General features: G+C 47.0%; 1 protein-coding gene across 2 annotated transcripts; it reads right to left on the minus strand.

Annotated features, from left to right (window-relative positions):
* Positions 1-36,801: 36,801 nt before the first annotated feature.
* Positions 36,802-94,360, minus strand: rtn4r (reticulon 4 receptor). Of its 2 annotated transcripts, none has more exons than XM_008119803.3 (2): positions 93,806-94,360; positions 36,802-38,993 (listed from the first exon to the last, which is right to left on the minus strand). In XM_008119803.3, exons 1-2 carry the CDS (start codon positions 93,948-93,950, stop codon positions 37,540-37,542), a joined length of 1,599 nt encoding a protein of 532 aa, XP_008118010.1. In that variant the 5' UTR covers positions 93,951-94,360; the 3' UTR covers positions 36,802-37,539. The 2 variants fall into 2 exon arrangements, with proteins under 2 accessions (XP_008118010.1, XP_062814502.1); XM_062958432.1 differs by lacking the exon at positions 93,806-94,360 and adding an exon at positions 91,109-92,267.
* Between the last annotated feature and the right edge of the window lie 49,819 nt (positions 94,361-144,179).

The following is a 144,179-nucleotide window of genomic DNA, read 5'->3' on the forward strand; positions in this document are numbered from 1 at the left end:
ATATTAATAATGCAGAAAATCTATCTCATTTCAACAGGGACGAGGAGAAGTCGGGGTCATAAATATGTAGCATAAGGAGCAAGGCAGCCATTGGGCATAGAAGGATGCTCTCTGGGTTGCGTGCGGCTGAAATATGCACGGCTGGATAGTAAACCAGGGTAGATATCAGCCTTACGGTCTGATTCTATTCATGTTAACCCAGAAGGAGCTCGACTCTTGAGCAATCCTCAGAGGATCTGAGATATTGACACTGCTGTATATTTCCTGGGACTTGCATTTGAACTAACCGGTGGAGCTTATTGCTTCATTCTAGAACAGGTTGCTGTTGTGGACCTTCATTTCTGATCTATGGTGCCCTATCATAGACCTCTTAGGTGACCCTAAGGCATCTCTGATTTATGGTGACCTTTCATGGGGTTTTCTGGGATTTAGATTCACCCAAGGTGACCCTAAGGCAGCTCTGAATCATGGTGACCCAACATAGGGTTTCCTAGGATTGAGACTCACCCAAGGTGACCCTAAGGCATCTCTGACTTATGATGACCTATCATGGGGTTTCCATAGCTGAGCAGGGAATCAAACCTCGATTTCTAGAGTTCAGTGCTCAAACCTCTACACCAAGATGTCTCAGTCCTAGACTAGGACAGTAGTGTGTTTGAGACCATTATTCATGTCAATATGGCCTTGGATGGGTTATGATAGACCAAGCTATCATCCATTTTGATTCTCCTTGGCACCTTCCCATTATTGGATGCCGTTTCAGCATTACGTCTTGAGGTGATATGGAAATACCTACAAGAAGATAGAGCAACATGTAACAAATTCGTCGAGACGCGTCCCACTGCCAAGGCGGCATTTCGTAAGCAAAGATTTGTGTTGGCTCCCTCCACATTATCTCTCTACAAAGGGCGGTGGTGATATAGTGGAGCAGATTTATTGACATTTAAAAGCTGCCGGAGCTGCCGGTCTTGTAGCCGAGGCGCAAAGTGCTGTCAGTGTGGCGAGGCGAAGATATACAGGTTTGCTCTTTCGCCAAACCTCCCGGGGATGGGCAGCTAATGAACTAGATGATTAAGAACTTCCACCTGTCTCAAGAACCCAGAGAGGGAATCACTGGGAAAATATATATCTGGTCAAGAGCATCAAGCCCAGGAAGAACAAAAACTCAACATGACTTGGGCCAGGGGCAGTTAGCATGTCCGGCTGAGTGAGATGCACTTAAAACTGGATCTTCTCCAGACTTCAGAGGACTTACTTTGCTCGTTGCAAATCCCATCACCCCCCAATCAAGATTCTCATCCACAAAGGAACATTTCCAAAATGCAATCTGCTTCCCGGATGCAATTCAACCCAAGGGGCTGGTCTATCCTGTTTCTGGAATAAGTCCACGACTACCTCAATTTCGGAAGGACCACTCTGGCCTTTTCATGAGGGCAACGGGGACCGAGGGGATGCAGGAGCCATGTAAACCAAGGAATATCTCCCCCCAAATCTCCAAAAATGGAAGGTGTTTTTTCCCGTCTTTATTTTGGTATGCATAGAAATCTATGCTAAGGGGAAAAAACAGTGAGTAATTTGAGCACAGCCCTGGACATGACAGCCTATGACTCATCTGCCGGATCTAAGATTCTGCAGCAAAAATGGATTTTGATACACTGGGCCCTGCTATAAGAAGAAAAAGAAAACCAGCAGATAGAGTTGCACTGCTAAGCTTACTTTCTCCCACTCAGACCATTAAGGGGACAGTCTACTGGTTAGGATTGCTTCTGTAGACCACGGATGCCCTGAAATTTGATGGGTTTCATAGTAAATCTTTCCAGGATCAGATGACATCTGGTGCCATGTGTATGACCTTCATCTTGCTTGTTGACATATGAAGATCCCATGAATCGCTTAGGGTTTTAGGCAAGGAATGCTCAGAGGTGGTTTGGCCAGCGACTTCCCCTGAAATAGAACCTCGCTTGGACTCTAAAGGAGCTCTCCAAAGTGCTGATACGGGATTCAGTACCTTGGAGAGCTCCAGAAGAAGCCCTGGAGTGGACCGCCATGGAATCCACCAGCTCTCGTTGACTTTTGGCTTGTTTCAAAAGTCCTCCTTTACTTTCCCTGAAAAGGGAATTTAGCCTCTGCTATTTGGTCCAAGATTCGTGTAGGGCCAAATGGCAATGGCAGCTCTTTGCATGGTGGAGAAGAAGCGGTTAATCTGTCTGCTTTGATTGCTTAACTATTTCTAATTGGTTTGACGAGGCCTGGGATTTCGATTGGCTCGGTCGCTTGACCTGAGCAAGCCGAAGCCGGGCTACTGGGTCTGGATCCAGGTGGTGGATATTAGCGCTCCACTCTATTTGCTCAGGAAAGATAATTGCATTGCCTAGACCAGCTGGGGAAGAACCCGGCCAGTTTCACATAACAAACATTACGAAGTTGGCAGGCCTCCCATCGCTGCTTTTGTAGGAGCAAAGAGCCAACAAAAGTTTCAAATGGAGCCTTTGGCTCTTACAGAAGCGATTGGGTATTTTGGTAATCCTGGCAGGTTGAAAGGGCTGGTTACTACACACAGTGCAAATGCATGAAATCGACTCTGCTGTGGAACCCCCTGCCACAGGGTGCTAGGTTCCCCTTTGCTCTTCTTTCAATACCTGCCATTTTGAGATTGGGAGGAACTGTACATCTATTGCATGCAATTGCCAAGCTCTGGCATGTATTCATGAAAACCAGCAGAGTCCAAGTCATTTGAACAACACCGCAAAGCCATTTTGGCTAATGGAGCAGCACGTAAGGCTCCGGAGATGACCACGCATGGCAGAGGCACAGTGGGGACGAATGAAGCACGATCGGCAGGAGAAATCCTTTTTTCAAAACCCCAAAATGAGTGTGGCATTTTGCAATGAACACGCCTTGCAGGCGGGCTTGGCACAGTAGCTGGCGTGGGGCAAGCCGAGGTGCCTGATGAATAGATAATGAAGGCTCCGCTCTCCATTTGTTTGCCTGTTTAGGAAACAATCGCAGGCAGCTCTCGGGGAATCAGTGACACGGTTTTCAATTGTACGACAAAGTGGCTGCGGCGGACATCCCAAGTGGGCCCGGATTTGCTGGAGAAGCCGGCTGGGAGCAGGAGAAGGCAAGGCCGGATGTGTTGGACCATCAGAAAGGAGCATTGGGGAATGCCCAGCTCTTTTAAGTCCAGGAGGGGCTGGACACCTACGCCGGGGACTGCCATGATGTCCTGTTGACTTATGAGAGCCTCATAATTTTTCAATAGAGTTTTCCTGGGCTGGGAATGCTCAGAAGTGGTTCTGCCAGTTCCTTCCTGGCATTCCTTGGTGGCCACCCATCCAAGACCTAATCATGCTTGTCCCTGCTTAGCTTCCACAATCACATAGGGTCTGGTGCTTTTAAGGTGTTTCGGCATGTGCGTGTATGTAGCCTTCTGTTGACATGGATTTTTAAGGGTTTTCTTAAAGGGCACAAAGGACTTGGAGGTATTTTTTTGCCAGTGCCTTCCTCTGAAATATGGCCTGGTATCCATTGGTGGTCTCTCATTCGAGTACCAAGATCCGATGGGATCTGGTGCCTTTAGGATATTTAGAAGTGACAGGTGTGCTACACCATCTTCCTGAATACCCACATCGCATACCTGTGCATGGATTTGTTGTTCCTGAAAATTGGTGTTTGCTGCCAGAGGTGTGTGTTTCACTCCCTTTGTCCATGTTCACTTTGAGCAACACATAACTCATGGAGAGGGCTGTCAACCCATTGAAAAACCTTGAAATCTGGTGCAGTACACAGTGAACACATCCTGAAAAGAGAGGAGAAGGGGGAGAGTCAAGATAACCCTGCAAGCTGGCACGTCCTTGTGTTTGGAGATGTTTCCTTCTCAGACTGGAAGCTGAACAGAGCACGGTGAATTCCTAAAAATCCTCTTGGCTGTGGAATCAACCACTTTATCCCTCCGAGTCTGGTGGAGTCGCCTTCTCTGGAGGTTCTTAAACACAGGCTGGAAGGCCATCTGTCAGGAGGGCTTGGATCATGTCATCATACATGACAGAAAGGAGTCAGGCTTGAGGCTCCTTTCAATTCTAGGATTCTATGAAAGAGGGCTGTTTCAGTTGGGAAAGAGGGAAGAGAGCGGTTAATCCAATCAACGCAGTAGCCCTCGGGTTATTTATTTTGGTATTCAACTCCATTTATTCGACGCTATCCTCACATTCCCATTCTGCCAGTGATTTTTTATCCATTGGCAGAGCACAGCTGCCACTGCCATCTGCGCAGGCACTAAAGGCTTCTGTGTGTGTTTCAGGGTTGTTCAAGGCAAAATGCGCCATTGTGGCAACAAATGTGAGGTTGATTAGCTTTAACCCGGTAAGCCTCACAGGTACACCTCACCTGGGTGAGCGGCAGAGCGCAAATGCCAGCTTGCTTTCCTTGGAAGCGGCTGCACGAATGTGTGCTTCTTGCTAGGTCACTGAGCCGGCACTCCATGTGCAAACAGGCCATTATAGGTATAAAATACTAGGTAGGGCTTCCAAAAGCTCTCGCAGTTTTGCTGCCCTGCTTCAAGGTAGTAAATGGAGAACGTACCATATGATTCAGGAGAGCAAGCGCTGGTGAAACCAAGCCAGGATGGGGTAAATGTAGAAGACTAGAAGGGTGCTCAAGGTGATCCATAGCAGTTCAAAGCCAGGAAAAGGATTGTCCAAGGAGGAGGCCAGGGCTAAGCTAATGAATGAGCCAGAACTGAAGCATGAAACGGACTTTATAGCCAACTGTAAATCTGCACAGCCAGCCTAGTTAGTTCAGCGTTTCCTTCTGAAGGTGCGCCCAGGCCCATCCTGCCCTTTTGCTTCCACTGCTTCAGAAAATTGGAATGTCCTGGTCTTGCAAATAGGCTTTTTCAGGTTTGTCGATTTGGAGGGCAAACAGAGGCTGAATAATAGTGTCTCCCGGCAAGCGAGTACAATTTTCAGTGTCGGGAATGGATTGGATTTCCTTGACAGCGTAACAAAAGACCTGAACTTCTGTATCCAAGACTTGAATGCCCAGACTTGGGACTATGGTTTCCTCTGCTAGAGGTTGGTGGTGAGATCTCTCTTTTCCCAAGGAAGAAGTCAATATTTAATTACAAGTATTATGATAATGTGTTAGTTCAGGAGACAAATGGGTGTCTCCTGGCTGAGTGTCGACTACGCTATTGTTTGATCAGGTTGTCACGGGCGTAACATGCCAGGTTAAATGACATGAGACAGTAGCAATGAGAACATCTGTCAGTCTCACATGCGAATGTTTACAAGACCACAGGTTCCTTCCATCCCAAATGTGCAACCTGAAGATTTTAGTCCATTCTTCCAAAAGGGGAGGGAAACAAAATCTCAGCTTCTTCCCTTTTCTGCGTTGCCCAGTGGGCCCCATATTGATCTGCCCTATAGCTATGAAATATGATCTGCTCCTGAGAATAAAAAGGTGGCAACTCCGATGATCCCTCTTCACAAAAAGTGGTGCCACTGGAAGGGGGAGGGTTGCCATGGGCCATATTGGGACATTAAGAGGGTTGGGTTCACCCCCAAGGTTTTGGGTTCCCCATCTCTCATCAGGCTGGCCAACTTTCATTAAAAAATCTCCCAAATGGACCTTTTCAGAGCACAACGTGGGACACAATTCTTGGGCGGACAGCTCCAGTTCTCCAGTTCTTCAATTCCCTACAGCCTCTTTTGCCTCCTGCCTGAACAATGGAGACTAGAAGCCCGACTGCAGTTCAGCGAAAGGCCAACCAGGCCAGCTCATGATTCAGGGAAAGCGCGTCGATACTGCTCAGAAATAAAAACCCGCTAAAAAACGGAGCAAGCGGAGATGACCCCAGCTCCCTGCAGGCCTCGGCTAAGCCAACAACCCCACCATCTCGAGCGGATTTATTTAACATTACACAAAGATCATCCCTCCGTGTTATTGATCCCAGCTCTTCCTGGCAGATACGGGATCTCGGTGAGGCAGGCAGCGGCTGACATGATGTCTTCTTGCCCTGGCACCGGAGGAGCTTGCCAGCGTGCCACTGCCACCTTCATGGGGCTGCAGAGGTGGAAAGGGACCGGGAATGAGCCAAACACCGACACCGGTTCAGAGCTGGATTAATTGGGGAAGGTTTAGTGGCAGAAAAAACTCACATTTTTCTAGAAAACTTAAGTAGAGGTGACACTGACTGTAATTCTGACCAACACGGTGGCCCAGTCGAGCTCCTTTCAGACCAGGCATGCCAAGACACAGCAGCATGCCTTCCCAGTGTCCCAATTTGGCAGGGACAGTCTCACTGAATCCTCTGTTGCTCCCCTTTTGCTGAAACCTGTGCTCAAGTTAATTCTGCAAGACATTCCAGTTTGGGAAACTCTGGAAGGGCAATTCCTGAGCTCAGGAGAGCGCATAGAACCCCGTGAAGCATTCCCAGCCTTGAGAAGGTCTTCAAATCTATACCTTTGGGTGGGGCAAAAGATAAATCAAACCCAGAAGCTCAGATACCATTCCGGGAGATGAAATGCTCCTGCCTGGTTTATGACCCTCTTTTCTATATATTTGAAAGATGTTGTCATGTGCCATTGTTCTGTTCTGCCAATTCCATTTGTCTCTGGGCTAAACGTGAGGGAGACTTTCCATCTTTCATCCAAACCTGACTCAAATGCAATTGAAAGTTTCATCGGTTTGCGCGGGATTGTTGCTGAACTTGGTGTGGATACCCAAAACCATGGATAATAGTAGGGCTGGCCCTAGGCATTTTTCAAGTGTAGGCAAACATAATTTTGGCACCCCCCCCCCCCCCAAAAAAAAACCAATCAGTGAAAAATAAAAGTGTTGGATAAGCAAAAATGTTGAATAATGTCGGGCCGCTAGAAGGAGACGGAGGGCCTCAACTGCGCCCCTGGGACGATGGCGCCACAGGCAAGTGCCTAATTTGCCTCGTGGTTGGACCGCCCCTGGATAATAGCATTCCCCATTGGGGCCAAAATGGCATTAACCTGACAGTGTAGATGCACCCTATGATATGGAAATGTGCACAGCAAAGTACACATTTTCTTGTAATTGAGCTATTGTCAACAAGGCAATTGAATCCAATGGGTTTCCCTCCTACACCGTTGGCTTTGACTGCTCAAATCTTGGTGCCCAGCTCCCACCTTGACCTTGCGGTTCCCACCATGGACTTTCAACGAGGCCGTTCCCAACTCGGGTCTCTTTAGAAACTTTGATGGCTGTTGTTTATGTAATCATTATTCTGTGCTGGCATTTGGAGGATTTGTAGCGTCTGACTCTTCCTGCAGAATCGATAGAATCATTTGCAGCACCTCGGATTATGATTCCTCATTGATCCTTCCCAGGCAGTTGCAAGAGTGGGAGGAAGGAGGAAGAGGAGCCGGGAATGGGCAACGTTGCAACCATAACATGGTCGCCCTCCTCTTGGCATAAGCAAACCGTTACCAGGATGATGCAAGTCCTCTCCCTGGATTAGGATAGATGGCCCCAGTTGCATTGCCCTGGCTTCATGCTATGGAGTCCTGGGAGTTGCAGTTTAATAAGGTCTTCAGTCTTCTTTGCAAACTACAACTCCCATGATCTCATTGCATAATAAATAATAATAAATATAAATAATGGGGGTACTCTATTTAATTATTATTATTAATTATTATTATTTTTTTAATAATAATTATAATATGCAGGGCATTCTAATAATAATAATAATAATAATAATAATAATAATAATAATAATAATAATAATAATCAAAATGGAAACCAAGAAGCCCTTTCTTTCAAGCTGCTCTCCCTACTACCCATCAGGGTCATTTTTGCTCCGTCTTAGTTGCATGACTTCCAACAGGCCATCAGTTCAGGCAGCTTCATCTTGAGAGACATTTCCTCCTTCTCGTCCCTTTCAATCTTTTCACAAATTCATTTTATTGATCTCGTTGCATCGAATCCTTGGAAGCCGAGGGTATCCTATGCCGGGCTTCCAATGGTTTCCTGCCCAGCTTTCAATCAATTCCTTCTTACCTTGGCTATCGCAGAGAGCCTCATGTCAAAGTCAATACGGGGGGGGGGACCCCAAAAATTCTCAAATAGGTCAAAGCGAGAACGTGGTGAAATCACAGAGGCATTCGCCCAGGAAAAATGATTGAGTGTCTCACCAAATGTATATTATTCTTATTTATTATTATTATTATTATTATTATTATTATTATTATTATTATTGTTATTTTTGGGACAGGCCCATGGCAGCCCCCCTCCCCAAATCCACCCATGGGCCTCCGGAGTCCCCCCGCCCTCTTTTGTGCTTGAAAAGAAAGGAAGGAAAGCCCCCGCGAAGTGGAACCCAGCAGCTGCGGAGTGCTCATCCAATTGCCCAATTTAATTTGCTTTCATTGAAATCGCCAATTTAGGCCGGCGAGAGGAGAATCTGCGATTGGAGCTGTCAACTGTAATTACGCTGTCAATTTGTACGTTATAAAAAGCATATATCCTAACGGACGCGGTTGCCTTTGTTGGGGGAACCATCGCCGTCTGTTGGGTTGACCTTCCGACAGTTGAGACGGAGCGAGCGGCTGATATATTTTTCTTCCCCAGGAGACAATACCACTTTGTGCCGTTTTGTTGCAAGAAAAAAGAAAGAAAAATACGGGACAAGACAATGAATGTTTTGCCAGTCCCCAGGATGATGTTGGACTCCTCCTCCCAGCATCCCCTGCCAGCATAATGGATGCTAGGAGTTGCACTCCAATGTGATCTGGAGGTCCTTCGCTGCCTAGGTTCAAGTGAAACAGGGAATGAACAGTTAACAATCTGGATTTATTCTCCATCCTGAGCTGCTATCCACATTTTCCCCTCAACCTCTTCCAACTTTTCCCCATGGAATGTGGAGTGAGAAAAATTCGGTGGCTGAGAGCATCTATGGAGTAACCAAAAGTATCAATGAGACGTAGAAAGAGGCTCCTGTTTAATCTTGGACTGTGTCCAACCAGGGAATGAGTGTGTTCTTCAGAAGACTCATAATGGGATGTCTTTATGTCGCATCATGGGATCACTTCACGACTGGCCATGGCACCTCTGATTCGCCCTACATGCGAAACACTAGACTTCACAGAATTGCAGCTGAATTGTGCTACACAATTGTTGAATGGCAATGTTACCCAACTCAATCTGGGATGTTGAATTAAAGCAGTTTGACCCCATATTAACAGCCACTACATTGCTATGGAATTGTCGAAACTGTCGTCTTATGAGGTCTTTTGCCTTTTCGGCCCAAGAGTGTTGATGCCGCCCTAAACTCCAACTCCAAGGCATCCATTTCATAGAGCCAATGGGACACCAGTTCTTGTTTTCTCGATGCGCACATGACACCAATTGCTCTCCTGTCCTTTTTCAGCTCCTCTATCTTCCATTTCGTGCCTCCTTCCTTGAGGTTTTCCCGACTGATCCACTGCTTCAGAACTGCCTCCCTCGCCTGACTCACGCGTTCTTTTTGTCGCTGTTTGGACGCCGTTATTAGGCACAGTGATAAAGGGGAAAGCAAGGCAACGACAAAAGTTGGAAAGGGTTGAAAGGAGAAATGGTTGATCCATTTTGTGGCTTGCCACTTTCCCCGGCTAATGGAGGCAGTCAAAAGCAGCCAGCGCAACATTCAAACGCTCTCATCCAAGATTAAAGGAATGGCATCATTAAAATCAGGAGAGATGCAGGCTTCGAGTCAAAGCAGCCTCACAAAGAAGTCAACAAACCAGTGGTCCTCCTCTCACTAGAAGCCTGCCCTAAATGATAGGACCCAACATTGAAAACCCATAAATAAATTGCTGGTATTTTTACCCAAAGGAAAACATCTCTAGGAATGTTGGGGTCTTCCAACATGACTCCATGGTCAACTTGACCATTAGAGATCCCTAAAGAGGCATTCTCTCTAGAGATCTTTAGGGCCCCTTCCAGACAGCTGTATAAAATCCCACATTTTCTGGTCAGAACTGGGTTATGTGGCAGTGTGGACTCAGATAACCCAGCTCAAAGAAGCTATTGTGGATTATCTGCCTTGATATTCTGGGTTACATGGCCCTTGGTTTTCCACCATGACTTGAGGAAGTTGACCATGGAGGACCTAGAGATGCCCAGGGAGGACTTCAATCCAATCTGCCAAAGTCAGAACCACAAGAGATGACGGGGTGGCGATCTCTTTCAGCTCCACGATTCTGTGATTGGAGTTTGGTGGAGATGGTGGACTAGATGGGGTCTCCATGCAGTCTATGGTGGATGCAGAGAAAAGAGGATCTTAAAGATGTTCTTTTTTTGGACTGGCGTGGACGTGGGTCTGCCTGCATGCGAGACATGCATTCGGTCAATAAGTTATGAGCCTTTCTTTGCTGGAGAATTCCCTCGACGCCGCCGAGCTCCTTTTCCTGGAGGCATTCTGGCCTAACAAGACCCCAGATTGCAAGTTCTAATTTTAAAAAACTGGGGCAAGGTAAACACCAGCGGAGTCTGCTAGCCAAAGCAAAACCACAGGATTATATGACCCAGCCATTTCATTACATCCCCTCGGGGGCTGTAGGATTTAAAAGTGCCCATAAAAGAACCGATTCAGAGAGGCAGTCCATAAGAGCGATTATGTAATATGTATATTATGCTCAAGTAGGTGCATGGAGCTCGCCCAGGAACGGCGGAACAGAAGGCCCGTTTACTTACCTCGAGGCGCCTTTGTCATAAAGCCGTCTGTCTCACTGCAACGGTAATGTACTCCACGATGGGATTTTTTTCTCTTGCTCTGGAGTGGAGAGGTGCAGATATGTGTGAAATCCCTCCAGGGAGTTATGCTAAATTCCAAATTGCTTCGACTTCTCTCTGCATTTCTCTGGATGGTAAGAGCAAGGCAACCTTCCTGCCCGAACTAATTGTTTTTCTCTCACCAAATCCCAGCCAGATGTCTCCCGACGTTCCAGAGGAGGACACAAAAACATCTGCCTTGACCTATTGCTTGTCCCCAGCATCTGGTTTCCATCAAGTTACATCTGTGGAGGACGGTGACCATTGCTGTCCCTCCTCCTCCCTCCCCAACAAGATATAGTTTGAGATCTTGCATCAAGGCGAAGAGTGCAATGTCGCACTTGTGTAGTTGCACAACCATTGCGAATTGTAAAGCAAATGCATGTATGCAAAACCATGCCCGTTGTGCATTCTTGATCAATATGCTGGCACGTCCATGTCCAGGGCACAACTATGGGTGATGCCCCGTATGTGCAATCTTGAAATGGCCACGATCAACTGTTTCCTACCAATGCACAATGGTGTCATATACCAACACGGACTCTGGTTGGTCTATCTTTTGTTCAGATGTGCGCAATTTCCCTAAACATTGTTCAGGTTGTGCACAGTGGCCAAGAGCCAGATCTGTTCTGGTGAAACACAACACCATGCTGAGGCCCTGGTTCACCCAACCATCACTTCCATCTAGAGCAGCCTGTTTCTTCAAGGTCTAACTCATGGGAAGTATAATGGAAAGGGTGTACGGAGACGTTTTCTGCCAATAAGGCGCAGATGGTTCCAAAGGCCTCCTCCTCATTTCCTATATGGTCATGGCTCTGAGACCCTCTGGTTGCCAGCATAACCTTCTAGGACCTGTTGACTTATGATGACCCCATGAATTTCATCAGGTTTTCTTAGGCAAGGAAGACTCAGAGATGTCTTCCTCTGTAAAAGAGTCCACAGCACCTGAGATTCCTTGGTGGTCTCCCATCCAAGTACTGGCTATGACTCAGCTTGCTTAACTTCCAAGATCAGGTGGGATATGGTGCTTTTCACATACGCATGACCCTCCTATAAATGTACGTGTGTGTGTCTATCTCCAGTCAAGTGCCCTCCTGAATTTCATAGGCTTTTCTTAGGCAAGGAATACCTCTGAAATATTGCCTCTGGCACTGAGCAGTCTCTTCTCCAAGGACCAGCCAATGTTGACCCTGCCTAGCAACCAAGACTAAAAAAATGTTCCAAAAACATCAATAAAAAAAGGATGAAGCCATCTGTAAAGTCATATAAAACTTACTCTGGTAGAAATCCACCCAAACCAATGTCTAAAAGTCTGATGCAACAAGTGGAAGGAGGGCAAGAAAGGAGCCAAGCGGGCCTCTCCAGGGAGGGCGTCCTAAAATTTGATGCTGATTGGTGCCACGTTTTTCAGTGTTGAGGGGTAAAATGTTGGATGTCCCTTGATTGTCTTCCCACCAGGGTTTTGGTCCAGGTTTATTCCCACACTTGGGATTTGAGTTTAGACAGAGCTCCCCTCCCTCCTTGGAGGTTCTTTTTGGCCACGAGGCCTGTAGTGTCTTCCCTTTTAGATTTGCTCCCAAAAAAATGGGGCAAACACCTCGCCTGCTTGGGAAAACACACTGGAAAAACCTTGGCGGCGTTCCTTGTGTGTTTTTCTTCTGCTCTCGCCTTTGAGACAGTGTGGGTGAGAGGGCTCTTGGAGAGCAAATAGCTGAAGGCCCAAATAAAACTGGATCTGATTAGGCTCCAAATCGATACCGCGGCTCCATTTTGGAGCAACACCATTGGCATTGGGGACGGATGCTCCCTTGTTCTCCTTTCCTTGGAAGGCAGAGCCAAGGTAGAGTGTGTGAAGAGAGCTGGGCTCGGAGATTAATGCTTCAGCCTCTTCCGAAAAGGACAAGCAAAGCTACAGCCTTGCAACACAGCCTCTCCCCCCTCCGCCCCTGTATCTCTCTCTCTCTCTCTCTCTCTCTCTCTGGAGTACTGAAGCACCGGGTCTTTGTTTAGCTTTCCGCCTGCAGCTATTCCACGCCCTCTGACATTTCCAGATCAAAATAGGGAGCATGCCAATTCTCACATTACGGATCACTGCCTGAGACTCTCTTCACCCAATTGCACCTCACCGAAGAGGTGTTTTTTCTGCTACTGCTGCTGCTTCTTCTTTTTGTCTGCTGTGATCATTAACTCTGCAGCAATCTCTCCTCCCCGCTGGCTTCTGAAAACCAGACAAATTAGTCATCGGGTCATGGCAGAGAGCTGCAGAGAATGCACATCGGCATTTACTCCGGTGTAACGCCAGACGCCCGCAGTTTCTAAATTGGCAGACATAGGATGGTGGCCTTAAGTCCCAAAAGGGGAGGAAGCTGGCAGTCAGAACTCCTCCTGGGAGCAGTTCGGGAACACTGCAGTCAACCCTCCGCTTTCCCAGGTTTGATTTCCATGGATCTGGTTATTCGCATATATGATTCAAATGTTTTCTCTAGGCATCAAGAGAGAGATTGTTGCCACTATGCAGTAGAGTTGTGCACAGATCAGTTTTCCTTCATTACATATGTTCTTTTGTTACTTTTGTTACCTTTGGGAGCACATAACAGGAAACCTCCTCCTGGTACAAAAATCAGCTCGACGTGAAAGCAAGTGGGAGCCGATCCGGGCTCCTTGCCTGATTTTCATGAGCAGTCTCCTTGCCTTGGAAAGAGAGTGTGTGTGGCGTGCAGGCCCAGAATATGGATCTTTCGGCACCCCAGAGCAAAAGCAGATATCTGCTTTCCTGATTTTGGGAGGCTCACAAAAAATAGATTGGGGCCCCCATTGGAAGCCAGGACATGAAACGGGTCAAGGTTTACGCAGATTGCACAAGCCTAATAAGCAGAGTACAGTGGGTCTTCGGTATCCACTGGGGCATTGTCCCAAAATGCCATCCTGTATATAAAATGGCATAATCTGGGGAATATTTTCAAGGCCTGAATGGTGTGGAATCCATGGATGCAGAATCCATAGATATGGAGGGGCCACTGGATAGCTATGCCTCAACCAGACCATATGTATCATGCGCAGCCCTACTAATTGAAATGGGCACCCCATTCCCATTGCTTGGAGATGTTTGGAGGGCTTCTTGGTTCCCAAAATGGCCCGAGGGAGGCTCCCATTTCCCTCTCTTGCTCCTGGGTATGGAGCAGCCATCTTTGGCGTGAGCAGCCATCTGTCTCCTGCTTTGAATGAATGAGGCTGCATCCGCAATGAGTCAGGTGAGCTCGGCTCGCCTGGATTGCAGAGGACTCCCGGATGCCCCTTTCTCCAGATGCTTCACGTTTTGTGTGAATGAAAAAGGAAGGCGGTGTCGGATCTGATCAGGCACATCTTGAAGACTTCATTCATTTTTGTGCCGTCTCCCCGGGTGCTTCTTTCCCGCTCCCCCTTCACATCCCATTGAACACAGAGCAAGCGTGGCTCAGATCGCTTTGGTTGTGGAGTGCCTCCTATTGAATAAACACACACCAAACTTTTTGCAGCAGAACAGACCACTGCGACGTAGAACCATAGACTCCGTTAATATCTTCACCGTAAGGCATGGCTGTTTCTCACTCCGCCGAGCACAGAATGAGTGAGCGCTTGGCCATTTGACGAGACGTACCCCAAAGGTCTCATTTCTGGAGTCTTTGAGATACGGGGAAGAAACGGCAAAGTGTTCACCTTTTGGAGCCATTTGTCCAATTAACACAGGCCAACAACCAATGCAAGCTTCTGGCGACAATTGAACGGGGTCTTGAAAAAGCATCTCCGCTGACCTGCCCGAAGGATCAAAATGGAGACTTAAGCTTACAAGCGTCTTAGGTGAGGCTTTGTGACGGGGCTCCTGTTGTGTTTGATGCTCGATTCTGGCAGATTGGCTCCTTATCTCCCCTCAGCACACCTCCACTGAAAGCTTTGCCAGATGTTTGTGTATTAATCCATCTCTGTGTTGTTCCTTTTTTCCCTTATGAGCGTCAGGCAATCCTTTCCAAAGGTGTTCAACTTGGATAGGTGAGGTCAATGGGCCACACAATGCTGCAATCGCAACTTTGCAGTTGTTGGTCCTTTCCCAAGATGATTTTTCAGAGGGTTGAAAAGAGCCCTTTGGAAGCCATGGCTGTTTATGTGTTATAGAGCAAGAAACTGGACCTGAGTGACAGCATCCCATCGAAAGCAGGGGCTTTCTTCAGGAGTAGGAACTTGGTTCATCCTTACTTGATACATGTCTTCAAAATATATCTTATTGTCATGAGATGACATCATCGCATCTTAGAACTGGAACACAACCCCAGGTCCAACTAATCCAACCCTTGTCTGAGGAGGAAGACACAACTAAACCACTTCTGGAAGATGGCCATCCAATCTCTTCACAATCAGGTATGTTGAGGTGTAAGGTTTAGGGAGACAATGGGAAGAGTCCCAGTTCTTGAGAATCTTGGCGGAGATTATAATGGAAACATCCTTTGTTTCCCAACTGGTTAGCTTTGCTTATTTGGAGGAGATGTTATTGACTCATAACCCGCAGCTCTGGCTCACCGACTTGAGTTCTTCCTGCCTTTCTTTTCAAAAAAGGAATAGCTCTTCATAAACTCTGGCATTTTTTCAAAGCCTCCTGTGCTTCCCTTGGAATGTCAATGAGCCGCAGCGTCTGCAGTCCGGCGAAGGCTTTGAAGGGAGAGATGGTGACACTCTTGAAAACATCCCCAATCGATGGCAGGCCCCAGGGAGAGCCCCAGTTTAGGAAAGTCAGCGTGCAAATGTTGAGAAGCTTTTCCCACCCAGGAGGAGAGAATGGCATTTTCAAATTAGGACTGAAATGCAACCATTCATTTTTAATTTTTTAGAACCATTAGCCCCCCTCCCACCCCATGTCACCAAAAGCAACTGTAGAATGAATGCCGTTGGACACCAGCTTAAGAGCCATGTCTCAGTGTTCCAGAATCCTGGGAGTTGTAGTTTGATGAGGTTTTTACCCTTCTCTGCCAAAGAGTGCAGACAACAGCTCCCAGGCTTCCGTAGCATTGGGCCATGGCAGTTAATCTGGTCTCAAACTACATTCGTCCTACAATGTAGAGCAAGCCCAAGTTTCGCTTGTAGGCACAAGGAAACAAATGGGATATCCTGGCTCTTCTGGCAAAAGGAATCTCATGGATTCCAGAATGTTCTAGCATAGGCTCATTGGGCGAGATAAAGTGGAGCGCAGACCCTGTTATAGATATAGGCATTAAAGGAAACCACGGCTGTCCTTGGCTTGCAAAAGCTGCAAAGGACTGTTGAAGGCTGGGACTTGTAGCGTTCTCTCGCTCAGAAGATGAAGCTGGCAAATAGTAACACATTCATTTCGACTGCATCGTCCGCTGGTATTTGCTTGGCACCGTTTAGCCCGGCCTAATTGGCTGTATAGCCTCATTGTCTTCCCCGTTTCTTTATGTGGCCCATAATTGGCTGGCATCGCTTAGGTGACCTATCCAGGAAAGACAAGAAGCCAGGGGCACTAAAGAAGACTATGGAGAAATGGGGAATATATTATTTACATGGCCAGGGTCATTCTGGAGATGCTCTTATGCACCACCGCAATCACTAGTGTGGGCATCGGAGACCATTTGGCGCAGTTTGCATAAAAAATAATAGAAATGGGGGAAAGAAGCCTAATAGCCGTTCTTGGGCCTTGCATATCCAATGATGTCGGTCTCTGATGATACACTGGGCAGTGTGTGGGCATTGTGCACATGTCTTCTCAACTGATTGTGTTGGTAGGCTCTCTCCTGCATCCCTTGCTGCCCCTTGAAGCTCCTCAAAAAAGAAAAACTGCACGCGGGCACACACACACACACACACACACACGCATGCACCCACATGCATGCGCCATCCCACATCAAAGGGGGACTTCCCAGCCTCCCGCTCTTTGAAAACCCTGAGCTCAGCAGCCACAGCAGATGGGAGCCAGCGCGATTAAATATGCATCACAAGGTAGCGCTAAGCTGTCCTCTAATTAAACAGGAGCCATTTCCGCATAGGCTGACCCCCAAAGGCTGGAGTTTGCTGGAGACAAGACAACCCAAGCTGCCACCACAGGAGTCCTTCAAGGTTATTGGCAGTTTCCTGTGACAGGCACGTCCAGAACTGGTTCTGGTTCTGGGCAGTGCATCTCAAGAAGGACATGGACCAGGTCTCCAGGGCAGGGCAACCAAAATGACCCAAGGTCTGGGAACCATGAATTTCTGTGAGAAGCAGTTTAAGGAGCTGGAGCTCTTCAACTTGGAGTAGAGAAGATGAAGATGGGACGTACTTACCATGTTGAAATATTGGAAAGGATGTAGTCTTAAAGACTGAGCTGGCTTGGTTTTTGCCACTCCAGAGACAATGGAGCCATGAATTCAATTCCTACCTAAACATGAGGAAGAACTTCTTGATGGTTCAACAGAGGAATATGCTGCTGCCTTAGAATCCAGTGGAGTCTCCCTTCTCTGGAGGTTTTTCAACAAAGGATGACCATTGGGGTTGTTTCCCTTTCCAGGGCTGAATGGGGTTAGACAGGATGGTCCTTGTGGTCTCCAAGTTTAGGGTTCATCATGTAAGAACTTAGGCCGTGATGAACTTTGTTTTCACCCCTCTTTCCTCCTGGTTCCTTGACTTATTTAGATTGTCAGCCTGAGGGCAGGGGCTGCTCAGTTAAGCATTGGCAAATGTCTCCAGGAGGCTTTTTTGGGTGGAGCAAAAACGCTTCACATAGAGAAGGCTTGGCCGTCATGGAACAGTATGTTACACTGTTTGAGGCAAGCCAAGGAAATGAACCGTTGGAAAGGCATTTTTTCAGATTGATGGATCGGTTGGCCCCGGTGATTCCGGCTAAAAGCCTTTAGAGTTGAACAGATCGAGTGTTACCAGATAGCAGCTCTCTCGGCTTTGTCTTAGAGCTTCGAGGGATGCTGGCAATAGCCGCATCGAAAATGTAGCTCTGGGTGATTGTCCTCTGAGTGGAGCTATCCACGTGCTGAACCTCTTGGTGAAAGTGGTGCTTGGTGAAAGTGGGCCCCTGTTGAAAGAAGCCAGGGGAAGGTGACCTTGGGTACGTCGACACTAGAATGAATGCCATTAAAATATAGTGGACACAAGACACGAGTTCAAGATTCATGATTAAAACTGGCTGGAGTGGCTAGTCCTGCCAGAGGAGATGGGTCTTCAATTGTGTCTTACATTCTGACAGCTGAGCTATCTGTGGGAGGTCATTCCTCAATCGTGAGGCGGTGTCAAATGACATTCATTCCATGGTTTAGATGCACCCCATGGTCCATGAAATGTCCAACCCTGGATCCACTTTGGAGATGGAATGGAAGAAAACCTCCATTTGGATCTGTTGGCCACTGGAAAGGAGAGAAAGGAGCATCTCTCAGGGGTAAGAAAACCCCTTAGTGTGGAAGGAAATTGGAAAAGGCCCCCCTTGGCTTCCATGTTGCTGTGACCGCAAGGAGCGGTGCCTTCCTTGCAGTTTGATCCCTGTCTCCAAGGTATCGCAAAGCCTCTTCCCACCCTTGCTCCTCTCCTCAGCCAGGCAGAGCCCTGCCAACATCGTCTTCATTGCTCTTTTGAGCCAACCTTTTCTACCTTTCGGAATCTGCATATTATGCAAATCCAAGGGACTCTGCTTTTAGATCACATACAAAAACTGCCAGCACCAGCGGTCTGTGTTTTAGGAACATTGCGGCGGCTGTCTTGATGCTCGGTAATTATTACTAAATATAGACAGGGACGGGTTTGGGAAAGTGAGTAACCTCATGTATAGTCATGCCAGCTGAGCTTTTTTCCCAGCCCGTTTTGGAACGAAAACCTCTCCAATGATTCATCCTTTTGCTAAGGAAGGAAAAGGCATCATTGGAAAATGATTGGCAGAGAAAACCTGATAGGAAGAATTCTGGACTGATAAGAATCTTTGGGACTTGTTGGGCAAAGAACGGAATTTCGTCACATTTTGTGCAGAGATTCCATCACATTCTGAAGCACACTCTTCCACTTTACCATCCGGAGGTTCTTCCTACTCATTCGGTGAACTATTCCTGTAGTTTGAAGCTATTGTTCCCTTGTGTCCTGGTCTCCCAAGCAGTAGCACCTTAGGTGAAATGGGGATGGTATGGGCACGAGCCAATGGTGTGATGTGGCAGTTAAAAAGCCAACGTGATTGTAGACTGTCTCCTCCAGGTAACAAACTGGCTCCATCGTTTATGTGGCATCCTTTCCAACATTTAGACACATCTCTCATGTCCTTTTTAACATAGTTGGGCTATGACTTCCCTTGATCTATACACTAGGTTTGTGCAATCTAGGTTAGTCGTGATCTGTTTCGGTATTCCGGATTTTCATGGGGTCCCAATCTGTTTTTTGGGAGTCCTCCAGAATTGGGAGGACAGAAATCTGTTTTCAATCTGGGGAGCGGAAAGATTAGTTTTCTATCTAGCCCATTATGGGCAAGGGGGGCGGGCTTCTAGGCTCTCCTTCTTGTCATTTTAGGCATTGTTTGTCCCTATATCCTGTTTCTGCTCTAGAGGAGAGGTGGTAGTTTTCAGGGAACAAGGGTTTTCTTTTTGTTTGCTCAGATTAATTAAAAAATAATAAATTCCAATGCCAAATAGGGGAGGAGGAGCTGAAATCGGATACCAGGTGGTCCCATTATGGAGGTGAATCTGCAGTGGATAGGCCTTTGTCGTTTTGGGCACCTGAACAAACCAAAGAAACTGGATTGGCCAAAGGAAACTGCTAAAAACAGTTCTATGCACAACTCTACTATATACTATACTCCTCTATTGCCACAACTTGGAATCATATTGACTTTTTGAGCTGCTGCATCACACTGTTGGCTCAGGCCTATTCTGTTCCATTTGAGGAGCTGCAATTTGGAGAGTTTCCAGAAGCTTTCCATTTATCAAAATCAGAAATGCCGAGTTCTGAAACCAAGGCCATTGCCTTGATATTTTCATTTTCCCCTCAGTTTATTCTCCTTTGACTGCTTTGAAGGAACCAGGAATGAGAATCTCTTTTTCCTCTCTGCATTCCAGAGAAGGAGCGATATAAACACCTCAATTGACAATTGTCTGTATAATTCATCGGTCGCTTGCAAGACTTCTGAGGTCTGGAGTGATTTCGGGGGCATATCATATTTCGAGTTGAATGGGATTTTTCACTTTCAAAGGCAGACAGATGAGGTTCAACGCTCTATTTTTTAAGCAATTGATCCAGCTGTAAATGTGGGAGCTTTATTCTCTGCCGTGCTCATTTTCCCAGTGTTAAGCTTGCTTCACCTTGTTTCCTCATCAGATGGTGATTTCAGTTTTTTAAATAAAACACGTTAAAAAAAGGAACCATGGAAATTCATGTGCCTTTTCATGGACGTTCCTCTTAATGTACTGATTTTTGTACACCGTTTTCCTTAATACACTCCAACGCCGCAGGCAATTTCCTCCCGTATAATTCATTTTGGTGAATTATTTTCATGAATGCATGCATTCAGGGGCACATTTCCCCTTAATATAGGCATTTGGGGGAACATGTTGCTTGATTGAAGGACTGCGTGGCAATGCTGGAAATGTAAGTACTGAAGGATCACCCTGTTTCGGCTCACATATTGGTTTAGGACGGAGGCATTAAATGGGGCAATCGATCAAAGGCTTGCCAAGCTGGGATTAAAATGGAAATGGAGCCAATGCTTCTTGCAAACCTGGGCACCAAACTACAAATCCCAGGATCCCATAGCATTGAGACATGACAGTTAAAGTGGTGTTGAAATGCATTAATTCGAATGCACCCCTATAAAGAAATAATACCTTTAGAAGAATATGGAGACACCCAAGAGTATGTATGTGTAAAAGTGTGCAGGGATGTCTGTTTGTACCACAAAGGCTTTTGTTGGGTGAAGTGGCCCTCTGTGATGTCACTGAATTGGCTGTTGATAGGTGAAGTGGTCCTCTGTTGATGTCACTGGGAAAAAAAAGGTGAGATGTGTATGAGGAGAAGAGTAAGGAGGGAAAGAAAGCCAGAGAAAAAAATAAGTGAAAGAAAGGAAGTAGATGGAAGGAAGAGAGGGAGTGGGAAATAAAGAAAAAGAAAAGAAGGGAAGGAGGGAAAGGTGTGGGGAGAAGAGAGAAACGAGGTGAGCAGAAGTCCCAAAGATGGATAGTGTGACCCTAGTGTGTGTGTGTTTGTGTATATACATACATACAACTGTATCTGCCAATATTCAGAAATATGTCAGCCCACAACGTGAAACATGAAGGAAAGTCACATTCGGAATTACGGCGAGACTGACCGCTCTCGTTGCTTGTGCTTTAAATCCCGCTGTCTAATAATGTGTCATTTGCTTTGCGTAAGTAGGTTGTTGAAAGCTCAGCTCAGTCAAAAATGCCAATTTACAGCACACACCCCCCCCCCCCCCCGCGAGGAAGGGAAGGGAAAAGCAAGGCAGCGGCGCCAAAAGGGAAAGCAGAGGGGATGTAGCGCATCATTTTGTCACCCACACAGATTAAAAGCGGAAACCAGAGAGGTAAATATAGGGAGGGAAAGGAAACCTGTAGAAAAAGGAGAACTAGCGGGGGGGGGGGGGGGGACAAAAGGTGGTGTGGGAGAACAGATATTTCAAGAGCTGTGCCTCTTCTTCTCCATAGCTGAGGTCTGAGCATTTATACAAGGAAGCTTTCTGGAAACCGAGGCCAAGACCCAGCCTCGCCGTTCACGTTTGGTAGCTTTACAAACCTGTGGCTGTTTTGCAGAAACGCAAGGAGTTTATCTCAGGGAATTGCAAAGATATGTAAAATGTCATATCAGTGAGCAACATGAATGGGCATCCATGCTAATTTATAGCCAGCAGTTGATCAGCGCCACTGGCTCCATTAGCTCAGCATCCCATATTCAAGTACAACCAAGCCTTTCCTGGCTCTTTGCTCTTAGGTCAGGAAATGGCCCTTTAGATCCATTTTCTTGTGTCTGGCATCTTTATTTCATGGTGGGAGTTCCAAAGCTGCTCTCCGTCTTCACTTCTTGTTAAAGTTATGGATTGGGTGGGAAAGTTTCATTTTTCATTTCCATTTCTGAAGCCACCTTCATGTCGTATGACCTTCATTTTAATTGACTTCCTCTTTTGCACTCGCTTCAGTCTCATTGCCTTTGGCTTCATTTCCGCGTCATTTTCATCCTTCCAGTGAGTGCCCTGGAAGGCAAAGCGAACCGGTTTCTCTGTCTGTGACTTTGTGTTTCGACTCCATCTCGACGGCGTGATGCTTCCACTTGTTCTATCAGTCTCCCAGGGCGCCTGCCTGCAAAATTTCAAAGGGATGGGACAAAGCAGCAGTTGCGGATTTTCTCTGGATGCAAGTCTGAACTTGAAATCCTAGGTGGTGGACACAGAGTCATTGAGCTTGAAAGGGACCCAAAGGCCTTCAAGTTCTGGCCAGTGGAGGAATCCTCTGCTATAGTGGCTATCTCGGTGGTTTAAATCAGTGATTCCCAAACTTATTTGGCCTACCGCCCCCTTTCCAGAAAAAATATTATTCAGCACCCTGGAATTTTTTTAATTTTAATAGCAATTAAACAGAAAGATATATATACCTGTGGCCATCATCGCTCCCCTGGATTGCTGCAGCGCCCACCAGGGGGTGGTAGTGCCCATTTTGGGAATCACTGGTTTAAATGAAGAGCCTGTGATATTCAGTGGTGGTCCTTCATGAGAAGATCTGCTAGGATGAAGAAGGCAAAGAGGAAAGCCAGGGTGAAAGGCTCACAAGGGTTTTCTTGGTGTCCTCTCTAGTTCCTCTATGGAAGGGGTGTCAAATCCATTTCCATGGAGGACCACATTAGCCTTCAGAGGGCCGTTGAATCCATGGATGGAGAATGTGTGGAGTCAGAGGGCCAACTATAATTATTGCACATAGCAGCTGTTGCTCTTAAGTGTTACTCAGTTTGGGTCCCCAGATGTTACGAAGTTGGAGTCCAGCATCTGGAGGGCCACATAAAATGACATGGCAGGTTGGATTCAGCCCACGGGCATTGAGTTTAAGACATGCACTTTATGGTATGCTCTCTATAGAAGTCGTTCCTTCAATAGGGGCTCACCAGTACCCACAGTTTTGCATCTCCATGCAAAGCCCCACGACGGATCCACCTTGAATACGGGAGTCATCCTGTATACGTTGTAAATCACTGAAATAAAACCTGGAACAGAGGGGAGAAATGTGACTGAAACAGGTCAGTGTAACTCCCCAAAATGGGAGCGCGTGCTGTCAGTGACTTAGCAAAAGCGATGCTCTGACAAGCGGGAAAGAGGACAACCACGTGTGTGGGAGTTGAAGGCACCGACAGTCAGTGTGCCAAAAAGTGGTGAAATATTTTTGCAATCCCTGGCTCTCTCCTCCCCGCCTTCCATCTCCTCCTACCAGGAGGTGACGGGGGAGATACATTGGAGCATACAGACAGAAGCATTATGGTTAACAGTAAATTAACCAGGCAGGAAAGATATGGAGGCTTTCAAGTTCCAAATTAGTTTATAGTGGATTCCGCGATAGCGAGCAGGTGATGGATGCTCTTGGCGATCACGAGTCAATTAAATACCTGGGAGAACGGAGATCTCATCAAGTGGCCTCATCATCCCTTCTTTCAGAGTTACAGAAGTAAAATTATGCTGAGATCAGGGTTGATGGAGCATAGAGTCATGTTCTGGGAAATGCTACGGCCTTAAAATCAGGGGCAAACCATGGTGGATCTAGATCTGAAATCCAATTCTTTGCAAACTTTGTTTTGGATGGATCTTTCCTCTGAAAAAGAGCCTATGGCGCCTGATATTCCATCCGAGTCCAAACCAGGCCTGACCTTGCTTAGCTTCTAACATCAAGCGGGATCTGGTGCCTGTGGGCTATTGAGGTTCTGACTCATAGCTCGATGGAGTCACCCTATCGATGACCTGTCACATTGACAAGACATTGACTCTGCTCCAGTTTCCAGCCTGGCACGCCCCCCTGATTACGGGGACTTATCCCCCCCCCCCAAAATGTGTTCCTGTGTGTTTTTGACATGCTTTTTTTACCCCAAAAATGCAGGGCCCGCCGCTCCCAAGAGAACAGACCTAGGCAGGAGTTTTCTCTCCCTAACAAGCAGCAGGATGCTGCTGCGTTGACTGCAGGCAGTGCATCAGAAATTGTAATTCGGCTGCTCTCTGCCCTTGGGGAATTCTCTTCCCACTCACAGAAAAGCAGGCGAAAAAAGGAAAGCAGGATCGAAGGGGGGGGGGGAGGAGAGAGAAAGAGAAGGACCACCCCGTTGCTGCAATCAAAGCCCCGAAAGGCCTGGGGAAAGGAGGCGATCGGACGCCTCCAGGATTGGGCTGTCCGCCCCCGTGTTCTGCCTCGCCGGCTTCTCTGGAAACTGCGGCAAAGGGAATTCGGTCTTGACACACTTGGAAAAGGGAGCCGGAGTGGTGTGTGCATATTTCAAGGGGTTACAGCCACAGTGTGAAATTTCTCGTTGGGTTTTCTCGGCATGACTCCTGTGCACACACCGAGTGCCAATTGAGTCAACTGGAGGAGCCTCCTTGCCTTCTCTCCTGGCGACGCCACTGCCAGTGTAGTCCAATAATGGTGCAAAAGATCCCACCCAGCTAGTTATGAAGACAAGGTCCTTGGATAGCTTGGGACCACTGCTCTGACAATTGTCACCTGCAGAAGAGGATTCTAGGATTCGTAGTCTGGAAGAGCAACTTTTCAGGGCCCAGGCTCATGCAGAAGAGTTACCAGTTCCTGATAATAAATATTTGAGGTTTTAATAAAAAAAATAGAAGGCCAAAAGGGGATTGGTATGGGGTTCCCACCCATGAGAGGCCCACCTGGCCCCTTCTCCATTCCAGTTTTGCCACCAAAACTTTCCTCAACATCTAGAAAGTTAACTCAGAAAACCAGCTTACTCAATGGATGCATGCTTCATCATAGAAGATGTGAAATGAGTTTTGGGGACTCTGGATGACAAAGTCACGATGTCTGGAATTGGGTTGATTGAGTCACAGAAATGGTGAGATGAAGGATATCAGTTGAGGGCTATGTCAATAGCATTGTATATACATTGCTGTTGCCAGGATATTATGGTGCCTATTTGGCAGCACATTGGGAGTCTTGGTTGCCTGATGCTGCCATTTGAAACATTTGCATGACTAATTGCAAACGCATGAAGTGCATTATGTATTGCGCATGCACTTTGTATTTATGTGTGCATTCGGTCTTGGCTCTATTGGTCAGCTCTATCATCCAAACCCAACGAATGTGCAACTCTGAAGATGTACACCATGTACAGGCTGATTTGTTTAGGTGGCGTGGAGAGAACATTTTGCTCCACGGTGCTCCATCTCCCATGTCATATGGCAGCATCACAGAGTTGCCCAGCACACCGCGCCTGGGCCCATTAATAAAGCGCATTAGAGCAAGCGTCTCCATCTCTTTATGAGCACAAAAATCAATCTGCGACACATTGCACAGAGACAATTTCTGCCCGCTGGCCTGCGCGAGGGGAGAGGCGAAGGCGCTTGCTGTTGCTAAGATGGGCAATCGAGAGAGACCAGGCACAAAGCCAGAACGACTAGCAGAGGCAGACAGGGTTAAGGTAAGGTTAGAGAGCCCACCTCAGCCCCAGCTAGCCAATGCTAGGAGGTGATGGCTTATCATGGCCAAGATGGCCCCTTCCTTTTTAAGAAAGGGAAGCCTTGTCAGAGATTACTCCCCGTCAAAGACTTATTCTGTGCAAAATTCACCTGGAGATCATGTTTTCAGTCTAACCAAACACCAGCAAAGTGTTATGTTTTGAGTGTTTAGAACCTCAGAAGAACCAGGTTCAAGCCTCACTCAGCCATCAGATCTTCAGGGTGACTTTCGGTGAGGCATCCGGAAAGGAAGGCGATGGGTCAACATGAAGGCTACGTCAAATCAAGTCAAGGCATCGGTAAATCCCAGTAGTGCAATGGATCTAGTCTGGTTGGGGTTGACAATTGGATCTGCCAATCTCCTTGCATGAGCAGCATTGGAAAGCACAGCAAGTCCTTCTTCAGCAAGAGATCCCCGAGTGATGGATTGGTTCTCTTCAGCAGCCCCAAGCTTGCCAAAGCAAAGGTTCTCAGGGCAGGATTAACTTCACTCCCCATTACACACGCACTATAAATTTAAGTCTACATTTAACCGTTCAACTAGCAATAAAAAATATCCTCTCCAAGCCGCCGAGAGAGGACTTGGTGAAGCAGGAATGATGTTGGGCTTGGGCACGCTTCGATTTGTCTCGCACGGCCCTCCTCCCAGCTCCGGTTGGGTTAACCTGGTGCCGGAGCTCGGGACTCGTATTTACTAAACAGTTGGCCTGCATTTCGGAAGTAATCTCTCCCATTGCCGGCCCTGCCTTTAATTAAGCTAATCCTACTTAAACAAATTGGTTCGTTACGGGCCGGGAAAGTTGCACTGGAGAAGGCGCTAAATGGAGCCGTTCGTTCCTGCTTGTCTACTTAGTCATGCTAAAAGCTCTCGCCACCACGCCAGCTAACCCGCGCTGTCATTTAATATTTTATCAGCACTCCACCGAAGCATGAGGACGCCGGCCTTTGCCGACTCTTGGGGAAGCTCTGAACCATTTCTGACTCTTTTTTTTTCTTCACCCGTTGGACTAAGACCATTGGAGCTCTCAATTTGATTGACACCCTGACAAGAATTGGGCACAACAGCTCTTGGGGACCTCTATGGCACCAAGGTTGTGAACCGGCACCCGGTTTCAGCCTGGACGTTCAAGGAACTTCTCAAGATGCTGAATTCCAGCCCAGGTATAGGTTTGGCACCTTGGAAAGTTCCTTGAAAGTCTTCAATGTCACTGCGATTGTGTCCTCATAGCATGAGGAGGCGATACAAATCCACCTATGAATAAGGAAGGCGGAAGGCAAAATTAAGGCAACCATTGTGTCATAGCAACAGTTGGGGAGCCACTTCCGGCATGGTCTGGGGTTGGACTAGATGGCTCTTAGGATCTCTTCCACCTCTATGATTGTGTGTATTAACCTGTGCTTAAAACCAGCCTCAAGTGGAGAACTAGGTCCCACCACCAACAAATGTTCAACAACCAGTCTGTAGATGGAACAAAGGTAAGGAGAATCTTTGACTCAGATGAAAAATTTGTTGGGTCAGCCTAGTTTGAAATGGAATAAGATGGAGCCCCTGCATTGTTCCCATGACCTAACAACTAGGCCTTAAGAGGAGACGGCTGCTTTAGAAGATTCACAAAAGCAATTGTTTGCTTCCGAGGAGACCGAGGAGAGGCGTCCGAGGCCACTTCACAATTTCACAAATTGCAGGCAGTGTGACCAAGTCGGCACCAGTGGAAAAACCCCGTTGCTTATTGGGGCCAATTCTCAATTAGGCTGATTATAAGGCTGGTCTAATCAGAGCCGAACCTGACCAGAAGCTGTTGATCATTTGATGTTTATGATTTCCCCGAGACCTCTGGGCAAGTGTAACTTAATTATCTCTGAACAGTGGCGCTGGGGGCCAACGGCGCATTTGCAATTGCGGCGGCTCTTGCTACTAAATTAGCACACCGTAATTAAAGCCGTTGACAAAGCATAAAAAGCCCATGCGCTGCCAAGTCAGCATGGCAGGGATAATGGCTCTCCGAGGTGGAGAAGCCATGGGCAAAGGGTTGTGAAGATCCTCGGAGAAAAGCGAGTCAGCAAGTCGGGGCCTGCTGGTTACCTGCTTATAGACCCTGCAGCGGATGATATGGAGCTCTTGAACCAAAGTGCGTGTGAGTGTGCCTGTTGGCTGGCGGGGGGGGGGGGGGGGGACAGCAGGCTAAGCAAAGCAGAGGGAGCAGTGGGAAGAGAAAGCAACAACCAAGATTCTGGATCAAGCTGGAAGAGCGTAATGCCCACTGGATATAGCTCAGCTCCCTCCCTGCATGTGCCATCTACCTCCGTGACCAGAAAACAGGTAGCGGTCATGCATTTTCAAGCTATGGATGAACAAAGATGACATTCTCCTAGATTTCTGGAGGGCCCCTAGGAGGTCCAGGAAATGGTCTACTGCCCGAAGAACCTAAGAACTGGACCTAGTTCTTTCCCAGGCCATTACATGTCCATATGGGGTCCTCAAGTAGCTGAGAACAAAGTCCTTGATGGGGTGGATGATGATCATAAAAGAAGACAGATAATGCACATGTGTTTGTCACCAACTCAATGTCCTAACGGCACCAGTCCCTGTCTGATCTTGGAAGCCAAGCAGGGTCAGCTCTGGTTAGTACTTAGATGGAAAACCACCAATAAATCCCAAGTAGTGTTGATGATATCTCTGAGGATTCCTTGCCAAAGAAGACCCTTGGAGCCACCAGAAATCAATGGGTGACTTGAAGATGCAGCCACAGTTGTTTCCTCCTTCCGTCCTTTATTTTGTGCCACAGGTCTCTGTCCAATGTCATTCCCGGCAACCACGTCACAGCAGATATCATCCTCATTTGGGCAGATCTTCGCCACATATGGCCACGGCTCTTTTGGGACACTGCTTTGGTGAGATGATCCCACCACTTGAGTGCAGAGATGGAGTCTTCCCAACAGTATTAGTATTCCTGGTGTTAACAGCGTGCCAACTCCTCCTGCATTCCAAGTCACGTTACTGTGGATGATGAATGTGATTTGGGAAATGATGCCACCACAAAATAGCATGGCTTTATTTTTTAAATGTGTGTGGCACTCAGAACTTCTCCAAAAGTGCCGCTGCCCAACAAGTCCCTCCGCAAAGCCTCAGCGCTCTATATTCAGGGAGGAAATGTGCAAAGTTCACTAATCTTCCAAGGTGTAGCATTACACATCTATCTCCACCGTGTTTTGGACAGAAAAGACATTAGGGTAATTTAATCCAACCGTTGCTCCACCTCTGCCCCCCAAACACAAGAATCTCTAATTCCCGGAATAATTGATGTTGCACAGTAAGTCCTTGATCCCAATAAAGCAAATCAAGGAGCCTCCCAAAGACCCCATTAACGGCTAGGATTCATTTTGGAGGCAGAGATAAAACCGTTACCATCGAGCCAGGAGAGGGGGACTATCTATCCATAACCCTCTCCGCCTCCTGTATGGTTTTATCTGCACGGTGATAGATTTCTGCGCCGTGTGCAATCCATCCGCCGCGGCCCTGCATTAGCGAGGAAGTGATTTCAGCAGGTATTAGATTAATCACTGCTCATTGGCAGACAAACTCGGTTGGAGGCTTTTCTTGTTTCTCGGGAAACACGGGATGACTTTTAGAAACAAGCCGCGCAGCATCGGTACAGATCTCCTCCTGCCGATGTTGTGACAAGCTCTCGTTTATAACCGTCTCGGTTTCAATGTAAATTTCATTGTGGCAGCCTGGGTGGAAGAAATCGAGTAGTGCCGTGGGAGAGGCGTCGAGAAGAGGCGTCAGAAGGGAAAGAGGGGGAAACACAAACACCTTGAAAGAGAAGGCGGGAGCGCTTTGGGAAGGGGAGAAAGGCAGGCGCAGAGCCACACAACCCTCACTTTTGGTAAAGTCCTCAATTAGAGCCAGAGCTCCCAAGACCAAAAACAGTTCTTGTGTCATAACTCTTGACTTTCTTGTTTCTCAGATCTCATAGGTTGGTAGTGACACACCCGGGCGCCTGTTGTGCTACGGGCATGGAAGGATTTCCAGGGCTAAGGTCCAAGTGAGTGTGGCATCAGTGAAGCTGGGCATGGAGAACTCTTATGCTTGCAATATCATTGGGAGGCATCTGAACGCTCCTTATTATAGTATCATTATGACATACGTATATTTATATCTTGATCGAGATGCCCACTAAGCCCCCTCCGTTGCTCTGTATTTGTGTTCCTCCGAGGGAGAGAAGAGCAGCCGGACACAGCTCCATCATGGCAGGACCAGTGATAGAGAGAGATCTCCCTCTGCATCCCAACTCCCAATGCCCTGGCTTCTGGAAGAAAGATGATCATGGGAGATGCAACTCCATTGAGCCTTTATCTTGTGGCCTGGCTCTGGATTTGAACTGCCATTGCTTTGGTCTCTGAGATGGAAGAACAGCCAACATGTACTGGACTTCAAGGTACCCCTGATTAAATGGGTCTTAGTGTTTCCCTGACTCACTTTCCCTTCTCTTGCATGTCTTGTCTTACTTAGACAGTAAGCCTGGCCTTGGATATGTCACAAGGCCATCCCCCAATCATTCCAAGAAAATCCTCCGAGTCTTAGGGTTGCCATCAGTCAGAAACAACGTCAAGGCACACCACAATTCCTGTTGGCAAGAAACTGTCTTAATGTATAATGCTTTAAACATTGGACTATGGAGACCAGAGTTCAAATCCACGCTTGGCCCTAGGAACCCACTGGGTGACCCTGGGCAACTCCCAGTCTCTGAGGAAGGCATTGGTCTGGACATCATTGGAAGAAAACTTGTTGAGAAAACCCCATGATGGGTCCACCTTAGGGTCGCTGTAAGTTGGACACCATTTGAAGGCACTCAACAACTTCTCTGAAGTTGAAGGTTGTGGTTTTGAGTCCCAGACTTTTCAGTTAAGAGTCTGGATTTGAGTTTGAGCTTTGATGGACCCAACCCCTCTCTCCAAATTGCATAAAATTCCATGGTGCTTTGATTGAGCTCTTCCAATCTGATTTGGAAGCACTTTCCAGCACCACAGATAGCTTTTGACATAGAAACTCTCAATCTCACGGGTTGGCGAGCAGGAGCATTCGTTTTAGCCGACATATCCAATGTTATGGACTGCAACACCTATCATTCCCACCTTGGCTTGGACTGAGGGCAGTGAAAATGCAGCAACGTCTCAAGAGTTGCATGGTTTCTCACTCTCAGCTTCAGCACAACTGACCACTGATCCATCTTGATCTAAGCAGGCTCATTCTATTCCTTCGGGATCTCGCTTTTGTGGCATGGATGCCACTTGAAGTGTCACGGCAAGCAAAGCGTGGACAGCGGCTCTGGAATTTCAAAGACTAGTAAGCGGCTCCCCCTTCTCTTCATCCACATCCTTTCTTTCCTGTGAAGTGTAATTCTATTTTCGACCTGACAGACAAAGATGAATTGATCTGTGAATCATTAGTGATTGCCGGGTTGCCAGTAATCTTGACGCGAACACATTCATTTTGTGCAAGCTCAGGACAGTCCTCTGAGCGAGGAACATATATACTCCGGGCTTTTAAAAGGCTAATTTCTCAGAGCGGAAATCAATGGCAGCGCACCCAAGAAGGAGGGGAAGGGAATGCGAGGAAGCGCCGCGGCTGTCACGGCTTAACAAGGGTGCAGCTGGACCGCTGAAAAGCAAATGAAAGAACCTTGTGAGACAATGAAGACAATTCTTTGTCAAAGGGGAACGTAATGACAACAAGTAACAGAGAACACATCTTTTCAAGATGTTTCGTGGTGCGCATATTCTTTGAATTCCCACTTCAGGGCTCATATTGGGAGGAAAGTGGGAGTTCAATAACATAAATACATGCCCAAAGGTGCATTGACACTCTTGAACAGGCTCCGTTTGGCATCCCTTGAATATCCACAGCTCAATGTCACAGGATCTTGGGAGCTGTAGTTTAACTAGGCCTCATCTGCCCAAGAGGACTGGGACCTCACCAAACGACCACTCCCAGGATCCCATAGTATTGGTTTCATATAGAGTTTGTTCAGTGTAGACATGCCCCATGTCAGTGAGCTGGTGGGTCTCTCCTCCCGTTTGGAAAGAGCTCTCCAAGGTCCTGAAATAGGTTCCGCCCCTTGGAAAGCTCTTTGAGCCCCCCAACGAAAACCAAGAGTGGATTCCGTGGCCTGCTCTTCCTGCTAAAACGTCCCAAGTGTTGCTTTTCATTTGTGCCTTTTGCTTATTGATTTCCTCAAACGTGAAGCTTTTTAGCAAGCCGTTTCCCATGATATAATGTATCCCCCTCCGCGCGCTTTTCACTGCCATTGACATTTTCTCTAATATATGTATTAGGAGAGGTGTACTTTCTCTTCTACTTGCAATTAGGAATTGAATCACAAAAGACAGCCCCGCGAAGGTTGAGGCATTATCATTGTTGGGAGTGTAATTTATGTCGAAATAAGTCGATATGTTAAAAGGAGGTTGATACATGACGGGCTTGAGTGCAGACTTCGAAGGCGCTGGCCAAACAGCTGGAACCCAGACCAGGTCGAGCACTTTGGATGGTGGCTTTCGTGTTTGTACTAAAACGTGGAGCGGATTTACTCATTCCAGATGGAGAGATGCCGTCAAGAAAGCCACTGGTATTGCAAAGCATGCAGGGAGAATAGGATGACTTGAAGATCTCCCATTCATGGAAGCATCTTATTTATGGGGTCACCATCAGTCAAAGGTGATGTCAACAACACAATCAAATCTGGATTACAATCTCATATATACTGAGCAATATATATATATATTCACACACACACACACCTTGGTGCTCACCATCTGCTGCTCTGACTCAGGCAGCAATGTGCCTTGGGCTGACCCTTCCCTCGGTCCATTTTTCACAAGGAGCAAAAATGTCTAAGAGCCCTACTTCCTCTGATTTCACAGTGGGATATTTCGGAAGAACAAAACCACCTCCTGAATGGAATCTGCTTTGCTTGCCATTTGCAATATGCAAAGAGGCAGAGGAGCTGGGCTATGGTGACCTGATTTGGCCTCCCTTCCGAGATAGAGAAACCGCGCGATATATTTTTAATGAAGATTGCGCGGTGACAACGCCAGGAGGAGAAGGCCCAGCACAGGAAGGGAATCCAGAGGGAAGGTTTTTCAGCCATATGCCAACCCACATGGATTCTATCGGAGGGGGAGAGCTTGGCCACTTTCCCGTCCGTCGGGCTTCCGGGGATGCCATTAACAACTACCATGTCAGCCCTAATGTCTTCCTCCGCATCACTACCCTTGCTCAATTTCTGTCTCCCAAGGAGCACTTAAGAGAGCCCTGGCTTTATATTGGTTTTTTCTGCACCGTGGTATTTATCATTTTTAAATGGTTTTATAATGCTTTAGCCTTGTATCTGATGTGCATTTTAATGCCAATGGTTCATAGAGGGGGTGGGCAAACTCTAAGGCATAGGTGGGATTCCTGCCATCTCCGGAACCTATTTTTTGTGGTCCCAGAAGTCCTCTACCATCTCCCCAAAGCTCCTCAACTCCTCTTGAATATTTTCCAAAAGGATCTGCATTTGAGGGCAATTTTTGAAGACCAACGTGAAATACGCAGTTGACTTTGGTGAGAAACCCATGTGAGTCCAATCTAGGTGGTGGACCAAGATGCAATACTGCACTGACTCTAGCTGACAACCTAGTTGGAGGATCCAGACCATCCACACAACAGACTGTGGTTGAGAATCCACTTGAATAAAGTCTAGTTGGAGGATCAAGACCATCCACACAATGGACTATGGTGGACAAGTCACATAAGTTCAATCTAGTTGGAGGACCAAGACGGTGCACACTTTCCCACTTTTGGTGCCACATCATTGGCCTTGGGTGCTTACGTCATTGACTAGGAGGGATGGGCCTTGTAATATGGACCTTGTTGCAACATAAAATATAAATCAATAAATCCCAGCCCAATGTCATGGCAAATGTTTTGTCCCAGCCTCTTAAAATTCATGTAAACGCTTGGAAAAATGGAGTGGAAAGCTATTTGTCATCTTCTCTCCATTCTGGTGGCTTTCCTCTCACCTGCCTCCTCCTTGAAACATAACTTCAAAAGTATGGCCTCATTGTTATGCATAGCAAGAGCTTGCCTTCCAGGTAATCTGGTGTTAATTCCAAGACGTAATGATGGGGGAAAGAACAGAATGGAGGGGGGAGACGGAGAGAGGCTCTAATGAACTAGTAAAAATGATGGATGCCGTTTTCCTTGTCAGCCAGCTGAGCGGCTGTTTGTCAAGAAACAACAAAAATGTCACGGGGATTTGTAAGCAATTGTAACCATTACATAAAAGCACTTTGACTAAAAATCACATCAGATTGCTTCCCAGGTTTGCTGTTTCAAGTGTGTTAATATAAGCACTGGCTCCTCCTGACATTTCTGCAAACAACTTATAAATATTCCATGGGAGAGCAGGAGGGTGGGGGTGCCGTTGCCTTTGGAGGGAAGTGGCAGGGACATCAGGCGCTGGGGAGGAAAAGGAGAGCAACTGCCACCGCTGCCAAGGGAGTTGCATTGGATCAGGAGCTACGTCCCCTCATTTGGGCAAGATGGCACCCACCACAGAGCACCTGCAGATCTGTGGTGCACACAGCAACTCACAGGGAGGCAAGGAACATGAGGATGCACCATCCCAGCCTGTTGCCATTCCAAAGAGCATACACGGGGTTGGATGAAGCTGCATGCTGCCCCTGAGATGAAGAATTCATTGGGAAAAGCCACCAGTGATGGACAGAAGACGCTGAGTTGAAGATGGATAAATCAATTGGATGGAAACCACCAGAGATGAAGACACTGGACTGAGGATGGATGAATCCATTGGATGGAAGCCACCAGAGATGGACAGAAGACACTGGCTTGAGGATGGATGAATACATTGGATGGAAGCCACCAGAGATGGACAGAAGACACTGGGTTGAGGATGAATGAATACATTGGATGGAAGACACCAGAGATGGAGAGAAGACACGAATCCACCGGCTGAAAATTACTGAGTTGTAAGTGCAAATTCACCATATGTTCACTAAAGAAGTCCCCCCCCCCCCATTCTCCCAAATATCTCACTGTGTTATACATTGATCCATGAGCTCTTTTGAAAGGATGGAGGCCCACTTTATCATTTCTCTCTGAAGCAGCTTCTCCCCAGTCTGGAACTGTTTGCCCCCATCCAATGAACAGTGATGGGCCTTGTTGTCCCACACGACAGTTGTGGTTTGAGGATTAGGTCATTCATAGATTGATAAGCTGCATCAGTGATGAGGAACTTCTTCTGGCCTGGTTGCCAAACGAGCGGGTCCTTCTGCTTAATAATGGATGCCAAGCTATGACTAATTCTCTGGCATCACAGTGGTTGGCATGATGTGGCCAAGATCCATTTCAGGGAACAGCTGTGGCACCTCCTTTGGGCTCCTCACCAAGTGGCATGGGCATTGTTGATCCAAGCTGACACCTGACACTTGCGCTTCTTTTAAAGCATTGCTGGCTCACCCAGCAGAGTTTGGAAGCTGCTCTGCATTTTGCCAGCTGGCATCACCTGTCCTATGTTATCCTCCCCCTGGATAAGGTGGCTCTGCCAAAACCAACCCAGACAAACTTTGGTGTGCGCTTCGGTTGTGTATTCCTACATAGCAGGGGTGAACTAGACTACTTTTCCAACTCTAAGATTCTATGAACGTGCGAAGGAACTCTTTGTTGATGCCGCTGCCCTGCACATGCCTTATTCATTACCTTTGGCCCAGCTCAGGTGGACTTTGTAAGATCTCCAAACAAATTGCCTGAGATGGATATTTTCGAATATGGGTCTATCTTGTGTGTCTCTAAGAACCACTGGTGAGCCAACTCATGTGAAAGAAACTTACCATCAGACCATGTTTGTTGCAACCTTGGGGGGCACCATCAGACGGCCCTGGGAACAACTTCAGGAGTTCCTAAGGAATGGTTGTCAGGTTCCCGTGGACGTTTTGCCAGCTTAACTCTCTGTGTGGACCTGAGTTTATGCTGATTCCCCAGATATCATGAGCAGATCAAGTTCTTGTTCATGGGCACTTACCATCAGTACTACGGTTCAATGACATCAAACAGAGGCCTTACTTTCTGTGATGGCTGACCTTTGTTTGGTTGTATTGTACTATCATAATAGCATCATTGGCTTTATGTACAGTGTTCCCTCACTTATTGCAGGGGTTAGGTTCCAGGACCACCTGCAATAAATGAAAATCCGCGAAGTAGGGACACTATATTTATTTTAATATTTATACATTATTTTAGTAGTTATACACTATTTTAAGTCTTTATCAACCAATCATGTGTTGATAAATCGCCTCCTTCTCCTCCCGTTGCTGCTTGCGCTCCTTTTCTCTCCCTTCGGCTTCTCCTTCCTCCCTTCCTTAGGCTGTAAATTGTAAATTTTTATAATTTAGAATAGTCTTTTAGAATATATTGAAAAACTGCAAACCAGCGAATCCACAAAAAGTGAACCGCGAAGTAGTGAGGGAACACTGTAATTGTCATTAAAGTTGTCCCATTGGGTTATGATGGATGATTGGGTTATGATGTTCCACATCTGGTTCATATGAGACAGGTTGAGTTTTCCTTATCCGAAATGCTTGGGATCAGAATTGTTTTGGATTCTGGAATACCCATATTTCTGGATAAGGGAGGCTCAACCTGTATGCTACGGTGAGAATCATGGTGGTGAATTATGATGGTAGACTCATGGACTCTGTACGGACCTTTGTAGAATCCCTGAAGGTCATTGTGAAGGTCGGTTGCAGACCATCTGGCACTGCAAGGTCAGGCAATAGTACCCAGGTTAGGCCAGAGAACTTCTAGTCCGCAGCCACCCCAAAGCAAGCCCCAATACCTCCATTTTCTTGTCTAGTCCCTCACAAAATGTCCACAGGAAGGGACATTGCATCCCTTCCTGTCACTGTTTTGAGAAGGACTACAGAGGAAAACAGAGGTATGTGGGAGTAATATAGAGATCTGGAGAGATTTAAAATGTGGAGATTGGGCAGATCATTGACGGGGTTCCAGGGTTCACATGACACATTCCTGAGAAAAAGGAAAATGAGTGACCCTATCTCCACTCACACTCCAATGCCCCAGAACTGGCCATGTTGAGGCCCTGAAGCATGTAAAAGTTAGATTTGGGGTGGCGGGGTAGAACCAAAAGATAGGAAACACATAGCTACTTCCCAGAGGTATATCCCTACATGGAGGATTCCAACCATCGTATGATTCACTTCAGGGATTTTCCACTCTCATGGCCTCCATTGGCGCAAGCTTGTGTGTAGGCGATGACACCGTAACGGGGAAAAAAATGAGGAAATCTTTATTTTGCATCTCTTTCTCTTTCTGTTGCACTTGTACACATGTAAAATAAAATGCATATCTGTCTATCTATGTATATATATATTTATATATATATATATACATACACACCACAGCCTTGAGTGAATGATGAGGAAGCATTCTTGAACAAATGCCCCCCTTCCGTAAACATGGCATCGTGGGAGGGAAAAACAATGGTGGCGAAACTGGCAAACATCATTCAAGAACAGTTTCTAATTACACGCCACGCTTATCTGCTTTTTTTCCGTTTCTATATCTTTTTTTAAAAAAACAACACATTGTGAAAGTGAACTTGTCGCACCTCGTCGCTTGTTTCCTGTTTTATTTGACTTCCCCTCCCCTTTTCCAGTTTGAACCCTCTGCTTCGGGGAGAACGACCAACCGGGAGAGAAGCGTTGTTCCAAGGACCAAAAACAACAAATCAAACACATAGATTTCAGGAGGAGGGACAAATAAATTATATACAATTTTTGTTGGTTTGTGTGTGTGTGTCGGTGGGCGATTGGGGGGAGGGTCTTTTTCCTTTGTTTTAGGTCAAGAAAGGCATCCAGTTAACGGTTTGCGTCGCAAAGTTTTCTCCGATCGATCACGGCGTCCAGGGTGTGGTGGCGGTAGCGCAAATTATGGTCAGTTTTCCATTTCTTGGTTGGTTTTCTTTTTTTTTAAGCAAAAGTCTGGGGGTCGGGAGTATCGCGGCTCAAGGGAACGACTCGTTTTTGAGCACAAACAAAATCAGGGTCCACACCGAAGGCGGGATGAATATGCTCGGGATGAGCGGAGAGGTGGAGCTTTTTGCGGGCTGGGACATGCGGCACTGCGACCTCGACTTGTTCTTTTTGGAGCACCCTGGCCTCTTTTTGGTCGGGACTGTGGAGGGCTGAATGGGGCCTAGGAACTCGGGTTTCAAGTTGGTCAAGGGGGGATCCACCACGCTGGGGAAAGTCCCAAAGGGGGAGTCATTGATCTGCTTGTTGCTCCCGTTTTTGATGGGGTCCATCTCCCCTGGGTACTTGGTTTTGGCCATGTTCTCCTTATCCTTGAGCGGGTTGTTTGGGGAGGCCCGGCTACTGTGCGAAGAGGGACCCGCCTTGGCTTTGGCTTCATAAATAAAAGATTTATCCATTTCTGACTGGCAGCATTTTCGGGAGCTCTCCGGTAGGAGGAGAGGAGGGCCGGGCGTCGGCAGCTTGCCAGACCGGGTCTTGGTGCTGAAGACGCTGGTTCGGACCTGGTTGAAGGAGTCAAGGCAGCCTTCCAGGTCAGAGCTCTCCAGTCGCTTGAGGTCCCGTCCTGCCAGGTGGGCAGGCAGGTGGCACTCCAGCTCCGAAGAGGACCCCTTAAACTGTTGAAACCAATCCCAGAGGGACCGGGCTTGGCAGTCACACAACCACTGGTTGCCATTCAAACGCAGATACTGGAGGGACACCAGTGGCGTCATCGTCTCTCCCGTGAGCACTGTCAGGTTATTGTTAAACAGGTACAAGGTCAACACTTTCCCCAGGTCATGGAAAGCCCGACGGTGGACCACGCTCACCCGGTTCTGGTGCAAGAGCAGCCGGTCCAGGTTGGTCAGCCCTCGAAAGACATTCTCGGACAAGGTCTTAATTTTGTTTCCGTGCAAAAACAGATAGGTAAGGTTGGCCAGGTCCACAAAGGTGTCATCCTGGAGGTTCTGCAGGTTGTTGTCCTGCAGGTAGAGATACTGCAAGGAGAAAAGCCCTCGGAAGAGCTGTGTGGAGAGCTCCAAGAGTCCGCAGCGAGCGAGGTGCAACGTATGGAGCCGGACAAGGCCTCGGAAGGTGGACGGGGCAATGGACTTCAGGTTCATGTTGTCGCTCAGGTCTAGCTCCTCCAGCTTATCCAGTCCATAGAATGCCCCAGGCTCAATGATACTGATGTTGTTGGAATGGATCCACAGGATGGACATGTTGCGGCAGGAGGTGAAGCTGGTGGACCCGATCGTGGCGATTTTGTTGCTGTGGAGAAAGACCCGCTGAGTCTGGACGGGGATCTCGGTGGGGATGGCTGCGAGTCCTTGCAGCTGGCAGCTTATGGTGATCTTGGGCTCACTGTAACAGACACAAGCCCCAGGGCAAGGTCTCACTTCCGCCAGGAAGTTCAGGCAAAGTGCCACGATCAGCAGTTTGGTTCCTAAAAGGCAGACAAAAGGGAGGGGGGAAAGGCAAGAGAGAAAAAGAATACACAGATTAGGCTCTTGGTAACCACATTCTTCAGAGAGGCAACATTCATGGACACACCCCAGGATCCTAGCCTGCTCCAGGAGGCAGGCCTTTCACCTTGGCCAGGGGTGACCTGTGTCTCCGAGCACTTGTCCAATTTGTCTGGCTCCCTGTTAGCACCTTACCCGACCTGACGCTCCAAGCTTGGCCATCCCGCTGCCGCTGCACATTAAAGCATAATGAGGCATTAAAATGCATGAACAACATTACTGACCTCTCAAAGGAGATCACCTTTCCATCATGCACGGTACATGCTTGCACAGGTAGACATGCCCACGGCAAAAGTGCATGGAAAACAGAGACTGGCATCTCCCCCCACCCACCCCCAAATGTGGGAGAGAAAGAGCCAACGTATCAGGGAGGGAATCATTCTTAGAAGCAAGGATTAGAGCAGCTTTTGCAATTTTCTTCTAGCTGCGAGAAAGTCTTCAGAAACAGCACTGCTTTCTAAGTCTGTTTGCAATTTGGGGGTTAGTCTACGCAAAGTTTACGTGGGGCTGTTTTGTGCAGAATACAGCATTTGGACACAGAAAATGGCATTTTCTGTACACAAACCAGCATTTTCTGTGCCAAAAACAGAAACCGGCTTTTCCTTGTGTAAAGAATTCTGCTTTCGGTGCAAAACCACCATGTGCAAATTTTGCACAAAGGAAGTCCACTATTCCAAATATTCGTACGAGTCCTAGATTCTTCCCATCCAAGCATCTCAACCTTCAAGAAATGGCTCACGTCCTGTTGGTTATTCCCAACTAGCAAAAACCTATTCAATCAATTGTGAAATGGCAAACCAAAATATTAGTAAATGCCATTGATTCGATAGGTCTATGCTAATCTAGACAAACCAGAGGATTTAGGCCTATGTGGTTCTGCTCTACCCCAAAACCCCTGCAAAGAAGGAATAAAGGAGAAAAATCGATGGTGTCCTCCTATATTTCATAGTTGGCTCAAGGTCACCTTGGGTACATAATGGCTCACCAAGGATTTGAACCTGGATCCTTCTTACGTCCACATCAGGCGCTATTCCATCCCCTCTCTCTGCCAATTGCACACAGCTGTGAGAAGGAGAATTGTGTTTCCGCAAAAGTGTTGCAACCGAACACAGAGGAGAAGAGGCAGAAGCCCAAGCGATAAATCTCCCCATCCATACATTATTATCATTTGCTCTGTCAATAATATAGATATGGCTTGAATGTTTTGCTGGGGCAACGAGAACGGTACCAAGGGAACAATAAGATGGAAGAAGAGTCTCTCTTTGGAGTAATCAAAAGCTGGAAATCTCAACCAGAGCTGCAATCTTGTCATCATAACTCAGGCAGGGCAGTTAATAACGCTGCAAATCCAAGACCGACACATGTTTCTGATCCGGCTTCAGGAGGAGCTCTCAGGAGAGGGGGAGGGGTGGCACCTGCCTCTGACATGGGCCTGATCCATACCTGAAACACACAGGAGGACAAGACAGACAAGAGGGGGAAAGGTGGCTTGGTGATGCCTGCAATGTTGAGGGGATAGAGATGATGTCGAATGGGCCATTCGTTGCCTCTTCCCCCTCCAGTATTGGGAAGGAGGACACCACAGTCTGGGCTTGACTTCTGCTCTCTGTCCAAGAGTTGGGAAAGAATGGCCTGTGGGTTACCTGTGATGATGGGGATGATGATGATAACTGAAGGATGATGGGGAAAAACAAAGACTCTGGAGACCAGGGTCTGATTCCTCACTCCGCCATGGAAACCCAGAAAATCTCTGATCCAGAAAACACCATGAGATGTTTGCCTTAGGATCACCGTTAATGACAACAGCAACACTGGCATACTAAGACTTTCCCAAAACAACGCCCCACCTGCGTTTCAATTCAAGGCCCAGAAGAGCCAAGCATGGCTCTCTGACTCCTTGGATCTAGAATTCTGACTCTAGAACAGAGATGGAACTTGTAAGGATTGCATGTGGACCACAGCAGAAGCATCGAGAACTCAATACTCCACTTTTTCTTCTGACAAATACAAATCAGTGAAAGAAAAGCATTTAAAACTCCTACAACATACTGTTATAGGAAGAGGGCTACCTCCCAAATGTCAAGGACACCTCCCAATGCCTAATTGATGACCTTGAATCGCTTCCAGGCATGAGAACAGTAGTTATGATACTACAGTTGGAATATTGGAGGCATCAAAAAGCCATGGGTTCTAGACCAAGCTAGAACTTAACTTATCCTCATCCTCCTTGTTTGTATCTCCCCTGAAAGATATCCTTTCTTTCCAAGTTGTTTTTCCAACCCTCAAAACTTGACAAGCTCTCTCCGAGGTCAACAAGCACCTCTTCCATTGGGCGAAGTTAACACGAATGCTCCACTTCTTGGAGCTGTCACTTCCCTCCCAGGGCTCAGCTTTGAATGGCTTGTTTGTTCTTCCCCAGCTTTTCTGAAAAGCCCGTTCCCTCCTCCCGTCCACCGGCCGGCTTCCCCTTTGCCATCTCCAAAGTGTCGGATGACTCAGAGAACTGGGAAGCAATTAGAGCAGCTCCGTTATCAACCTTTCCGCTGGTCCCAGCACGATGGCATTGTCAGACATAGCAATTAGAAGGAAAAGGCTCCAGGGACCACTAATAGGCCCTCCGCACACTTCCCTTCCCCTTCTCCTGAAATCCAGAGGCCCAAGCAAAATGCAATTTTCTGCTGTTTGCCAAGGCCTGGCCTTTCCTCCCCCTGCAGCTTGCCTCTTGGTTCTATTGATTTGGAGATATGATAATGCAGCTTTCCTTTAGAGAAGGGTCAATAATCATTAGAATTCTCCCCTGCCTGGACATAAAGGAGAGGAGACGCAGCTCAAAGCCTTTTGCTGAGTCAAACAGCATTGGCGTGCCTTTGTCTCTGTGGGGAGGAATAAAAAGCCAGGCCGTTGCTCTTTGAAAGGCTGGCAGCCTGCAGTTTTCAGCGTGTTGTTTGCTCTGAAGCTATGGGGCAGTGGGGGGACCCAAGAAGCAAAGCGCTACATGCCCCAAAGAGTCCTGGAAGGAACTGTCCAGGGCACAGGGCCCAATCTGCCCCAAAGAGACCTTGGGATGTTGAGTCCCATTTGCCCCAAAGAGATCTCCGGATATTGAGGCCTATCTGCCCCAAAGACACCTCAGAAAATCGACACCTATATGCCCCAAAGAGATCTCTAGATGTTGAGTCCCATTTGCCCCAAAGAGATCTCAGGATGTTGAGACCTATCTGCCCCAAAGAGATCTCTAGATGTTGAGACCTGTCTGCCCCAAAGAAACCTCAAGACCTTGAGTCCCACCTGTTCCAATGAGACCTCAGGATGTTGAGTCCCATCTGCTCCAATGAGACCTCAGGATGTTGAGATCTATCTGCCCCAAAGAGACCTTAAGACGTTGGGTCCCATCTGCCCCAAAGAGACCTCAGGATGTTGAGTTCCATCTGTCCCAATGAGACCTCAGGATGTTGAGATCTATCTGCCCCAAAGAGACCTTGAGACGTTAGCTCCCACCTACCCCAAAGAGACCTCAAGATATTGAGTCCCATCTGTCCCAATGAAACCTCCGAGAATTTTGGGGTCGCAAATGTACCACGCTAAGCTCTCCCACATCTTTACACGGTACTGAAAGTGATCCCTTTGCCCTGCTGGACTCAGCCCCGACTTTGCCGAGCCTCATTTGCAAGCGGAGCTGACAGCCCCGCTTTGCATGGATCGCTCTTGTCGAGTAATAAGTGTCAGCCCCGTATTTAATTCCTTATTGATTAACTTCCACATCAAACTTGACGTTGTTGCTTTTTTTCCAAGGGTCAGTGGCAGGCTAAACGGATTGTCCCGTCGCATGGAGATGTTTCGGAACAATTCAGTTGCAGCTCCCTGGTCCCTATGCAGTGGAGCAGTAAGGTGTCAAGGTTCAGTCTAGCAAGGTGCTGAACCTATTTCGGAGATAGCCCTAGAGCAGGCATGGGCAAACCTGGGCCCTCCAGGTGTTTTGGATGTCCACTCGCACAATTCCTAACAGCCTCAGGCCCCTTCCTTATGTAGCAAACCTGTTTTCTGGACAGTAAACCTGTACCTTGTGCAAAAGAGTCCACAGAGATATACTCTCCCCTGCATGGTAGGGTTCCTGCCACAACACTTTGGGACCTTCCGAAATGGAGAGGATATTGCAGAGGGATGGATTCATTTTCTCCAGCAGTAGGGAGAAAACTACCTTAATTACTCATCCCCGGGAGGATGAAATAGTCGAGGATTTACAGCCCTGCCTCCAATGCTCAGGGCCATTATACGCCTACCGACATTTAATAAACTGGGCGACTTGCAGGAGCAGCTGCGGAAAGAAAGGAGGGAGGGTGGCAAGGAGGGGAGGAGGAGAATCCTGTCTCGCTTCTCCATGCCAAGGTGGGCACCTCGACGGATGCCTGGTCGGTGGCAGCTATGGTGTTGCAGCCAAAAAAAAAAAAAGGCTTAATCAAGTTCCCCTGGAGTTGGAATCTTAAAGCAAGACTGTGGTGGTTTGGAAATGGAAGTGCCACCATTTGTAGCCATGGACGTTCCCCCACTCAAATGTGGTGCCCGTTTGCCATCTCAACCAGGGAAAATCTAGAAAGTTGACTCTCTTTGCCCATGCTCTCTTCCGCGTCTTGCCCTCTCCAACCAAATATATACATAGGGCTGGCATGGGCAAACTAATGCCTGAGGGCTGGATGCAGCCCCCGGGGCGCTTACCTCAGGCCCTCCTCATTTACCCTGTCCTTTTGGCATAAGGACACGGCGGCCCACAGCAGCTGAGAGCCCTCCGGAGAGCTCTCAGCCACTGCATGTCTCGCCCTCCTCCCGATATAAGGACGGTATGAGCAGCCCCATCCTTATGCCGGGAGGACAGCTCAAGGAAGGCACATGGCGGCTGAGAGCGCTCCGGAGGGCTCTCAGCCACCATGTGCCCCTGATCCTCGGGCTGTCTTCTTGACATTATGCCAGGAGGAAAGTGAGACATGCAGTGGCTGAGAGCGCTCTGGAGGGCTCTCAGCCACTGCATGTCTCACTTTCCTCCTGGCATAATGTCAAGAAGACAGCCCGAGGATCGGGGGAGTAGGATCAGGGCAGTCGGCGCATGTCCCATCTTCCTCCTGGCAAAAGTTCTTATGCTGTGAGGACAACCTGAGGATGACCCAGGCCCTGCCCTGGCCCCTCCTGGCCCCGCCCTCTTCCGGGCCCTACCCCTTGCCCCCCCCCCCCCCATTTTGGCCCTTAGGTTGAAAGATAAGCCTAGTTTCTAAAGAGAGTTGGGATGGCTTTAGAGAGCAACCTGACAACCTCCATATCCAACATATAATATATTTTGATGCATGTTGTGTTTCTTTGCTTTGTGAACCTCTTGGGGCAGAGAATTGTCCTCTTGTTCCCCACAAAGCACCAGGCAAGGGGGGGAAAGAGCGTTGCTTAATTTGAAACCCTGTTTCAGTGAGAACATGCTCCCCATACACATACCCCATTCCTGGCTGTTTTCCCCCCGAATGCAGAAGGAAATTGTTTGAGTGGATTATTGCTTTTAATGAGGTTGAAGGAGGAGTTGACTGAGTCTGATTGTTTAAATCCTGAACAAACTACCCAAATGGGATTACGGTAATAGCTAGATTCATCATCCTCAAACATTGCGTTTGTAAAACAATTGAACCCAACAGAATGGATCGGCAACTGACGTTTGGAGAAATAGTTCAAGGAAAAGGAAAGGCACAGTCATGAAACTATTGGCTGAAAGGTAGGGCTGGCATTCAATTGGTGACTTCTCTGACCCCTTGAACCTTGAAGAGATGAAATATGGGGACTAGCAGGGTTTTCCTTTCCATGTAGCACTACATTTGTACCATTTGACTTCAACCATTCCTTTCTTTCTTGGAAGTCGCATGACTGACAGCCAATAACTCGTAGACCGGCATTGGTCAAGAGTCCACCTCTTTGCGTAGCATTGGCCTGATATCTCTTAGTGCTCTCCCATTCTAGCAGTAAACAGACCTAAAACTGCTCAGCATCTGAGATCAGAGGGGACCTGGGACCTGTAAGGTATTTAAGATGTCTTACCCATGCATGAGGTCCTCTCCAGAAAGGGTTGGTAGAACTATGGGAGAACATTGGCATTCGGTTTGGGGTTGCAGATGCCAAACCAGAGCTTTGTGGATGTGATAACACTTGTGAATGGACATGTATATTTGGTAGCAGATTTGAGTGCATGTTCCAGTGTTCAGTGTTGCCCTGTATGTGGCAATTGACACTCTGCAATGCCCAAGTAAGATCTCAGACTGAACCTTCTGAGGTTGTCCACCTGACCGCAACTAGACTTAGAACTGAGGCATTTGCATTTGGATGAAAACCACCCCGGTGTCCATTTTGTTCAATTCCATGACACAGCTCACAATGATGTGAAGTGGGCAATGGGCGCATCCAAGGGGAACCCCTAAGGCCTACCTTGGGAGGAAAGCCACACATGAGGCATTGTCCTCCAAAAATGTGCCCCTAAGGCAGTGGTTCTCAACCTGTGGGTCTCCAGATGTTTTGGTGTTCAACAGCTGCTAAACTGGCTGGGATTCCTGGAGTTGTAGGCCAAAACACCTGGGGACCCACAGGCTGAGAACCACTGTCCTAAGGAAACATGGTGTACACATATGCATGGGATCAGAGCGATGCATGTCAAAATGCACACTGAAAAGAAAAAGGAACAAAATGAAGTTGAGTGGGGAATTGTTAAAAAAAGAAAGAAACCTGAGCAGAATGGACACTGACAGATTCATTTATTCGTATTCTAGGAAAGTAACATATTGCTGACCTCCTGGAACCTGGACCATGTTCTGAGTAGTGTTTGACAGACCTCCTTCCTTTTATGTTGTGACCGCAGGAGGAAGAAAAGGACAACGGGGGAGAGGAGAAGGATCTATTAACAGGGAGCAAGCCAAGTCACCATGGGTCATGCTCATAAATCCATGGATTTAGGACATGGGTGACAACACAACAGGGTTATTCCTGATGGTGTCCAAGAAAGCCAAAATGTCTCCGAGGAAGAACCCGGCACTTCATTCCAGGAGTGCTGGTTTCTTTCCCCCCAGTGATGTTAACACGACATGCCGAGCGCAAAGAGAATCTGAAAATGCTTTTAAATCACGACGGCAGAGAGTCAGGGCATCGTTGGGCACAGCCACCATCCTCCCCTTGACAGAACACGAGTAAGGAGACAAAACTGTCATTCAGAGGCACTAAAAGCATCCTGGAACTCAACTAGAGGCACGTCTTGGAGTCATCCTATGTTTAGGCCCGCCGCCTCTGCTCTCACTTTCCTCCTCTGTTTGTTGAGCTCACGAGAAGGGATGAGCCTTAAGAAAGGCCAACGAGGACTAATACTACATTAGAGCTTCAACAAGTGGCAAAGCTTTCTTGACATTTATACAGCTGTATTATGAAGGGAGTCTGGGCGTTTTTACCTTCTCTAGCAGGGTTTACAGAAGATCAGCGGAGAAGAGTCACTGTTTGGGGAAGGCTCAGGTCTGCTGCAGGACAACCCGTCCTCTCTCTCTTTGGAGAACTACAAATGGCACCAGAGGCATTTCATGCTCTCAGGTTGCCTCCCAGCCATCTCCTTGCCACCCTTCCCATTTAATGCCCATGGCGATGCCCGTACCACAAGGCTCGGCAGATTAGGGAGTGGGATGGCACACAACAAACTAGTGAATTGTTCATGAAGGCCATGGTACCATCAAAGCAGTGGGGAAGAATGGGTTGCTTCCAAAGGTCTACAGAAATCCTCCAAACCTATGGACATGAATCTTGTTTGCCAATCCTGACTACAGTTGAATTCATTGTTGAGCCAACCAATTGGTGCATCTAGTTAAGTTAATGGCTTTCATAGGTCTAGTTCCCAAGCTCAGGTTCTCCAGGAATTTTGGACATCAGCCCCCAGAATCCCCAGAATTCCCAGAAATCCAAACCATTGTCACGACTTAGGGGCCAATTCCACCCAACGGCCACCTTCCATTCCTGAAAAGAAAACTCGAATCCTTTGGTAGCATGACACTAGCATAACTCCGTGTTAGATCCAAGAGCAGAAACGACCAGCTCAGATCCAGGACTGAGACATAACTATGGGTTGGAAAAGGCTGGACCAGCTTCACTCAACCCTTTATGTTCTCCAGAAAATAGAAAATGGCCTTTCGAGGGGGCTGCATGACTTGAAAGGCAGATTGGGGGCAGGGAGGTTGGTTGTTACACCATAAACGTAAATTGTATGTTATAGGTCAAACTTACAACATCGTAACCACCGGTTAGGTTCCAGTCTACCATCTATAGAGGTGAAAGTCATCACTTTGGCATAACACGTGTATTTACTGATGAAATTATGTTACACTTCCACTGTCCAGCCCATAGAGCACAACAGCATTGAGTAATACACATGCTCGGTGATGCTTGATGCTCCTCCCCACGTGGGATGGTTCCACAGAAGGAACTCTGCTTCCACTACGGTCCACTGGACATGACCATTGTGCATTATCCAAAGCAACTCAACAATATTCTCTTTGCATGCATAACGTGGCATCCGCCTCTACATGTCACTAACCGGATGCCAGCCAAATGTCCACGTCTGCCACTCAGATCCGACCGCCAGAGCCATGGATTCAGAATCCTAATTTCCAGATTGAACGGGAAGCGAAAACCTTCATAATTGGACGGCTTTTAGGCTCGTTGGCATCCCGGCCTTCCGCGCTCTTGGCAGGCGTCAACGCCGCGATCCCGTCAGCTGCCAAGGCAAAATGCCGCCACGCTATCTGCTCTCAAACACTGTCAAATATTAGAACACTATTATTCATCAACGCTACAACGCCATTCAACGCCGCCTTCCAATATCAACATGTTTGCCGGAGATGGGGAGATGATTGGAAATGAGAACCCCCATGGGGGGATTTCGAGAGAATCCTCAACCCGATGCAGCCATTTTCCAGGCAAACAATGCGCGCACAACAATTCCTTTGCGCCGGTAACAAATACAATTCAAGAAGGCAGCTCCAGCAAGGGCAACATCCTGCCCATTCTAATGAAAAGCAGAAGGGTTATTCTCTAAGCTGGCACGGCACATTGGCAAAGACCCTGCTCTGGAGTTGCATGGCGCAAATCGCCGTGTGTGGAATTGCGCATTGATTAGGTTATGCAATGCTTCTGTCGAACAGCAACACTGTAGAACGAACGCAGTTGGACACTACTTTAACTGCCATGGCTCAATGCTATGGAATCATGAGAGCTGTAGTTTTACAAGGTCCATTGCACACAATGGGATACTCTGCACATTGGGATTACTGTCCTATGGTCCCAATGGCACAGCGATGTCTCTGCTCCCTTCCAGACAATGCAAACAAGTGAGGAATTCTGAAATTCTGCCCTATGCAACAGTAAGTCCCTTTGCCATGACATGGCTTGCTTCCCAACAGGATGCTAGCCTATGCTTTTCAATTAACATTTGGTTTGTTTTTGATCGATAGGTGGTTTAGCTAGTATTTTGTTGCTTTTGCAAACTGTTATGAACCCCTCTCTTGTAGGAGAAGGCAACGCTTGAGGAGAGAGACACAGAACCGAGGCTTTGGACTCCGGTTTCCTTCCAGGGCCCGCTGGAATCCTGCAACAATCGATGAAGGCTCTGGGAAGAACAGAAGTGCTGCTTTGCCGCCGCTGTCCAAACCATTTGTTCTCTGCTGCTTAAGAACTCCAGAGAAAGAGAGATTTTGGCTTTGTGCAGATGCAGCTCCGCATAAAAACCAAGGCGTTTGCTCACACATGAGACTTCCTCAAAGCAGCCGGCGCTTCAGTCGGCTTGACATACAAATATCAAATCTACATGGGCCCAAATCCTCATTACTTTCTCATTTTTTTAAAAAAAAAAATCTTGCCTTGAAGTGAAACGATAACGCAGGGACTGCTTGGGCAAAGGAGCCTGGCACATCTTGTCCCAACCTCCCTCATCGAAAATATACTGAACATCGACTGTTTTGCAGTCAGGAGGCAATGAAGATACGCAGTAGTTACACCATAGATGGAAGCAGGAGTTCAAACTAGGTGTATATAGACACATTGAGGATGAGACCCAACACTGAATCCATGGAGCATATTTGGGCCCAAGGGTCAAACTACACAATGCATTATGCACCGTGAACTTAACGCTGGGCCTTATGATCTATACACATAATCTATATATATGAAAGAGTGATGGCATCAGGGCAGTGGACAAAACAACAAAACTACAGGCCCCCCAACCTTGAAATTTGACAACACAACTCATCATTTACGGCTCTAGGTTGATACAACAAAAAAGAAAAGAAAAATAAAGTCCTAATTACAGGGAGAGGAATAATAGTTTTTATCCAATTGCTGCCAGTTTAAAGGCTAAACTCCGCCCACTTGGTCTCCTAGCAACCTCCTCAGCCCAGGGGACAGGCACAGTTAGGCCTCACTTAGGCCTCTTCCACAGATTATCAGTTTTTAACTGGATTATATGGCAGTGTAGACTCAAGGCCCTTCCACACAGCTATATAACCAATTTATAATCTTATATTATCTGCTTTGAACTGGATTATCTTAACTCCACACTGCCATATAATCCACTTCAGTGTGCAGTCGGACACAACTGGACTTAATGTCAGGAGAAAACCTTGACCCTTTACCTTAACTACCACCAATTCCTCAATACTTTATTTCCCATACCACCAGACTTCGCCACAGCAACGCGTGGCCGGGCACAGCTAGTAAATACATATGTGTGGTTGGGGTGTCCACACACACAGACAAGCTCCCACTGCCACAAATTGCTATAGCTCCCACAATGCAAGAGCCACCAATGACTCTCCTTCCGATGACATTGCAGGTTATAGAGAGCGCCGTGAACATGTCCAAGAGCATGCTCACAAGGGCACCCAACCTCAACTGAAAGTCTGATAAAGAGGCTGAAACTTTCTTCCCAGCTGTTCATTTTTTCAAGATTTGTCCTAGAACATGAAGGCTAAAAATAAGAGCGGGGAAAGGGGAGGACTCTGATGGTCCAAGGCTAAGCCTGATCTGTGTAATCTTAAAAAGGAAAGGACCCGTGCACCATGTATTTACCTGAGAAATTCAGGACAGGTTATTCCTAGTGTTGCAGCCCACAGCAGAATATGGAATTTCCTACCATAAGAAGAATATAGATATCTAGTTGGCCACCATGGTCTTAGAGGAGCGCTATTGGTTGTTGCCAATGGCTATCAGATTGACTTCAATGCATGCTGACCCTATGAAGGAAAGAACACTAAGAGCTTTCACCCACAACTGTCCTGCTCCGATTGTCAAAACTCAAGGTCATGGCTTGCTTGGTTGAGTCTATCTACCGGTGATGTGGTTTTCCTCTTTTCCTACTGCTTCCATGTTACCATGAACTATTTCTATGGCGTCTCATGATATGTCCAAAGTATGAGAGACTCCGTAACACCATTTTGGCTCCTAGGGATCATTTGGGTTTGATTTGCCCTTGGACCCATCAATGTACTTGCTGGTAGTCCATGGTATTTCTAGAACTCTCCTTCAGTATGATCAGGAGAACTTTTTGGTTTAGAAGTCACCCGACATCCCAGCTAATTTCGGGGGTCCAGAAGAGCACCCACGGTATGAGTTGGAGTGTACTTCATCTTCCAATCTCGGGGAGAGGAACGATTTCACGCCCCATTTCTATCATTTCCCCCTCTCTGTTTGTGCACACATTGCAATTATTCAAGGAATGCAGGCAAGCAGAGGAGGGTGCTTCTGAAATTAATTACTTTCCAACTCATTTGTTCAAGAGCTACACTGGGAACATGGGAAGAATTACAACCTTAATTAGGGAGTAAACGACCCCTAACTCATAACAATGGTCTCCAGGCTTGGGGAGCCATTTGCTAATAATAATGAAATGCATCCCGGCTTTATTGCGAAACCTAACAATGGAAGGCAGAGGCACACACCAGCTGGAAATTGGTAGCCGCATGGGGGAATGGCAATCATCTTTTCCCCAGATGAAGTCTGGGACCGGGACCGGCCTCAGAAGAAACCAGGAGAGGGAAGGGCCTTTTGCGACCGTTTTCAAGGACATTTTTGGTTCTTACTCCTAACACTGAGACTGGAACTGGCATGGGCCTGGGAAAAGAGAAGCAAAGTATCCAAGACAGGCGATGATTCTAAATGGGAGGGAGGGAGGGAATGGAAGAAGCTAACTTTCAGAGTCAAACACTAATTAATGGAATTAATGATCACACCTACAAATGCGATTTGAATGCGATTTCCTGCTTCTTAGCAGGGGGTTGGACTAGATGGCCCATGTGGTCTCTTCCAACTCTACTATTCTATGATTCTATGATTCTATGAAATGTATAATCTGGAGTTACGCATATATATTCAGGATCCCAATCATAACAATAGCCTAGGAAATCCACTGGGATTGTAAAAGTCCCCCAATTTGGCCTTACTAGGCATCAGCCACTGCAAGCGATGGAGGTCTGTTCTCCTGCTGTTTGGGATGTAGTAGACTAATTTTTCCACCAGCAATCCCTAATGCAAGGAGAAATTGAGAAAGGGAACGTTATTCCAGTTGTCACACCAATGATCATTCTTGGGAAGGATCAGAAATAGCTGTCTGCTCAAGAGGAGAACAGATCCCTGTTGCTCAGTGCTGCTGCTACCTTAGAGGTCAGGCCAGGTGACACTCCTAGGTTTGGGATCTATAACTAAGTAGATGATTTCGAACCTACCAAAAATAAAGCCCAAATCAGGTCCCGTTCCTCCCCTCTTTTTTTTTTCTTGGTGCCTAGCATTTAACAATAGTCAAGATGTGGTAAACGGAGAGGAAACGTAGCACAAGCTTTCAGCAAGGCTGCTGAAATCTAATCAATGATTGATGAGGGATTTCTTCTTTTTAAAGGTGCCTGCTAATGTTTGTCTCCCGCAACGAGACAGAGAATAATGGGTCCTCCCTTCACCCTGTCACTCAGCATCCAGCCTCTGCCTTCCCCCCTCAGAGCTTCCTGAAGGTCATTCTGGGTAAATGCATACCAATGAGGACACAGACAAATGAGCAAAGCTCATTTGAATGCACTTTCTCCCGATGCATTCAGCAAACAACTTGGGAAGCTCACCTTTAATCATCTTTCATTCCTCAGCGTCTGCCAAAAAATAAAAGCAAAGGGCCGCCACGGGGAAAGTATAAAGGCCAGGTTGCCCCTCCAACTCACCAAGTATTGGCATGTTGTGCCAAGCTATTTCCCAGAAGCAGAGCATTTAGCATGGGCCCACATCCTAAGCAGGATCATGAGGAACATCACCAGACTAAACCAGCAACCTTCTCCAGAAAGGGACAGCTTTAAGGGAGGAATACCTTCTGCTTCCATATCATGGTCTACACTGCATGGGCATACTTCCTAACCAGGATCATAAGATGCATCACCAAACAAAATCAGGACCACCTCGTGGCGGAATGCCCTCTGACATGCCCTCTGATGCCACATTGTGGTCAACATTACATCACATTGCGAATAAGTAGCAGAGGTGCCACGTAACCCTTCTAGAGAATTGCAAAGACATCTAACAGAACATCGGTAAGTGTCCCTTGGGTTCTACCATTGCACTTTGGTACTTCCTAGTGGACACCCCAATGGGCATCCATCCCAATTCACAACAGTCTCTTGGATGGCTCCATTACATGGTAACATAATAGCATTTTCTTCCTGAATGTGAACATTATTGCAACCGTGCAATTCCATTTCTCAGCAGCATATATGAATCCTAGCCAAGGTGATGCCAAGAATGCCTGCCACTTGAAATATATTTTCCATAGACAGAGGAGAGCTAAACCATAACCCAGTGGGTATCTTGCACATATGTCAGTTCCCTTATGGAAGCAGCAGAGCAGCCACATTCAACTGAACCATTGCCAAAGCGGAGTTGCGCACAATTGCTATTGTGCATGAGTGTCCATTCAACATTGCCCACAGATGCTCCTTTGGATGGCTCAGTTCAGTCGCTCCACATCACCATTCAACCCAAGGCTCATATCGTCCACATGTGAACATATTCACCCCTCAACTGGTGTAGGATCTTGGCCTGAAATTGTTTCAACAAATAATCATCATCTCTTATTTTTACTGAAGACAATATAAAGATGGGAAGCAAGAACAACAAATCCCTTGACAGCGGCATCTATTTTGGGAACACTCAACTTTCAGTCCCAAGCCCCTGGTTTGAGAGCGACGTTTTTGAGGAGAAGAGGATTGTTTATTTGAGGGAAGGATCTGGCACTTTCATTCCCTGGGAGGCCCTGGGAATGAAAGTGCCCCTTCTCTCTCTCTCTCTCTCTCTCATCAAAAAGTGCCATCTCACCTGCCGTGGCAAAGCATTCATCTTCAACACCCATCCTTAGAACATGCCAATTTAGTCAGATGATGTGAGAAACAGTTCAGTGCCAATGAGGGGGGATGCGGGAGGGCAGCAAGGCGTTCTCCACAAAGCGATGGAGACCTGAACCCCCCTCCGCTTTGAAGTGCTTGTTATCACCGTTGTGGCAGCAGCTGCTGTATTCTTTATAAGGCCGGAAACGAGACTCGGAGGAGTTGAGAATGGCTCAAATCCACTTCTTTCTTCTTGACAGGTTGACAGGTTGATTGCTGGCAAAGCGGATGTCCAAAGCACTTTGGTGGGGGGGGGGTACAAGTGGTAGATGGCCAAAAACATCTGTGGACCCCAGGTTGAGAACCACTGCTGTACTGGATGGACCCTTGGTCTGATCCATAGGAGCATGGAGTTGGAGGAGACCACAAGGACCATCCAGTTCGAGTCCATTCTGCAAGACCAGGCCATTCTTTCTTACATTAGTAGAGGAGTTGCCCATCTCTGGATTGAGATCAGAAGAGACCCCATTTTTAAAAAAGTTCCGCCTCCTGGATGGTCAACTTTACTTGGGACCATTGTCCCTGATGCAGTGACATAGACAAATTCCTTAACTCAGAGTCTCCCTTTGATCCGCACCATTCGCTTTTTGTATTGAGTCTGGTGGGCAAAGTTCAAAAGTTGAAACACCGTTTTTCAAGAGGTAGCTATCTTTCTTTGGTTGCATTTAAAGATAGGTTTTAATGGATTTTTGGATTTCTGCTAAATGGTTTCGGCATGGCTGCTTGACTAATTCTGATAAAATACGGTGATGAGATATTTTCCATGGTTGTATACACAGCTGCTCAAGGAAAGTAAGCAATCGGGTGTTATTTATGAATCTCTCGCATTTGAAAGCTGGTAATTTATAGCACCGACAATGAACTGGTGAAGGAATTCATTTTGCGAGCCCCCAAGGAAGGAACGCTGCTCCAGAACGTTGGCCTTGCGCAGAAATAAAGAGGCATTTGGGATGGAAGTTTGATACGGCGCCACGTAAGCATAAAATGCTAGTGCAAATGGATGCAGTTTCTCAGCAGCCACATCAGCGCAGTTCATAAAGGGCCAGAGTGGGACTCGGAGTTGAAAACCTGGCTCAGCCCTGGAAACCTGTTGGGTGACTTTGGACAACTCAACCTCTCGCAACCTGAGAGGAAGAATCTGGAAAGTAAACCTCCTTGGATTAAGTCTGAAAAGCCAACATGGTGTGATTGTTTGAGTCCTGGACTCCATGAAAGCAGATTCAGATCCATGCTCAGCCATGAAAACTCATTGGGTGACCTTGGATAAGTCACACTCCCTCGGCCTCAATGGAAAACCTTGGAGTGAACCTTGCCAAGAAAACCCTAGAAGAGGAATGTTGGCCTACAACCCAATGAGTCAACCCAATGGATCAGGTCAACCCAATGGGTCCCGTTTTCTCACCATCAGAGGATAACCAGGCAGACCTCCTTGGAAGAAATCTCACCAAGAAAACCCAAGGAGACAATGTTGGATTAGAACTGTGGAAGGTCAGGGGCTGAATCCCTGCTCAGCCTTGGAAACTCATTGGGTGCTCTTGGATAATTCCCACTTTTTCAGCCAACCTCTTCTGAAGAAATCTGGCCAAGAACACCTCAAGAAGGGTTGCCGTAAACAAGAGTCAACTTGAAGGCCCTTAAGAAGTACAGAGACTTCCAGGAGAAGCAATCCACCCTTTTATGAACAACACCATCCAGTTCTCCAATCTCTGGATAACACTGGATGAGGGGATTCTGCTATCAGGACATTGGCTTGTTGAGGTACAGGTTGACCATCCCTTATCCAAAGTCCCCAAATCCAAACTACCCCAAAATTGGCTAAGATAGGGACGCCTTTGCTTTCTGACGGGCCAAGGGGCACCAACATGAGCAAAATTAGGACAAGAGTAAGGTGTCCATGAAACATCAATGCCTTTTGTGTCATTGATGTTTCCTAGATACCTATGGAGCATCACAGGTGTCTATAAAACATTATAGAGTCTAGGGAATATCAATGACCTTTGTGTTTAGACTTGGGTCCCATCTCTAGTGATGCGCATCAATGCAGAAATGGGTGTTCCAGAACCCATCATCCCAAACATCTGAAGCCTTTCGGAGATGGGAGATCCAACCTGTCCGAACCAACCTCACCCAATGTTGTATTTCATGGGGGCGGATGGCACCGGTGACAGCTCTCTCTTCCCTTTGTGAGCAGCTACCACCGAGGAGGAACGTGGAGGCCTTCAAAGACCACAATGTTCCAGTAGCGTGTGGGGGCGGACGCTTTAAACTTTGGCAGGATGATGTTTTATTTAAACACAAAGGCCTGCGCTTCCGGCTTGTGGCAGCGCAAGAAAGCCCTCCTCCGGTGGAAAATGTGCCTCTTTCTCGGTGGCAAAAACCGGCCTTCCTTCACCCTCTCCCACTGATTCAATTAGTCCGACGCCCAACATGTTTTATCTGGAGGAATCACGGCGCAATTCTCAATACAAACAGAGGCTTTTTAATTTCAGGTTGGGATCAGGGAAAGAAAGGGGTTTTATTAACTAAAGCCCAAGTAAACAACGCTTCCCACCTCCCGGTTGCTATTAATATTCTCTGTTTCTTTTGTGCTCATTTCCCCAGAGTCTGCCAAAGGAGGGGAGGGGAGAGAATAGTTTGTCAGGCTAACTCATTTACAAAGCCGCATCGCCCAGCCGGCTGGTGTCGGATACGAAAGATGACTTAACCTGATCTACGGCTGCGGCTTTCAATTACAGGGAAAGGGGAGCACGGAGGGTCCGTCAAGAGTGGCGGAGGGGCTCGCTAACACCAAACGCCTCCCTCCCCCAAAGCAAAGGACGGCGGATTAAATTCATACAGAAGGAGAAAGAATATAGGAAGGATTTGGGGCCAAGCCCTGTGGTTAACGCTTCATATCGAGAAGCAGAAGCACATCCAAGAAATGCCAGAGCTTCCCCTTCTTGCTTTTCTTCCCCCTCTCTTGGGATTGACATGACAAGGTTCTCCCAAGAACTGAGATTTTAGGGCCAAAACCGCAGGACCTATGGGGATCTTGTGGAGTCTCTACTTCAAAATCATTCCTCTAACCCGAGATTCCGGGGCCAAAACATGGAATTCTGGGAGGCCCACTAGCATTAAATCCCAACCCCAGTGGCTCACAGCTTGTCGTTTACACATATACAAAAGAATATATTTTTCTGTTTGGAAATTAAGACAGAAACTTTTGCTAAAAGGGACGTCCCTTTTAGGGGAAGAACAAGAGATTTCTTCCTTTGAGGCCTTCCGGTGCTCAAACTGTGTTACAAAATTCACATTTGCAAAAGATGTGATTGAAATGCAATGTATTTTATGGACAACGTACTAGTTTCTGGATGAAGCAGACTGCTTTTTCTTGAAAATTTTGGCCTTCGCCCATATTTTCCCCAGAAAAAGGTCCCGAATGCATCATCAGCACCGACACCAACCTCAGCTTGGCCATTTGTCTCTGTGGGATGTCTCAGTACGTTGGGATACTATTTCGCGAGTGTACCTGATATCTGTATCCCATGCTCACACCCTTTAAGACTTGTTACCAAAAAGAAGGAATCACACAACATTGTGCGACAAAAGACTAGGTGTAGAAGGCATTTGAATATTTCACTTGGTCCTTTGGAGACACATAATATAACATCCAGAAATGTGCACCAAATAATCCTCGGCTATTGGACGGAACCTTTAAATAGCTTGGAGAAGGCTTTCTTTTTTTCCTCTGGGGAACAAGGCCAGCCGCTGTGTTGGGAGGGTACTTTCGGAACAACCGTGTTCCTCCCGGAGCTTTGGCCTTGTTCTGAATGTCATATCGGAAAATCCCTGGCATTGCTGCCCTCGTTGCCATATCGAAGGCTTGACCCATCCGGGAAGCTCTCCTTCTGTTCCGGAACAGTTTTTGTCCAGTTGGTGAATGTTCAGGGCCCAATTCAGGGAGTGTCTGGGAGCGTGGCAAAGTTCCTCTTGGGGGAACAACGACTCCCAGAATGCCTCAGCCATCACAGCTATGGAACTATGACGGTTCTGTGTTCATCACTGCACAAGCGAATTTCAGCCCTAAATAATCACTGCACTGTCATCCGTGGAACACAAACACATATATAGTGTGAGATTGCACATGGAGAAGGATAAATCCATCCTACAACATTCATCCTGGATAAGGCGAATCATACTTAACGTCAAGAAGTATGATTTTCTTACCATGGTAACATTTTTCTGCCCAAGGTGCTCTTGCAATCTCGTCAAATCCTGCCAGGTCCCACAACGCAAGCCAAAAATGGAAGGGCGTACACCTTGAGATCCCCACCCAAAACCTTCAGGCTGCCCACGAGTCATGTGCGGAGTTTGGGAAAGTGACTTTTCGGGCAGCAGATCTAAGAATCCTCCACCAGGCATGGTCAGCAAACCCTGGATGAAGAACACCACCAGAACACCTCTAGTGGGTGGCCATTCCAGAACATGGGTGAGATTGGCCTTCAAATCCATCAAATACTTTCACAATGATGTATACCTGCATGCAAATGTCCTAACTGGCTTAGAGACCTATGCAGAAATATACTGTATTTTTCATAAGATCAGCTTATATGACCTAGAAAGCTAAACTCTGTGCACATTTACTTTTTGAGTCTTCTAACGTATGGGGTTTTGTCTGCCTGCGCTACAAGCATATGCCTCTGTTTTTGTTGCTACCAAGGTGTGTGTATATATACAGTGTTCTCTCACTTATTGCTGGGGTTAGGTTCCAGGACCACCTGCAATAAGTGAAAATCCGTGAAGTAGGGACACTATATTTATTTTAATATTTATACATTATATTTAAGTCTTTATCAACCAATCCTGTGTTGATAAATCGCCTCCTTATTTCTCCTCCCGTTGCCACTTGGTCTCCTTTTCTCTCCCTTTGGCTTCTCCTTCCTCCCTTCCTTAGGCTGTAAATTATAATTGTTTATGATTTATAATAGTATTTTAGAGTTTATTGAAAAACCGCGAAACAGCGAATCCGCAAAAAGTGAACCACGAAGTAGTGAGGGAACACTGTAGTTGATGATTTTGTCAAGCCTTGGTTGGCTCAGCCAGCAGTTAGGGATGCTGGGAACTGAAGTCCAAAATGCATGGAGGAGCATTCTCCAGCTCTCAGGGGATGGCTGCCAAGTGGAGTCACAGAGAGAGAGAGAGATGGTCATGGAAGCCACCAGCTGCCCCTGGGCCTGACAGCTCATTTTGCATCCCAAGCTCAAATGACTCCCGGTTCAGACGCATCGCTCCTCTATCCTGTTTCCAACTGACAGGCTTTGCCTTCCGATGACATGGCAACCCGGGAACAATCCAAGCAGACACTCAAGGTGAGGCTAGTCAGCAGAAATGTGCTTCGGAGAGGAGACGGCCTGCCTTCTCACCCCGGGAAAGAGGGGAGCAAGACCTCGATTAATAATGCCGGTCCATAGTCTGTCATCGCCAGCTCCCCTGAGCCCCATGGAAATGCTGATATTTCATTTGGACTCCGCTCCTTTTGGTATCTTTCTGCAAATTTACCCATTAAGAAGAAACACACCCAGGCACTTTGTTAAAAATACAGACACACACACACACACGCCTCTGAGTCAGCGGAAGGAGAAGTCATGCTGCACAGCCTAAAGAATCCAGAGAAGCCGAGAGAGGAGCGCTTCACCTACACATCGAGTCGGTTGGTCGTCCATCGTGGCTTCCCTTGCCGCATCTATTTCACTGAATTAACACATGCAAATGAGTCTCCGTTTCCACCTTTTGTTCCTTCCACCCCCAGCTGGGAGCGCTGCCAGGCTTTCTTTCCTGTTCTATGAGTTGCGGAAACTTGCTCTTTTGATATTTAGGACACCTGGTAGCTCAGGATATACGCATCACGTGGTTACAATGCTGGGAGGCCTCCATGGATTCGTGGGATTTGTAGCTTCAGGGAGGGGATTAGAATTGTCTTTGAAAGAGCTCCGGTGGGTTTCCTCAAGCTATAGCACTAGAGGTTTCTAAGTACCAGTTTGAAAGATACACACTTGGTGTTTTTCCTGATGAGAATAGCAGCTTCCAACTTGCAGTTGGCTCTCTGCTCTACCGTCATAGAAGCCACCAGCCATGAGTGCTACAAAACTCAACACAGCATTAGAGGACGGAAATGCAACTTACGGTTCTGCTCAGCAACTGAACTAAAATAATGGAGAGAAAGGGATCTGCATAGCTTACCAATGCCAAAAGATTAGCGCTGTTGGCATTTAGATGGGACAGAGAAATCCTATAGAGCCATCTTTCTCAAGCTTTGCTCCTCCAGGTGTTTTGGACTTCAGTTCCCAGAAATTCGAGCCAACTTACCAGCTGTTAGGAATTGTGGGAGCTGAAGTCCAAAACACCTGGAGGAGCAGAATTTGAGAAGCACCGCTATCAAGAATGGGGAAGGAGGATGGTGGCCGGTGGATGGGTTGGCCAAACCGAGGCCCTCCAGGCCTAATGCTACTCCAGGCAAATGGAGGGTGAGACCATCCCTATATGTCTACCTTTGCCCATCAACCTCACTATAGCTTAGGACAAACCATCAATATCTCAAATGAAGTGGACTTCCTTGCTTTGGCCTTGACCTAAAATAGCCCGGAGTGGAAAATTTGGGAGGGAGAGGGTTTGGGGGACTCAAAATATCCTTGCGGATTGCTCCTCCCCATGAGATACTGTTTGCCAGCGATAAAGGAACCGACGTGAGTACTTTTTTGGCGGCTTTAAAGATGAATGAGGTCCATTCATGGATATGTCTACCAGCCTCTATGAATCATTCATGTGAGCTAAATGGAACATCCATGTTCCCGGGGATATACATCAGATGTACTGAACCAGATGGCAGCTGGCCATCATTTTCATGGCCTACTTGAGAGCTTCCAACGCCTCTTAGAGACCACACTTGGAGCCAGAAGGAAAGACCCCACGGACCTTGCGTTTCATCCAGTAAAACAATGCTTAGGTATTTTTAGGGTTGCGCAGCAACAAGCAACTCCACTTCTGTGTCCTGGAACTGAATACAGCGGTTCCACATCAAGCCAAAGTGTCCACCTACTTCCATTAGAGTATTCAGGTGCACCTTAGACATCAACAAGGTTCTGCCATATCTTTGTGTCCAGAATACCTCTGGGCTTCTATGGAAATACATAGAAACTTCTCTTCAACCCTATATAGATAACCCTACCCATAAAATGTGCCATGTGCCCCATGTGTTTGCATGGCAACGGAACCAAGGCAGCAAGGATCCAACCAGAAGCACCACCAAATCGGTGTGCAACGCTCCACTTCTCCAACCTTGAACTGAATGGGGCCGCTCGGTCTCTGGGACAAATGCCCAACTGTTTCCATAAGGGACTTCCCACCAGTACAAGACCGCCATAGGATTCCTGCGATTGCCGTTACACTTCATTTCTTGAACCTGTCAATCCCGCAGTCCCTTGGCAATCTCTTGGAAGAGACAACCACTCATTTCTTGGCACAAATCCATCTGCGTGGCAATTATTCAGCCAACCCAGGGACGGCCTGAAAGGATCAGGGGCTCGGCATTGATAAACTGGGTCTCTGTCCCCATTTCTGACAAGCTTTGCTTCTTGTGAGGCTGGCGCTGACGCTCAAATAAGCAAACAGGGCAAGGAAATCGGCTGCCGAAATGACCCGGCGATTGAAATTGATCTCGCTGGTGCCAGTCATCCTGGAGATGAAAGAACGAGGTGCGCTGGGATGGAGAGCTGTGGATTTTCAAAGCACGATTCTCTCAAAATCACAAGGGTGGAAAGGGGGACATTTCACACCTTGAATTGTGCAGGGTAAGCCGCAAATGAGGGCACTGTATAGAGGTATACAATTGGAAGGTGTCTAGGAGTTCATCTTAAGATACCTTACCATTGTATTTGAACATTGCCACGGTTCAAATATTCTTTCCATCCACAGAAGGGATGGAAAAAATACATGACAATCTTCCGAAAATGGGTAAGAAAGAAACTCAGATTGTAGCACTTTGACACTATAGAATTCTGGGAGTTGTAGTTTGGTCAGATATTTACCTTTCTCTGTTGGGAAGATCAGGTGCCACAACAAACTACAAATCTCAGGATTTCATCGGTTGAAGTAGCGTCAAACTGCTATCGTTCTGCAATGTGGACTGATGAGAATTTTCACAATTTGGGATTTCTTTGCACATTCTCAGACGGTTGCCTTGTACAGAAAACCACAATTTCTGCCCAGAAATAGTATTTATATGCATAAAATAATTACTTCCTGAAGAAAAAAAGGCTGTTTTCTGTGTAAAGCAACCACGTGTGATTTGTGTGTATCCCAAATTGCGACTCCTTTTCATTAAGTGTGGCTTCCGAAGACTTTCTCCCCGAAGGAAGAAGCGTGTTAAAATCCTCCTTCAAGAGCGGGAAAATAGCAAAGAATTACATCCCTATGCACAGCTAAAGCTTCTCAAATAGGTTTCTGCTTTAAAGTCACCAATGAAGAAGGCAATATATTATTCCAAACAGCTTACTGGGAGGAATATCTTACTGTGCAGAAGTACTTTCTAATATTTAGTTGTAATCTCCATGTTTGGAAATACCTGAATTGTAAATTTATCCAAGAGCCAGACTGGTTGAAGCTTTCTGTAGATGGTAAAGGGGGGAGGGAGGAAAGAAGGAAAGAAGGAAGGAAATAAGGAAGGAAGGAAGGAAGGAAGGAAGGAAGGAAGGAAGGAAGGAAGGAAGGAAGGAAGGAAGGAAGGAAGGCGAGCCTAAACACATAGAACAAGACTATGTTCACCCTTTATCTGTCATAAAATTATGTCAGAGTAGGATGTATGGGATATCATGCCTTTTTGAATCGCATATACAATTTAGAACATGGTCCGCAGAAAATTTGCAGGAAGGTGTTTCGCCCAGAAAATGGAATTTGTTATGCAGTAGATGGCATTTTCTGTGAAGAAACGAATATTCCATACAGCAATATTTTGAGTGCAGAAAAAGCTTGTTCCTAGCGAGAACATGCTGCTTTCTAGACAACAGAGTATACATTTCACGCAGGAAAGCTCCCCAATTCCAACTGTTTCTGCACAGAAAATTTGGTTTCCAGTGTGGTTTCCTTGGCAAACAACCACGTACCAATTTTGTGACAGTTCTCATCCGTTCAGGATTCTTCTTGTCACAGTTTCTCAACACGCAGAAAACATATGTTTCAACTACTTTCGGCCGGGGGGGGGGATATTTTGTTAAATATTCTTTCCATTCCAACAATTATTGTGGAACCATGCACATTTGCCACCACAACTGATGGAGTTCAGAGGGCAAACTTGCGATGTTAAGCTAGAAACCGATATTGTTGGTGGTATGAGCAAAGCAATGATAAGCATAGTGGGGTTGAAATGAGCCAACGGAGTCACACACTTGAGTGATCCCAGCAAAAACAAGCCTAGGGGAGGGTCAAGGTCACCATGCTGCGACAAGGCCGTGGACAAGGCCGACAACCGCTCCACTGGCACGAGGTCAATCAGTTTTAACGGGAGGGAAAAATCCATTTTCCATTTCATCAGCCCCCTGATCCCATTCCTCTGGCATCCCTCCCTTTGCCACCGGTGGAAGTTTCACACCAGTAATTGCTTATTAGAAAAGCCGACGTCCGGCCAAGCGTCGCAGCTGAGTCGCAGTGGCATGGCTCAGCGGGGCTAGGAAACCAGTCCTCCTGAGCGCACGCTGTGACATGAGATGCCGGAAAGCCGTTCCGCGCCAGCACCTGTGCTCCACCTCCATACGACCCGCAGTAATACCTTCCTTGCCATGGCTAAGAGGTGAAGCAATCGGACTTTCGTCTCTTCAAGGAGAAGAAAGTCTATTTTCAAGAATCCTTACAAAGATGCGGGGTTGGATGCTCACAAATATGGGCAAAGAGAAGCATGAAGCTAATCTCCAAAATTGATTCTGGCTGGGATTGGAGGTGTGTTTCCAAACAGCAATGGTGCCTGGTCTGGATTTTTAAGAGCTGGAAAAACACATCCTCCTAAATCCTATCCTGTTGAATCAATGGGGTTTATCTACATTACTCATTACACAACAACTGGATTAGAGAAACCAGTTTCAAAGGTGGAGGGAATCCACAGAGGGTTTTATTTCCATCTTTCAGGGAGCTATCCAAGGTTCTGAAAAGCTTCAGCACTTTGGACAGTTCTACACAGGGAACAGCATTTTCTGTGCAGAAATATTCCTATGAAGAAATATGATGGTTCTGCAGAGAAAAGGCACATCCATGCCGACACGATATCGCATCTTAGCCATGACGTGCTGCATTACATGGGCCTTGTGCATTTGGAGTGCTGCCCATGCTCATCCCATTGCACCAAGGCCTTGGTTTCATAGTACCACCTTGCTGTTTTGGTAGCAATATTCACCCCAACAAACCGCATGGCAGAGTCAAGATCCCAGCCGGGAGATGTAAGGATTGAAATGTGGGATTGCTAAAGAGCAAACGACTCAAAGGCTCAACAGAAAGATCTGTCAGTTTCGCCTTGCTTTCCATGACATTTGGATGCTTCTGTAATCTCCCATTCTTTCCACTCCCTTTATGTGTGCGTTCAGGGAAGTTCTTGTTCGGGGGGAGAAAAAAGGGAGAATAAAACAGAACCGTATTCTTATCCAGGCATCCTTCTTCCCCTCTCCCTGGTGTCTGCCAAAGTGAGCTGATGCCTCACATCTGCTTGTCACAATAAATACAGGGCTGTTAATTATTGAACAGTTAGTATGCAAAGTAAGGAGGGTGGCAAGTTGGAAAAGATGGGGAAGGAGAAACAATAGCGCATCCTAGTCTTTCCAGGAATATATTTGTCTATATACAAGCCAAGGTGGTTTAAGTGCTGGATTGTGACCGGGAAACAGGGTTTGAAACCCCGTCGAGCCGTGCAAACCCACTGGATGACCTTGGGCAAGTCACACTCTCTCTTGAGGTTCCACCTCAATCTTGGGTAGAACTTCCTGTCTGAGAGTGAGATGGACTTCTTCACGAGCTGGAAGACTCTCCTTTTTTGGAGGTTTGAAACCCAAGATTGGATGGCGATCTTACGGAAGAGCTTGAATGGTGTCTTCCTCCATGGCAAGGGGTTGGACTAGATGGCCCTTGTATTCTCTCTCGACTGAAGGCATCTTGGATTCAAGGACTGCGCTCCCCCCCCCCCCCCCCCCGGCCGCCACTCTCTTGGGAAATTATTTACGAGTTCCTTCCAGAGCCGGCATGAATATTCACCAGGGGGATTTGCATTTCACAGCTTCTTCTTCGCAGGGTCCACGTTGGAGGCTGGCAATGCAAATGAAGATTTCCCCTTTCGGTTTGATCAGCAGTTTTTTATGGTCCATCTTTGAAGGGGCCTTTCAAAAGGTTCCATTGCCAGAAGCAAAGGCCAGGACAGTCCCTGTCTTGCCCCCATTCCTGGGTCCTGTTTCCAACAGCCAGATTGGGGTCTGAATCTTCATTCAATACCACTGATGCAAAAGCAAAGGGGAGCAGGGGGTGCAGAGGGAGACAGCCAGTGCTATCCATCCAACTCTATGGGTTTAGTCCAAATTTTAAAGCCTCGGGCCTATGCTATTTGAAGAATCAAGACAGGCCTTCCTTGATCCTGTAATATTATTGGGCTGGTCCATTCATTTCCTAAATTACAGACTGGATGCGGCAGCCGAGATGAATTCCTTGAATACCAAAGGGAAGGGGGGGGGAAAAATCCCATGTTTTGCTCTGCAGATCTTGAATATTCCCTGGAGGCATTCCAAGCACTCTGATACAACCCACATATTCCCTGGAGGCTCGATATATGCATTTGATATCCGGCGGTATTTGTTTGCGACATCTGATGGTATTTCACAGCCGGTATCTAATGTTGTTTACAGGGCGAGTTGACTCGCGGAAACGCATCCGCTGGGGGATTGTTGAACAGGACGGAAACTATATATGCCATACCTGCCAACATTTCGCAAATGTAACCCGAGAGACAAGCGGACAGGCAATGTGGTGAAGATGGGCCAAGGTAGGAGCTCTAGGGAGGTGGTCCCAGTTTGCTTTTGGGAAGGGTTAGAAGCCATTTCTCTTGCCTTTTGCTAAGTTCCCTGGGTGCAAAATCCTTTTGAAATTTGGTTTGCAGCAATTAAAATACACTGAGCGCAAAAGTGGGAGGAGGGAGAAAAACGGGACATTTTAAAAGTGGCTGAAAAAATGGGATGGCAGAGAATGAACCGTGACTATCCCCACCAAATTGGGACAGTTGGATGGTATGCTATGGCCATCCCCATGACACACACACACACACATATATATATACACACCTCTATGTGCAATGTATCCACTATGGCACTGACTTCTATAAATTGGCTACTGAATTGGATAGCTTAAAACAATACATTCCTGGAGACTAGTCTGACATTGTGTAAGCGTTGGACTACAACTCCTTTTGGCCGGTTTCGAAACTCATTCTCAGCCCGACTGCAAATCCAAGTGGGTCACCTACAAATCCGAGTCCTTCTGTCCCTCCCTTCAAATTTTTGAAAGGCCCGAGATTGACTCCGATATTAGTCCTCAGGGCGGGAATCTAATAAAGTCATCGAGGTGAAGTCAGGCTGCCATGCCATCACTCTTTCCCAATCTGGCCTGTCATTCCCTTGTAAAACGTGAGCCATGGTTCCCCAGGTCTGCATCAGCCGCAAAAAGGAATTTATCCCGCTGTAAAAAAGAAATGTTCCAGGAGAGCCGGCAAACGGCATTCAGGGGAGAAGAAGGCCTGCAGCGGTAGAGATGAATTCTTGCACACAATGCGCTTTCCGCCCCTCCTTTCAACCCCTTTGGTTATCTCCTAGGCCCACCTTGGAGAGAAGCATGGCTCATAAAGGTCAACCGATCACATTGGGAAAGACTGGGCATTATCGCTGATATTGATTCAACCCCGATCAATTCCTCATATGGTTTGCATGGTGGGATCCAGCACCCCACAGTCATTTGAAGGCTTACCAAATTTCCTCGAGGGCTTCCTTTCCCCACTGTTTCCCACCCCATGTGGCACCAAGCTGGGGATAAGAGGGAGAGACAAAATGCTCTGGCGCATCGAGCCAAAGGAAAGTGAACCTTGCTGATGGGCAGGGAGCCAAAGGAAGTGGAGAGACAGTGGCGTTCCGAGTGTTCAGCGCCATCAATCGCGCCCAGGACTTTATGCAACCTGATGGAGAAATTTCAGCATGACAGTACCCAGTATTGGCGGCGGCATCGGCTGTGGCGGAAGAGAGTGGCGTCGAGACTCTTTTTCCTACAGGCTCGGCTGGGCAGAGAAGTCGCTAGTCAATCCGAAATGGATTTGCTCTCTGCTGTCTACCCTCCCTAACGTTTGGCGGGGAACAGCCTCCGGTGCAGTAAGATGAGCCTACAGAGTCAGGAGGTATCAACACTGTCAGACAAATGCCGCCTGACACCACCTGAACTGCCAAGGCTCCGTGCGATGCAATCCTGGGAGTTGCAGTTAGAGAAGGGCCAAGAGTGCACCAAACTACAACAGCCAGGATTCCGTGTCATTGAGGCATGGCGGTTCAAGTGGTATCAACTGGCATTCATTCTACCGCATAGGTGCTCCCGAAGTCTTCATCTTGTTATTCAACCCCAACTAGACTAAATCAACCGAATCCATGGGAGATTGGTAAAGCACACTATGTTCTGTTCATTCAATGAGTCTACAATTGGTGGGATCAATACTAGGATTTGAACCACACATAATCTAATAATTCAATATGTTGGATCAGGATCAAGAAGAATGGGATCAGATCCTTGGAAACTCAGGAAGAATCTTTGGGTCCTTCACCATCTCCCCACAGAGTTGTTGTGATGACTGAATGGAGAAGGCAGGAGACATTTCTCCTTAGTGAGTGTCCCAATTCACTAACAAGATGGCACTGGGCAACCATTGTGTACCTCTACATACTCCAAATTCATCTCCATCTCCTTGATACAGGATCAGTCCTGATCTTTCTGCACAAAACTCATTGTGTGTGCAGAACATATGAAGTGGTTGTGATGTTTATGGAATGGGCCAGCTTGGAGAAAGAACTGAAGATGGGCATGAAGAACCAGCATTAGCTTGCCCATTTGGACACGTGTTTGATCAGGGACTGTCAACAGCAGTAGTATATCCAACCGTTGGTCCTCCTTTAGCTCCCAGAAAGCCTGACCATTGAACAAGATGGCCAGGACCTCTGGGAGTGGGATTCCACTGGAGGACCAATGGTTGGATGCCACTGGTCTATATCCAAACAAGAGTTGCCACAAAACCAAACCCAAAGCAATCTTTGGGATGCCCCTTGAGATGTTGGAAAGATTACAGAGAAATTTGTGGTAAAATTATCTGAGATTAAATGAGAGGTTCACACAACCTCCAGTTGAGATACACTGTAGATGCAAGACTTCAGCTTTTGTCTGGTCCTACCAACTAGTCCCACAAAAAGCTCTCACTCCAACCCAGTGGCCACCTTGGCAGAGAGGCCCGGCGTCCAGCTCCCCACCGCCATCACCACAAGTTAAGCAAACGCTGCAGTAAAACGCGCTAAGAGCATTAGCATCCCTCGGCTGCATTAGCGGTGTGGTTGAACCACTAAGACGTTGGTTTGCTGGAATGCAAAGATAAGCGGATGCTCCGCTCTCTACGCTTAACAGGAGCCTTAATCCACTTAGGCCATTGATCGCAAGAGACAGACGGGCTCGAAGGGGCGACCGCAGGAGTCCAAAGCCAAAGGGCACCCCACCCCAGGCAGGAGGAGCCCCTTCCCTTCCCAACTATTGCAAAGATGGAGAACCTTCTTAGAAGCATAGTTGGAAGAGATCAAAAGGGTCATCTAGTCCGACCCCTTGCCATGCATTCTTGAGGTGTGACGTCAACTGTAGTGGGGGGAATGGAAGAACTTTGTACGAGGAGGACGAAGATGGTGTCTTGGGATGGTCAACTCCTTGGCCTGTTAGGCTTATGTTCTTCACTCATTTCTCCGCTGATGCCAAGTCTGAAACTTGACTACCCTTGGCATCCAACCCATGAAATGTCATGAGGAACGTCTACCAACCACCTGTTCAGCCACCGCCGTGGCCCAAGTGGCATAAATATAGATAAGCAGTTAGCCAAAAAAACGCTCTTTTGCTTTAGCGAACAGCTGCTCCTGCACTGAAAATGGCCTCCCCTTGGGGACTATTATTCAACATCACTTCTTTGGAGGTTCTTTGTTTAAATTGTCCTCTGCTGCCCGCCCTTTCAATTGACTTCATTTGCCCTCCCTGATCCCATTTTGTGGCGCAAATCAGATTAGCAGCCTAACTTCCCCAGGACTGCGTTTCCCGGTGCCCGGCAAAACTCCGCGATGGGATCATTTGGAGAAACGGTAGAGCAATGGCATCCTACATACAATCAGAAAAGAGCATTCCCTGCACTGCGAACAATATTCTTGCTTAGAAATATTATTTTCTGTACAAATAATGTCTAGAAAGTGCTACCTTCTCCACAAGACAACCCTGTGCGAATTTTGTGCAGAAGTAGGCCCAAACTGCAAATATTTTCCTCAATCCAAGGTTCTTCAGATTAGGCTTCCTCAACATATTTTTCCAACCATTTTTCAAATACTCTTTCTATTCCACGTGAATACCATGTTCATAGTGAAATCACAGAGACCAACAATAGCATGTCAAAACCGCTATGTTTGATTTGGGGGAAACTGTTAAATATGGTATGATCCCCATATCTGCAGGAGCTAAATAGCTAAACTTACCATGGAAATAGGAAAATGTGGGTAGTAGTGAACCTTCTTGAAATGAGTGACTTCTGCTGGAAGTTATCATAGGCATGTGTTGGAGGACCAATCAAATTCCTAGAAAGGTATCCTCTCTAGGAATGCTCTAGGTCTTGCAATACAACTCCATGGCCACTTCCAAAAGATACCATAGAATCTGCTGGAGGACCTAGCAAATTCCTAGAGAGGACATATTTTTTCAGATGTGGATAACATGCAGTTATGGGTGTGACTCCCTTGAATCTTATTGGCCAGTCCCAGTTCACGTAGCCCCATGAAACTGACTGTTGAATGAGACGTCAACTCTTCCATAAAACCCATTGATTGTATGGGTCTAGTCTGCTTGGGACATCTCACAGAATGGAAATCAATGGTCTCGTCATTGATACCTTTCCAAGGAGGCCTAGAAACAGAACGCCTCCTTCTGAAGTCAAAGGCTTTAACCAAAGCTTTTACACTAAACACCGTAAAGAAAGACATAAAGCAGACATACCAGGGAAAAAAGAAGGGGGTGGGGGAGAAGAGAACGAAGCCATGATCTTCAAACTGAACCAGACCACTCTCCTGGAAATTACACCAAAGAGGACTTAATTTGCTTTTTGATCTGCTGCCTGAAAGGCTCTTTCTATTAGAGGAAGTCTGTTCATAATTTATTCAACAGCAAGCACATTTGGAAGTCTGTCTGAAGTCCTCACAGTTGTATGGCAATATTGGGTGGGAGAATGATTTTTGTTTAAAGTGGCCAGGGGCTGGGGAGCAGAAAGGGAGCCAAAGGGATCAGGTCATCGCTTTCCGAACCGTCGGAAATCTGTCCAAAGCCGGCTTGACAAAGCGGGGAATCACCTTTGCAGTGATTCCCCGCCAAAGGGAAATCCCTTTTGAGTCCTTCGTCCAGCCCGAGGGGGCATCTACACTGTAGACCGAAAGCATTTTGGCATCGCTTGAATTGCCATGGTGCACTGCTGTGGAATCTTGGTGCCTTGGGGGTATAGGATACTTTGGAGGGGGGGGGGGTTGACTCATTTGCTCACATCTCTAGGGCTTTCCAGGGGATTTTGAAGAAAACGTGCCCCAAAACTATGATGACATAATTTTCATAGGTTTCAGGGATCACAAAAGTGGGGTCTGGATGGTCCATGCACCGCGCTTTGCCCACCTTTGCTTTCCCTACTCATGAAACCCGCTCTTAATGCCAGAAGGGATGGGGAAAGATTCCCCCCGCACGCTCTGCTCTCCCTCATTTGCCCCCCACCTACTCACAACCTGGGAATTCAGTCCCTGAACTTGCCTTCCCCTCCGCGGCTCTCACCTCTCCCAGCCTGGTGTTGTCGCTTCCCCAGAAGTGACGTTGGAAGCCGATTGATCGAGTCGAGTAATCCTTCATGCAGACGCCGGGCCTTGCCGACGGACGCTGGGACATTTAAGGCTTCGACCCAGCACTTAATATAGTTTATATTTACAGCGTAATGGCTTTTCAGCCTCGCTAACTTCCATTTCGACCAAGAGCCTTTCCGACTGGATTGCCCTCAGCTTAAGTGCTAACTACAGCTTGGCGTTAATAAATATTTTAGAACCGTGGAACTTTCAACTCCTCCGGCATCAAGGCTGGCCCGCTGTAGCCCCTGCTGAGATTTCTGATTTTCACGTTTCAGGGCCTATGACCCTACCCAGTAAGCGGCTATGGACACGGGAAAGGTCAAGCTTGGCTGTTCTGCTCAACCTGGCCCAACCGTTCCATTAGGAGCTATTGCAGCCTTCTATGGACATTCTCTATTCATGTCAAAGCTCACAGAGTATATCACTTTAGATGCTCCTTGGATCAAGAAGGAAGCATGCAGATCCCATTATTCCTGCTTTCAACTTCCAAACAAATCATATTTATTCATGTCTAGGTCAATTTCATGTACAAGTCTATATGACATATGTCGGTCTCTTGTATGACGTTTAAGTCTATCTCGTGTATAAGTCAAACTCATGTATATCAACCTCATGTATAAGTCTATATGATGTTTAAGTTGATCTCATGTATAATTCGAGAGCAGATTTTAGGGACATTTCCCATGACCTATGGATAAATTATGAATCATCCTCTGGAGAGGGAGAAGCACCAGGGGACTAACCATCCTTGGCCACCATTTCCCACCCAGGCATTCAAAAGGGCCCAAAGTGACACCATGGTGGAGAGAATAGAGGGGATAGATGGGTCTTCTAGGTTCTCTCTGGTAAGCTCTTGCCTTTCACCATTACTCAGAAATGGTTCCTTGTTTGATATGCGTTGATGTATAGTACTCACATTGACCCATGGATACGTTGGGCCAGACTTTTGAGGCTGATTTTTTGACTAAAAATTCTAGAATTATACCTGAGTATAATGGGGTACCTTCCAAACCAATGTTTGGAGCAGATGGACCAACAACTCCATATATTGCTATATGGGTGGCAGGCTAAAGGTGGCTCCTAGTGACTCTTATTCGCCATGTTCAGCCTGAATGAACAAATCACACACCCAGAAGTCTTGACAACACATAAATACATATCTTCTCTTCACTCCCTCTCTCTTTACCCAGTATTTCTTCTGCCTCTGGCTATGACACCCACCATCTTTCAACTCGGATAAAAAAAACAGGCCCCAAATCTAAACAACCCTGCCAATGAATAATTAGAAACAAAACCGAATTGTAACTGCCACATCAGGCAGCCTCTGTTGTTCAGAGCCATGTGCCAAGAGACTTTGCAATGAGCCATTTTCTTTGTATAAATATTGCATCCTCACATTTGCAGCCGACTTGGAAACAATGCTCTCCAAACGGAAATACCAAAGGCACAATCACAACTCGTTTCAGTGAGCGGGGAGGGAGAATTAGCCAGCGTTGAAAAAGCAATTGTGAAGTGCATTGGGAGTGCTCTGAAAAATGGAGGCTCTAAAAGGACATGGATAGCAGATGGAAAGAGCGATAGATCACCAAGGATGGCGAGACAAGAATAGCCTGGAACTGGATGGATGCTGTCAGGAGAAAGGTTCAGGCTGAGATGAGGCTCCCAGGGATGCTTAGAAGAACAAAATGGGATCCTTTGGCTTCATTGGGAGCAAGACAAAGAATACAACGGGGTTCGATCCATTGGTGAAGTGAGCGGAAAGACCGAGAAGCCTACGATCCACGAATGGCATGAGACGCTTTCTTGTTTGGAGAAACTGGCAAAGCAAGGAAGGAAATGCCACACCAGACTGGATCCACTACAAGATCAGGGAGGGGGAAAAATCCAAACAAGGCTTTTCTCTTGAAAGGAAAAGTCCTCTTTAGTGGCAGGCCTCACCTTGCAACAGAAACGTTTGTGCCAAAGGAATTTGGACCGCCTTTGATTCCCGCACGAAGCGCCGCAAAGGGCGAGCTCTGTTCATTAAGTGTGAAGTCGGGCATTCATTAAAACGCCCCCATTCTCTTGCTCACCTCAGAAATGAGATCTCGGAGGAATTTCGTTCTTTCCCCCCCAAAAATTATATATATATATGTGTGTGTGTGTGTGTGTGTGTGGAATTTTGATTGGCTATTCCCACAGCGGCCTGCGGTTGCTTTTCAAATATTATTTTTTCCTCTCTGTTTCCAAACAAGCAAGGCCATCATTCCAAGAAAGAAAGAAAAAAGAAAGAAAGAAAGAAAGAAAGAAAGAAAGAAAGAAAGAAAGAAAGAAAGAAAGACAGACAGACAAAAATAAAGAGGTCAAGTTTTTCTGCCCTATCACAAGTAAGGGAGTGAGACCCAGTGGGAAACGTTGGGGCTCCAGGACACCCATGGAAATAGCAAGTCGTTTTGCAAGCCTTTTGGCTTCTCTGCCCAAGAGGGCCGGGGCCTCGCCATACTGCAACTCCCAGGATCTCATTGCCTTGAACCGGGGCAGTTCAAGTGGTATCAAACTGCATTCATTCAGTGCCAATGAACCCTGAGTCATGACGTGCAAGGAAGATTCCAGGTTGAAAGCAGAAGATGGGTCTCAATTCTTGCCGATCTCTGGAGGAAGAGAGGCTATGCGTTGGACAATTCCATCGACCCCATTGTTCTCCACCCTGATTTCGTCCCTTCGGTGACTTTGGGTGCCAAACGAACCTTATTCTGGTTCTTATGGATGACCACAAAATGTGACATCAAAGGAACCCAGGAGTTGAAAGACGCAGCATGGGGAAGAGGAGGTTTGCCATGTTCTCCATATCCGAGGCCAACAGGATTGGAGTGGAAACCTGGCCCGGTGTCGCCTTGATTGCTTGGTCCTGAATAGCTTGGCGGCCCATCTCCTGGGCAATAGGAGATGCCTCGGTGCCGCTTACAAATGGGGCATTCAATGGGTAATTGGACCTTGGCTTTTCACCAAATGCTCCGAAAGAAGAGAGCTTTGCGAATAACAAAAAAGCAGAGTTCTCCCCAAGGCCCCCCGGAGACCCATTTGAAGGCGATGGCGCTCGAGCAGAAGGCAGCCGAGAGGGAGACAAGCCCTGTCATCAGCTCAACAAGAGGAAATCAGTTCTTAGTGGGCGATCCCTTGCTGCGGCCTCTGTTTTTGCAAAAGGTGCGCAGACCGGTCTAGTGCGCTGCTTCTGGAATGGCGGACAGGCTGGTGATGACTTCTCTATCTTCTGGACCTTTGAGAAAGGATCCAAATGATACATCCTTCCCGTCCTCCTCCCCATCTCCTCAGCACTCCCCTCCCCAAAGGCAGCCAATTTGCGAGAGGCAGGGACCAGCGCTTGTCATTCACCTCACCCTTTAACTGACACAAATTGGAGCCAGACTGGAGCAAATGAAAGGGAGCATCGACAAGGCATGTTCAGACAACTGTCCAAGGTGTCACTTTTTTCCGGGGCGGAGGGAGCTGAACGAACGAGAATCCTCTGGAGTGGCAGCCGCTCCCGTTGACGTCCCTCATCCCGCCAGGCAAGGAGCTCAATGGCTTCACAAAGGCAGATGTGATACCTCTACGGTTGGGGAAGAGGCTGAGGATTTGCAAATGGCCCCCTCCCTCGATTTGAAAATAATGAGCTCTCTCAAGATCTGGTGTGAGATCACCACTCCGCAGTACAGCATGAAGAAGACACTGGTTTTGTCCTCTCTGGTTGAAAAGGATCTGGGATGGAGGGATGGAGAAAAGGGCTTCAGGCCTTGCAGAACTGCTTCCACTAAAGCTCCCTTGGTTCCCCAAATTCAAATGAATTTAAGCTAAGATGACCAATAGTTATTCCATCCCACGTATGTACATCTGAATACATCATGCACGGTCCGTTTACGCTTTAGAAAAGTCCGTTCTCAATGGCCTACTAGGGAAAGGAAGGTTTTCAGTTGCCTATGGAGAGGAAGGAGAGGGGAAAGGAGGCCAGCCTAACTTCTCTGGCAAGGGAGCAACCACCAAAAAGGCCCCCTCTCCCATGTTCCCTCTAGATGGACCTGCGATGGAGGAAGGATAGATGGAAGGATCAACTCAGAAGATCTCAAAACCCCAATGAGGCTCATAAAAGGAGAACCAGTCACAGAATCGTAGAATCCTAGAGTTGGAAGAGACCTCATGGGCCATCCAGTCCAACCCCATTCTGCCAAGAAGCAGGACAATCACATTCAAAGCACCCCCGACAGGTGGCCATCCAGCCTCTGCTTCAAAGCCTCCAAAGAAGGAGCCTCCACCACACAACTCTCACAGTTAGGAAGTTCTTCCTAATGTTCAGGTGGCATCTCATTTCCTTTAGAGAAGTTGGACCTGAACTGCACAGGACTTTATGGATCAACACCAGTACTTTGAACTGTGCCCAGAAACACACAAGAAGACAGCAAAGCTGTGGGTGCTCCTCACAGTCGGTTAACATCGGTAGTACAGTTGCATTTGAAGACTACTTTCCTGGAAGCTTGAAGCAGAGACACTTGATCCCATCTTGACAAAGGTGCCGGTCCCATGGAGCTCAGTGTGGGGACAGAGGTGAACACAGGTGGACTGAGCACACTTTCTGGCAAAGGGACAACCCTCCCCCCCCCCCAAAAAATATTGAACGATCTCTTCCATTACCTGGAAGAGATCTGTCATCCTGGCTCAGGGATTCCCAATGACAGACGTCACCAGCCTGCCTCCTGCGTCGTCTGGTTTGCCACCCAGCACTGGGAGAGGGGCCTCTTGCTGCCCCGAGTGCTTATTAATTAAGGTGATTGCGACTGCGGTTTTGGATGGCTTTCTAATAGGCCTCATCCGCCGTCAAGGAGGAGTGGCAAGAGATTACGGCAGCCTTAAACAGAGCCTTAATTGGCCTCCAATGGGAAGCACTCCATCCGGCAAAGAGCTCTCAGGCTGCCCTTCTTAGACACCCCCCCCCTCCCGGGACATGAGGAGCATTGCAAAGTGGCTCATGGTATCACTGCCTATAGAAATCGACATTAAAAGGAACCCAGGATGAGCTCCTGCATCAGAGACTAGTCCAAGATTACACCTGGCTGTCTTCACAATGTTCCTACACTTCTGGTTTTGTGGGAGGGGGGAGGTTCCAGAGTTTCAGGGGAGGTTCCAGAGTTTCAGGCAAACTCTAGAGGATGCTGCAGTTTTGGCGCACTGTGGATAGCTGGATCGGGTCCAGTTAGGACTGGTTCACTGTCCACACACGACACCATCACTGTCTCCTTTCCCCCTGGACTCCACCGTACCTGTGTGCCCACCAACCAGGACAGAGCTTCACGAGAGCTTCTATCATGGGCACCCTATTCCATTCCTTCCTTCTCCTGGTCATGTGGATGCTTTTTCTGGTTTCAGAATGGGGTGTCCACAATGGCCAGAAGCTCATATGGAGCTCTCTAGTTGGCTGGGAACATTGACATGGAAGGTGAGGTGATGGACCATCCAAGCTATGACCTCACTGACGGTGTCTACATGGTCCAGTTGGACTGATGTGGTCTTGACTTGGTTGGACCTTGTGGACACTAGCCTGTCATCGCAGTGGGTTTGGCAGGGTGCATGTGGCCATGGATTTTCCAATCAGTGTAGACTCGTCCAAAGAGTTGAAACTCTACAATGTCATGGTTACAACCTACGGAGGATGTGACCGTGGGATGCTGTCCGTCCCACCTTCAACTCTTTGTCCTTTAGAAGGTGACAAAACCAGAATCCCACATTCAACAACTCCTTGGACTTACCATTGCATGTCTGCAATGGTAAGACATACAATGTGGAAAATGCATGTCTTGCATGTCTGCAAGGTGGAAAATGATGATATCATCATCTGAGGTTCTCTAGGGTCCTTTGGACGTCTCCGTGGATGATATAACCATTTTACATTGGCTATAAAGGAAACGATGGATGGCACAAAACGCCATTTCTTCACATCAACCTAATTCGGATGGCTAAGAACCATTGCACCCATCAAGAAACCAACTGATTCTGAAACATTGCCTGTGAAACATAATGCAATTCCAAAACCAAGAGTCAGAAGGCAGACTATGGCAAGGCCTTCCCGTAATGGGAAGCCTTTTTTATTGAAATGAAAGCCAAAGAGCGCAGAGCTAAATCCAATGTGACTCCCAGCTACGGCAGACCCAGGGAGATGAATGGGACTAGTGAGTCGCGAATGGGGGGAGCCCAATTCATTTCAATGGGCAGATTTGAATTAGGCCTCAAATTGGATTCCGCCTGTTGATATTAACATTTTCCTGGCTATGTAGCCATGCCGCTGAATATTAATACAGTTCTCATTCCTCGCTGAAGCCATCCCGAGAACTTGGTTATTGGGTGACCCAGAAAGGGAGGAAATTGGAACCTTACATCCAGTAAATGAAGTTGGCGTCTTCTAATGTGGAATCCAATGAAAGGATGCTTAGGGAGAATTACTTCAAGGTAAGTATGCTTAAGATGGCAATCTAGATCTGCATAAAATATATTTTAAAAATCCATGGCCGAGAACGCCAGGGTGGGGGAGAGGGGGCTGGAGAGGCGCACTCCAGACTGGCATTTTGAAGGACATTTCGGAGATGGAAACAGGAGCAATAAACTAAAAGGTTACTTTCTGCATAATTCCCAGGGCATTTTGATAAGTAAGGCAATCGCGCGAGTCTGGCGGCTCCTTTCCCGGTGACAGGTACATGATTTTTCACGGAGAGGTCAGGCGGCGGCGAGAGCCCACCTGTTGCTTAAGAGCAAGCGCCGGGGGGTTTCTTTGCATCGTAGGAAGCCTAGAGTTAGAAGACAACCCCCCAGGGCCATCCAGACTGACCCCCTTCTGCCAGGCAGGAGCATGCCATCCGAGCCCTCCCGACAGATGGCCATACAGCCTCGGTTTACAATAGAGACTCCACTTGACTCCCTAGTGACAGCGGGTTCCAGGATTAAACCTCCTTATTTATTTATTTACTAAATTTATTTATTTATTTATTTATTTGCAGTATTTATATTCCGCCCTTCTTTCCCACCCCGAAGGGGACTCAGGGCGGATTACAATGAACACATATATGGCAAACATTCAATGCCAATAGACAAACAACATACATTAGACAGACTCAGAGGCATTTTTAACATTTTTCCAGCTTCACGATTCCGGCCACAGGGGGAGCTGTTGCTTCACCGTCCAGTAGTGGATGTACTTCCTCATTCCTTTCCTCGTGTTTTGCTGGCAGTTTTATGGTGTTGTAAATTAGCCTCCCGCATAAAGCGTCCCTAAATTTCCCTAATTGACAGCTGCAACTGTCTTTCGGGGCTGCATAGGTCAACAGCAAGCCGGGGCTATTAATAGTCGGAGGCTTAACCCGACCCGGGCTTCGAACTCATGACCTCTCTGTCAGTAGTGATTTATAGCAGCTGGTTACTAGCCAGCTGCGCCACAGCCCGGCCCGTATATACCTGGCTTTTCACCCAGGCCTTTGGTTAAGATCGCCCATCCCCATCATAATTACAATTATACTCCTCGACCTTTTGTACTGGTCGCTCTGTTCCTGATTACTTGATATCAATTCAGGGCTCCTCCCTACCTAATGTGACCTTAAATGAATCTATTGCACTTTATCTATTTACGAATTTGTAACTCATAATGTGCACCTTGCTTATCCGCTATTGCAACCTCATTGTTTTTAATTCGCTGTTTTAATACCGTGTTGTGTTTTTTCGGTTACTGTGTATATATTACTATTGGTTTTGTTATTGTTCTTTCATGTTTCATATTTTATCATTGTTTTGTATCTGATTTTGCTGTAAGCCGCCCCGAGTCCCCTTCGGGGGAGATGGAGGCGGGATATAAATAGACTTATTATTATTATTATTATTATTATTATTATTATTATTATTATTATTATTTACTCGACTATAAGCCGCCCCGAATATAAGCCGAGGCACCTAATTTTATCACACACAAAAAAACTGGGAAAACATTGACTCCAGTATAAGCCGAGGGTGGTAAATTTGAGAAATAAAAATAGATACCAATAAAATTTCATGAATTGAGGCATCCGTAGGTTAAATGTTTTTGAATATTTACATCAAACTCAAATTTAAGAGAAGACTCTCCGACTCTGATCAAATCATTATTCTCATCTTCTTCAATGTCAATGTGCTTACGTAGCTTTTTAATAATAATAAAGTAAAATGATACATGTAATAATAATAATAATAATAATAATAATAATAATAATAATAATAATAAATACAGGAAAATAATACGTGTAATAATAAATAGAGTAAAATAATAAATGCAATAATAATAATAAGATCAGAGTGAAATAATAAATGTATGAATAATAATAATAAAATAGAGTAAAATAAATGTACAATAGAGTCTCACTAATCCAAGCCTCGCTTATCCAAGCCTCTGGATAATCCAAGCCATTTTTGTAGTCAATGTTTCCAATATATCGTGATATTTTGGTGCTAAATTCGTAAATACAGTAATTACAACATAACATTACTGCATATTGAACTACTTTTTCTGTCAAATTTGTTGTATAACATGAAGTTTTGGTGCTTAATTTGTAAAATCATAACCTAATTTGATGTTTAATAGGCTTTTCCTTGATCTGTCCTTATAATCCAAGATATTCGCTTATCCAAGCTTCTGCCGGCCCGTTTAGCTTGGATAAGTGAGACTCTACTGTAGTAGCAACAATAATAGAGAAAAATAATAAATGTAATAATGCCAATAATAATAGAGAAAAATAATAAATGTACCATATATTCTCGAGTATAAGCTGACCCAAATATAAGCCAACCAGGACCCTCACCCGAGTATAAGCCCAGGGGGGGCTTTTTCAGTCTTACAAAAAGGGCTGAAAAACTAGGCTTATAATCGAGTATATACAGTATATAATTATTACTATTATATTGTATTACATTATAATATTAGTATCAATATTATATGTATACACAATATATTCAGTTGTTACCATAGCACAATATTAGTAAATGAAAGAACAATACACTATCAATATCACAAATTTTGACCCCACTAACTTCCATGGTTCATTGCTACAGAATGCTCGCATTTGCAGTTTGGGGAGGCACCAGCCCTCTTGGGCAAGACTTTGTAAAACCACAACTCCCACAATCCCATACCCTTGAGCCAGGGCGGTTCAAGTGGTGTCACCTTTGAGTCTCCTTTGTGGAGAGAAAAAGTGGGGTATAAATATGATGATGATGATGATAATAATAATAATAATAGTAATTTTATTCTTATATCCCCCCCTCCATCTCCCCGTGGGGACTCGGAGCGGCTTACAAATGTAGAACAAAAGTACAATAACATCAGGAACCGAACAACAACGCAAATGAACATTTAAAAAGACATAAATAAAAATGACAACCATTAATAAAACACAGGTTAAAATACAGCAATCTATATATATAAAAGAGTGATGGCATCACGGCAGCGGACAAAACAACAAAAGTAAACACCCCACAACCTTGAAAATTGACAGCACAACCCCTCATCCATGCCTCTAGGTTGATACAACAAAAAGAAAAGAAAAATAAAGTCCTAATTAGAGGGAGAGGGATAATTGTTTTTATCCAATTGCTGCCAGTTAGAAGGCTAAGCTCCACTCACTTGGTCTCCTAGCAACCCACTCAGCCCGGGGGACCCTTTACCTTAACTACCACCAATTCCTCAATACTTTATTTCCCATACCACCATACTTCGCCACAGCAACGCGTGGCCGGGCACAGCTAGTAGAATCATAAAAATGGACAGGGCAAAAGTGTACTAAGTAAGACTTGTAAACAGGGTAGAAGTTAAAGTGCTATGAGATCATGGGGGAGAAACCTTAAAAAGGGGGGTGAACCCTGAGACTAGGACGGGAAGTTTATCATTGCAAATAGGCGGTACTTATTCAAAAGCCTGAGTGAAGAGCCATGTTTTCAGGCTCTTCCTGAAATAGTAGTATAGTAGTAGAAATAGTAGTATTTGACAGTGTCAGAAGCGACTTGAGAACCCACTGCAAGTCACTTCTGGAGTGAGAGAATTGGCCCAGCGGACGCCTGGATGTGTTAGCTGGGAGGCTACTCTTGTGTTCCCGCAGAGCTAGAGCTGACAGATGGAGCTCACCCTGTCTTGCGGATTTGAACCAGCAACCGTCAGCAACCCAACCTTCAGGTCAGCAGTTCAGCCAGCACAAGGGTTTAACCCATTGCATCATCACAGTTCAATAATAATAATCATCATTTGGGCACAACTGTGTGGCCCAAATGATCCATTGGAACTTATGCCTCAAGTACCACCTTCCAGCAGCAAAGAACTGGTGGGATCACAAACCTGCAAAGGTTGTGGAAAATGAGCACACAAAGATACTGTGGGACTTCCGAATCCAGACTGACAAAGTTCTGGAGCACAACACACCAGACATCACAATTGTGGAAAAGAACAAGGTTTGGATCATTGATGTTGTCATCCCAGGTGACAGTCGTATTGACGAAAAACAACAGGAAAAACTCAGCCACTCTCAGGACCTCAAGACTGAACTTCAAAGACTCTGGCAGAACCAGTGCAGGTGGTCCCGGTGGTGATGGGCACATCGGGTGCTGTGCCAAAAGATCTCAGCCGGCATTTGGAAACAATAGACATTGACAAAATTACGATCTGCCAACTGCAAAAGGCCACCCTGCTGGGATCTGCACACATCATCAGAAAATACATCACACAGTCCTAGACACTTGGGAAGTGTTCGACTTGTGGTTTTGCGAAACGAAATCCAGCATATCCATCTTGTTTGCTGTGTCATACAACGTCATTGTGTCAATAACAATAATAATAATAATAATAATAATAATAATAATAATAATAATAATAATAATAATAATAGTGGGGAAGCAGCCGAGCCAAACGCAGCGGAGAAGAGCCACCAAAGAGGACGCCAGCTTTTCCGTGTGGTGCATCGCACATGGTACGCTGTGGTAATGAGATGAGTATTTGAGTTTCTCCAGAGTTTCTGAGCAAGACGATGGCTTCAGGGTTGGCGTTTGCCCGACAGCAAGGAGGAAATTGCACGCTGCCAAGGAGAGCCGCTCGGACTGTGTCAACAGGAGGGACCCAACCGAGCCCAGCTACAGCCGCCGGCAAGAGGGAAAGCATTCAATCTGCGCAATGAAATCCAGACGCATTTTTGACGTTTGCCATTTGCCTGCCTCTCTATTTGACTAGGTCAAAGAAAGGCACAAAGCAGGACTTGGCAACAAGGCATCTGCCAAGTTTTCTCAATCATTGGTGGGGCATAAAGTGGGCTTTGCAGGGATTCGGGGGCGCCTTCCTGAGAGATCCCCGCATGCCCTTTGCAACAGCGAGAAGGAGGAACAACTCTTGCAACAAATATTATGGGCCTTGCCACAAACACAGGCCTAATGGAGATTTTACAAGGACACAAAAATCAGGGAGTAATGAATTATTAAGTCGCAGCAGGCAGCGTCCTCCACTGAGCTTTCCATTACAGGGCGGGGAGAGGACGTCATTTGGCCCAGAACACATCCAGACTCTTCTGCCAGAGCAGCTGGGCAAAAGTGAACAATATGAGGGAGGAGGCAACTAGTGCATGATTTTGCATCAGCTGCATGGCTGCGCATGGTTATGCATTGCACCCTGACATCCTGCGCGGTCAGGGTCATAATGAAGGAACCATAAGGCAGAAAGTAGTAAACTATTGCCTATGTAGCTTTGCCTGTGCATATGCCCCTCCCTCCCTCCCTTCCTATGAGCCGGTGCCTTTCTCCAGGAAGTTCCAAAGGGAGAAGAAAGAGCAGAGTAAACAAGTTAGGTCATTGGTATCACTTGTGCCAAGTAGATGTGGAAGGTGAGGAAGACCCTCAGCCATTGGTCAATTTTAGATAAGCCGAGATATAAATTCTTTGTTTGTTACGCACATGTTGCGATGGCTATTTGCATGGTACGGACTCACAAAATAGGTACCTATGGCTGTTTTGCCTTCTCATCAGCTGTGATAACAATAAAAGGCTTGTTTTATTGCTCTCCTGGAATTCTCTCCTTTGCTTTCCCTCCAGACCAGTCTCCAACAAGAATTCTGCAATGAGAAGATGGAGATGCTGTTCAAGTGCTGCTATTCCGCTTTAAATACAGCGCCAAAACCTTGTAGCCATAGCAGCTACAATGGAACAACAAAAAAATGTCTCTGAGTCTGTCTAATGTATGTTGTTTGTTGGCATTGAATGTTTGCCATATATGTGTTCATTGTAATCCGCCCTGAGTCCACTTCGGGGTGGGAAAGAAGGGCGGAATATAAATACTGTAAATAAATAAATAAATAAATAAACAACAGTGCTTTCATGGCATTGCGTTGTCATCAATATGTTCTGAACCCTAACAATGTTCTTTCAATCCAATCATAACAATGTAATAACCCCAGCAGAGCATAACGGAGGGTGTGGAGTGATGCTAAGCTTCTTTGTCCCAGAGCCTTCACCAAATGTTTTGAGACCTGCAACATCACCTCTGGCCCTCAACTGGTGGCCTGCACATGCAGGCGATGCACGACATAAATGTTTGGAGTTTTAAACTGCGGCCAAACATTGGCATTTGGGTCACATTAGCAGAAGCAAAAGCACACATACATGCCATGGTTGATGCAGATGTGTGCGATGTAGATGCGCCTTCCATGTGCATGGAAGTGGTGGGATATTTCCATCAGGAACATCCTCATGCGGCAGGCAATGCACGTGCACAATGGTGGGCGATGGTCATCAGTGGCGTTCCACAGAGGGCGCCATTGTCCACCGTTAGACATGCATGCAGGGATGCGCACAGACCTTGTATGTATTGGGGTTGAGCGTTTCGTTGCACCACGCCACAATTCACCAATGTTGCGGAAGTGTTGTGCCGCGCGATAAAGTTCTGCTCAGTCTTCCCAATGTTGCTTGCCCCTTGGCCGTGCTATGCCCTGCTCCCCCTGGACCATCACGGCAAGAGGTCCACAAGTTGCCCCGCAAACTCTGGACTACGTGAGGACTCTGTGCGGCACCTCCAGATGGTGCGCAACAGTTCAGCAGGGCAAGAGAGGCCCTCTCTTCGCCAGGCCTCAGCTGGGCCTTGTCAGCAGTGATGGATGGGACCGGCCCCTAATAGGCCCTCTCCATATTTGTTTCCTCATTTGCAAGCAGTTCCTCTCTGCGGTTTCCCACAATCCATCATGCGCTGTGTGCCCAGGCGATGTAATTACAATTATTTATTCTCACACAATTGTCAGGGAGATTAGTGGCAGATGCAGGGAGCGGATATAGCTGCTTACCACCAGCTGGAATGACCCTCCCCTCCTGCCTCCTGCTCTCGGGAATGCGGAGGTGAGGCCAAGTCAGTCGGGAAGGTGGGACATACAGGTGTCCGTCTCTATGGCAGAGCTCCACAGCGACACAGTCATTTGTTCCTATTTGTCCCCATTCTGAGCCATGACCTTCCTTTGGAAGGCGAGTTGCACAATCACCTACACTTGGTCACAATTCAGATTCTGTGCACAATTTTGTACCGGAAAAGTTTTTCTGTGCAGGCGACAGGTTTCTCTGTGCAGAAGATTATATTTTCTTGCCCAGGAATACTGTTTTGGCTGCACTTTTCCATGAGAAACAACTATGTATTACTTTTATATATCATCCATTTATATGTCACCAGGATGAAAATGGTTACAATTACTTATTGCTTCTTTCAAGAATTAGTGAAGAATTACATCCTGATTCCACGTTGGCCGCGGATTTGGGGCGACATAGATCACGCCGTGACTTTTCAGCGCTGTGATTCAAAGCGAATGGGTATAAAACAGCCGTGGCCATTGAAAAGGTCACAAGGGGATGTAAATCTTGGCCAACATTATTCTTGCACAAAATGATAATGAATTCCAACCATTTTCTCCCCAATGCAGTGTATCCGTTCTGGGATTTAGTCTGAACTTGAACAGAGCTGGGATAAATTCCCAACAGGTGGGCCCTCAAGGACTACTAGTCAATATAGCTTCACTGGTCCATTATATGGATTGGTCCTGAGAGTGTAGCTTTCAAAGACATACATGTGTGTAAAATTATGGCTCAACTTCTCCAACTTCATGATTCAAACTATGCATGTGAAAATTTCACATGCTTTGACCCAAAGTGTGTGGAAAATTATGGCAAAGTACACAAAGTAAGAGGGACTTTTCTAACAGAATTCCGGGCACATCTACACTGTCAAATTAATGCAGTTTGACATTGGCAGTTTCACTAAATATTATGGAATCCTGGGAGTTGTAGTTTGGTGAAGCACCAGTGCTGTTTGGCAGAGAAGGTTGAAGACTTCGTAAAATGTTGACAACTCCTGAAATCCCATAGTTTTGAGCCAGGGCTATTCAAGCAGTGTTAAACTGTATTAATTTGGCAATGTAGATGCTAGAGTTGTGCACAGAATCGTTTTCCTTCGTTTACTTCGTTCTTTCGTTACTTTTGGGCGCACGTAATGGGAAGGCTCCTCCCCGTACGAAAATCAGCTCCACCTGAAAGCAAGCAGGAGCCAATCCAGGCTCCTCTCCTGCTTTTCGTGAGCACGTGGCACTCCATGCCTCCTTGCCTTGGAAAGCAAGTGCATGTGTGTGTGGCGTGCAGGCCCAGAAAGTGCGCACACCTGCCTGCCACCAAGTACATCCCCTCTAGAGTAGAAACAGGTGAGAAGACTCCTTAAAGCACGTGCCTGCCTGCAGCTGAGCGCCTCTCCTCTAGAGCAAAAGAGCTTTAATGCCTAAAATGTCAGGAAGGGGAGCCTGAGAAGCTCCCCCCCCCCCCCCAATAATGGGCCGATAGAAAATGAATTGTTCGGTACCCCAGAGCAAAAACAAATATCCACCCTCCCAATTTTGCGAGGCTCCCAAAAAATGGATTGGGCCCCCCACTAAAGCCGGGACACAAAACGGGTCAAGGTTTACCCTGAAAGCACAACCCTAGTAGACGCACCCTGGGACAACTCCCTTGGTGTACAAGAACACAAGGAAATGCACACTTTGGCAATTTCAATTCAAGATGAATGTTAGTTTGCCTGTACTGCTATATACCATTGCATGTCATCCATCCAATACATCCCACATCTGTTGCACAGCAATGGCAAAACTGTCATATGTGGGGACGCAGAGATCAAAATGTCAAACAGTTGCTGAATGCCAACTATCTGAAATCCAGACAATGTTTGGCTTCGACATGCGCAAGGCAGAATTCTAGTGGGTGGGACGGATGCTTTCAGCTCGACTTAGCAGCGACAAAGTGCATTTCAAGTGTTCAAAGCACGTGGTGCATATTCTTTCCCTAATCCACCCGACAGCCCTGTAAGATAAGCCAGCATTAGATCGTGCTCCGACAACCGGAGCTTAGGCAGGAAGCGTGCAACGCCCCCTTGGCAGCCCTTCCAGGGAAACAAAGGCAGGAATCAGCACCACACAATGGCTGGAACACAATCCGGACCCCCAGCGACGCACACGGAGGCCAGAGAGTGAGATATCAATCCCCTAGGCTTCTCCTATCCGTGGTGTTTACACTCTCTGGGCCCCTTGGCCTGCCCCTTTCCTTGGGGTGCCTCAACTTTCTTTCTAAAGGCTCAACTGCAGCTTGTAGTTGCGAATTGTATTAGGGAGTAAACTGTTTTTGGTGGGAGCAAGGATCTCACTCTTACCCTTATTCTAACCCTTGTCCTACCCCTGGTAACAGAACCCTGTCTCAAATCTTAAGACTAACCGTAACCCTTACCCTGGTCCTAACCTTGTCCCTTACCCTTACTCTAACACTAACTATAATGATGATAATAATATTTATATCTTGCTTTCCTCTCTTAAACATGACTCAAAGGGTAATCTTAACCCTTACCTGTACTTTTAAACTTTCCCTAACTTTGACCCTAACCGTATTCTTATCCTGCTCTAACCCTAAATCAAACCTGAACTCTAACCCAAAGTTTTGCCCTTAACGTTACCTTGCTCCAGCCCTAATCCTAACACCACCACTCAATAGCTGAACCCTAACTCTAGCCTTAACCCTTGTCCTTATCCTAACCATACCCCTTCTCTTTATTCTTACTCTAACCTTAGACCTTACCCTAATCTTTCCCTTCGCATCACCCTAACCCTACTCCCCACCCTGCCTCCTGCCCTTGTTCTCTTGGAACGGGGAAATGAGAAATGTCGAACCAGAGTAACATTCATAACAACAGATAGTAACACTGTCGGCAAGACACCTGTAACATGCTGTCGTTCTATTGACTCGACTCTATTATAAGGCAGATCAAATTACAGAAAACATGCCGCGATGCGCACATCAACGCTCAATGCATTAGCGGAGGCGTTGCACGAAACACCTGCAGCAGAATCCAAACCAGGCACGGCTTTGGCGATAATACTTTCCCAGGAAGACAACACAGGATCTAGAGACACCAATAGCAATGGTCTGGAAGTTTGGACAGGGATTCTTTCCCGACCCTATCGCCGGGCATTGAAGCTGGCAGCTTTCATATGCAAACCAAGTCCTTTTCACGGTGCTATGGATATTCTATGCAAAATTCCAGAAATCAGAACTTTCTATGCAGATATATATATATATATATATATATATATATATATATATATATATCTGACTACAATGCCAATCGTGCCCAACCCACCTTGACGGTGGATGCAAAGTTCTAATAATCCATAAGATTTGAAGAACTAGAAGAACCAGTTGCTTCTAGTTTGAGGAGCTGGCCTAGTTATCAGTTGTAGATCCATTGAATGAACTATTCAAAGATGTGTCTAGACTTATGTGTATCCCCTGATTTTATGGGTCTGCTCTAGTTAGTTACCCCTTGGATCCAGGCCCATATATTTGCTCAAGAGTAGCTACCTGCACCATGGGTGATGGTTGGAAATGATGGAGTTTGCAGACTGACATATCTGGAAGCTGTCAATGAAAGGGTAACCAAAGATACAAGCTCACTTTTTGAAGTAAAAGCAAACTAAGGTGGAAAGAACTGTAATATTCATACAAAAGTAAATTTACACGTGTGATTCGGAGGAACACCCCCGATTGGCGTCACGATGAAGCTCTATCCTGAGCACAGAAACCTCGGTGCGACACCAGGCGGAGCCAAAGGAAGACCAATTGCGGCAACCCTGACCCACCGAAGGCTTCTGTGAAAGAGGAAGCCTTAACTTCACGGCAAAAAGCTGTCAAAGCAGAGAGAGGCAGGCAGCTCTCTCCGGGGAGACGGTTCGTGAAGCCTCGGCGTTGCCACTGAGACAATTAAAAGTTCCGAGGAATTCATCCGTGGCTTGATTGATGATATTTATCCACTGCAGCTCGTGGGGCCGGTTGAAGGCAGAGCATGCCATGTCGATGGTTTATAGGAGGTACGCATGACATGACAGGCAGGGGTTGGTAGCCAAGTTCCACCACATTGCCTTCCAAAGTGCATTGCAGGATTCGACTCCAGTGAGAAACAAAAACACCCTGGAAACCTCACTCAATGGAGAGATCTCCTGTAGGGCACAGACACGGCATCGTGGGCTTACAACTTATTTACTTTGCAAAGGATCCTGGGAATTGGAGTTCCTCAAGAAGGGGAAAATCAATGAGATGGGATGGAAACCAGCGCCGCCCAATGGTCTCCACATTAATGAAGCAGAGATTGCAATGGAGAGTCGGGCCAATTTGGAAGGCGCTCTCCGTGGTGCTGGACGCTTGAATCCAACTCAATTCAGCACTTCAAGCGAAAACCTTGACTGGATTGACTATCCCATAATACAGGCGTCCCCAGTCCCCACTGGCCCAGATCCAATGGCTCTCCCAACATGAGTAGACCCCTGGGCTCAATGGGATGCATCAAAGCATCCACACGCCATTCAGTAATCGATGCAATGACTCAAGTTGGGAGCATCCGTTGGATTTCGGCCATGGCTTTTAAGAGTAGCTTTCAAAATGCTTTTCAAATTTTTTAAAAAAGGTTTGGATGCATTGGCCGAGAGCCTACATCAAGGAGAGGCAGCGTAACTTTATGGCGGTACAGGACAGTTGCACAGCACTGTATTTTCTACCCTTGTTTGTTGAGTTTGGTTCGGACAGACCCACCAAACCAAGGGAGATTGCAACCGAGTTGTGTCCCCATTGATTCGGTAGGTCTCAGCCTCACTGACATTGACAACCAGATCGTGGTCGATGCCCTTTTTTGACTTTCCCCCATTGACTCTGTGCGTGCCTTTTCCACCAAAACTGCAGCGGAGGGCTGGCTGAAATGTTGAAGAGGGAGCGACGAGAGAGAGGGAGAGAGAGCATTTTCTTCAAATACTCGGTCGCACTGAATGGCAGCGACACCTGATGAATTCTGCATGAGATAAATGCATCGGGCGGGGGGGGGGCACTCTGTGTGCATTAATTCTGCACCAAAGCCAGCTTGATTCTGTGGCCCATTCAAGGGAGCGCATGTCAGCAGTGCACACATGCCTGGTTTATTTGTTTATTTCCTCAGTTTGTGGCCTTATCCTCTTTTCTGCAGTGCTCTTTTGCGTAAGTTAGGTCCTTTCCACAACTCACCATGGATCAGGCAGTGTGCCTATGCTCCCATGTGGGCTAGAAACTTGAAAGTGTGGACTATCAGCTACTTTATTTCATTCTATTGAGGCATCCAGCCCTCGGCAGCACATCCCCGGTTCTGCTCTCTGCGCAACCGAGCGATATACGCAGCCTGGTTTTGGTTATGCTCTGAAACCCTCCCGACACAGCGATCAGATCCCCTTTCCATCTTTGCATACCTAGCCAAGAGAGGAAGATAAAATCCGAAAGGCAGGCGGCAGAATGAATCCCAATTGCGCGAGCAAACTCTTCATTGAGGGCTGGGGGACTCCCTTGCCCTCCACCTCCGCGCGATAATGATCTGCCTGCCTCCCTCGTGACTTCTCCTCGCAGTCTGAAAACTCGTTTGATGGTTTGATTATCCCCGACTCTTTGGGGTTTGCAAATATTCCTCTCTCTCTCTCTCTCTCTCTCTCTCTTCCTCCCCCTTTTTTTGATCTGCTAGTGCTGCTTTTAATCGCCGATTCCCATCTCCAAGGCGGAGCCAGGCGTTCGATTGCCGTGGAAGAGCAAGAAATACCTGCAATAATCGGGACGTCGATTATCAGCTGCTCTTATGTTTGGGTCAAGGAATCCAGGATGAACAAAAAACTGCAAAAAGCACTAAACAACCCCCCATCCTACCACACAAACACACACACAAGAAGCTGGTTATCTATGTGAGGCATCCGAAGTACGCCTTTCCATAGGTCTGCAGTCCAAAGGCAATATATACTGTCTGTATGTTGAGGTCTATGCAAACTATTGCAAACTATTGACAGCTTCTGCCCCAAAGCCTTCCCAATCCACAAATGGGGTGCATTCTCCAACATGGAAGGAATAACCCATAAAGGTTTCTGGCTAGTGAACGTCAACACCCTCCTTAGATGAGTCTAGATCTGCCATCTCTCTTCCATGTTGGTATCAGAAACCATGAAATGGCACAAAGACCATTTCAATCATCACCAGCCAAGGAGATTCAGGTGGAAATATCTAAAGTAGCTTCCATGGTCCTTTGCAGACCCAATCTGATGGTCTCACATTGAAAACCCTACCCGCAGGTCCCATGCAGGTTGGTGACCACAATGCCAAGGGAACAGCCAGTCCATGCTAGGCACTCTCCAAAGGGCTCACAAAATAGGTTTGGCGTCAGAGATGGCATCCTTAAAAGTGAAGCTGCCATCTAGGGAGGCTTTCCTATCCTTCCGATCTCAGAGCTACAGCTGAGCAGATTGTGGAGCCGTCGAGCATCTCACTCTGCCTCTTGAAGCAATACCCGAAATCTGCCACTGGAGCTGGCCAGCTCCACTCGCAGCCTTGGCACTGCCTGGCTCCACTCCCTGACCAAGCACAACGCTGTCTCCAACCAATGCTCCTGGAGGACAACACAACCCCACCAAGTTCACATCGCAAAGCCAACCACCTTCTAACTCATCAAAAGGAAAGTGATGTGACACCAACATAACACAGTCTGCTCCCTTGGCATGCAATCCCCACTCACCCCCTAACTTCAACCCAGTTTGGTGCCTTGAACAGATCCCAAGTCTCCCTGAGCCACCGAGGGAAAGAACCATGCTTTGAACCAGCCCTACACCTTCAAGGAGCCTTCCGGAGTCCCTTCTCATGCCGCCCCACTTGACTCCAGCTTAATTCCTTCTCCCCACAGCTCCCACAGAAAGCAGGTTGGCTTCTCTCCCCTGCCCTTCCTCTCTGAATCCCACCCCACAGTCTTCGTACCTGGAGCCTTCAAAGAGTACCATGGACTCCATACTCCCTGGAAGAAGCAAGCGGCGGGTCCAACCTTACAGTTGCTACCCACCAAACCACCATCAGCAGCAGAGTTCCTCTGGCGGGCAGAGGGGGCATCAAACATCCTAGCAGTGAATATTTCCCTTTGCTCCCCTTTCCTTTGCCATGGCTCCCTGGAACCCAATTGGTTGGGCAGCCAACTATCAAATGAGACCTTTGCAGAGTCAGCTTCACCACCCCAGGAAACTTTTGGCCAAGTCTGTAGGGCACCATTTGGGTTTTGGATAGGGTTGATATTGCTAAAAGACTGAATGCATGTTCCCTGGTTCTTTCCAGGCACAAATACCCCACTGCACCACGTCCTCCCTTCCTGAGCTCTCCTGTCTGACATCTTAGTGCCACCAACTCTTGACTGCTGTCTCGGTTTCCTTAGGAAGTGATATCATGGCTCGACGCCAAGGGTTGAGAACTGAGAGGATTCGGGAAAGGGGGCTAGTGGCCGGGGCACTCCTGACCTCCTCTCTAAGCTTCCCTCCCATCTGGATAACAGAATAAAAAGATTGGGGGGAGGGAACGGTACCTCACTTTCTTTCCCCCTTTTAGACACGGATAGGAGACCTTAAAAGAAAGAATGCTTCGATCGCCAGCCAAGGTTGAGAACCAAATTTGGGAAAGGGAAAGGGGGCTAGGAGCAGGACAGTCCCGGTGCCGTTGCTGCCCTTTCCCTCTCACCTGGAGGACCGAAAGAAGACGTGGGGCAAAGGCTGGACTCCACTTTCTCCTTCTTCCACCCCCCGCCTTGGTCATACTCATAGGGGACCCTCAGTGGAGCGAAATGGAGTGGGAAAGGGAAAGAGGTCCATCCAAAAGAGGGGTGTGTAGGAAGGGAAGAAGGCACCCTTTTTCTCCTGGGCTTTAGTGGAGACTTTTGTTTTGGTTTTGTTTTCAGCTTTTATTTCATTTTTATTTTGCAAAGACTTCTCTTCATTTCCTCACAGGCTCACGTTTGTCACCATGACTGAGCTTAGCAAAATATTATTGAATGGACGAATCTCCGCAATGATTGCAATTGGTTTTAAATGTGTTTCATGCTTAATATTTATTTAATATTTGTCTGTGTGTTGGGCGTCTCCTGTGATTGTAAAGGCATTGAATCTTTGCCTGCTGTAGTCCTCTCTCGGGGAGAAGGGAGGAATATCAATGTGATTATTATTATTATTATTATTATTATTATTAGAAACATAACAAGATGAGTCCGCAGCAGACACTCTGCTGGCTGTTGTATTGGATAACATGTTGGACACTTCCCTATTATTATTATTATTATTATTATTAGAAACATAACAAGATGAGTCTGCAGCAGACACTCTGCTGGCTGTTTTATTGGATCACACGTCGGACACTTCCCAATTATTATTATTATTATTATTATTATTATTAGAAACACAACAAGATGAGTCCACAGCAGACACTCTGCTGGCTGTTGTATTGGATCACACGTTGGACACTTTCCAAGTGTCTAGGGCTGTGTGATGTATTATTATTATTATTATTATTATTATTATTATTATTATTATTATTATTATTATTATTATTATTATGACACAGCAAACAAGATAGACATGCTGGATTTCCTATCACAAAATCACAAGTCGAACACTTCCCAAGTGTTTAGGACTGTGTGATGTATTTTCGGATGATGCGTGCAGATCCCAGTAGGGTGGCCTTTTGCAGTTACAATAATAATAATAATAATAATAATAAATAATAATAATACATAATAATATTAATAATACATCACACAGTCCTAGACACTTGGGAAGTGTTCGACTTGTGATTTTGTGATATGAAATCCAGCATATCTATCTTGTTTGCTGTGTCATAATAAAATAATAATAAATAAAAATAAATAATAAAAATAAATAATAATAATTAATATTATTATTATTAGCGAAGTGGTGTCCAGGTGAGCGGTGCATTTTGCAGGCTCCAGGGGGCGCTTTTGAGGAGCCCCAGGAAAAAGGGGGTCCGCTTTGCTTCCCTCCACGTGCAAAGCCCATCCCAGCTGGAGGGAGAGAGGGGGGGGGGGCGCCTTGGCCCCCTCTTTCCATCTCAAAGGAGAGACATTGGGAAGGAAAAGGAATGGGAAGGAAAGCTAGCAAAGCCCTTCTCCTGGGTCTCCCAAAAGACAATGCCGCAAAGGCACTGCCTTGCACACACTGACACACAAAACATCACACCTGGAGAAACAGAAAAAGGCTCTCTCTCTCTCTCTCTCTCTCTCTCTCTCTCTCTCTCTCTCTCTCTCTCTCTCTCTCTCTCTCTCTCTCTCTCCAAGCCCGACCCCGAGACTCTGTCCTCGGACACGAAAGCCAAGGGGCAAAGAGAGCCAGGTTCAAGTCTCCGTCCGTTCCACGGCGTCTCCAAGAGCGAGCCGCAGCCTCATTCCCGGACCCAGCAGGGCGGGAGATGGGGGGGAGGAAGGGTGTCGGTGTGGGAGCTCTCCAGGGCAAGGCTCCCCAAGGGTGGCCCAATTCGCCCAGCGCAGCCCTGCAGGATCAGGGCCAGAACTTCTCCCGTGTGCAAGGCGCCCACCCAAGAGACAGAGCCCCCGGCCTCTCGCGGGCCCCCTCCCAACTTCTCCTCCCCGCAAAGGCCCCCCCTTCCCTCCTGGGGGAGTCTTACCTTCTTCCAGGATCACCCTCTTCATTTTAGGGGCTCGGGGAAGGCACCTCTTGGGGGGCAACGGGGAGGCGGCGAGGCGGCGGGCAATCCGTTCCCAAAAGGGCGCCGGAGGAGGAGGAGGAGGAGGAAGAGGCAGCCGCTTCATGCACTGAACTTCCCGCCGGGCTCATGGGGCGACCAGCCCGCATCCAGGCGAGGGGCGCGCCACCGTGGACCCCTCCTCCGTCCCCCTTCCCTTGCCGGTCCCGGCCGCTCCGGAGGCCAGCCCTCCCTCCCTCCTGCCTTCCTTCCTTCCTTCCTTCCTTCCTTCGCCTAATCCTTGCAGGAGACGCTGGGCTTCCTTCCCGGCCAAAGAGGCCCCGATCCGGAGAGTTGCGACGGAGAGAGAGAGCGAGAGAGCGAGGAAGGCAAATCCCAAATCGCCGAGAGGAGAGGCTCCGGCTTTCGGCGGCTGGGAGCTGGAAAGGTTGATGAATGTTTTATGGGATCATGTGGTTTGACGTGAGAGGAATCGGCCTAGATCGGATTTACCGGCTGGAGGAGAGAGAGGGAGGGAGGGAGGGAAGGAAGGAAGGAGGGAGGGAGGGAGGGAGGGAGGGAGGGAGGATGTGTGAGAGGGGAGGAGAAAGAGAGAGAGAGAGAGAGAGAGAGAGAGAGAGAGAGAGAGAGAGAGAGAGAGAGAGAGAGAGGGGGGAGTGGTCGTCGCCTCTTGCTCTGCGCCTCTTGCTCTGCCTCTTGCTCGGCTTTGGAGACGTCTGGGGGGACCTTCTTCCAAGGGGGCAGGGAGAGCCCTCGGGGGTCCCAGAGCCCCCTTTCCCGCGCCTGGGGGTCCCTCTGGGGAGGAGGAAGGAAGGCCGAGTTGGGGGCCCAACTTCTCCAAAGCTTCTCCAGCAAAACTCAAGTCGGGGGCAGATTCAGGAGGATTGTGTAAAGGGACCCCAAGTCTCCCCAAGGAGAGGAGCAGGGCTCTCTCTTTCCCAAAGGCCATGGCCAGGCCTGTAGCCGAAGGGGGGGGGGTAGTTAGGGGTTCAACCCCCCCCCCCCGAAATTCTTCACGTTAAAAAAATACCTGGTTCACTTATGAATTTTAACTGGTCAACCAGATCCCCATGCTAAGTCTATGAGACGCAAAACATGAAGAGTCCCTCCAGGCACTCTCTCAAGCAGATACAGTAGCGCAGGGGTCCTCACACTTTTTAAGTGGAGGGCCAGTTCACGGTCACTCAGACTGCTGGGGGGCCAGACTATGATGAAATAGTCCAAAATGAGGATTGTTGTTATTGTGTGCCTTCAAGTCATTTCAGACTTACGTCAACCCTAAGTCTAAAGTTTAGGACAGTAGCCAGGTAAATGAACTTGGAGGGCCGCATCCAGCCCATGGGCCTTAGTTTGGGGACCCCTGCAGCAGAGTCTCGCTTATCCAACATAAACCGGCCGGCAGAACGTTGGATAAGCAAATAATATGTTGGATAATAAGGAGAGATTAAGGAGAAGCCTATTAAACACCAAATTAGGTTATGATTTTACAAATGAAGCACCAAAACATGTTATACAACAAATTTGACAGAAAAAGTAGTTCAATACGCAGTAATGTTATGGAGTCATTACTGTATTTACAAATTTAGCACCAAAATATCACGATGTATTGAAAGCATTGACTCCAAAAATGCATTGGATAACCCTAACCCCAAACCCCGGGAGCGGCAGGAGCGGCCGCTGTTAGCTCCAGCTCCTGCCAACCTAGCAGTTCAAAAACATGCCAATGTGAGTAGATCAATAGGAACCGCTCCAGCGGGAAGGTAACATTGGCGCTCCATGCAGTCATGCCAGTGGCCACATGACCTTGGAGGAGTCTACAGACAACGCCGGCTCTTTGGCTTAGAAATGGAGATGAGCAACAACTCACATTGTACACATATAAGGCAAACATTCAGTGCCATATAACATAGAACAGAGACAGACGCAGAGGCAATTTAAACCTCCAGCTTCCAGCTTCCTGAGGGTGTGCTTGATTCCGGCCACAGGGGGAGCAGCTGCTTCATCATCCACTGTGACGGCAACTTCCTCATTCCAATGACAGCTGGATGATTTTTATGGTGTTGTAAATTAGCCTCCCCACATATAAGTGGTACCTAAATTTCCTACTTGATAGATGGAACTATCTTTCGGGTTGCTTCAGTCAGCAATGAACAGGGGCTATATTTTATTTTTAATTGTCGGGTGCTCACCGGAGGGCAGTGAGGCATTGTTTCAGCCGTGGAGGGGACTTCCAGACTCGAGCGTGGGGCCTTTTTCTCTTTCAGGCCCTTGTTTCTTCCTTTGTAGGAGAGGCATGGATTCCTGGATGGTCTCCTCTCCAGGAATGTCCCCATTTACTTGTGAAAGGCCTTTGAAAAAGGCCAGAGAATAAACAGCCCTGGGATTCTCTCTCACACACAGAATGCTTTTCCGTTGCGTGCCTAATGGCTGGTGTGTGGCTCCTAATCCATATTAGCGGTGGCCACTCGCAGACCCCAAGCTCCAAGTAGAACTTAATCTCGATTAATCGGCTCTGCAACCTCCTCGCTCCTTCTTGCTGTCGTTGCCCGTGCCAAAGCGCCTCGTCACGTCCAAGGGGCATCCCGAGGAAGAGTGAGGTGCTGGAAATGAAGCTGGGGCCCAAAAGTTGGTGCCCCGCCAGGTGAGATGGGGGAGGGTCCCATGGAAGGGCGCAGAAAGGACAAGGCATCCTGATTCTTGAGCTGGAAATTGGGATTGAAGCCTGGGTTTGGTCCAAACTCTGCGAAACATTGCAATTGCAAATCATGGGTCAGAAAATACCTTTCTCTCCTGCTTTTTACAAATCCCAGTGCATCAAAGTGAACGACACACCTGTTTTTAGGAGACCTCACAGTTGGCTCTGGTAACTAAGCCTCCCAATGGCTACTATCCATTACAGTTGAGTAGAACCTCCCCATTCAGTGGCAGTGTACCTTGAGGAACCAGATGCAGAGAAGCAAATGGGGTTTGGCTCTTATCTTTGCGGGAAGTGGAGATATGGAAGCTGAAAGGGGCTTTTTGGTGGCCTTTGGACACCCACCGGAACGGCCTAAAGCCCCTCTGAGTGCTTCCAATGGGGTCAAAAAATGCCCCCCAATTCAATCTTGGTGTGGATTTCAAAAAGACCCCAAATATTATATTATGTGTAGAAAAAGATGCTATCTTCTGTGCAAAGGAATGAATTTTGTGCAGACGATAACTCCCCAACGACAGGGTTGATCAATAGGGATTTACGGAGGCGGGTTGTGAGTGCATGGCACTGCAGTCCGTTCTCAGAGACATTGGCAGCCCTGTCTATTGGGCCGTAATCCCCTCGAGACCAGGTTTTCAGGGCCTTGGGTCATTCGCCTCAGCGATGCCAGGAGACTCTCCTCTTCCACGTGCACCGGGAAGAAACTTTCATCTCTCTGCGCGTGGCACTCGAAATTGATGCCCCCATGCCAATAACTGTCACGATGGCTACCCATAGGAGACCAGAATTGAGGAACCTTGAAGTCTCTCTTCCCTTCTTCGACAGAGCTCCACGCATGGGGGTTGGTGCGGACAAATGAAAAAAGCAATAAAGTATTGTCACTGAAGGGAAAAAAAAGATGCTTTCATTTATTGCTGGTGCTCTTTTAGTGACACGTGCATGCATACAGGGCACATTACGTGCCATAACACACATGTCGGACTGTCAGCTGCATTGCGCAATGTGTTTGCCCTATTGCACTGCGAAATTGCGCATTGGGTTTGTGCATCACACCAGCACATTGTGTATTTCAGGTGTCCCTCCGTTGCACAATGGTGACCCATGAATTGCACATCATTGCGATTCTGCACAGGGACTGCTTGCTGGACTGCAACGGTTGCATGTTAATTCCCTCGGTCCGATTTCTTCATTCACGGCTTAAGCCGGACCCAAATCGATCCCTGTTTTCTGTACATTGCCGCCAGGAGCAGATATGGATTTTCTGCCTTTCTTACCCGGTGCTCCAGAACATGACCCAAAGGCTCTCCGTTTCAATGTAACAGCGATCCGTGTGCCTTGCTTCCTTTCTTCATGCTATTAATTTAGTCATACATGGGTATAATTGGTCTCAGTGGCGGCTGGTAAATTTGTGTCAGGCAAGCGGTGAATCAGGTCTGGGTTTTATCCCGGCCTTTAAAGGCTCCGTCGAAGGTGCTGAACCCTGTCTCAAAATAGATTCAGTAGCTTGGAGAGCACCTTTAAAGGCTGTAATATGCCGGGTTCGGCACAATTCTGATGCCCCAGAACACCACTGTACGGCCTCTTTCGATCCTCATTTTTTGTCTGCAACGTCGGAAGGGTGCATTTCATTGTTTAATTATTGACTTTTGTGGCAAACTGCTGAGAACTCCTGAGGGACCGCATGGGGTGTGTGCGGTGGAAAATAAATATGCGATGCCCACGTCCCCAAACCTCCGAAGCCATTCATCAGGAGCAAGGCGGCATTAATCTTTTCGCCCTCTCAAACATATCACCATATCGGCTGCCATCAATACACAAACAATCATTGCGAAGGGCGAAATCCTGTCGCCGGCCTGTGCGTGCAGAAGCGACGCTTCCAAAGCAACGGGAGATTTTTCATCAATGCGGACCATCTACATTCAATTCACATGTGCAAAGGTGGAGCTGTTTATGCCTTTCATTGGATGTCCTTTATTGGCACCCTTCAGCAGTGGTTGGATGGCCACCTTTCCAGAGTGTTGCACCTGAGTATTCTTTCATGGGCTAGGTAGCCTTGTCCTGCCTGGAAGAAGTCTCCTCAGGTGACAAAGAGGAAGAAGAGGCAGGATGGGTCCCAACTGAAGCACGGGGAAGCTGGTGGTTTTTCCATGGCACCTGAAGAAGTAGAGTCTTGTCCATCCCAGACAGGAGCTGAAGATCACAAGGAGGAGGCAGAAGCATTTTATCTTCTCCAGTGATGTAAATTAGAGTGCTGAGAGCAAAAGGTCGGGTAACACTCGGTCCCACCTTAAATATAGGACATGGGACCCATCTTAGGACCAGGAGAGGGAACTGTGGTAGAAAAGTGACTCCTAGCCTAACACAACCCAGGAATATTTAGGGCCACAACCCACAAGGGGCCAAATGGGTGTTTCAAAGACCATCAGAAAGCACATTAGTCTTGGGCGTACTGTGTGCCAAGTTTGGTCCAGGTCTGTCATTCATGGGGGTCTCAGTGTTCTGTGGAATTCAGAGCTGAATCGGTTGAAGGTACTGAAGTAGCAACAAAAATAATTTTATGGTTGGGGGTCACCACAACATGAGGAACTGTATTCAAGTGTCACGGCATTAGGAAGGGTGAGAAACACTGATTTAGGGGAACATGGAAATATATATGTAATTTAATTTTGTGTGACCCGTCCCCAATTAACTGGGGGGAGGGCTAATGCAACCACCTAGCTTCTGACACTTGCCCACCCCTGTTTGATAACATTACTAAACAATGGTGCAGTGAGTCCTTTCTTTGTTTTCTTGTAGCTGTTAAGGGAGCTCTCCAAGGTACTGAACCAATCCCCAAATAGATCCAGGACCTTGGAGAACTCCTTCACAGTCTTGCAGAGAAACCACATTTCTGAGAATCCTTGTTTGCCTCAGTGTAGACTCTATTTAACACAAGTGTGTTACATCACCTGAAAAGCATGTTATCAAAGCTTTCCTTAGAGTTCAGACGCGGCGATGTTTGTGGACTATATCTCTAAAGCTCGTCCCAGACAATCCTTCTCCCTCCCTTGAAATCCCCCTCACTTATGCTGGTATATATTTCCGCCAGAGTGCGGCTCACCCGGTATTTTATACACTTGGCTCTGTCCCCTCTTGGCCTGGTAATTAGAAATGAATGCTTCAATGTCCGCCGAAAGAGTGTGCGAGTGGCTCTGAAAGCATGGACCACGCGCTTCATCTGCCTTCGTGACCTTAACGGCAGAACCCAGGAAAGGAGATCCCCAGCACGGTGGGCGGAAGCAGGTCAAGATGGCAAATTACAGCGCAATGAATTCCACCTCGTGCGGTTGCTGCTTGGAAGGCATCCAAATCCTCTGATCTCTGGCAGACACCTTGCTTTGGTGGCATAATTATATGTTCATCTCTCCTTAATTCTTAATTACAGCAGGAGACATCCTTCCCTTTGGAATGGGGAGCTTTGACGGAAGAGTTTCACACTCTGTTGTAGCTCGCTGCTCCCTTTAACCCTTGGGTGTCTCGATGACAGAGGAACATTTCAGAGAAAGAGAGAACAGGGGAGATGAAGCCGGTGCTCTTTGCTCTGATTTCTGTTTCATCCTCTGGTGAGCTCAGTTTTCCTCCACAATGGCCTCAATCAGATTGGCTGCATCTCTATCTTAGGTCCTACGCGTGAGTCTACTCATTGCCTTTAACAAGACCCATACCCAAAGATCCATACTCCAATGAGGGCACTACTCCAGTTAGGATATAGCAACGCTCTAGGTCAAGTGATTTCCTGGTGTGAGCTTGCGCCTATCACATTTACATGCATGGAGTTGCCATTGCAATCATTCTTCCTCTCCATGCCACCCTCTCTTCTTCCACCTTTCCTGTTGTGCTTCCCTAGCCCACCCGTGCATGCATGTACGCACACATACAAACTCACATCTAAATTTAGATGTCACATTCCTCTGGGAAGGGATCTGTCTATTGCTTCTGTAAGGTGTCTCGTACACTGCTAGTGTCAGAGGCATCATAGATAATGATAAATGTAAAAAAAACAGATCCCATTCCAAGCTGGGATTCTCTACGAATGCCTAGATGAAAATAAGCACCATCCAGATATTAGCAGCCAAGCTTTCCTATCATGAAACAAATGGAGAAAGTGTTCCATGTGTGTCTCCAGATGGTCTATTTGTGGCGGGAATAAAACTGGCAAAAGAAAAGGGGTCTGTTCCCTCAGAATTATTTGATGCATGTGAGACTTCAGGAAATTGACAGCCTTCTCTCTGAGTCTCTCTTCCAGATCATCTTCCAAGGACACAGGTGGGGTTTGATGTCCTCTTTCCCTGAATCCGTCCCTGAGTCAATGAGTCCTCTTTGGGTTTTAATCCAAACTTTAAAAGTGCTGTCCAACCCACTGGACTCTAACCCCCTAAACTGGGCCAGCATTCTGGATGTATGTGTTGAATGGCAACATTGTGCTACCAGACCTGCCACCAAATGCACAATGGAATTCACAACCAAAGGAGGATTACGGCCAATGTCATCCGGATGGGGGGACAGGTGTCATCCAAGAATGTTCATCTGCAAGCACAACTCTCAAAATGGGCCTTCTGGAGTCGAATGATTCAGATGAAGAGGGGGAGACGGGTTGCTTTGAATGTGTGCCTTCTGATAACAATGGCGCCCCTGAGTTGGAGGAGCCAGGGGTCAAGGTTGAAGAGGACCCTGCTCCCCAGCAGGAGGTTGCAGATGCTGAAGAGACATCACCTCAGTTCATTGAGCAACAACGAGACAAAGAGAGATTGAGTCATTCCCAGTGGTTGATAAGTAGGAGACGCTGGCTGAGTTAGGCACCTGGTGTCTGGACGCAGTTGGCTATAAGTCTCCCAGCCACTCCTTGGCAACTAATTTTCAGTCTTCTTGTTTGGCAACCAGAAGTACTTTGACTGAATTAAATCCTTGACTAGCAATACTTTTTGTCATTTGTATTTTCCTGAACTTGAACTGGCTACGTTTTACAACACCTTTTTACTTCTTGTTGTCTTTATCTGAAGTACAGACTTGTTGAGTGGCTCCTGGACTAGCTGGTGGCCATGCCATTGTTTCTCCCTTCATCCTGTTTGATCCTCTGTGACTGACCTGGACTGAACTAACTCCTTGATGATTCATATATTTCAGTCACCTGGTTCTTGGGGCACTTGTGGACTGAAATGTAGAACAGCATTCCTGCTGCATATGCATGCTCCACTTCCACTGAATGCGGACAATGCACACCGGGTAACTCACAAATACTCAGGCACTGGCAAGTTTCAGGCCATGCTGTCAATACTCCCTCACAACAGCCTTGAAAGGTAGTTCTCCAGTCCACATTATTCGCCCTACCTGACAAATGGGAAAGATGTGAAGGTGGAGACCTCTCTGCTTACTGAAAATGTATCTCACAGCACAACCGAAGCAGGGACTCCGCACCCGCTCATCTTCATAATCCCGTTTCTTCGCCAAGATGCAATAGTTTCTTGCTGTTTGTTTGCGTTTGTGTGACATTTATATGCTGCCCTTTTGTTAAAAGCTCCCCGGGTGCCTTACATTAAAACAATAAAATACAAGAAAAACTCAAACAACCAATATTAAGATATTAAAACTCCAGAAGCAGCTTGAAGATGACACAGCAGTAAAATCCATCAAAACAATTACACAGTGTATTAAGTCCAAGCCCACAACATGCTGGGAAATTTGGACAAGTAACAAAGTCTTTGTGGGGAGCCGGGAAAACCTCAGTCTTCCATCCTGTTGCGTGTTGTGTGTTTGGGCCTGCACCCTCCAGCATCCCTGGCCATGCTGCTCTAGACTGCTGGTGCCTCCACAAACCACATCTCCCAGGATTTCATACCATTGAGCCACGGCAGTTCAAGCTGTGTTAAAATGAATCCATTCTACAATGCAGATGCACCCCAAGTCTTAATTTGATACTCTTCCTGCCCTTACGGTTCCGTCCTACGATGGCAACGGCCACCTCTACCCACAGTGCCAATTTTGGGGGCTTGTAGACAGGCTTTCTGTCTGTTACTTCTTTCCCAGAATAAACAGAGATGCTGCTTCCTGCTATTTGGACCCAAAGATGATATTGTTTTATGACTTGGCGCAATTAGCCTTCCGTAGCAGATGCACAATCGGTGCCTGTTGATGTGACAAGAGAAACTGCTCCACTCTTTGGCTGGGAAGAGAGGGACAGATGAACCATGGAGTGGCATGTGCAGACCCAGAGGAAAGTACGAGTATTTTTCCCGTCTCTCACTCCATTTTAGTGGTGCAAGGAGGAAAGGCATCACCTTGAATGAAGGAACCTCAACCATGGGACCAAAGCAAGATCTTCTGGAGCCTAATTTGGTCCTCCAGGATACCCCGAATGAGGTCTCTTGGGGTTGCAGAGTATTTCAGGAATGTTGCAGACAGGATGCTACGAGGAAGCCAAGCTTTGGCCTTGGCAATTTAAAATGGATCTACATTTTTTTTAGAGAGGACGGCATCAGCTAGTTCTCCAACCAATGGTTGTGTTTGACGTGCAGTCATCTTAGTCTCAACCAGAACTGCACAGAGGTTCCAGGGCTGCCATTGCTGACATTGAAAGTAGGTTAGAGTCCCATTGGTGACTTGGGAAGTTCGGGAAGATTTGTGTCAATGGCTGCATTCAGAAGGAAACTGTGAACGACAGCTTTGGAGAGGTCCTTGGAGATGTGGCGTTCTCCAGGGCTTCCCAACGACTGAGCGCCTTCCTGCCTCCTTTCAAACTAGACCTGTGCGGAGCAGAGCCAAAGCAACTTCCAGCTCAAAGCCAGAGATAAAACGGGCAGAACAAACTCTGGCATTCGTTGCCCAGCTCAGCGTGATCTTATCCAAATAACACATTCCAAGAATGTTTAGCGAGAAATGACCCCAATTAGAAATTAATGCCGTTCGCCTCCCCCCACCTTTCCAAACGTAGCACGCATTTCTCTCGCATTCTAATGACTCTCTCCGTTCAAAGTTTTGGAAAGTTACCTTTCTGGGAAGTGCTCCTGGAATCCCTCTGCCAGCCTGGCTGACTCAGGCACTTGTGGGCGATTGAAGGAACTTTTTTTTCCTAAGCTCTGGATTGCCTTTGCTTTTCTCGTTCAGCAGTGGGAGAGTGGCACACGGGTCCTTTCTGAAACTCTGTTTTTTTTCCTGCTATTTTTCTGATCCCTGGACCGTTCCTAAAGGGCCACATTTGATGCCATTTGGGGATGGGTTGGGTGTGTTCTGTGGAAAAATGGACCCAAACTTGGCACAGATACATTTTAAAGCAGAGGGTTCTGTGGTGTTTAGCAGGTCACCAAGGTATCTTTGGAGGCCACATAAGTGGGCTCTGGGCATCCTGTGTGTCCAATAAACTGCATGCCCCTATTGTAGCAAAGAGAACAATTCACCCACATTTGCATGCATTCAAGGGCCAAAATCCGATTTTGCAAATCCTGGACAGGGGCCGACAGTCTGACTCAGCCCAGCGGTGCTTTACAAAACCAAATGTCAATTCATTGCTGGCTGCCTTGAACTGCCTTTCTGTTCTGACTCCCTTCCCCATTCCCCCCTCCCTGTTGCACTTTCCATTTCCACTTGTATCAATATTTGCTTTGAACACTACCCCGTGTTTAATTATTTCACCATAAGGAGCTTTGTTATGGCGGAGAACAAATTTTATAGTGGAGTGACCTTTGCGAAAGAGCTTTCCACTTGTTGGCACGTGTGGGCGGGCGGCGCAGGGAGGCCTGCCCATGCACCCAACGCCGCGCCAAGCAGCAATGAACTCATTCATACTTCACTTTGCCAGGCAGGTATCAATTGATTTTGCAAATGTTGTTTCAGCTTTTGTGTCGGTTTGGCTCGGCGGAGCGGAGAGGAACGGAGGCTGCCTGGAGCAGCAAAGATTCGGAATGGTTGCCATTAGTTGTCATTCTGGAACAATCACATCCTGTTTGCTTGTATCAATCTATCCGCAATCATGTTCTAAAATCCCAACACATGGACTAGAATCCTGGTGGTGACATGTGTGTTCAACCCCATTTGAGACATCGGGGAGGGAGGTATTGGATTCCTTCATGCTCAACATCCACCTTGATGATTATCAAGGACCAGACTATGATGCCATGGCCATTTATTTGCCAAAAAGAGATGCCAGGACACCTGTTGGCATTTCTCAGTTGGGAGAAGACAACTGGCATTGCTAATCTTCAGCATCTCATTGGAGATCCAAGGAGACAATACTAGATGTCTCCTAGGTTCTTGGCCCTGGTAGAGATGGAAGCTCCATATAAATATGGAAGGGATGCAGTGTTCCAGAAAAAACGAAACAGGATTTCAGAGCTTGAAATGGCAACAAGACCTCAGGGAGGTCTTGTGGGATTGTTGTGTGCTAGGGATTTCTTGGACAGGTAACTTAGAGGACATTCATCTTTGCCTTCTTTTGGAGGCTGGAAGAGTGAAACAAAGTCATCCAAGGAGAGGTTTTACCTGGAAGAGCGGAGATTCAAACCATGCTCTCCAGGAGTCCACCATTTGAATAATCACACCACACTTAGCTTGGTGTAGATGTCCATCCAGAAAGCCAACCCAGAGCGTGATCCACCGAGCCCACTGCCATAGCAATTGACATTTGGAAATACTGGGTATGATTCTAGTGGTCCCAATGGATCCAGGAAAGGGCAACCTGATCATCACGGCAATGAATGGAGGGGTGGACGAGACCAAAATAGACCAGGATCTCACTCAACCTCCTTGGGAGCTGGTCCTCTTAGTTTTCCGAGGCTCCCTTCTCTGAGCCCCTCGTGTTTGGTGCTTTACTTGTTTTTGTATGCTTCCCCCCACTTTCCAAAATTGAAATCCTTTTCCCAAGGTTTAGGTGTTGGAAGCAAGAACCTCAAGGTCAAAATAATTGGGAATGTGGTCTCAACACTTTTGCTTTTGGTCCTGCCCCCGACTGCAACGTTGGCTGCCAGAACTTCCCTGGCATTGTATTTGGCCATCGAGTTGAAAGGGATTACTCACCCTTCCACGGGAGGCTTATGAAAACCACGCATGGGGTTGGAACGGCCAAGGATGGAGACACACACACACACACACACACCCCTCCTACTTCAAAACAGCCTGAAACATATTGAAACTGCTCTGCTTCCTGCATGGTAATGGATGGAACAGATTGGTAAGCCTTCCTGGACAAACAAAAGGAGCAAAACACAAGGCTGGTTCCACGCAACACATGCTTGCGGCATGGGCCTCCTTCGCATTTGGGTGGATGGGAAGCTGCCAACTATTGTGTATATAGTAATCTCTGTAACTTTCAAATGTGTAATACACAGCCATTGTGCATGGCCCATTTCCACAAACTGAATGTGGACGGTACGCGTTGGAGAAATGGGCCCAACGACTCTGCAAAGGGACAAACCCAAGCAGTGTTTTGACCTTTGTGTTTGTAAGATCTGAGTGGCACACAGTGGAGCCCATGAACATGTTGGCATAGCCTCAGGCAATGAAGACAGGAGGAAGGAGCTTCCTGGGAGCTTGGATAGAAAAAGAACCAGCTGAAAATAATGAACTTTGTTTTCCAATATATATATATATTTGGTGGGGGAGCCCCTGAAAAAAAGGCAGCAAGGTAGAATCAAAGCCCAGTGACCTTCACTGGATGACCCCGCAGAGGGAAAATGAGCTCCAATCTCAGACCGAACGCTCTCCGGGCTTATTGTATTCTTTTCAAATTTCCCAGGGGCCTCCGCCGAAGCAGCTAACAAGTGGCGCGCGAGTGAATCCATTCCCCTTTCATCTCGGGGCTGCTCTGTCTTTCCTTCTCCTCTGCTGGTGGATAATATAGATTTCCCTGCCGCCAAATCCTTCGCCCTGACTCAGCTTTCTGCAAGGTGTGTGCCCTCCTTTCCCTGTGCCTTGCTTTCCATTTTTCTCACCCTTTCGTTGCCATTTTCTCACGCTTTTCTTGCCAGATCCTCATGGCTCTCCCTGATGGACCTTGGTGCCCAACACTCCTATGGCACAACTATTCCTTGCCTGCCCAAGGGACCACGCTCCCAAAATATTTCATGTCGCAGAAGTGTTTGTAGGTTTCTCTCGGTCCGCCAAGGCTATTTGATGGTTATGTTTCCGGCCCAAGTACGAGCTGAGTGTCATTTATTCAAAATCCAATTTCATGCACAAAATTATGACAAAAATTGTGTATATAGTAATCTCTGGGATCTCTGAAACGATAGTGTATAGATTCGTGTATAAGTAGGTAGTCAAAAATCGACTCTGGGTCGACAAATGAATTTTGCGTTTGAACTATTTGGGTACCATCTCAAAAATTATCTCATTATGTGTTCCAAAATCCAAACCAAGTCCCAAGCATACCCAACCTGTATAGTCCAAGCAAAGTCCGATATGGCACACCCAACCTGTATAGTCAAAACATAGAGTTCACTGTTATTGGTGGTTTCAGGTATCCACAGGTGTATATGAGGGTATCAAGGAGATTCTCAGAAAGCCAGAACAAACCAGTTGGTTTTCTCCTGAACAGCCCAGCTCCTTTGTTCAGCAAGGTGAGAAACGGCAAAACTCTTCATCCGGTCTTTGCAAAAAAAACGGGACGAAAGTGCGTGCCTTTGCCTTAATAGAGTTGTGATATTGTGGGATGAGATCAGCCAGGAGCTGTGCCGGTGAATAAATAAGTCCTGGAGTCTAATCGCAAAAGAAATAAGTTTTTTCTAAAAACATAAAAAAGAGCCCGGAATCCGTTAGGTGCCTTATACCAACGTATTTACATCCCCCTGAGTTGCGCAAGGAGGTATCCCAAAAGCCGAGCTATGCCACTCTTCAATGGAGAGGTTCCTTTAGGTTTGTGGATTGATTCAGGAAGTGCAAATGAGTGCAATTTTTTATGGAAATGCAAAGTGAATGAGCGTCTTCTCCACCAGCTGGAATTTCTGAATATCAAAGGATGTGGATGTCCAAGCTGGAGGTGAACAAAACAGAACCGAAAAGCGGGAAGATTTGCCAGAAATCGGCTGCTGCACTGGCCAAAGCTGAACAAAGTCACTCCTGTCTTGAGATATAATCTTCCCATACAACACAGCATTGGCAAGGGTTGGGAATGAAAAGGCTAGGGATGGAAATCGCCGCTTCTTTCAGTGCTAGAAGAGAACGTCCTACTATTTTTGATCCGCTGAGATGTTTTGATGAGTTGGGAAGATTTCTAATTTTCATGGACTCATACCATTGGAAGGGACCCCAAGAAGCATCCAGTCCACACCATTCCTGAGAGATTGCCATCTAATCCTTGATGAAAGATCTCTGATGAAAGAAGGTCCATCATCCTTCTAAGGGCATTTGATGTGCAACCAGCTCAGGAATGGTCAAGACGTTCTTCTTCTTGACCACTTTTCATTTAGAATACAGAAATGATCTCATCGAGTGTAAACTCAGCTCTTCAAGTCACTTAAGCCATCTCCTCAAACAGGAGGTCAAACAAGAGAGCCGGTGTCGGTAATAGAGAGCCCAAGTGGATGCCTGGGGAGCCCTGCTGATGCGAGACGGAGCTCATTGAGAGTCCAAGGGGTCACCACGGCCTGCCCTTCATTACGCAGCACTCTCGGCCAAGAAGAGACTTCTTCTGTCACCAAAAGCGATCTGCAAAACTTGCCCGACTCTTTCTTCCTTGCTAATGAGCCTGCGCTGGAGCCCGGAAAAGGGAAAGCGGATCCTTAACAGGGGGTTGGATCGCATTTACATTCTATTTCTTTCAAAGCCCGGCTGAACTCCTCTTTCCCCCTTTCCCTGGGCTTCTAAATCGGGAAAGGATTGAACCTGTAAAGGCACTTCCCAAAATACACCACGTCCAAATCCTCCTGCTGACACCCTCCTCCTCCTCCCTCCTTTGCTTGTCCCAAACACACAGTGTACATCATTCAAATATGGGTGATCTCGAGGCCGCTGATGTGATAAAGTACTTTTATATGGCCTTTGTTTATTTTGTATGCAAATGGCCGATCGCCAGAAGCATCTCCCCTTATGTACCCCGGGAAATAGAGTCACCCCATGGGGGCTTCCATTGCAAGGGGGCAGTGGATCCGTTCTAGGTTTGGTTCCAGCTTTCAAAGGAGCTCTCCAAGGTACTAATCCCCTCTCTTTGAATAAATCCGGCATCCTTTCGTGTTCGGATGCAGTTGCTTCCAGGGAGTCTTACTGAGGGGAGCGTTGGACGTTTTTGTATTCTATTTTGGTCACACTTTTGTACGATTGCCGGCTGTTTATAAGCTATCACAGTCATGGGATGGTTTGCAACTGGGTTTGCATTTGGCCTTGGATCCCGCTCTGGGAGAAAGGCAGCACAGAAATGAAATAGATTGACGATAGTCAGAGCCAATAAGTGGGAAAGAAATATATAAATAGACAGAAACTCTAGGAGAGATAGAAGGGCTGAGAGACAAGACAGAAGGATAGATAGAGATGACAGAGAGATAATAGAACAGCTTGGTATGATAAGAGGATAGATACGATAGAAGGCTAGCTAGATAGATGATGTATCTATAGACCAATAGAGATAGATAGATGATAGAACAGATAGGTAGGATAGATGACAGACAGACAGATAGATATAGATAATTGAACAGATAGTTAAGACAAGAAGAAAAGGCCAGCTGTCCGCTGAATGCCACTGCCCTGGGCAAGCGTGACCCTCCTTGGGCCAACTTGTATGGCTTCCAATGGCCAACCGAAGGGGAGCCTTTGGCCAGGGCTCACCATCCAAGGTGCATCTCCCCGGCCTGAATTGCTTAATAAATATTCGGCGGTGAAAAGCAACGGGCAGGTGCAGCACGGTCCTGGATAACGCTCTGCCCATCAATGCTCACTTGGCTCACCGCAGCGAGGAAAGTGCAAGGAAGGGTGCCAATGGAATGTCATTAGCAGGCCATTCAAGCAAAGGCAACATCGACATGGAAGGGCCCACGTCGTCCAGAAAGGGCTTAGCTTGCACTGGCACCAGACCCAGGTTGGCAGAGCATGTGTGCCAACCTCAGTAGATCCACATTGGAGGCCTGCCACTTGCAGGCAGTGTTCAGCCTTCCTGCTTCTGGATCTCTTGGGGTCTGGATCGGGGTCTTCGAAGGATGGGGAGGTTGAATACAGTGGAGCTGGAGTAGTTGTGGGGTTGTGTGTTCAGAAGGAGGCGTGATACTCTCAGGCCTGACAACCAGCAGAGCGAGGACATTGGATGCATTCCATATGATATCGCTGGAGGGAGGCTGGGCAGCTGGTGGACTCCAGAAAGAGCAATCGCAGGGTGTGCCAACTCACATCTATGGAGCCACTTCCAAATAGCATTGCGCCAGCTTTATCTGTGGTGCTGAGCCTTTCTGCTATTGCTTCAAACACACCTTTGGAGTTCATACCAAACCCAAAATGGCCTCGCCATTTCAGTGACATAGGAGCTACCAGCTGCCATTGCTGACACTCCATCATTCCTGACTCCCCTAAAAACATTGGGAAGGTGGGCATCATGCCCCCCCAGAGAGGGCACCTTAGGCCAGGTAAATGTGGTTGAGTTCCTACAACAAGGAAAATGAATTTGACTCCACATGCCCAGAATTACATGGTGGCCGTTGCCCAACTTGGTCTCGTGCTTGAACGACTGCTTAGTGCCACCTCATAGGTACCAAATGGGCATGTGCAATGGCACTACATGCACAGCTTTGGACAATGTGACCCATGCTCCTTCTGCTATGGATGTGGCTATTGTTGGGAATCATCCTGGACTACTCAAGTCTAAATGTAGTCAGATAGATGATAGAGTTTGAGGGAATCCTTTCCCTGTTTCCAAAGCATGCCTAGACAGGCTTTACTGTGTTTCACTCTATCCTGTTTACGTCACATTCCTTACTTTGAAGTTAGTAGAAATGTGAATCTCCAGGGACACTAACTTCTCATTGGTCAGAATGTCTTTTATGGCCCCAATAAACTGGACCATGAGGTTGGAACCATTTTGGTTCAGTCTCTTCTCCCTTTGTTCTTCTAGCTAACAAGCAGCATCTTGCTGTCTCTCCTGGCAAGACGTAACTATTTAGGTGTTTGTTATTTTTCCTTTCTTATTTTTCCTTAGAAACCAGTCTAGAGTAGACTAGACAGCTCCCAAGCCTTTCTATCTACAGTGGAATTCTTTTTACCTGAATAAATACTTTTTGAACTTTTACTGAGACTCTGCAATCGATTGCCATCCTAAGCTGAAAGGCTTCTCTTTGCTCACCCCGTGTAAGTGGCATCCCACTGACAGCAGTGATGGGCCACACCAATCCCATGAGTTATTTTGTAGCCCCTGAAGTCCCAAAGGAGACCCCCAAAATGCCTCGTCCCTCATCCTGACGAGGCTTTAGAGGAAATGCGTCTTTTCTCCCATTCATCCCTCGTTTATTTGTTTGGTTTTGAAGGCATCCTGGAAGACACACCAACGACTTCTTAGGGAGTCTTTCTCCCACTGTGAAGAAGGAAGAGCGGGCAAAATACGGGGCCATCCATTTCCAAAGGGACCCGTCTCTCTGCCTGGCATCGCAGGAGCCAAGTTTCTGTCTGTCTCTGCGTGATCTGGCTCGCTCAGAGTAAACTGGGTCCCGTTCCCACCGCTGGCAGCAAAGTGCCAGCCGCAGCTGCCGCGAGGAAGGAAATGGCTTCAGACAATGAATGATGGGCTCTGTTTTTTTCTGGAAACCTGTGAGCAGGGCTGCCAGTCTTAGCAACAGTCTCTTGGAGAAGCGGGATGGGTTTATTGCCCCCCCCCCCCCGCTCCCCTTCGACTGCCAAGTGCCTGAAAGCGAGTCCATCTCAGTCCTGATTCCGTTCCAAGGTTTCTGTAAAGGTGAGCGCTGCAATTCTGGCAGAAGCAGGACTCCAGTTGTAGAAATCCATCAAGGCCTCACATGGTAGGATTTTGATTTTCAAAGCTTGTTCTCACTCAAATCCATCCACGAGACTTGCTTATTCTCCTCAGCATAGACATTCGGACATAGCAACGTTGAATACTTTTGCGTCTAGGATCCTATGACCAGAGTGGGAATCATAGAATCACCAAGTCTTAGAACAAGAGGGACTACAAGGGCCATCTAACCCAATCTCCTGTTAAGCCAAAACATGCAACTAAAACTGTCTTGAAAGATGTCCATCCAGCCTCTGCTTGAAGACCATCAAGGAAGGAAAGTCTACTTACTTCTTGAGGTCACTCTTACAATAAAACACAGTCTTCCGGATATTTAGATGGAATATCTTTTCTTGTTATTGGTATTGGATCATGTCCAGAAAGCCAGCTCATTCCATCTTCTACTTGACATCCTTGTCCTATCATCTCTAAGTCTTCTCTTCTCCAAGCTTCACATCCTTAGTTGTCTAAGTTGCTTCTCATAGGGCTTGGCTGGTCATCTTCCCACTTGTCAATATCCAAGATGTTCCTTGGAGAGATCCAGGAGGGTCCTTGGGGCGCCAGCAACACCCACCAAGACAGCCTTAATTTTTGGCCCAAAATGTTACTCTTAGCTAAGAAGGCATTAAAAAAAACAGTTCTGGATAGTTCCCCACCCCGAATGACTCCCCATTGATTGAAAAGTTATCTACTTCAGGGCTCTTTCCCCTCCTGTTCTTTCCGAAGCCCCTTCCCAATGACAGCATAGGTTTGCCGCTCATCGCCCATGATAGTCTTCAGCAGCGAGGGTCTCACAGAGCGGGGCAGTGGCCAATTACCCAGATGACAGATTAGTCTTAGATCAATAGCTTCCATGAAATGAGTTCTAATTGGCTTCAACTGCTCTGTTAATTGGACTGGAGTGTTCATTATCTACCCACAGAAGACTTGGCGTCATCTCCCTTGGCTTCAAGAAATCGCCTCCTGATATGAAAGTGGACCTTACAGATCCAGCATTCAGGGGGACCCTCCTCTTGCCTCCTACTTCTCCAATTATAGGCCTGAGGTGACGAAGCCAGACATATATTCTTTCTACCCCAAGCTGGCAGGAGAGCAAAACCATTGGTGGGCATATGGAAAACAAGCCTCTGTGATAAATCCAGCAGCGACTGTATTGCACCAATATTGAAAGATGCTCCAAGGCCACCGGTTAGTTTCAAGGCTGAGTATGATGTCATCTTTAAAGCGCTACATGGTTTGGGTCCAAGCTACCTGAGATACCCCCTTCCTATGTATCATTTGCCCTATGAATGATGGCTGTCCAGACTTCAACGTCACTCCGTCAAAACTAGCTTGACGGTGACCCAAGAATATTTTTCTCGGCCATCCCTAGACTATGGAATGAGCTGCCAGAAGAGCTTCTTCATCTCAAGATGATGTTTAAATCAGACCAAGATACCCATGGGTCCCATCCAACTTGTCAAGGCAAGCTCCATGCCCATAACAAAACCTCCCTTCTTACCAGGAACAGATCTCTTAAGCCTTCTAGCACATCACAAATTTATGCGTGGTTTGGAGGGCAGAAATGCTACAGGAGAGCAAATTGAGGGCATGGTCCCCTCTAAATAAGCATCCTGCTTCCAGGTGTACTTTGCATGCAAAACATTCCTGAGAAATCCCAACGACAGCATGCTTAATTTTGCGTGGTATTTTCACACACTTTGCAAGCCTCACCGAAGATATTTCCAACAGATTTCAATTAACCGCCTAACCAATTAATTAATTAACACCTGCTGCCGAAGCCAGAGCAGGACCGGCCTGTTGTTGAAACGACAAACGACGCAGACGGCAAATGTTTAGACTAAACAAACATGGCGAAAGCACTCCCGGTGGGGGATTTTTAATGCTTTTGTTTTTTTGCAGGGTTCTGTGACCCTCCAAAGCCTCCCGAAGATGCCCAAAGGTGGTTTCAGGCCAAGTCCAAACACACGTACGCATAAGGAAACCCAACACAAGGGGATTTAGTGGTGTGCGGACTTCCAGACTCCGCTGGTTGCTTGCACAGTCTTTGAGTTAACCTCAATGTTGTATGCTCCGGATAGAAAATGGTAGTTCTTGAAGTGTTTGCAGATACCGTAGACTCTTGGTTAACCTGGAACTCAAGCAACTTGCATGCTTAAGCAACCGGCAAAAAAAATAAGCCTTCAAGTCAGTGTTTCTCAAACTGTGCTCCTCCGGGTGTTTTGGACTTCAACTCCCGGAAATCCCAGCTGTTAGGAATTGTGGGAGCTGACGTCCAAAACATCTGGTGGAGCACCGTTTGAGAAACACTGCTTTAAGTGCAAATTAAAATAAAATCCCGTAATGAAACTGTGCTACGTTGTGTTTATCTCAGTTTGTCTTAATTTGCTTTCAGAGTTTGTATTTCAATCTTAGTATCAGATCAATGTGGAGTTGGTGGTATGGTATACAGTGTTCCCTCACTACTTTGCGGTTCACTTTTCGTGGATTTGCTGTTTCGCAGTTTTTCAATAAACTCTAAAAGACTATTATAAATCATAAAAAATTACAATTTACAGCCTAAGGAAGAGAGGAAGGAGAAGCCGAAGGGAGAGAAAAGGAGCCCAAGCGGCAATGGGAGGAGAAGGAGGCGATTTGTCAACACAGGACTGGTTGATAAAAACTTAAAATAATGTATAACTACTAAAATAATATCTAAATATTAAAATAAATATAGTGTCCCTACTTCACGGATTTTCACTTATTGCGGGTAGTCCTGGAACGTAACCCCAGCAATAAGTGAGGGAACACTGTATTAGTTAGGTCTGTTTTTCAGAATAACTCCCAAGCAACCAGAAACCGTGTTTATCCAACATCCACCCAAACCCATCGGTGCCAGTTAACTGAAAGTTTACTGCACTTCCTTGCATGGAGCGGAGGAAGAAGGAAATGGAACAAGTGGCATGGAGTGGGGAGGAGAGATGATTTCAACAACCCATTTGCTCAGGCGAAGGACTTTGGGAAGGAGAGGCCTGGGATCCCAGCCCTTGCGATGATTCAGATCCGTTTCCAAAGTAACACACCGCCTCTCCTCCGCCGTGAAGGTGGGCGGGCGCCGATCAAAGAGAGAGCCTTCTGGAGAGCAAAATTAAGACTTGTTAATGGGAAGATTGAACGGTGTGAAATGACATCATTTAGCTCGCCCGTTTAATATGCAAACGTTTGCGGCCCTTTCCAGGAGCCCCGCTGAGTTCAAATCTCCCCCCTTGGATAACAAAACCCAGGTGGGAGGAGGATGGGGACATCTCCCACCTGCAGCAAGGCCTGTCGTACGCAATGCCGAGCTTCTCCTGAATTCCCCTTGGAATGCATCATTGAATCGGATGCCGAAATCGGCAGCGGGATACCGGCTTCCGGCTTTTTATTTCCCTGCAACGACATCCAACGCTGGAGGACATCTCTGTGATGTAACCTAAGATTAGAGGAGGAGAGAATATTCAGGAACAATCTCCAAATGAGCGAAAGCCTGATGTGGTTTGGAGCACTGAGAAACCCTAGTGCGACCAATCCTAAACGGACACAAATATTTACAATTGGGGATATATTGGGGGCACAATTCACATGTGGTCGTTTTGCAAAGAAAATGTCATTTTTGGTGCCGGAAACAGCATTGTTGGTGCAGAAGATGGTCTTTCTATGGGGAAATATACAGTCCCCAAGCAGAAGATGCCATTTGGTCGGCAAAACCATCGCAAAATGGCAAACTGTTCCAAATTGCAACATTGCGAAATGTCCCAAATGGTGAAATATCATTTCCCGCGCGGAAAATTCTCCACAAAACAACAAAATGTGGGAATTTTTCGCAGGAAGACATTGCACAATTGCGTGGCCACGTTTGCTTTCTCACAATGGGAAGGAAATTGGTGAAAGGCTTCATGGATTGGGCGACTCTCGGTCGCCCCAAAGTTGGCAAGGGACTAAGCTCCCAACGCTGTGTGCGCCTCTCCTTGTGTATTTGTGAAGAGATTATCGCTGATCGGATTTGTCTGTTTAAATTTTCCAGATTGATGGTTCTTAGCAAAACAAACTCCGCAAGGAAAGGACTAAATCGGAATCACAGATTCCAACGGGCAAAACGCAACGTCGGCTGATAAACAGTCTGGTTTTGCTCTTTGTTGCACACAGACACGCACCAGGAAGTGTCACCATGCCATCAAGGCTTTAAGCTCCGGAAGGGCGATTCGAGTCATATATAACTCGATTTTGGAGAAAGAAAATCCCACTCGCCTTGTTTGCGATATCCTCTGGCTGGTTTGCCGAAGGAAACGCAAAGCCTTGGACCGGGCTGTATCCACATCGGTGTGCGTATGCATGCGCCTGGATGAAGAAAGTTAATAAAGAAGTGCGACCATGTTATGTGTACATTATGAAGCTAACATTTACACTGAGCCGGGGATATTTATTTTGATTTCCACTTTGATGTTTCAATTGACATCATGTTACCACACTAAAAGCCTTCCCGGAATGCTAGGGGGAGGGGGTAAAGATCCTATCGCGGAGTTCATTCTGCCGCTCTTGCTTTGAGAGAGGAAATAATGAAATTTTATCGCCCCCAATTTTCGACCACCCATTCCCTGCCATTGCTTGTCCCATTCACTCATCCACAACCATCGATCTTCCTTTATTTCTCCTCGCTTAGTAAAAGCTACGTTGTAATATTTGGCTTCAAGGGTAAGCACTATGTTTGCGGTCATTTCAACCTGGAAAGTCGTGGAAAGTATCTGAGAAATGGGTCAAGGCCCAAGTGGGGTTCCTCAGCCTTCAGGAGGTCCCAGTCACCTTCAGGTGCCATCTCAAAGCCCTCCTGGTGACATCTTTCTTCTCAGACTCAGATACTAACACTTTTCAGCCTAAATTGGAACAGCCTGACTGCTGAAGCCCGTTCTCATCATCAAATGAAACAAAAGATTTGCTCAACGTGCAAAGTATCGGGACAATTTGCCATGGGCAAGAAGCACCAAGAAGATGGGGAGAGGTGTAGTCAGGCCAATGTTTACAAGCCATCTCCAATGGAATCTGGTCACGCTGGAATCACTGAATCAGAGAGGACCCCAAAGGCCATATAGTCCAATCCTAACCCTCCAATCCCCTACCATAAAGGAATACAGAACTACAGCACTCCCGAAAGATGCCCATCCAACCTCCAAAGAAGGGGAGCCCACCACCCTCAAGCAAACAACAACGCCTTTTGCAAACTTGTGCACAACGGAGATGGAAAGGACTTTGCTGCTCTTAATGGAGACCCCAAAAATGGATTTCTGAGCTCAGGAGTGTAGCAAACAGAGGGCAAAACAGGGGTACCGCCATCTCCGAGGACGTTTTGCATCAGTCCCTGAAATTCTAGCGTTGCAGTAACTTGACATTTCCGTTGATCCTTTAGAAAAGGAGCTTAAGCCTCCAAAGAAAAAGGAAGAGGCAAAGTTACCCAGGGAATGCAAACACCGCAAATTGAAGAGCTCGAGGAGCGGACGGTTTACAATGCCTTACCTTCTGCAAGACTTGAGCACTGAAGCAAGATGTCATTTGCAGGAACAGAATTCTTATCTGGAAGGTCAACGCGCCTTTTTGTTTTTTGGCTTTTGGTGACCTCCAGCTTTGCAGAAGACCTGGCAACCAACCCAAAGCATCATGCATTCTGTGCCTTTTGGTTGGCCGAAGAAAGGGAGCCCTGCAATACATGTTTTGAATTGCCTTGTATTTTGTTGCAGAACCAAAGTGGCTCTCTCCCAATGTTTCACCAAGGTCTAAGTGTAAACCCAGGTGCCAGGAGTGATATCCCTGGCATTTCAAATTCCTGACATTCCCCATGGTTCTAGTAAAGGCAATTCACCGACGGGGGCAAGGCAAAGGAGGCATATTTCCATGGCCTGTCTCTGCATATGAGTGTCTCGCAACAGCCTCCTGAATGCATGTCAACCCAGGCGTCTCCATTACAATACAAACACTGAGAACCACTTGCGACAAATTGCCCTATTTTCCTCACAGCGGGACCCTCTGATGCCCGCTCTCCTCGGCGCGCCCGAGCGTGGCTTAATGAGCAGCACCTTTGAAAAGTACAAAGCGGTGGATCAGACCGAGCAAGCATCGACGCGGAAGCAAATATTGGTTTGATACACGGGTGAGGTGCGGAGGGAAGAAAGGGTTCAGCAGAGACACATTCGACCCACGGAAGGGCAACAGGCCACCTGAAAGCAAAAATCGAATATGGTGGGAACTCCTGCAAATTACCAAAACAGGCCAAAAAAAGAGGATGGAAATGGCAACACCATCTCCGAGGGTTCCTTGACAAAAAAGGCTCTTCGGAAATCAATGGGGTCTCCATAGGTCGACAGGCAACTTGGAGGCTCAAACCCATCATTTGGTTCAGCCAAGGCCATTCTGGTGCTGCAGGCAATCGACCCCATGTTTCCTGGGAACCTTGCACGATCTCCTTAGCTTCCTGTAGCTCTGTTGACGTGAATGTGGACTAACCTCTCCAACCACACCCTTCTCGGTTTCCAGCTCAGCTCAGGATGGTTTGTTGCATTTAACTTGGGTCTGAGTACCAGGTTCAAATGTTGGCTGGAGAGGAGGTGGCAGAATCTTGCCCTTCCCAATGGGCTCTGTCAAAATCAAACTGCAAACTGCCAAGTTCGCCCATCCTCACAAATACCTTTTGCCACTTTAACCATACTCTGATGTTGTTCGGCTGCACTCCTCCTGATCTTATCTGTGACATGTTGGAAGGTTTGTTGCTGCACACTCCGAATCTCCCTGTACTTTGGCAAAAAAAACACACCAACCAAAGAGCACCCAAAAGCCAATATAATGCTTGAAGGTGTTCTGGTGCTGTTATTGCCAAAGCAACGCTGGAAGATGGCTCGAGAGCCTCGTGGGAGCTGCCATAAGCTCTCTGCAAGGCGATGGGGCTCGAGAAGGAATTAATACTTTTAATGGATGTGGGGGTGAGTGGGATGAACCTGCCAACGGGGCTGAATAGAAGAAGCCCAGCATTTTTTGCCAGAGAGGCCTTGAAAAAGCACAGGTATTGTGCCTGACCTTAATAGAGCGGCAGCACAGGAGAGAGAGAGAGAAACCCTTTTTTCTCATTTCAGCTCTATAGAAATAGGATGAATCGCAGGTAATAATGAGCACGGCAGACAGTCCTTTCAGCAATTCGAGGTCATCCGAATCACTTGTTCCCAATCGGCAGTCTGGAGACAGGGCCTGCGGAGGAGGCTGGGGGCTCGCAAAGCCTCCCTTGGCTGTCTCCTTGGCTTTCCACATGGGGCTCCAAACCCAGAAACGCTGGGGTAACAGGGATATAGTCAGATTGGACAGATCTTTTTTTCGAAAAAATCAGGACCTGTGTTCCTTTCTGACCACCATCCTCACGCAAAGCAGCAATCCGTTAAAATAAGAAGTAAACAGAGATGCTACCTCGACGAGATGTGGCATTTTGTTGCTCTTATGGTGATGCCATTGTAGCATAACGCCACAGCCAGAATCCAGATTCCTGGTTCCTTCTTATTGTTGTGTGCCTTCAAGTCCTTTATGGTGACCCTAAGGTTCTTCTCGAGCTGAGAATGAGGGGTTTGTCCAGGGTCACTCAATGAGTTTCCATGCCTGGGTTTCCAAGCCTGGCCTCCAAAGTCATGGTCCAATGACCAAACCACTACATCATGTTGGCTCGGGTTTCCTATCTAGACCTAGTTGTGGTCTTCCATTGAGCTAATTTACCAGGCATTAGATTTGACTGGCAATTGGGACATGGGTGAAGGACCATCCAACCTCCCCTTCCACCACCCGGCCAAGCTTTCATGATCAACACATCTTTGGAAAAGTCCTTCTCACAGTGTCTCCTTCTCATAGGACCAGGGTTGAGTTTTTCCCAAGATGGCAGTGTCTTCTTTCCATGCTTGGCCATGGATGTCTCTTTCCCGGCATCTTGATCACTGGCGCTCCGATTTTAATTAGAACCGGCTTTGCTATCTTCCCGTTTCATGGCTTCCTTGAGTCCGCCAAAGCCCTCCTGAGTGTTAGCTCATTAAAACAATTGTGTAGATATTATTTGTGTGATTACGATCTTATTGGGAAAGCAGACGATGTGGACCCTGTCCAAATAAGAGAAACCAGCTAATTTCTCGAGATGCTAGACCCGTTATTACCGTTGTTACTTTTCTCTCCTTTCCCCTCCTCCTGCGTATGCCTAGTATGCATTCGGAGGGATTGATCTGAAAAAGAAAATAGTCCAATAGCCTTCGTTTCAAAGCTGGGATGATCATTAACGCGGACGCGGCAAAACAAAAGAGATTTAGAGGTCTTCTTCACTACTCCCGGCCTGACACCACATCACCAAATGCCTCCGAGCCCCAGCAGAAGGCTGTCTGATGTGGCCTCCCGGGAAGCTGGTGACAGTTCATTAAAACTTCCTGGTGGATTGAACCCTAGGCAAATATCTCCGAGTGTTTTGATAGGTACTTAAAAGGAATGGGAAGAGCAAGAAATCTGGAAGGCAATCAAGATCGGGATCGCCGTTGAAGCATCGAGATGTGAACTTTCTTGCTTTCCTTCCAATGAGAGTAGGCCCGTCAAGTCAATAGCTGAGTTGGGAATCAACCTATAAACAAGTCCCATCGATCCAACAAATCTATCCTAGTTGGGACTAATAGCTTTGGGGTTATGGCAGTCTCATCAGTCCAGATTGCACGAAATGTGCATGGAGTGAGCCCCATGACTCCCTATGGCTTATGGCTTGACATTCCTGGTGGCAAAATGGCTCCTGAGATCGCCCAGAGACTCACACAATCTGGAACGGAGCTCTGATGGGAGATCTCCCTTCCTCATGACCCACATGGAGCTACCTCCACAAAACGCACATCTCCACAAAATGTCCGGCTCGTCATAATTTCTCATGTGTCACCATTGCTCATGCAGATCATTGTTCAGATTGCCTTCAGTAGTATATTTTACTATATATGCCGCTGTGACACGTTGCCATACAACACAAGAAACACTCTGTAATGCCAGATGAGAAGGCTTACATTATGGCGGAGATTCGGCTCGGCATTGAGCTTCATAGCACAAGAGCTCCGTAGGCAGAACTCCGTGACAGTTCTCCCTATAGAGCCCAATGCTATCGCCCAGCAAGACCCACTGGTGATGCCATTGGTTCGTGTCCAGTTATGGGTTTCCCCACCTGTTCCAGTTCAGGAAATATGAGGCTCGCCAAGCCTAGCAATTCTGCATCAGGCCTGGAAAGGCTGCTTTCCATTTCTGTTGCCCCTCAGGTCTCAACTCTTGGACGGATTGATTTTTTTTTTATCAGCCACTCCATTAATTGTTCAAAACACGCCACCCCTGATCCTTACTGCCTGCCTTTCCACCGAGGCTGAAGGCCCCCACCGCACGGCAACAAATGAGTGGGAAATTAGTCTTGAATCTGAATCGAGAAGGGCCAGGGAAGTGCAGAGGAAGTCCTGAGATCGGTGGGCTAATTGTGCCAGGAAGCAATGCTTTGCCTGCTCCTCATCCTTGCTTTGTGTGTGTGTGTGTGTGTGTGTATATATATATATATCTCCCCTTGGCTTAATTGGGGCGGCTCCCACTTGATGTTGGCAGGGAGCGGCACACAAAGAAAGGTCAGTCTCCACGCAAGAGACAGATGCAAATCAGAATTAATGATCTCGAGCGATGGCACAGCAGCAGGGACAAGGCGGGAGCTGCCACTGCCCGGGGTGCACACCGTGCGCTATGCTCCAAAGGAAGAACTTGGCTGGAGGGAAAGCAAACCGAGGATCTCTGGAGGGGTCCACCGAGAGAGATGACCTCTTTGGACACAGGGCTCCGTGAAACGAGAGTCAAGCATTGATTTTCCTTCTAATTGATGGTTGCATTGCTTCCTCCTTCTGGAGTGTGGGGGAGGAACGATGGACGTGTGCCATCTGTCACACACGTAAAAATGACAGCAAAGGCATCCAAGTTGCCTTCAGAATTCAGGACAGCAAGCACGGGCCTGCTCTTAATGGGTAAGCGACCCCTCCTAAGCAGCAACCCAGTCTAATAAAGCAAAGGAATCTGGTAGATGCATCAAAATATTGCCCAGATACATGCCATATTGTCCAGATACATGCCAATATTCTCGGCTGCAAAAAGAAAGTTCACCAGGTGTTTGGAGACCAAAAACCACCATGACTCTATCTCAGCCCATGCTGCATAATTTTAAGCATACTTAGCTACCTTGCCGAGGCACCACGGATCACGACACATTGCAAAGAGGTGTATCAGCTCAACAGCAAGCATATCCAAATTCAGGGAGTGTTGAGCTCTACTACGACACATCGCCACTGCCCAGTTGATACCCCGATGGGTACCCAATGATGCACAATGGTCACTTTGATAGTCCCACTACATAACTTGTTGGATACGGATGATGCCAAATGGCTCAACTCTACATCCTAATGATGTAGGCCTCTGCATGGACATAAGTGTGGTGTGGTGGTTTGAGCACTGGACTATGATTCAGGAGACTGGTGTTCAGTTCCCTGCCCAGCCATGGAAACCCACTGGTTCCCTGCTCAGACAGAAAAATCCTTAGGGTCACCATAAGCATGGCGTAGGGCAAGGATGTTCCTGAGCCTTTTCTAGAAAGCTTTAGCCTTCAAGAGGAATGCTACAAGGCTTCCACTACTACCAACCTGTTGGTTGCAAAGACATGGCTTTGGGAAGGGGAGGCGAGAAGAACCGCCATTCATGGTGCCCTGAGGTTGAACGTTAGTGTCAGCATTCAACTGGTTTGTTGGGTGGCCTTTCAGCTCCCCATTACAGGTCCTTTTTTGATGGTTTTCAAAGGCTTCTCACACTGCAAGTGACTCACCCAGTCACGTGTCCTGCAGGCCCATCACGAGGTTGGAAAGGGCCCACAGCACAGCATCTTTGTGACCTCTGATCTTCAGGGGTCTGGAGAAAAGAACGGCAGAGGCATTTAACTTTGCACCTCATGGGCGCGCTTACGAGAAAGATTGATGAGGTCCCAAGCTGAGGATGCCCTTGCAGAACCCCACCAAGTCTCATTTCAGTGGTTCACAGCTCGGGAAGAAGTGAGATTTTCACACCATTCCCAGAAACATCTTAGCACCACATCTTCAAATGGCTGGGTACACAGAGCTTGCCTGGGAGACCTCGCGCATTTTAAAATTAGAGATGGTGTGAACCTCATGGAGCTTTGGGTGCGGAGATGTGCTTTTTCCCCACCAAACCGTTCTGAACTCTGTCCCTCAGATTTTTCAAGCTGCAATAACTTCAGTTGCTCTTCTCGCTCTGATGCGTCACTTTTTTCCCTGTGAAAAAGGTGAGAGTGGGAAACATGTCCCGATGTGGTTGGACTCCAGATCCCAGCATGCCTCACGGTTGGTCATGCTGACATGAGTTGCAGTCCAACCATACATCTAAAGGCCACAGTCTGCCCACCCCATCACAGGGCAAAGGAACAAGTTGCGAGGCCAACCGAGGTCAATGCTATTTCTCAGCTCCTTGTAGGTGGCTCCATCATTCATGAAGATCTCACCTTAGCAAATCATTGACTTCCTGGCCCAGGTTTCGGCTTGAATTAGGCTTATTTGGAGGATGGCTTCCTTTGCCCTTGGAGCCAGAGACAACAGCTTCTCCCCTGCACTACTGCCAGTTTATCGGGGAGAAGATGTAGAGAATCATTAAGCGGCGAAGCTCCAGCTGTGGCTGTCTGGACACTCTGGACTTCATGCAGAGCAAGTCAATCTGACGGAGGCCAGTCCCAGAGAGGTTTTCGAGGGCGGAGATGGCTCAGCAAAGTGACACGACAAGGATGCGAGTGTCATTTGAGATACAAAGCACTGGAGTGGCAGCTTGACATCTCAAATTTTGCAAACGTAAATGGACAAGGATGAAGGCCTGGGACCAGGCTCCGGGATCTTCTAGCACCTCCTGGTGGACACTCCTTTATGGAAGCATTGCGTTTCTTCAATTCTGGTGCATAATTACACAATGACTTCTACCATTAGGCAAAATAAGGAAGCTGACATTTGTCACAGAGTCATAGAAGTCTAGAGTTGGAAGACACCACAAGGGCAATCAAATCCATCCCCCTACCGTGCAAAAACACCCATTCAAAGCACTCTCAACAAGTCTCAGCTATTTACTGGCTTCTTGATAGGATTGAATCCTATTGTTCATCACATCTAGAGAAGACTCGTAGCATCAATAGGACTTACCTGTGGGTTGACTGGCCACAAAACAATGGACATCCTGGGATTAAACCCCAGTGGATAGCAAGGACAGACTTTGTTTTAGCTATGTATTCAGGGGGTTGGACTAGATGGCTCCTGGAGTCCCTTCCAGATCTATGAATCCGTGGTTCTAAATACATAGGCCTTCACCTGCTGGCGAAAAGGAAACAAGTGCAGGCCCAGATTGTGAGTGAGCCAAATTCAGGTGCAAAGTCTGGGAATGGTAATCTCATTCAGTCGACTGCATATATAATCTGACAAATATGCACAAGGCCAAAGGAAAAAACCACCAGAAGTGGTGTAATGGCCCAAGCAGAAAGACTAGCCCATGTGGGCTCTCTGTCATCTCATCCCGATTTGCCCGAACAGCTGACCTGCCCGTATACAAAAGGTGGCAGAATAAAAATATCCCGCTAGGCATTAAGCGAGATCAAAGAGCTTTGCGCTAATGCGCGATGCAGCTGATGCGTTAATCTCGTTATCTAATCCCCCCCACAAGCCCTCCCTAATCTATTTGCATTAATGCCGAATGTGAGGATGGAGCAAAAAATTACACACAGATCCCCAAAAAACAAGGAGCGGTGGTTTTTCCACACCGAGTAAGGCAGATGTTTGGTACACCATGTCTTTTCCAAGAAGCCTGGGATACTGAGAAGCATCCACACTGTGGAATTAATGCTGTTTGACACCACTTTAACTTCCATGGAATCATGAAAGTTGTCATTTCACAAGGTCTTCAGTCTTTTCAGCCAATGAGCTCAGGCACCTCACCAAATAACAAATCCAAGGATTCCATTTCCTTCAGCCTTGGCAGTTCAAGGGGCACCCAATGACATTCATTCAACAGTATAGATGCACCCTTGGAGTGGCATGGAAGGTCCACCTCGATGGTGCCATTTCAAAGCCACTGTGAAGGGAAGATGAAGGTCTATGGTGGGACCCAAGTCACAAAAGGGTTGAAGGAACTCATAGGATGAAGATGGGAGAACGTGCCGTGATTCTACTATCCTGTGTTCAGTTCTGGGTATCGCAACCCAAGAAGGATACGGAGCAGGCCCTTTGAGATCCAGGTAGATCCTCCACTTCTTCTCTTTCCTCCTGGGTGCCCTGTGTTGGATTTCCTCCACTTTCCTTTCGAGCTTTTCCATTGACTCATGTTTTGGTGGTGAAGGGAGGTCAGGAAGCCCCGGGTCCCTCAGGAGTTAATCACAGAGAGCTGGGGAAAAAATATCTCCCCACAGCAAAGTGAGTCCTCTCTTTCTGGCACCTGTAAAAATAGCTCGTTGTGCCAAGACATTCTCCCAAGGTGGAGGAAGAAAGCGAAGATAGCAAGCGGAGAGAACCAGCCGCGGATTAAAAATATCAGTCCTGGCGCTGGGCGCATGAGACGGGGTTCATTAGCGAAGCGGATGAGGCTGCCAATCAAAGCCTAAGCTCTTGACACCTGCGGCCTGCGAACAGGCTTCCCTTTGGGGCAAACAAGGCCCCAGAGCGAATGATGGGTGAGCCTTACTCCACCGCAGTCAGGCTCAGGTGAGAGAGAACAAATGAAAGCCACGTCAGGACAAAGACACCAGATTCTCATAGAACCCCGGAGCGGGAACAAGCCATCCAGTCCAACCCCCTTCTGATACGCAGGAAGACACAATCCAAGCTCTCCCAACAAATGGCCTTAAGTGTCTGTTGGATCATCTTGTTTCTATTTGGAAACCTCCAGAGAAGGAGACTCCATTGGGATCTAAGGTGAACAGCTCTTAAGTTCTTCTGAACGTTTAGGTGGAATCTCTTTTCGTGTAATATGAATCCATGGCTCCATTGTGTCCTAGTCTTTGGACAAGTGTGCTCCTTCCTCAATGTGGCATCTTTTCACCTCTTTAGACATGGCAAACATGTCTTCTCCTAGCCTTTTCTTCTCCATACATACACAACTCCCTAAGCCCAAAGTCCCAGGAGGAGGAGAACTTGAAGACCATCTAGGAGTGAAGACCAGGCAGTTTGTCAACTTGGGTCAATTGCCTTCTACCCCCTCTTCCTTCACATTTGTTCTGCTTTCATCCCCCTCTTTCTCTGCTGTGAGGGGTTTCCCTCTACTTTTCAATCTCCCCCTTTTTGTCGCCTGATCAAAAAACCAACACTGCCAAGGAGGGACGATTCCCCAGAGACGCCTTCCATCCACAACGTTCCTCTGCTTCCCCGCAATCTGCACTGAGGAAAAAAGGAAGGAAGGAAGGAAGAAAAGACAAGAAAAACCTCAGAGGATGAAACTCCTTTGGTTTTCATTCAGGGAACACGAGAAGGAACACCATTTCAGTGGCAGCCCTCGGTTCCGACTTTTAATTAGCAACTCAAACATGTGTTCTCGGGGCTTTTAAGCCAGGCGAGGGAGTTTCACCAGCATTGCGCTGCAGCGCAGGTGTCTTAACACACTGCAAAGAGGGAGGTGAGCCAGCAACTCTGCTGCCTCTTCTCAGAGATTCGCAGGCCTTGTTTTTCTCTCCATTAAGGCAACGCCCATGGACGTGGTGAGGCATGACGGGTGGAAATGGACCACAGAGTCACACTGGAGGACCTCACGATGCCTCGAGAGGCCTTACCTCTAGAAATCTCTAGATCCTCCAGCATGACTGGAGGACGTCGACCATAAAATCATATTGGAGGACCTAATCATCCCTCGAGAGAATATTTTTCATCAAATCCATGAGGAATCAACCCCACAAAGGTCAAAACCCCAAATGTAGAGGGAGAACTGCATGTTGTTCTACAGAATCCCCATAATGAGTTCAAGTGTTTCAAAACAATGTGATCTTGAATGGGTAACACAGAGTCATCAGAGGTCCCAAAGACTGGCTCCCTGGCAGCTCTTGAAACCTTGCTGACATGGGTCAATCTAAGTGCCAACGTGTCTGAACTCTTCTTGGAGGATGTGATAATGGGGACACTTCCCATGTCTTCCCAGTTTTCCCTGCGTCCTTGCTTTCAATCGCTGTGTTGTTTCATGACCCACGCAACTACCACTGCAGTTGCAATGTTTGAAAAATGCAACTGTCATCGCATTGCTTGGGAGAGGGACTAAGTAGCCTCAGGTGTGTAACCCACTGTCAATCCCTGAATGTTTCCCAGCTGCCAACGGCTGTGAACACAGCCCCAGGGTCGCTGATGGAAAGCGGCCGCCTTTCAAGCTGGATCTCAGTTCTGCAGAACAATGAATTGTTTTCTAACACAAAATCAATGCACGGCATCCCTCTCAGTGCATCCCCACCCAACCCTGCAAGAAGCATTGATGGATCACATAGGGCATCACACTCATAAAGAATGGAAAGAATTTGGCAGTGGTGTCCTTCCGAAGTTGAACGATGGGTCTCCCAACATTTAAGGAACTCCACCACGAAGCACCATTGACCCATTAGAAGTTTGAGCAGTATTCTCGTAAAATTTGAATGCCTCAAAGGGGTTCCAGAGCCTGAAGACAACCACCAAGAAGTCCCCGTTCTTCACCAGATGTCCCTTTCATGGTGGTGGAATGGTGAGAAGTGCTTCCTAGGAAGACCTCACACTACAATGAGAGAACATGGGCCATAACTTTGAAATGATCCTGACTTCTTGCTTCCTGCTCACCTAAATAACCCCCAGAACCTGACGTTGTGGAATTCATCCAACCCAGCTTTTTCTTCCCCAGCCTCTTTGCCAATGGATAGTTATTATTTTCCAAAAATGATATAATTTACCAAACTCAGAATGGGAGTTCATCAATAACCCACTTCCGGGGATCTGGCCAGGTGGTAGACGAGCCCTGGTGTTTTGAACAAGGCCTGTTTATGCCGAAGAAATGTTATAACAATTTATCATCCATAGCTGACATTTCAAACAATGTTGTGATGATTTCTTGTTTTCATCGCAAGATCTATCTGGACGCTGATGGCTTGCCTGGAAATACTAATATCGTTGTGGAAGGCATCGCATCAGTTTTCGAATGCTTTCCATTTTGGAACACAACAATACATTCCTTTGCACCACCAGGGAAGTTGCTTGAGAAATCCACTTGAATTGTCTCTTCACTTGATAGGGATGCTTGAGGGATACAGTTCTGGGAAACTGTGTTGTGTACTGACCTCATCCTCACCTTTCACGCACAGATCTGAAAAATAAATCCCGTTGTCAAGATACGGCTCTGAAGCATTGTCCAAGATGAGCTCCAGGCTCTTCAAGAGTGGCCCTTCTCTCCATCTCAATACCAACTGCCCGAGCCATATAAAGAAGACAACCGTTTATCAACTTGAATATACGGCGTGCCAAAATTCATGTCCTGTAAGGCAACTTATTGTAGACATTTAATTAGATGTTCCAATTGCTTAAGGTTTTCTTCTAAATGCCTTCTTACTTGGATGGACGTTGCACAATGTCTTCCTTGATATTTATGCATTCCAATGTAATGGCTTCCTTTGACTTTTGGAACACTCTGTATGGCATTGCTCACATATTGCAATGGGTACTATAAGAGGGCCAGCATATATTCTCCCTAAAAGCTGAGAAAATTAAACCAATGTTGCCGTACCTTGGACATATCATGAGATGTCGTGATTCATTGGAAAAGACCATCATGATGGGAGGAATGGTATTGAATATCCCTCTGTCTGCCTGCTATGGGCAACGTGTTTAATACTCAAAGGCCAGGATCCTGTTGGGAACGTCCATCTTGAGCTGCATCACATTAAAAAACAGGAACGATGGTTGTGTCGCATGTGTGTTATTGTGCTTCACATTCTTCAGCCAAAAGTCCATTGTGACCAATTTCAGAAGGGCTATCTGGCTCTCAAACTGACTGTGACCATGCTGCCTTGGAGACGATGGGATTTATAAGCTCAAAAGCTTCGGCTATAATAAATTTGGTAGCCCTGAAGGCATCACAAGACTCCATTGTCGTATTTTTCAGAAGGAATTGGGAGAAGCATAATGAAGGCATTGTGCCCAATGCAACCAGGTAGGGGGTTGTTGTTGTTGTTATTATTATTATTATTATTATTATTATTATTATTATTATTATTATTATTATTATTGCTGCTGCTGCTGTTGTTGTTGCAGTAATGATCAAGAGTGTCTTGTTTTTCAGATGCACACATACACTTGCACATCCATCCGAGCCATCCTGAATCGAGGATGATGCCATTGTGCTGCACGCACGTTTACCCATCAAAATGATTCAGCGCCCAGAGAATACAAACATTGGATTATTATATGGATTTTGGCTTTTAAAGCCATGTGCTTTGACTGACTAAATGGCAATTCAGCGTGAGGTTGCTACTTCAGCACTTGCTTCTGATGGCGGCAAACGTTTGAGTCAATGGCCTGATTTAAAAATAGAGTGTTCTTGTGACCCTTGCAAGACTAATGGTGATTATGGTCGACAGTGTAGAATGAATGCCGTTCGACACCACTTGAACTGCCATGGCTCAATGGGATCCTGGGAGCTGTAGTTTACGGCCCACCCTCTTTGGCAGAAAAGGCTCAAGACCTTGTAAAACTACAACCCCCACGATCCCATAACACTGAGCCACGGCAGTCCAAGTGGCACGAGACGGCATTCATTCTACGGCGTAAATGCACCCCCAGAGCGGATTCGGCATCCCGCTGATGTAGTGCAGGGCAGCCAACCATTCCACATTTAAAAAAACACACACAGTTTAAAATTGGACATCACAAATATTGGCTAAAAGTCTCTAGAAGCAATACAAACAAATAAAGCCAAGGCCAAATCAAACACTTGCTGTCTCCCCCAAAGGCCTGTACAAACAGAGATTGCTGACACGCTACATCAGCTACTTAGTTGGAGGAGAAGGCTGCGAATGGACTGCTAAGGAGAGAAATAAATGGGCTTTAGAGCAAAGCGAGCCTGAACGCTCCCTCGAAGCCAAGGCAACAAAACGGAGGCTGTCGTACTTTGGCCACTTGCTCCGACGCTGGTGCTTTCATCTCCAACCGGGTTCGAATTGGACATTATCCTCAATCCACCTTGCCATGGAAATTCGAAGCCAAGTTTGAGAAAGGCAAGGCTCTGGAAACCATCCCTCAGCTGTGTAGGAGGAGCTCATTGGCAAGTGTACTTATTCAAGGGAAGCAGGTGCCATCCAACTCCGCGCAAATGCTTTCCTTCCCTTCTCTTGCCAGCTGAGCTGTTTCGATCTTGCCTCTTGGCCAGGTTTTCCCACATTCAACAGCTTGTTCTTCTGGGCCCATAAACAGAGGTGGGGAGATGCTGTCACTTTCCCAAAGAATTTCACGGAAAGTTGCCGGAGGAGGAAGAACCACATGATTTTCTGGTCAGTTACGGGCATTGCTGCCAGGAACAAGGACATGTTACATACCAATTCGAAATGGGGCATATTTCTAGAAAGATTGAGAGAGGTTGGAATTCATGATTGGCGGTACCCAGAGTGATACATCCATAACCAATTTGTAGTCATGATCCCAATGCAGTCATGATCGTGACAACAGCATAAGGACTGTTAAAGCTTCCCCAATCTTGTGCTGTAAGCAATGGGGATCTGTTCTCCTTTCAACTGCTGTGGAATTGAATGACATTCCTTTCTTCTTCCTGAGAGCAATCTTGGGGTTGAAGAGGAAACACAAGAGGGATCCTGCTTCTGATCGTCGAACTGGAAATGATAGCATTTTGATGGCTGGTTACAAACGCCGGGCAACGAAGACAGCCAATAGGAAGAAAGTCAACTTATTTGAAATGCTGTCCTAGAGGTGAATCCTATGGATACCCTGATCTGTCAAAAAGACCAATAAATGGGTCTAGGAGCACACTGAGGCCAAACTCTCTCGACAAGCCAAGATGTCTAAACTGAAGTTGTCATACTTTATCCATACCATGAGAAGTCATGGCTCAATAGGAAAGACAAGAATGCTTCATAAGGTGGAAGGAAGTAGGAAAAGAGGGCGATGGCAATCCAGATGAAGAGATTCCACCCAGAAGGTCACAGACCTGAGCAAGGCTGTTGACCACACTGGACTTGGAGGTCTCTAACTGGTAGCACATGTCTATGTTGACTTGACAGCTTATCATGAGAAGACATGGCTCACTAGGAAACGCAATAATTCTTGGGAAGATGGAAGGAAGTAGGAAAAGGGGAAGACCACCTTCCAGATAGACATACTCCATCATGGAAGCCATGGCTGCCCTGAGTCTGCAAGACTTGAGTGTAGTTGCTGAAGACAGGGTGACTTGGGAGTTTCTCATTCATAAGGTCACCATAAATCCAACTCATCTTGATGGCAGTTGACAACAAAACTAACTAAAGGCGAATCTACATTATGGAATTAATGCAGTTGGACATGACTTTAACCACTTTGGCTCAAGGCTCCTAGGAAGTCACTGGCATGGTTGCAGTTGTGTTTTCCCAGAGATGGCAAACAATTGTTTCTGGGGCTCAGCCCTCATATTGTTGCCCCCCCCCCCCGCCGGTCCCTCTCTTCTCCAATGCACAGTCCTTCAACCCCTCCTTTAAAAAAAGAAGATTCCTCTTGTCATCCCTTCTTGATGGCGATGGGGAGCCAATTATCCAACGAGACAAACTGTCCAGAGATCGTAATTGGAAGTGTGGGCTTTTAACGGATAAGCATGTCAACGCAACTCAGGCGGGTGCTTTAGATGTGTCTCACTACATCACCGAGGCTCTGTTCGGGTTTAGCAGGTACATTATCATGTCAAATTCAGACAGACACCAAAGCACCAAACCAAATTAGAAGTGGTAGTGCATCCCGTCGCCCTCGACAGAGGCACTCGCGGCGGCGCTTTGCACTAAATGATGAGTTTATCTCGCAGCGGGCGAGACCAAAGCCAACAGCGTGGCCCGACAGAGCCTCGACGCATGCAACCATGCAACGACAGGGAGGGAGCTGGCAAATAAAGTTGCATGCAATTCCCCACTCGCCAGCTAGCAAGCTGAAACTCGGCAATTAAAACACTGAAAATCTATATCATCTCTCTAAGAGTAAAGGAGCCATTCCAAAAAAATAAGATAAAATTAGCATCTCAGCAGAAACAAACAATAAAGCCATATCTAGGTTTCGAGATTGAGAGACTGCAATAGACTCGGAAGACTATTGGCTAATAATGTATTTTTCAAGCGTCAAGGAACCCCAGATTGGATGTGCTAGACTACAACTCCCATCATCCTCCAGCCTGCATAAGAGGACATCAGGTTAGAGCGACATGTGCCAAGCTCTCTTCCCAATGCAAAAGCGTTCCACCTCCCTCTGCCATCATCTAAGAAGTAGGCCTCGCACTGAGGTATGATGGGGATTTTGCATTGATTACCATTTTATTAGCATATAAATCCACCGGCTCTTGGCATGTGCAAGTGTATTTGTACAATCGAAAGGAGAGCTGGTCTCCTAGGAGATAACCTTGGGACACCCTCAACACCATGTTTTCCCTGAATGGCTTTGGTCTTCTCCCGGCACTCCTTTCTGAAGAAGCGGCTCGAAAGGTGAGGCACCAGCCCTCTTGGGCAGAGAAGGCCAAAGGCCTTGAGAAACTACAACTCCCAGAATCCCATGGCACTGAGTCATGGCAGTTCAAGTGGTGCCAAACTGTAGGTGCCCCCGAGGTTCTCCAGTGCAATGCTTTGAGACCGGGGACTTCATCCCATTGCAGTACGCAACCCGTATTTCGTCTTAGAACTGGATGCATACAGTATTGAGATGGGATGCATTCTCTCCACATCACACCCAATGATTACGAGTCTTACCATTTGAAAATACTGCACTTTGATTTGTCATAACACGCAAGGCTGGCTCCTCCCAATCTGTTCTAATGCCTCCCTATGTCACTTCTTTCCCCCAAACAATCTAATATTGAGAAGTCTCGAATTAACATTCTCGAGAGATTATAGCAGACAGAATGCTTACTGATTTTCCGATCACGCATGAAAACTGTGCCTCAGCAATAAATCCAAAAAACAGGATTCGAATCCTGTGTGCAATGATGTTTTGTAGATGGATTCCGGTGGATTGCCGACGGAATGGGGCAAATGTCATGTGATGGACCTGTTCAGAATTGTGTCCAAAGAGTCTCAGAAACTGAGTGTATCTCATGTGATAAGTATAGTGGAAAGTATAGCATAGTGGGTCTGCCCATTCTTGAAGTAAAGGGGGTGAAAGAAGCTCCATGGGATATGGAGTAGACCTATCTATATATATAAAAGAGTGATGGCATCACGGCGACCCACAAAACAACAAAACTACAGGCCCCCCAACCTCAAAATTTGACAACACAACCCATCATCCACGGCTCTAGGTTGATACAACAAAAAGAAAAGAAATATAAAGTCCTAATTAGAGAGAGAGGAATAATTGCTTTTATCCAATTGCTGCCAGTTAGAAGGCTAAGCTCCTCCAACTTGGTCTCCTAGCAACCCAATAAAAAATAAAACACTAAAAATTAATGCAATAAAATACTATAATAACAGAAAATAACTAAAAATAATACAAGAAAATAATAAAATATAATAAATAAAAATATAACTTACAATAAAATTAATTTAAAAATGCAAATAACGTCAAATAAAAATTACACAACAATTTTTAACCAATACCACCACCACTTTGCCACAGCAATGCGTGGCCGGGCACAGCTAGTCTATATATATAAAAGAGTGATGGCATCACGGCGACCCACATAACAACAAAACTACAGGCCCCCCAACCTCGAAATTTGACAACACAACCCATCATCCACGGCTCTAGGTTGATACAACAAAAAGAAAAGAAAAATAAAGTCCTAATTAGAGAGAGAGAGGAACAATTGCTTTTATCCAATTGCTGCCAGTTAGAAGGCTAAGCTCCTCCAACTTGGTCTCCTAGCAACCCAATAAAAAATAATAAAAACACTAAAAATAATTAAAAACACTAAAAAATTAATACAATAAAATACTATAATAACAGAAAATAACTAAAAATTATACAAGAAAATAATAAAATATAATAAATAAAAAGATAACTTACAATAAAATTAATAAAAAAATACAAATAACGTCAAATAAAAATTACACAACAATTTTTAACCAATACCATCACCACTTTGCCACAGCAATGCGTGGCCGGGCACAGCTAGTGAAACTATAAAGTTTGGTCCTGAACTTCATCAGGTCGGGGTAGAAAATATGGTATTAGTCGGAACATACTGAGTAGCAACTCCATCATGCCTAGCCACTAGCCCGCAAAGGCAATAATGGAGAACAATGGAAGTTGCCGTCCACCAATATCTGGACGACCTTGTGATTCTCATCCTGGCTCCAGGGTCTTATACATGCAAAGCCATATCGTCGATGAGGATCGAACCGCTGGCCGTTATGTGAACATGGTATGCTCACATTCCCACTCTTTCATTGCGGGCGCTGAGCCCTATCCAAGGACAGCCTCACATGCGGCTGCCAGGGTTGCCATCCGACGCGCTCCGACGAAACACATGGCGAGGCTGTCGAAAAGCAACATATTACAAGTGTCACAACACTAACGGCCCTTTTTATTGTGATATACCACCCAGGCATGGATTTCAAGCCGCCTTTCGTAGCGACGGAGCTGTCAACCCGGAGGCTCGGCGTTTTATGCGATGCCAAGGCCAGCTGCATTTTGAATATCTCGCCCGGCTTCTTGACTCCAGAATGGCCCTAGGAATTTGCTAAGTCCTCTGATGACACTCCATTCCAATCATCGCACTGAATTGCCAACAAGGAATTTCTAACATTTTGACAGGGGACGTATTTTGTTGGATGTGGGTAAGATGAAGCCACCAGTCTGGGTTTGGGGAGGAACCTGGACATTTCATCGAAGCCTGGGGTGCATCAACGATACAGAATTAATACAGACACCACTTTAACTGCGATGGAATCCTGAGAGTTGTAGTTTGGTGGGGCACCGGACCACTCTGGCAGAGAAGGCTAGGGACTTTGCAAAGCCACACCTTCTCGGCTGAAGAAGCATTGAGCCACGGCCCTTCCAGTGGTGTCAAGCGGCATCCATTCAACCGTGTAGATGCACCCTTGGAGCACTCCGTACGGGCCGCCTCCCCATCCCATGGAAAGCTGGCGAGTCTTTATTAATTAAAGGCTTGCTGGAGGATGATAAACGCTTCGGCTTGATTGTAAAACAGGTGTCAATTTTTAATTAGCTCCAATTAGCGGCAGCTTGTGCGACGGGCGACTCTGGGCCCTTCCCGGGAAAAGCGCACCTTCAGGCGACGTCTCAGAGTAGCTCTAGGCAAGCAGTGGCTGGATTTTGATAGCGTCTTATGCGAGATGGAATGAACTTGAGATCTTCATTTATTTTAATGGTGTGGGACAAACAAATAGAGACAGATCCACCCAAATCCAGGCCTTTGGGGTGTTTAACATGTCTGTCTCCAATAATAAATCGATAAATTAATATTATTAATTACTATTATTATTATTATTATAGTTTCAGAAGCAAATTGAGAACATGCTGCAAGTAGCTTCTGGTGTAAGAGAATTGGCCATCTACAAAGACATTGCCGGATGTATTACTATCCTGTGGGAGGCTTCTCGTGTCCTCACATGGGAAGCTGGGGCTCACCGACAGGAGCTCACCCCATCTCACAGATTCGAACCAACGACCTTCAGGTCAGCAGTTCAGTTCAGGAAACGGCTTGGAGGATTCCTTGTCGGACCTTGAATGTTAAGCAGGGTTAGCCCTGGTCAGCATTTGGATGGGAGACCGCCAACAAATCCCAGGTGCTGTAGGCCATATTTCAGAGGAAGGACCTGGCAAAACCGCCTCTGAGGATTTTTTGCCTATGAGACCCTGTGAAGAAATTCATGGGGCCACCATAAGTCAATCATTGTCCTAGGTGTTGTCCTTTGGGTTGAAGGGTGAAGTAGAAATGCCCGACATATACAAACAAGGCCTACCCTGGGAGATGGGCCATGAATGATCACAGCCACAAGCGACATGGCAAACTTAGCTCAACTTGATTGAAGTGGATCCTTTGAGGCCACAACTCGGTGGGTGAAAGCTGTCCCTCCCGACTCCCGACTCCCCATACCAATTCATTTACCGGTCCCCGCGGTGGCTGCTCCCTTCCGCGGCATGTCTCCGCTTTAATGGATGTACTGTACTTGGCTCCGAAAGCCCCGAACACTACTTATCGCCGAGAAATTAATTGCTTGCCTCTTGGCTGCCTATACGTTGTTCGACGAATGTTTTTATTCTCCGCGTCCCCCCGAAGGCCCCTATAAGTATTCCACTCATAAATACAATTATAGTACAGTTCTCGTTAGGGGGGAAAGAAAGGAAGGAAAGAAAGAAAGAAAGAAAGAAAGAAAGAAAGAAAGAAAGAAAGAAAGAAAGAAAGAAAGAAAGAAAGAAAGGAGCAGTGTATGATGGGATGCCTGTAGCCTCGTCACCGCAGGACCAAAGTCATGGCAGACGTCCATAAATCAGAGGTAAAGGAAAGAAGGTCACCTCCAAGAGAAACCTAATTTGGGGGGAAAGGAAAGGAGGGGGCTTGCTGAAATGACCCCATTGACTCCTTCGAGATGTTTGGAGAAGATGCTCCAATGCTGTGGAGAGAGAGGTTCCTTTCCTCCTGGAAAAAAGCTTTGTTTTCAAGATGGACCTGGTGAAGGTCATGAAAGTAGACCTCAAAATCTCAATAGAAGCGAATCCATGTTGGGTATTCTTCTTGGCTAGTGGTCCCCAAACTTTGGCCATCTAGGATTTGGGACCTCAGCTCCCAGAAGCCCTAGGTAACTTGGCCAACAGTCAAGGATTTTGGGAGCTGAAATCCAAAACATCTGGAAGATCATTTTAGAGACCATTCTTCTGGGCTTTAGCGGGATGGTCCATGGAGTTGCACCCTACCAGCAAAATCGGCTCCACATCCACCACCTGTCTCCAGCTTCTAGAAATCTCATTGCTGCTTTCTTCTTCTTGATGGGCTTCCTGAGTGTCAGGAAACCCTTTTTCTTCTTCTGAGGATGAATAGAGAAACGTACATTCTTTCCATCCCCGTTCCAGACTCACAATCACAAAGGCATACCGCTTTCCCTTCTATAGTACTCACCCAGAAGTGAGGGGCTAATGAAAAGAAGGAGAACAATAGGCTCCAAATCCAATCTCGACACTTTCGGCGGCTTCCTCGTTCGGGGAAACTAATGGATGAATGCAGGTAGGCCCTGATCGCCCACCCGCCCAGCCTTGCCGCTATTGTGCCAGCCGCTTAGATACTCCCAACACCGCCGTCTTTGCATTCAGTCCTTGAGCGCCTCAGAAACACTCAATTGATTTATAACACAATAACCCACCCCCTTCATTAGCCCTGCGGTACACTCATCCATCATTCGCCATGCAACAAGAGTGGGTTGGGTTTTTTTTTACCACCCCATTCAAGCCCATTAGTGCACAACCAGAAAGGATGATGGGTTTGGGCGCAACGTTCTCCAGTTCACATGAATCGAAGGCTGAGCAGTGATCCTGGTAAACGGTCGACCTCAAGTGAATTGGGGCAAGTTGGGTTGGAAATGCGGTTCTTCAAGGGCTTTGTAGATTTTCTCCATCCAGATCTTAGGGAGGCAAACACCAAACCCAACACTACTTGGGAATCGAAAGTCGACTTGACTCCAAATTGCAACACTGGTGTAATATACTAGACATAATCCTGGAGAATGTTAGGGACTGCACTAGATCCACCAGAGTCCTTGAAGCACTCCATGAAGGTCCATGAGATTCCTTCCAACTCTGTAATGCCATGAGTATCTCGTGGGACCTCTCCAAGATTGCCGAAATATTGCCATGTTTGCTTTTTCAATGTTCAGATCAAAATCTGGAATAGATTCCTTACTGCTTCTCAGCATCTTTCATAGGAAGTGGCCATCTTCTCCTCCATGGCAGAAGATGACTTAAGTCCTAGGGCATAACAGGTAGATATTTTTGGTTTGGCCCGCAATTCTCCATGGATGGGCCTTGGACCAATTTCTCCAGCCAGCTTTGATCAGGCAGAATGGCAACACACTCCATCCTTACCTGGGCACCGCTATTCCAGCGCGTGAGCCCCCAAAAGCTTCACCAGGCAACTTCACAGAGCCGTGGCTTGCATTTGCATATGCTTAGCTCCAAGTCCTTGATGTATTTTGTTTGTTACCTCCCTTCCTTCTGATGTTTCAGGATGTTGTTCTGTCTCCTGATGCGCTTGATGCTGGAGACGGGTAAACGGAAGCTTGTTGGTGTCTCGACTATCCACGCTGAAATGACTGTCCAAACAACGGGAGGAGAGCTCCCCGCTCGCAATGCTGTCGGAATACAAATTGGAGCGATTCGGCGTCGGAGTCGGAGCCATTTGGGATGTATTGAGCCACAGATTGGAATCTATCATCTGCCAGGCAGCACAGTAAGACAGTTCTTGCCTCTTTCAGACTGTGGGCAACTCACAGGTCTTGCAAGGAATGGAAACACCCATTTGCCTTAGCCAGTGGACCAAGTGTGCAAAGTCAGCCAAGCAGAAATCCACAGCTCTCCTACTCAACATGATGCAAGATAATGGGGTCCAAAAACTTATTATCCTAATTGAGCCAGGAAAGGCTTACATAGGATTGATTCACAATTGGAAAAATTACCTCTGGGGTCCATGTCATCCTCTAACATTGACTCTCCCCTTGCCAGGGTTCACTCATGACCAGCTTAGGTCCTCCACCAACCTGGAAGAGGGTCTTCTAAAGGTTGGCTTCCTCAAAGAGTGAATAAGTGAGCGTTGGTTGGCATGGGTGGGATCTTCAAAGGGTGAGCAAATGAGCTTTGGTTGCTGTGGATGGCTTTCACCGAGGGTGAGCTTTGGTTGGCAAGTTAGAAGAAGACATAACAACACCGATCCTGTTTGTCACCAAGCGTTGGGAACATCCTTCCAAAATCCAACCTTAGATCCTTGGATCCATGGATCAGAAAACTTTCTCATCCACTCTTATGTTAGATTCCTCCATTGCATTCAGGTGACCTCAGATCTCTGTTTGCTTCTTGATACGACCAAAGCATCATCCACCGCAGCTATCGCCTCCCTGCTGAGAATTACCACCATTGGGAAGACTGCAGTTTCGACAGGAAACACGCTTTGCATATTGAACACGTATTAGCCAAATGGAGTGCCTAATAAACAGAGCAAGATCCGATCGCGAAGGTGATGAGGAATAGCATACGGCACACAAATAATCGCCGCAGAACAGAATGCCTCATCAGTTGGGTGTGTAATTGAGATGGTGGAATGGGATGAGAGGGTATTTTAGGTTATGGTGCCCCATATAGTTCTCCTTGCTTTTTTGTCATGCACAGATGGATCTGATTGTCGCTTCCTTGAAAATTCAAGCCGGCGATTGGGTCAAGACGGGCCCTTCCGCCCTTGAACTCTACAACTCTTTCTTAAGCATCACCAAGAGACATGGAATCCTTGACCTTCATGAAGGACCTCTTTGGAGCCAGATGTCTCCTGATTGAACACTTGGGCTTCCCAACTCTCATTCTGCTACTTCCGAAGCATCTTTCTGAACGGCATGATGGGGAACCAAATTATTTAAGATCCATTTCGACGATCCCAATCAACCGTTCCGGCAATGTATCTTAATTTGATTGTCAGCTGTACAAGTTCAACTTTGGCATTGGTGGCAGCGGTCCAGATCTCCCCTCCCCAAAACGCACAGGACCATGTGCCGCCCCCCATTGCCATTCCATATCCTTGGGCCGTTAAACTGTCACTTTCCCCATATAGTTAATAAATTGGGCCTTTTTTTACGACTCCAAGGATGAGAAACCTGCACCTCATTTCCATGTATGTTGCATTCTATACGTTGCGAGGGATTTTAACAAGCTGTTGTCCGTGGCAACGGTGACAAAGCCATCATAAATTCAGGAAGCATTCGGGGAAGATCTACAATGGTTTTTAAAAAAGGAAAGCACTTTATAACAATACGGGGCACGTTAATCACCTCGGCGGTTCGCAGCCCGCTTTGGCGTGGTTGTTTCGAATGACCCTAGAGAGACCGGGGAAAGAGCAAAGAGGAAACGGCGCAGCTTGGCACAGACTTGCCCTCTCGGATGGGCTCCTCCACCGTTGGCCAAAGCGGGCTCCCTTGGATGCTTGAACCTCTTGCACACTTCTAAAGGAGGTTGAAGTTCCTCCAGAGCTGAGCAGGGTACCTTCAAAGGCAGCCCAAGGCCTCCGTGTTGGTAGGACAGTGAAACCATGCCAAGCTTGAGCCTGACTCTTCTCTTCGAAAGTGATTTTGCATTGGAAACTAATATGGCAGGGCTTGGGTTAACCTCGCCAAATGCAGTCTCTCCTTTCAAATTGGGTGTCCTAGTTTTCAGGGAATTTCCTCCGGAAAAATAAGCTGACACAGTGAATGTTGTGTATGTGTGCCATCAAGTTGCCTAGTGAGTTATGGTGACCTCATGCATCGCATAGGGTTTTCCTTGAGCAAGGAATGCTCAGAGGTGGTTTTGTCAGACCCTTCCTCTGAAATATAACCAAACACATTTGATATTCACTGGTGGCCTCCCATCCAAGTGTTAACCAGGATTGACTCACAGCTCACAGTGGACATTATATCCACCCCATCTGGCTCCATGCCAGGACATAAGCATCAGGGCTTCCAGAGAGAAGAGAAATGGGATCAGGTTGTTTATATTGAGAACCCTTCATGGTTCCCTTGATGTCTACTCCAGAAGATAACCAACACAACTTCTAGGAATGTTAGCTTAATAAATATGGGCTTTCTTGATTTTTTAATCTGGCCTGGATGGCTGGAGGAAGCCATTCTACTTTACGTTCAAGTCCAGACTGAAACCTGGGGTTGGTTGACCACTCCATATGGAAGCCACCCAACACCATATTCCACATATGTCTTGGATAGGATCTCTCTAGATCGTGATGGCCGAGATGCTACCTTAGAGGCCCAAGACAGGTCCAGGGAAGGAATCTACTGGTCCATGCCACCCAAGAGGAGGAGAATGTGTTTCCAATGTCTCCCCAGAGGCCACCAGTTCAGACACAAAACCTACAACTCCGCCATGTTTTGCCAACCTCCCCAAAAGGGCTTCCATGCTGCTGCAGATCAGAGGCAGAATTAGCGTTTCCTCCCAAAAGAAGACTTGACACGCCGCTAATGAGAAAAGCAACCGGCGGTCTCCCAACCCAGTAGCACTTGCTTCATCGTCCGCATTTAGCACCGTCTAGCATTTCTGCTTTTAATTGGTTTCTCCACTGCGCCATAGCCTAGTGAACGGCGGCCGTGGCAGGGATTACCCTGCAATCTGACGGCAAAGCATCAAGGTGAGCGGCAGACGATCCCAGAGGAAAGGGAAGGGGAGCTCGCGGATCAGGCTCGGAATGGTAATGAGAAAGCGCTTCTTTCATGAAGCACAAGTGGTGGGGCTCTCTCCCCTCCCTTCTTCCTTGTATTTTGGGGGCTGTCATGCTTCTCCTTCATTAATGCACAGGCCTCTTGGTCCCCGGCCCCCCAATCCACAGGACAGAGGGAGAAGCGTGCCAAAGCGCCTCCCTTTCATCCCGCCTGTCACTGCTCAGGTTGGGGCGGCCTTCGCCTCGCTCATTATTTTGGGCTCATTACGGCCCGTTGCACCGTGGCAGAGTCACCTTGCAGCTGGGATGCAGGAAGACGCTTGTCATGCTGATCAATAGTGGCCGGGCTTGCCAAAAGAGAGCTCTTGGCACCGTTCCTGCCTCGGACAACAACAAAAGCGAGAGACCGAGAGAGGCAAGGGTTACCAAGCCACGAGGAGAACTCCAGCCAAGGTTCTCCAAGGCCACGGTAGAGAAGGCACGAGCCTCCACCATTCCGCACACACCTGTCAAGGCAGACGAAGAACATTCTTCTGAAAGACAAGAGAAGCCATGGGGCTGTCCGCCCAAATTAAAACAAGCCCCATTTGCGCATTTGACAAGCAGACAACACAACTTCCCTTTGTCATTCAGACACGGGACGGGCTTTTGGAAGGCCTACCTTCCCTGCCCCACCTTCCCAAAGAGCACTCCGGTTTGGATTCCAAAAAAGACTTGCGACGACGCGGTCCTTGCCAAGGGGCGGTCAAGATAACCTTCTCTCTCTCTCTCTCTCTTTTTTAAATGGAAGAGTGCAGTAATTTACTGTTAATCCCTGTAATTGAAGAAGTCAGCGTTGTTTGGGGGTTTCGGATAATTGACTCGCTCAGTAATTACTGTTTAAAAGGAATTGAATGACTCTATGTAAAAATAATGCCAGGTAACTCATTTACTTAGTGTACAATTTCACCGCATTAGATTTCACCGCGGGGTGGATCGGAGGCTAATTCACCTGGCGTTGTGTGTCTCTCCTTGTGCATACAAGTGTGTGCATTTGCATGTGGGTTGTAAGGATCCGTGAGGGATTTGCCTTTGCCAAGTTTTGTGTGCAGCAAATTCGCACCTCCGGAATGTGCTCACCAGTTAGAATGGATCAACATGTAGGATTGCAACCCTGCCATCTTTGACTCAAAAAGACAGCCCGACATGCATCGAAAGGTAGATATTTGGAGGTGGGTGGGGAGTACATTTCACCATATACATTCAGGGACTATTTACATCCCTATTTCATATTGAATTGGCTGAAGATGTAGGTGAAGTTCAGAACCTGTTTGGCAGAATGAAGCAGGTCATTCCCTTTCCCAACATTGCGTAAGGAGGTATCCAGAATCTCTTTACACCAAGGATGGGCAAAATGCAGTCTGTGGGCCACTAATGATAACAACAATAAAAATAATAACAATAGAATAAGAATAATACATTTTTAAATTGTTACTTATCTCTCCTCGTGGTTCGAGGCACATACATCCTGTGGTTCGGTGACCCTTGAAGCTCCCTGCCAGTCCCCCCAACTTTGGGGTGCCATTTTGGGGAGTTACTCACCCTGGAAACCATTCAGAGAGCTTCCCAAACAGACAAAAAGTGTAAGCCGCCCCAAGTCCTTCGGGAGATGGCGTGGGGTATAAATAAGTATTATTATTATTATTATTATTATTATTATTATTATTATTATTATTATTGTCATCGTTGTCGTCGTCATCATCATTGAACTCTCAGCGTCTGCAGTACGTTCCTTATTATAAGTCTTTGGTTTATATTCTTTGGAGGTGAGCTATCTTTATGTTTCGAACCGGGACCTTGAAATGGCCGAAGTGTTTAAGTTAATGTCTCAAGTAAAACAGCTTTGACACAAGCCTGGTGTTGCTTGCTTCACCTCTGGATCCTGACACTTGACTTTCTATCTGCCAGTCTATTGGACCTCCCAGGATCATACCGTTTGCTTTTGCCTCAGCCTACAGGGAAGGGAGAAAACCCACACGCACAAACACACCGCCATGTATAGCTTGGCATTGCTGTTGCCAAGCAGCCGGTGTGTATTTCTCGGGTCGGGAGTTTTGATTTGCTTCCGTCGTACGGTGAACATTTCAAGTCCCTGCCGCTGTCGGCTGTGTGTTGGTGTGAGCGTGTGCGAGCAGTGTTTTACTGTTTCTATTATCGAGAGCCACTCTCTCGGAGCTTGCTGAAGAGCAGCCGACAAACCAAACAAACAAACCTAATAAATAAAGGCGATTCTCACCAGCCTTCACTGTGGAGAAAAAAATATTTTCCTCGAACCACTTTCCGCATGCTCTTTCTGTTCCCCGATAGGCTCACTCGGTGCACCCGACGTGACAGTTATCACTTTTTAAAATGAGATTCATAGACTTTGAACATCACCCCATGTTTACATTCATGGGTGGAAAACAAACCTTTGCGAAGGGCAGAGCACGTTCCAACGAAACAGTACGGCAAACTGAAGGGTCCTTCTAGACCAGTAATGAAGAGCAGGGTTTTGGATGCTCACCAGGAGGAAATCCCAGACCCCCGTGGCTTAATCTGGGCCATTTCGGTCACTATCTACCCCTCTGAAAATACACAGATGGCTCGGTGCCCACTTCACTGTGATCTTGGGGTGATTTCCCAGGGTTTGTTGAGCTTTGTCCCCATCTCCAAGGGTTGAAATGTCTCTCCAGTGACACCGTTGCTAGCCACCAACCTTCCTGGCATTCTTGGCCCCATCCAGCACTTGAATCCCATTTGGGCATTTCAGAAAATCTACCCATGTTTCCAATTTGCTGCGAGGGGGGCATGGCCATAGACTTCAATTTTGGGACATTGCTCAAAGCGCGGCGAAACACGTGGTGTGTATGCTGAGGGATACAACCTCCGCAGGTTGTGGAGCTCGATGAAAGACCCTTGACATGCGCTTCTCGGCTCTTGCTTCGGTCCTCTCGCTATTCGCCTGGCGGGTCAAAGGCCGAAAGGATGCGCCAGCCGACTCAATTTAAAATGCATAGATTGAATCGAAA

This window comes from Anolis carolinensis, chromosome X (genome assembly GCF_035594765.1).
Source record: "Anolis carolinensis isolate JA03-04 chromosome X, rAnoCar3.1.pri, whole genome shotgun sequence".
NCBI lineage: Eukaryota > Metazoa > Chordata > Lepidosauria > Squamata > Dactyloidae > Anolis > Anolis carolinensis.

Excerpts from the sequence above, each read along its gene's own strand:
- rtn4r (XM_062958432.1), bottom strand. The coding sequence starts at position 91,511 with ATGTCAGACAGGAGAGCTCAGGAAGGGAGGACGTGGTGCAGTGGGGTA. Across the intron at positions 38,994-91,108 it reads GTACTCTTTGAAGGCTCCAG|GAACCAAACTGCTGATCGTG; the intron begins GTACGAAGACTG and ends TCTGCCTTTTAG.